Below are 143,776 nucleotides of genomic sequence, written 5' to 3'. Positions count from 1 at the left end.
AAACGTTGAGCTGAACATAACAGTACGCCAGTGGAAGGGAGGACAGTAACAGGTGACCCAACTGTGGTTTGTGACTACCATCATCTCCCATTGTAGCCAATTCAATTGCAGTAATTCCGTTACTAGTAAGCCTTTGCTTATTCCTAATTTGTAGGATGGAAAATGGTTGAAAATTGTATGCCTTAATTTCTCAAAAGGATAGACTCTAAGCCTTCATTTGACATGAGCCTATGAACTTCACATGTTGATGCTCATGGGTCCTTTTAGATGGAAATGCCCCCCAGAAACACTAATCACGCCCAGTCATGGTGCAGGTCTTTAGCAGCACTGATTAGAATCAGCCTGTCTCATGATGGCAGAGATAGACCATCCTTCCCCATTAGATCATGTATGGGTTTAATGCTAGGCCTTGTGGTTCCACGTAGTACAGAAGGGATAGAGTACTCTTAACACAACACAGGCACAGAGTTGGAGGTTCAACCAGTGAAATGAACTGGAGGCTACTGTTCTTATTATCATGAAGATATTTGACCTTCTCTGATCAGGGTAGCCCACCTTGCACTTCCTCATCCTAGCTTACCCTCTGAACACAGGAAGCGTTCACATCAGCCATTAGTGACAGAAACCACAGCGCTCGTTGAGAAAAAGGGAATGGCAGGGTTCTGAGAAAGGCTGGATTCTACTTTGATGTGTGTGTAGGAAACGATGAGGCATTTATTTATTAATCAGGTTCCTTCCCACATCCGTCTATAAATAATCAAAGTAAGTTGTCAAAAGAAAATGGGACAGGAAAGGCAGATTTTGTTAAAGATCTGTACACCAGTAGCAAGACATTTGCGTCACTTCTCGAAAAGGAAAACAGCACAAACCTGAAAAGAGAGACATCCATCATGCAAACACTGCTTTTCAAACAGCTCTCAACTTCATATACAAGTGTGTTTAACTTCTGGTATTCGACTTACCCCAAAGCCAATGACGGTGCCAAAAGGTCACCCATGTTATAAAAGCCAGGGTGAATCACTCTATAATGACAGCAATTGACTGTGGATAGGAAAATCAGGAGTAGGTAGAAAGAGGACCAGAGAGATGAGACCATTAAGCCAGACAGGGGCAGTAAACCACACGAGATGAGGTGAGCCCCAGAAGTAGCAGACTATTCCAGCAGAGGGACAGGTTTAACACCAGGACATCGAGCCTCATCAACATCGCAGGCTTTATGAGCCTCGGCCACGACGGGAGCAGAGGCGTCTCGGCCACGACGGGAGCAGAGGCGTCTCGGCCACGACGGGAGCAGAGGCGTCTCGGCCACGACGGGAGTAGAGGCATCTCAGGCAGGCCAGACACAGAGCTTAGGCAAAACACCCAAGGCTGAGAAACAAACTACTGCAGTATACCTCATTCTCGGAGAGCTCTAGCACACAACGAAAAAAAAATATATATATTCTCGGGCCATTTGGCCATCTATTTAATCCACTTTTAACAGCAAAATTAGAAAAAGGTGCTTGTGTTTTTAACAGAGACATCAGAGGCTCATTACTGTAAAAAGCAGTTAGGGGCCAGAGCTGCCGGGTCCCAGGGGTGGAGGGGAACTCAACAGGGACAATCAAGGGGTCATAAAACCCCCTCAGCTGCAGCCTGTGATCCCCCTGCCCTCCCTCCCTCCACTTCAATACAACACCTGCACACACCAGCCCCACACCACAGCTGGGGCATGCCATTCCTCACCAGGTCCTGTTCACGCAACCCTCATTTCCTTCACCATCAGTCCAGGGAAGGCAGAATAACTGCTTTGATCAGAGATCTACTACAATTTATTTTGCACAATGACTGGCGATGGATGCCTCACTGCATCAGGTAGATCATTAAGTACGACTTTTTCAATAGAGAATCTCTGCATGATGATATTATCGTATTTCTGCATGATTGTTTTACCTCCTTTAATGTTAATGCATATTAATGCAGGTGCGATTAAAAGATACTGCACAAACTATGTACTGTTGGCTGAAGATGAGAATGTTCCATGTAGAAAGGTGTAGTCATAGTTCTGTATGGCCTCTGTCCACGGCCTTCTATACAGATAGATAAAGCAGATGAACACATACTAACACTGATCCACATGGTAATGAGATGAGGAGTGTGGAAGGCCTTCAAAATACAAAGGGATGGAGCCCCCCAGCCTTACACCCCCCCCCCCCCACACACACACACACACACCACCCAGGGCGAGTTCAGCACCCTCCCTCCAACTCGCTGCGCTACTCCCCCAGCACCCCCTCGTAAATGTAAATCGCTGCTCCCCTCATTACCATACTCCAATCATCTCACACTTCATTCAGCCGAGCAGGCCATACAGAGCGCCTCGCTCCCTCTCACTTTTAGTGCCCAGTTGGTCCCCTCTCCTTTGCCTAACGGTCTATTTTAATGAGTAGGGGGGCTGCACACGTTGCATCAACAGCCCATCAAGTCATCAACCTTGCCTGATGCCGTTTGTGGCCTTGCCTTGTCCACAAAACAAACACCGCTGTAGTCAGTGCTGCTCTAGGTGCGATGTTCAATCTTCCGTGGACACATTAGCTAGGAATTTCTACGTTTGCAGGTTTCATGCCACGTTACCCTGTGAATGGCCTTTTCCTCCTGGCAGGTTTATGGTTTGGGTCTGAGAGAGTTAAGGTCACGCAGTGCGTCACCAAGCTGATAAGAGACAGAGGATGAGGCATGTAGAAACTACTAGTGAGGTGGCTGATCTGGGTGTCAAGATAATGTGTTTACAACAGCCTATGCAGATGTCAAAACACTGGTTTTCCTGTAGCCACATTGCAGGTGGTAGTTATAATATCACACACGATGACTGAGTACTTACTTGCAGTGTAAAGGCTAACAGCATAACAGGATCAACTCTGTCCTCTAACTGGAGCACACTGCAATTGAGTAAACATGAAGGCCAAATATATACCATTAGAGGGGGTACAAATACCAACAAAAAAAAGTGCCACACTAGTATTGAGGAAGTTGGCTGCCTTATTCCTCAAGAAGAGTCCCGAGGGCAATGGAAGAGTAATCTAAATGTCTGAGAAGACTCAAATACCACACTGCTGCAGAGAGAAAAACTTAACTACATTTCAGACTCCATTTCCAGACAACTCTAAAGTGGAGGACAAGAGCTTATAAAAGATGAAGTGTTGTGATTACAGCATGTCCCTTCCCGCTGTAGGTCTGGGGCTGGGCCAGGTATAACCATGTAGAGAAAATAGTGTTGTTTTGCAGAGCAAAAGGTCAGAGTAAAGCACATTAGCCGAGTAGAGTTACTGATCTGACCAATGAGGCTTGGCTAAACTTGGCTCTGGTCAACCGAGTGAGGCCCAAAACTTTTCACCATTTTGGCTCAAAACAGCTTTTTAAGTCTCCAACAAGTTCAGATCCCTTTATGGTGATGGGACAAATCTACTCAGCAGTCATACAGACAGAGAGGCCCACACACAGCTCACAGTTTCCTGAAAACAGTCTGAGTAAGTATCTCTAATGGTCATGTCTGGATTCCTTATTCCCTTATGGCCAACACATAGTTAATGGCTTACTAGTAATCACAGTAAAAACAAAGCCATTGGACATTTCACAGTGAGATTACTGATTAGTCTGCACTCAGTGTCTCGCAGCATAAACAACATTCCTGATGATTGGTAAGAAATACAGTCAGAATACAGGCCCCTAATCACAAATGGATGCCCTGTGAATAGAGGTGGGGTCTAGTCTTGAAAATTTAGAGGCCTAACATCTGTCAACAGAGAAAAGAGACACACAGGACAAGCCTGCCCCAGGGCAGGAAGCCTGGCTTCATGTCCGACCAAGCTCTTCAATTACTGTCAATATCACACAGGGAAAAGAGGGGTCAGTTGGTGTGGAAGAAGGAGCTACAATCTCTTACCGGGCCCTCCAGATATCCACTACTGTCCCTGGTTGGCTGACTGCAACAGAGGTAACCTAACTACCACATGTGAGAGCCAGTCACCGGTCAAACTGGCAGGGCAGGCTGATTAAACTCTCCTTAGATTCCGTCAGAAGGAAGAATTACTGGGTTCCCCTTTCCATTAGGACCAATCAGTCACCCACACGTCAGCCGACAAGCCCACACCACTACCAATTACTGACATTATACATCCACTAAACACTACCTAGGAGTCAGTGGGAGGGAAGGTTTATCGTCTGACCTACCCATAGCCCAGAATAGAATCTGTTCATGGATGCAATGTAAACAAATTATAAAGAAATCAACTAAAAAGAGAATATTTTCTTGCAACCATTTTGTGTTTGTTTGCTAGCTAGTGATTTCACAATCCTCCCCAGTTATTTTCCCAACATATTTTCCCCAAAGGGATTAAGCAATCTTATTTCATCTCTCTCGGTAGCGAGTTTTCAGAAACCATTGATTGATTTTTTTTCAATTGCAACCTTTATTGAGTCTGTCTGAGCTCTAAAGGAGGTCTAAGCTGATGTTTACTATGTGGTTCAGATCATTATTTGATAAATCAACATCATTGCCCATGGCATTAGTATAAAACAGACCTTTAAGCAAAAAGCCTTTTAAAGGAAATTGACTCACAGACACTACATTTCCACAGTAGGCAGCATACAACAACTCTGGATGTAAACTATTACAGAGAGACATGTCAGAATGATAAAACCCAGACTAAAAAGGTATCACCTTATGGCACCGGAATAATTATCTTACACACAGATCTATCCCATGACCAGGTGCATAATGAATGATCTCTAACTGGAAGACATGAGATCTAGTTGCCTAGCAGGATACAGGCGAACCAGGAAGGAAGCTATTAAAGCTAAATGTGAAATGGATGCAAAAAGACAGAGGCAAAAAAACAAAGTACTTCTACTCATCATGCCCCCATTGAAGTCTTGGAGCAACCAGAGAATATAGTGGCTCACTTACAAACAGGAAATGTTTACATTTACTTTACACCCGCCCACTGGGGCCTCAACAACAAACTATCCCAAGTAGAGCTTAATTATTCATAGATTGTCCTCAAAACGGAAGGAAGGAGAGGAACAGTGAAAACCTAAACCCTGGTGGTGCTGCTCATAGGATCGGAGTCCCATTCCTGTCACTGCCTGTTAGTCTTCCCTCAGCCGCACCGTGCAGTTCATAGTTCAAAGTCCCATCTCACCCACGCTATGATTGGGCGTTCCAGTCAGGAAGCTCCTGTCGGATCATCTGTTCCTGACACAAACACACAGCTCTGCTTTGCAAACAATGCCACAACACAGCGCATTGAGGAGATGAGAGGGAAGAGTCTGATGGCTAGTTCAAAGAGTTCTGTTAACACCACATGAAATGTACCATGACTTGCCTCTCATCTGCCACAAAGGAAGACCACCACAGAAATAAGTTTGTGGGATGTTTCATTGAACAGAAACAGAAAAGTACGGAAGACTGTGGTAGTGTTGAGAATGCTAACATGTCAGAGAGACAAGGGAGGTCATTTTCTGATGAACTCTTTTACCACAAACAAAACAGCAGGCTGAGCATATGGCGAACTTTGAAGGCCTCCTCCCCTTAAGCAATGAGATTAAAAGCTGTATGAAAAGCAGAGAGATGAGTGAAGCTTTCAGGACAATACAGAGATCTCTACAGACACACACAGGTGTGTGATTCAACCATTTCGCTACACTCACAATAACATCTGCTAAACACATGTATGTGACCAATAAAATGTGACTTGATTCGTATGGAGGTTATGGTCAGCCACTCTCAGTAAGAGAGTAACAGAAAATACATCTTACCCAGAAAGGCAATACTGTAGTCATTCAGGTAACTGTGTTTAGTCTGTTTGGTTGAGTCATTTCTCTGGAATGGATGAACTGAAACTAAACAGTCATAGAGGGGTTTCTATAAGGACCACTGCCTCTGGTACACTAATATTTAGCCTAAATCTCCAGAAGAAGCACTGCATTGTGCAAGTTATATGGGACATAAATGCCATACAACTTTCTCAATATTACTCCTATTCATAATATGTTTTTAAAGATACAGTTGAAGTCTACATACACTTAGGTTGGAGTCATTAAAACTCGTTTTTCAAACACTCCACACATTTCTTGTTAACAAACTATAGTTTTGGCAAGTCGATTAGGACATCTACTTCGTGCATGACACAAGTAATGTTTCCAACAATTGTTTGCAGATAGATTATTTAACTTATAATTCACTGTATCACAATTCCAGTGTGTCAGAAGTTCACATACACTAAGTTGAATGTGCCTTTAAACAGCTTGGAAAATTCCAGAAAATTATGTCATGGCTTTAGAAACTTCTGATAGGCTAATTGACATCATTTGAATCAATTGGAGGTCTACCTGTGGATGCATTTCAAGGCCTACTTTCAAACCCAGTGCCTCTTTGCTTGACATCATGGGAAAATCAAAAGAACATCAGCCAAGACCTCAGAAAAGAATTGTAGACCTCCACAAGTTTGGTTCATCCTTAGGAGCAATTTCCAAACGCCTGGGGGTACCACGTTCATCTGTACAAACAATAGTATGCTAGTATAAACACTATGGGACCACGAAGCCGTCATACTGCTTAGGAAGGAGACACGTTCTGTCTCCAAGAGATGAACGTACTTTGGTGCGAAAAGTGCAAATCAATCACAGAACAGCAAAGGACCTTGTGAAGATGCTGGAGGAAACATGTACAAAAGTATCTATATCCACAGTAAAACGAGTCCTATATTGACATAACCTGAAAGGTCGCACAGCAAGAAAGTGTGGGCAGAACTGAAAGCATGTGCGAGCAAGGAGGCCTACAGACCTGACTCAGTTCCACCAGCTCTGTCAGGAGGAATGGGCCAAAATTCACCCAACTTATTGTGGGAAGCTCATGGAAGTCTACCTGAAACGTTTTACCCAACAATTTATAGGCAATGCTACCAAATACTAATTGAGTGTATGTAAACTTCTGACCCACTGGGAATGTGATGAAAAAAATAAATCACTCTACTATTATTCTGACATTTCACATTCTTAAAATAAAGTGGTGATCCTAAATTACTTAAGACAGGGAATTTTTAATAGGATTAAATGTCAGGAATTGTGAAAAACTGAGTTTAACTGCATTTGGCTAAGGTGTATGTAAACTTCTGACTTCAACTGTAAGTATTTTTTCTGCTCTAGTAAAGTGATATAATTCAATTGGTTCCGAGTGCCTCGGAGGCTTGGCAACTTCCAAGTGTAATAAATATTTAAGCCAATTTGGGGTCAGGTATTTTGGCACTAACAGGCAATGTGGGAAAAGCGGTCTAGATCAGCACTTTCTGCAGTAGATGTTCCCTAATTATTCACTTAGACAAAAAACCCACAAAGACACAAACAAAAGAGGGTCAAAAAATCCCCAACAACTCACATTGCCATGGTTGACGAAGCCATGTTTACTGGCAATGCGGTCAGCCTCGTCTGGTCCTCCAGCGATGTGGACGGCCCATGTGTTGGTGTAAACCCTCTGACCAAGGGCCATGCCCAGTCCAGACACCAGCAGGACCAGCAATGGTCCCAGCAGCAGCCGTTCAGCCAGCCGTGACCAAAGGCCCATGGAGGAGGATGGAAGGCCCAGAGCCATAGGGTCCTACAACAGCGAAGTCCCTGAGCTCAGCGTCTTTATGATAGGCCAGGGGACATACAGGGGCGCAGAGAGACGACACAGGACAGTCACTGCACCGGGATCACCTAAGAAGAAAGAGAGTGTTACAACATGTAGCAGAGCTCAGCACAATGAGAAAAAAACTCCTACAACGTCTATTCAGAGCTTTGTAATAGTGAGCTGAAGCAGTGTGTATTGTCAGAAGGAAGACAATCCTGCCAAGTTTTGCTGACTTGTTACATCGCAACCATGACAACAGCATTACAAAAGGAAAGCCGGAGTGACGTGAAGATGTCAAAATTCACAATGGAACAATACCAGATTAACAACAGACTTGAGTTAAAGGAGTCCAAGGTCCTTTCTTCTCCCTTTCAGTGAAGCTATGACAATTAAACACATATTGTATTTGGAATTACAAAAGGCACTTTGAAAGAAAATAATCATTAGTTGAAGGAAACAGAGTCCATTCCAATTTCTATAGCATGAAAATGTTGATTGCAAATAAAGACTGTGTGTGTGTGTGTGGGGGGGGGGGGGGGGGGGGCAGACTTTAACAGCCTGTTTGCCTGACAAATTAAAAACAAATCCATGACAGTTGAAATATTATTTTCCTCTTAACTTTGCTTTTCTCAGCACTAGAGGTGGTGGAGGAGTGGATGTGTCTTACTATGCATTATGCAAAGCTTATGGATCACACATGTACTTTTCTACTTCCCCTCTCACTCTCCTTCTGTAAGCCAAGATAGAAGACTTTCGCCCAGCAATGACCAAAGGTCACCCAGCAATGACTAGTCTAGGTCTTCATTCATGAGAAAACTTTTCCAAGTAAATGGCATTGTGAACTGGAATCATGAAAACACTGTCCAACCCCATAGAGATCCCTAACCACTAGTTTGAGAGGTGTTCAGAGTGAAACCAATTAATAAATATAGCCCAGCTGACTTCAGGGAATGTGGTTGAGGCTGCTTCGAGGCTTCCGTGCTTCTATTACTTCTTCAAAAAGCTACAAAGAACACTGGCCCTACCTGTTCCTCAACCTTCCAAGAAGATTTTTCATTGAACATAACATTTCATTTCCAGCTCGATCTTTCAAAAGGAAATCGGATGATGATGAGTCACGGAGAGAGTCCGAGAGAGAGAGAGTGATGGGGAGATTTCAGCTGGTCTTCCCTATGAGGATGAGTGTTAGCCATTGGCAGTCAGTCAGTCAGTTATGAGACCTCAGCTGGGATGGGGCTCTGGCTGAGGAACCTTGGACGCTTGTAGGCTCAAGCTCCACACAGGAAATTTGAAAGAAGAAAACATTAAAAAACATGCAAGGCTCGACTCCCCTTTGAAGCGCTTTCGGCAGTTGAAACCCAATAAATGCAAATTACAAAGCGTCTGGAAAAAAGACAATGTCTTCAAATGCAGAAACAATGCAGAGAGATAGTGTTGCTTGGCAAGAATATGCTAAATGAGAAGCTGGGTGAAAAATCCTGGAGGATTCAACCCATTAAAGCTTAAAATAGCAGGCAGAGGTAGAAAGAAGCACGGCACAGTTAAAATCTCTTCAATACTGATCTAGCTATAGACCTACTGGCCGTTAGCTACAAATAACTATTCTCCAAATAAAACTACTTCTGACTGCGCCTTTCAGATAATGTATAGGGATGAGGAAAAATCCCTACTGACTCATAACTAAATGTTTAAGTTTGTACTGTAGCATCCTAATTCCATCACAAATATCATGACATAAACCAAAGCTTCTTCGTGCCCAAAGATTTATGATCCATTTAGAGAATTCTTTGCAATGCTAAAGGCCCAATGCAGAGGTCTAGATTAAGCATTGGTTTAAAACCTGCTAAACCTTCTGGCAAAACAACTTGTTTATCAAGCTCAGAGACCAAACCATTCCAGTCTAAAAGGCTACAAACAAGACTAAATACTTATCTGAATGAACATTTGATGCATTCCAGGTTATTTCATTCAATGAAAACATTTCAAAGAACTAGTTGAAATACTACTAGTCCCTAGGGTGTGTGAAATCCATTGACAGAGTGGCCATCAAATCCCTGTCCAGTGCTCCAGGCAGCGTGTTCTGTTACAGCTGTTCCAATAGACGTGACAAAACATACCCACCTAACAAGCAGCAACATTTCCACTTTATGTAATGCCTTGTTCTGCTGTTGTACTGGCCGGCAACATCATTGTATTTTATTTTAGAGGGGGTGATGAATCTTTTCATCACTGAACATTTCAAAAACAGCTCTACAAAAATATGATGAAAATGTATGTATGAAAATAGTCAGGTGGGTCAGCTTCAGCTTTCAGAACGGATGTATTATTCTGACAGAACACTTGGCCAAAGCCACCAAATACAATGCCATTTTAACTATAAATGACAGAAAGTACCACACTGTTACAATAGCAGGAATATGCCCAGATTGACAGCTCAAGAAACAAGAAACTGACATTCCAATTATTCCACAGTGATGATTGACATTACTAGCTTCAGAGAAAAAGTTCTGAGAAAAAAAATACCTGGCAAAAAAAATGAAAAAAGCCTTAGCTCAGAAATTAGAAACATTTAAACCACATGAAAGCCATTATATCACGCTCAGACACACTATTTGGCCCATTGTTCCCTAAACCTCAGTACATGTGGAACCCTGCAGGGCAAAAGAGCTGTGGTTCTACCACAACTATGAGAGGAGAGGAGTTTGCTCTGCCAACTGTAGCCAATGGTATCAGAGCAGCAAACACAAAGTTAGACAGTGTGTACAGTCAGAGCGTTCCTCTGAGATGACCACGAATCAGTCTGATTCTCTATGGTTAATTTATTTATTTGGGCACACCAAAGCTTCTTTGTACCCAAAGATTTAGGATACACTTAGAGAATTATTTGCAATGCTAAAGACAGAGCAGAGGTCCAGATTAAGCATTGGCTTAAAACCTGCTAAACCACATGCTCAGAGTGATAATTAGCTTCTGGCAAAACAACTTGTTTGTCGAGCTCAGAGACCAAAACATTCAAGTTTAAGAGGCTACAAAAAAGACACAATACTTAAGAATAAAATGTTGATTAAACTCACTGGGTTCTCTCTAAATGCCCTAAAGAAAACTACAGTCTTAACAGCATAACACCTTCAAGGGAAAAAAAGCAGTAAAATATGCAGCTCACCTTTGAGTTTCAGACTATTGTTGTTGTTGTTGTGATTCTGATGCAGTCCGATCTGATGCGGAGGCAGCACACACAGACAGAGGTGCGCACCTTCCCCAAGCCTCCCTTTAACGTTCACAGACATGCATGGCTCAAAGTACACCCGCCCCTAGTGACCTCATCTGGGCTGAACTCAACCGTTCAGCCGGAGTTTAATGTCAGTATAAAAACCATATACCGTGGATTAACAAAAGCTCAACTACTTTACTGCTCGCAGGAGAAAGTGGGAAAGCAGACATTTTTCTGCCAGTGTTAGCAGAGTAAATGATACCATACGTCAAAGTTTGGCAGCAACTATTATAAAACTGCATAAGCGATAACAGATAGATGTGAATCAAAATCAGAAAGAAGTCATACATTTCACAACTCTGCTTGAAATTATCTAAAAGGGTCACCAAAGGCCAAATGGAAAACATTACATTCTAGGGTATAATTTCACCAAGTGTAAGTCAAACTGCAGATGGTGATGATGATTGCCCAGGAGATAACATTGGCATTCTAGGTTAGAATCCTTCAGCATTTCCCCCTGCCAGAGTTGTCAGGTCTCCCTACTAGCAATCAAAACATGGCCACTGGCTCAGGAGTTGAGGAATGGCTAAAAAGTCGCAAACAGGAACAAACTTTCACAGGCCCAGTGGTTATTTGCACTTTCCCCAAAGGCAAATTGGAACTCGGAGAGGACAGCCAAGCTCTGACACACACTAACCCAGAGACATGATAGGGGCACTTAAAAGGTGCTAATCACTTAATATGTGATGAAGACAATACATTTGTATCACAATCGACAAACAGTACCCATGTCCTACGGTTAACATTTACAGCACATTACAATATTCTGTCTTCTTGTCTTGAGCTCCTCTAACACTCCACTCACTGTATGTTGCTTGCGGATAATTAATATGCTATGTCATAAGGAAAGTGTTTAATTACCATGAACAATGCCTTTATCATATAGAGTAACAAGGCGTTTTCTCCACTGAATATACACTTCTTCAAATCATAAGCAAGCAAGCTACAATTCAAATTTTAAAAATCTTTCAAGAGGCCTTTCTTAAAATCGGGCACAAAACATTGAATATCTCCTCTTTTGACAGTCATACCAGTGAGTCAACATGCCCAGTTAGGCTATAAAACTTCTGCTCGTAGCTCAAAAAGTTACACAACGTTTCACTAAACCATTCAAGTTTCATTATATGACAACAATTATGGTTCATATCAGAAATGGCTTATTATTGCATGAAAAAAACGGTAACTTACCACAAATGTCCTTGAAAACTGCAAACGGTTTGGCTTAAAACTTCGAATACAATAAATTCCTGAATCGTCTCCCGCTGGTATTTCAGTAAAGTAACACTGTATCGCGTTATCAGCTACAACTACTTGATGCAATGTAGCCTACTGCGATTCTGCGGCGCTACGCGCTCTTTCACCCAATTTCTCCCCTGTGTCTAATCCCAGCCTTCTGTTTCTCTGATCGTTCCGAATTGGACCGTAATCGGAATATAATTTCAAATAAACCCACTCCACAGAACAACAACCGGGATCGACGGCGTCAAGTTTCAGCTAACGTTACGGCCAGGCTCGTAATGCCCTTCTAGCGGACACCGTTACAGCCCGAGTGTCTCTGTAGATAGGGACAAGGCAATACCGATGACAGGCAAAACACACTCCTCGCACTAACCAACTAGTCTGGCCTCATCCAGGAACGAAGGCACACCAGTACAAAACTCCCCATGAGCGCCTCAATTATCAGGAAACTTTCCAATGCCTTGGGAGGGTTTATTCTGTAGGTTTACCAGTTCCCGTTTACATTATGCATGATCCCCTGTCTTCTTTGATATACTAATGAATCGAATATACTCTTACAACTACCATACTACATTGTTAATGGTTACAAAATAAATAAAAAAATTAACATGATTCCATGAACCCTCTCAAAACAGCTGAGGGGTCCACATCATGTAGCCCCTCAGGAAATACGTCATGGCGACCGAGGGCAAGGGGAAAATGTACAGGATTTGGACACACCTACTGCTCAAGAGTAATATACACAGTAGTATATCGCCATCTGCTGGTATAATCTATAACAATTTATTTTTATTTTTTATTTAACCTTTATTTAACCAGGTAGGCCAGTTGAGAACAAGTTCTCATTTACAACCTCGACCTGGTCAAGATAAAGCAAAGCAGTGCGACGCAAACAACAACACAAAGGAATAAACATGTACACCGTTTACATGGATAACGCAATAGAAACGTCTATATACAGTGTGTGAAAATGAAGTAAGATTAGGGAGGTGAGGCAATAAATAGGCCGTAGTGGTGAAATAATAACAATTTAGCAAATAAACACTGGAGTGATAGATGTGCAGAAGATGAATGTGCAAGTAGAGATACTGGGGTGCATAGGAGAAAAAAAATAAAATAAATTAGCATCAACCATTTTAGTTACTGACAGAGGAACATCCAAGGCAAGGGAGGTATAAACTAATCTGGACAGTCCTTCAGATTTTGAAAAAAGTACACATCTCTTAATAACCAGGAGTTAAATCTCTATCCAATTTTCTCTACAATAGGAGAGAAATTTAAATTGGCCCTTTCTTTCTGATCTTTGCTAACTGTAATACCAAGATATGTGATCACATCTTTTATAGGGATATTACATACTGAATTTAAGTATTTTCAACGCAAATAATTCACATTTCCTAATATTCAGAGATAAAACTGATATATGTGTGAAGACATGAATACACTCAATAGCTTTCTTGACTTCATTATGATCTTTCAAAAAAAATGCTGGTGTCGACAGCCAATTGTAAACATTTTATCTCTTTGTCTTGTATCTCAATACCCCTAAAACTATCCTTATTTATATGAAGTGCCATAACTTGTGTGACCAATAAAAATAAGAAAGGAGATATCGGGCATCCTTGTTTAATTCCACGTCTAATGTCGAATTACTATTATTGTAAAGTGTCTTAATTACACTTTGAAAATATTGACCAAAACCAAAATATCGAAGTCTCAAAAATGAAATAATGTTAAACTGTATCAAATGCCTTGTAAAAGTCTACAAATAAAATAAAGCTTTCTTCCATAATGTGCTCATTGTTGTCTATCAAGTCCAATACTAGTCGAACATTATTACATATATGTATGCCCTTCATAAAACCAGACTGGGTTTCATCAATGATTTGGTCAAGACCTTTTTTAAGTCTTTCTGCAAAGATGGATGCAAGCAGCTTTCCATCATTGTTCATAAATTGGTTTGTTCTCCAATTTTATAACATCATAGAATCTTTGTTTGGTTTGGGTATTACAGAAATTAGGCCTTGTGTCATAGAAACAGGCAGGACCCCTAAATCAATTGCCTCCTTAAAAACATTAGATATAAATTCAATAATATCCTCCCAAAAATATTTATAGAATTCACTGATAATGCCATCATTCCCTGGAGATTTGTTCTCTTTTAACTTGCTGATACATTTTTTGATTTCATTAATATAAATAATTTCATCAGAAGACTTTTGGAAGTCTTCATCTATGAATTTTGCACAGTCTTTGACAGAGTCTAGAAAGGCAAATATGTCACTAGTAGGACAGGCATTACTGGTATTAAGGTTACCATAGAATTCTGAAACATATTTCGAAATATCTTTGGGGTTTTCATTTTCTTTGCCATCTATATTGAGCTTGAGCTAATAGATGTAAATTCAGAATTCTTTCTTTCTAAATTGTAAAAGTATTTTGTATTTTTTTCACCTTCCACCAACCGTCTCCTTCTTGATCTTTAAAATACCCTGTTTGCTCTCTCTTCATACATTCAGTTCATTTCTAGTTGTAAAGAGAATAACTGAGCCTTTCCTTCTTCATCAAGGTTCTCCATAGAGATTACAGAAAGTATTTAATTAACAAATGTATCTTCCCTCAATCTTTTAAGTTCAGCAATTTCTTTAGCTCTCTTCGTGGCTGTTTGTCTTATTTTATACTTCATTCATTCCCAATATTTCCCATAAGACTTAAATAGTTGGGCTTTCCTCCAATTGTCTTGTATAATATCTTTGGCATCCATCTTGAAATGATCATCTTCCAACAGTCTACTATTGAGTTTCCAATAACTCCAGATAACTTCAGTGTGGCCTATGTTAGCAGGTGATTAATAATGGCTTATAATTGTATTACTACACAATGCCTACATATTACTGCTGCGTATCTTTATTTTCTAAAAGTTACGTTGTGGAGAAATGTGACTGCAACAAAAAAGAGGATCTGAAGATAGTTACGTCAAAGTTGAATGAAGACAAGACTTCAAAGGGTTTAACAAAAAAGTGTAAATATGTAATTTATACGTAATTAATGTAATAATAATAAAAAGTTCAATAATGTGCACTAGACTAGTAGTGACACAGTAGTGAAACAAGATGTCAGTAGTGATTTTGAATAAATAAACAGTAGTAAATGTTTTCAATAGTAATTCTAAAGGGTTTATTTAGGAAATGAAAAAGGATCAGGAGCAATTCAGCAGTGACACGACACTACACACACAGATGGCACTGGCAGTAGTAATTAAATAGGGATTGAATAGGCATACAGTAGTAATGTGTAGGCGTTGTGTAGTAATCCAATAGTGAACATGTAGGAATTGTGTGGGTATGTGTAGATTTTAAGTAGTAGATACTCAAAAGCTCAGTAGTTGCACAGTAGTCATTAAGGGAGAATTGTGTAGTGATTTGAGTAGGTAATATGTAGTGTTCAACAGTAGTGAAACATCCCAATGTATCACTCATTACTACCGGTACTTCAATTACTACATAAATCACTACTGGTTTACCACACATTTCAATAGCAATCAAGTAGTAACACCAGTTGGTTTAGTGTAGATCTTGAGTCGTAGTGATGAGTAATACTTCAGTAGTACTTCAGGATCAAGGGGACAGCAGCTAGTATCAGTAACACACTCTCCTCTCATGTTTCACAGGGAAAATGGCAAGCAGTTTCTTCAAGCTGTGGTCACCTAGGAAGCGCAACATAGGAGTCCTGTCTCTTAGTGGAGTATTGTCATTTGCTACAGCAGGGTTTTTTCTGAACAGAGAGCACGTCACCACAGGAGCTCAAGTCAGGAGGCTGTACCCTGCCAGTTATCCCAGACAGACAGTGACAGATCCCAGTGTCCACAGCCTCCAACACCTATTCATGCGTTAGGGGTGTGCTATCATTGTACCCTCTTTTTGTCTGTACTTATTTCAATAGTGTTTCTACAGTGAAGAGTTCCCTGATTTACGCAAACACAACAACTGCAAGGCCAGTCACCTCATATTGCAACGGCTTCTCCTCCTCAGTGAGAAGAACATGAACGAAAACCGAAACAGTACCGCGTGGCAACAAACACTCACACGGAAACAAACACCCACAACTACGTAAGTATGATTCTCAATCAGAGACAACTAACGACACCTGCCTCTGATTGAGAACCATACTAGGCCGAAACAGAAACCAAACATAGAAAAACAAACATAGACTGCCCACCCAAACTCACGCCCTGACCATACTAAACAGTATACTAAACATACTAAACAACCCCCCCCCCCCCCCAAAGGTGCGGACTACGGCCGCAAAAACCTGAACCTATAGGGGAGGGACTGGGTGGGCGTCTGTCCGCGGTGGCGGCTCTGGCGCGGGACGTGGACCCCACTTCCCCACAGTTTTTCTCCGCCTCATTGTCCGCCTAAAAAAAAAAAAGTACAGGCTCAAGAATTCCAGTGACAATGACAACAATGCATGACAACATTAGATAGATTTCAAAATGTTGCAGTGAAATTGTACTTATCACTGCCAAATGTACATGTATTGATTCTTCTAGTTGGCCCATTTTCATTTAACTACAAGCGGCGACCCTCGCCGCCGACCTCGGACTGGGGACCCTAGAAATGGGTTCCGAAAGGACGGGAGACTCCGGCAGCGCCGGACAGGCGGGAGACTCCGGCAGGGGCGGACAGGTGGGAGACTCTGGCAGCGGCGGACAGGCGGGAGACTCTGGCAGCGGCGGACAGGCGGGAGACTCCGGATGCTCCGGAGTGAAGGGCGATTCTGGCATCACCTGGCTGACTGACGGCTCTGGCAGCTCCTGGCTGGCTGACGGCTCTGGCAGCTCCTTGGCTGACTGACGGCTCTGGCAGCTCCTGGCTGGCTGACGGCTCTGGAAGCTCCTGGCTGGCTGATGGCTCTGGAAGCTCCTGGCTGACTGACGGCTCTGGCAGGTCCTGGCTGACCTGCGGCTCCTGGCTGACTGGCGGCTCTGGCGGCTCCTGGCTGACTGGCGGCTCTGGCGGCTCCTGGCTGACTGGCGGCTCCTGGCTGACTGGCGACTCTGGCGGCACCTGGCTGACTGGCGGCTCTGGCGGCTCCTGGCTGACTGGCGGCTCTGGCGGCTCCTGGCTGACTGGCGGCTCAGGCGGCTCCTGGCTGACTGGCTGCTCTAGCGGCTCAGGACAGTCTGGCGGCTCTGGCGGCTCAGGACAGACTGGCGGCTCTGGCGGCGCAGGACAGACTGGCGACTCTGGTGGCTCAGGACAGACGGGAGACTCTGGCGGCTCAGGACAGACGGGAGACTCTGGCAGCTCAGGACAGACGGGAGACTCTGGCAGCGCTGGAGAGGAGGAAGGCTCTAGCAGCGCTGGACATGCGGGAACACCTGTAGGCAGAAGACGGAGAGACAGCCTGGTGCGGGGGGCTGCCACCATAGACCGGACCGTGCAGGCGCACTGGAGCTCTTGAGCACCGAGCCTGCCCAACCTTTCCTGGTTGAATGCTCCCCGTAGCCAGGCCAGTGCGGCAAGGTGGAATAGCCCGCACTGGACTGTGCTGGCAAACCGGGGACACCATGCGTAAGGCTGGTGCCATGTACGCCGGCCCGAGGACACGCACTGGAGACCAGATGCGTAGAGCAAGAAATTTATGGGGCTGCCTCTCGGGCTTCCAGCCACGCTGCCGTGCTGCCTCCTCATACCAGGGCCTCTCTGCCTTCGCTGCCTCCAGCTCTGCTTTGGGGCAGCAACATTCGCCTGGCTGTGCCCAGGGTCCTTTACCGTCTAGAATCTCCTCCCATGTCCAGGAGTCCTGTGTTCTTTGCCGCTGCTGCTGCCCTTTACCACGCTGCTTGGTCCTTTGTTGGTGGGTATTTCTGTAACGGCATTCCTCCTCCTCTTTTGAGGAGGAGAAGCGAGAAGGATCGGAGGACCAATGCGCAAAGTGGTAAGTGTCCATAATGTTTATTATAAGATATAAACTGAACACTATGAAATATAAAACAATAAACGTGAACATGAACGAAAACCGAAACAGTACCGTGTGGCAACAAACACTCACACGGAAACAAACACCCACAACTCAAAAGTGAAACCCAGGCTACCTAGGTATGATTCTCAATCAGAGACAACTAACGACACCTGCCTCTGATTGAGAACCATACTAAGACGGTTTTCGTTCATGTTCACGTTTATTGTTTTATATTTCATGGTTCAGTTTATATCTTATAATAAACATAGATTGCCCACCCCAACTCACGCCCTGACCATACTAAATAAAGACAAAACAAAGGAAATAAAGGTCAGAACGTGACACATATCTTCCCTCTATGCCAAGTTGTGTGCCCTTCATAAAGTCTGTTGGCATAGTAGCCGGAGACGAGGAGTCCTATCGGGATGGATCTCAGCGGCCTTTGTGGTCTGTGTCTTTTCACAGTGAATTGGTGTGCCTACTACCTATCTTGCTGGAACTTCAGTGCATTTTTTAAATCTAATGGAGGTCACCGTGAAATAGATTTTCTAAAGCTACTACATATATTGGAGCGTCACCCATTCCTTATAAATGTGTTACAGCTAAAACCTAGATGAAAGGGGATCAACTGCAGTTTTCAATTCTGCCTTGCCTGACTCTTATTAATAACAGAGTTTCCCAATATTCCACCTTTTTCTGTGTAGAGAGAAGTATGGAAAGGAAAGAATAACACAGAAGCCTTTGCTTTGTGATCGCTGTTGGCTACCAAGGTTTCATTTTTTTAAGGCCATGCATTTATACACAATCTCTCCCCACAGACCTGGATGCCAGCAATGTACAGAATGATGGGAATGTCCATGGACATAAGTATAAAAATGTCATTGCATCAACCACCCAGTTGACTAGGTACCAGACCTACATATCTACATTCTGAACTGTTCAAGTGAGCCAGTACTTACCATAGTCTCTTGTCAGATCCGGACGGGTCAGTTTGATGAGCGCCACGTGTCATCGTCACGTGGACGGGCCTGAGCATCTGAGGGCTGAGCCTGCCCCCTGGCTGTTTTTGGGCAGAGCGCCGGGAGGTGGAGCTGGTGGTGGACGCCCTCAACATCTTGCAGGGGGAACTCAAGGGACAGTACAGATGACTGACAAGGAGCAGCAGCTGCTCATTCATGTGAGGAAAACACAGTCTGCACCACACACTGCTTTGGAGAATTGTTTTTATTTGTTTAATTTCCTTATTCTATCACTGAGATGCATAACACTTGTTTTTGGAGTTCACAAGATCACTTCCTGTTCGATATACCAGTTTCCCCCCTCTTGACCTGTGCAGGAATGGCCAGGGATTGGCCAGATGCACAGGGCATTTGGTAAGTATAATGGTTTGATAAAAGCACAACTCTAAAACCAAACAATATAAACTATTTTAGAAGCGCTGAAACCTATGGAGATAACCCGTTGGTCTGGAAAGGCACAACAATCAGGAGAACTTCCTGTTGTGGATCAACGAGGAGGACCACACCCGGGTCATCTAGATGGAGAAGGGCAGCAACATGAGGGTGTTTGAGAGGTTCTACAGGGGACTGGAGGAGGTGAGCCCAGCAGAATCACTGATTGGATTCATTGCCTTCACCCACATGTTAACTGTGTCTTAAATGACACTTAAACCTTTCATGCTTTGTTGTGTCTTTTTATGAGCTGTTGTTGACATCACCACCAGGTGACGAGGCTGATCATGGAGAAAGGCTGGGAGTTCATGTGGAGCGAGAGGCTGGGTTACATCCTCACCTGCCCCTCGAACCTGGGCACTGGACTCAGGGCAACCTGCCTCGTCTTACCACCTCACTCACCTATGGGTTGACACATGAACAACCACATGAAGAAACTGTGCTAAGGGGATCCCTGTGCGGAGCTGTCCTCAAATTCCAGGATCCTAAATTCTCTGTTTTCTCTGTCGTTTTTTTTACTGGGATGCTCGTTTTCAGAAGATGCTGGACAACCTGCTTCTGCAGAAGCGAGGTATGGACGGTGTGGACTCCGCAGCTGTGGCACAACTTGTGACATCTCTAACCTGGCCAGACTGGGTGAATCAGAGGTAAGACCTCTGGATCTCTACACCACAGAATATAATGTAGTGACAGTGACAATCATAATATTCAGCTTTAATAGGCAGTTGTAGAGAGTGGAGAAATAATAGGTTATATGTGTTTGCGTGTTGTATGTAGGTCCAGCTTGTTCAGAATGTGATTGATGTTGTTAAATACCTGATTGCGTGTGAGAAGAGACTGGAGAGAGATCAGGATATCCAAATCCCTGCACCCATCTCAGTTCAGGTTGAGAGAGACTGGCCTTGCAGATGCCCGAGTTGCGATTTTACATTCACAAACAATATTCTTCAATAAAGCTATATAAATCCAAATCATTAACTGTGGTCCTCCTTTAATTTGAATGTATTCATATATAGCTGAAGAGTTTATAGCTGCTATTCAGGACTTTACCTGAATAGCAGCTATAAACTCTTCAGCTATACATCAATACATTCAAATTAAACTTGGGGATTGACCAGTAATTGTTGTGTACTATACAAAATGAGGTTGTGTCCTACTGCCCTATTTTTTCAGAGAGGTGCTTTTATATCAAATTTAATGAGTGCCCTCCACACTGTAACCACAGTAACAGAGTAGCATAATCCCAAACACACAGACACATCCGAATGATGCATGCAGAGTATGTCAGGCATTTGAATAGCATGAGGTGAAGGGTTCATTCCAGGATACAAATGGAACACAGTTCAAAATGTTTGGTTTATTTTTAAGTACAAATGTTACAATTCAATAAAAGAAGGTCAAAGAACAAATAAATACAAATGGGTTACTGTGTGTTGCACGATAGTTGCCATAACATACAGCATAGAGACAATAAGCACACAGTGAGGCTGTCAGCTGACCGTGTTGCCGGGGCCACATTCCTCCCTGTGGACGCAAACAAAACATACCAAACAATGATATCCCTACCACATAGTTACTGTTAAACATGACATTATGATGATATTGGTATGCTATTACAGACAAAAAACATAAATCATTGAACAACACCCATCAATAAGACCAAATTGTTATTTCCCTCTTTCTCATGAGATGATCTTTATCCATGTCCCTGAGTCCTTAACCTTTGAATCATTACCCCTGTGAATCCTTACCTCTGTGAATCCTTACCTCTGTGAATCCTTACCTCTGTGAATCCTTACCTCTGTGAATCCTTACCTCTGTGCTCTAACAGGACATCCCCCTCATACTGCGCCAGGCCCAAGGCATGTCTCTGCCCACTGTTCAGCTCCGCCCACTGCTTCTCTGTGACCACCCACGCCTGCTCCACATTCAGCCACGACAGCTGGACCGCACTGAATACCACCTGACAGACACGCACACACATCGTGCATCAACTAACAAAATGGGATGTGGTTTGGAGAGCATTATTTAAACAGCATTATCCAAACCAGCTCTTAAGTATCCTGAGGTGAACCAGAGAGAGACTCACAGCCATCTTTGTGGGGGGAATCAGGGCGATAGCTTCGGGGATGAGCCCCTCCATCTGCTCCTGTACCAGAGCAGACAGAACCATGTCCTCCAGACCCGCTGGACAGAGAGAGGGAGGGAGAGAGACAGGGAGAGAGAGAGGACTCATGTAATGAGTGTGCGTGCGAGGGGGGTGGATTCACTGGTCACTACCAACTAACTATTCCTTATAGTTAAGGATAAAATATACTGAATATGCAACAATAAAGCTTTCTGAGTTTAAACCCCTGCCCCATTTGAACAGCTGTACCTGCTAGTGTGCCGATCTCAGTGAAGACCTCTGGGCCCCAGGTACTGACGGGGCCAAAGGCCTGAGGACTGGAGAGACGGGCGGTCAGAGCCTCCATCTGCTGCTCTGAACACGGCAGGGCCAGCTCCCTCAGGAACAGAGCAGCCATGCTGTAAGTCATATAGCAGGAGGACTCATTAGGACTGAGTTGATGGAAGCATTATCACCAAGTGGAATCAGACAGCAAAAAATGACAGATTTTTGCCTTTTGCACTATAGGCTGAGCTTTATTCACAAGGTATGTAATCTAATATTTATGTGTTTAAAATAAAGTGTGTATTTCTAATACATGACTGACCTGAGGTTGTAGGGGTCCAGTCTGTTGATCTCTGACAGTGTTAAACCACAGAGCAGGTGTCCTAGAGAAGCCACTTCTACAGCTCCGAGCTGCTCCACCTTCAACTTCTGCTTCCGCATCACACCAACAACTGCTGCTCTCATCTGAAACGATTCACAGGGTTGGAGAGTCAAACAACTTACACCAGAAGTGGGCAACCCTCCACACTACAAATATCACACGTGAGATTGGAATATGGGAGGCTCGTCACCTTTTTTGGGCTCCAGTCGGTCAGAGCCCCCAGGTAGGCCAGGACACTCAGGTCAGTCAGGTTAATGTCCTGGAGCTCTCTCTCCCCCAGCTCAGTGACCAGACAGCCGAGCCCCAGGACCTGCTCTGGTCTCAGGCCTCTAACTGGACTGTAGGCCTGGAGGAGGGTGAAGGACGGGTGAAGAACACATTTCCACTGTCAATCTTTAGCAGGCAGTGATGAAAACCAAAACGTCTCTGATGTTTTGAAACTAACCTGCCTGAGCTTTACCCACAGTGCTCGGCGCTGCTCAGGGCTCAGTGAAGCGTCCTGACCTATGACCTCCACGCACTGCCTCAACTCCTCCCCTGCCATCCGGCTCAGCTGATTGGCTGTCCATGCTGAGGGGAAGGTGCCTCTTATGTCACCACAGCTTGGGACTGGCACTGGATGGATGACATGAGACCGCAATGAGTTTAGAACCACAATGCATGATCATCAAGCTTTCCTTCAGAGCTAGTGGGTATGATACATTTATGATATAGAGAGCTGATCAATGATGACCTTTTCTCCTGCTCTGTGCTCTGACAACCCCCCGTATCAGACTGTGGATCCTCTCTCTCTGGCCCTTCTGGTCCACACACTGGGACATACAGGCCTGACCCACATCACTGTTCTCCCAGCGCCACTGACCTGCCAGAACCTCCTCCACCGTGTCTGCACTCAACACCACCTGATATATGGTAGTAAAACACACACTTAGCACATCCTGCTAAAAGTACACACATGCAATCACATACAGTACTGCAGGGCTTTAATTGTCATCACCCATGATAAAGTGATAGTCATTATAAAGGCACTTGGTGTTTCGCCCATTGGAGTCCTCACCAGTGGGATGGAGTTGATCTGTTTTGGAGAGAGAGTAAACAACAGTCTGCCAACAAGCTCCACATCACCAACCGTCCATGCCGATGCCTCTCTACAATAAACACACACACACCAGCTTTCTGTTATAAATGCATACATGACATATACCCACAGGCCCAGTGCTGCCATAACCAGCTCACAACCACCCCAGGCCTCCCACTCTACCATCTCCTAAAAGAGACCCAGTTGTCTCTCACCCCAGCAGGTCTCTTCCAGTAAGCAGAGCAGCCAAGTCCTTCAGGGTGTCCCAGGGCAGGCAGTACCCCCTCAGCTCATCCAGTTGCAGCCCCAGGGCCCCTCTGTCCACCAGCCCCAGGGTATCCCTGTCCAGGAAGGGCAACAGGGGCCCCAGTAGGTCCACAGAGGCCACCCTGAGCTCCCTCTCAGCCAGGCCCTGAGAGGTGCTCTGAATGGACACATCAGAACACAGTTACTACAGTATAATTACTGCAGGTACGACAGTATAATGACTACAGTTGACAACAAAGCACAATCCGTTTAGCTGATTATTAAGTTTTGTAATGCCATGCAGTACAACCCTGTATCATTATGTTTGGATGAATTGATCAATGTGTATGTTTTATTAATCAGGAGGATTTCGTGCTAATAATATTATAGTCTCTCCTCACCAGCACAGTGATGGCCTTTTCTGCTAAGGCCATCTGCTTATGACGGGGCAGCTTGAGGAAGTCCACAAAGTGCTGCTGAATGTGAGCCAGGATGGCTGTCAGTGAAGTATTAGACAGGCTCTCAATCAGGTTCACCCTGGGACAGCAGGAATAACCAGATTAATATTGTATAGAGAAAGATTAAATGTTGGACCATTTATACAATATATTTTGGAGTGAATGATCTCTTACGGTAATTCTGCAGCAAACCAGGGGCTTATACCATCCAGGTCTTCCTCTGGTCTCTTCCGCAGCTCCTCTACAACGCATTTCCTCTGGTAGCAAAACACAAAACATCTGAACAAACTAGTATGAAATAGGAAGCTCTGAAGAATTCCATGAATACCTTTCTTGACATTTGATACGGTAAAATACTATAGATAAAGAAAGATGTATCTAAATATAGATAAATAAAAGGGAGGGGTGAGAGAGAAAGAGGGGGGGAGGGTGACACAAGGGATTCCATGTGGGTTGCTTGTGGTTCCTCACCAGAGCTGGTCTCACCCCTCCTGGCAACTCACTGACAAACTGAAGCAACTCTGAAAAATCGGTTTCATTGGTCCAAAGCTTTAGCCAATCACAGCTCATTCCACCAGCAATATGGCCCAAGTCCCTAAAGACCAAATAGATGATTGGATGAATAAATTGTATCTGGAAGACTGCATTGCATTTGTAATCCAGGTGAGGGAAACCTAAGGAAACTGGGTACTGACTGAGTCTCTAGTTTTGTCATGTAATGATTTGCATGAATATCACATGATATTCAATAACACAGCACATACCCATGACACCTAATAACATTTGACTTACTCTACAGTGTCTCTGGTAATGATTTCAGATTGATGGATCCTCTTGAAAAGTAGCTGAGCCTATATAATTCAGAAAGACAAAGTGTGTAAGAGAGAGAAAACAGGTGGTGAAAATAATCTAATACACCCTTAACTCTGACAAAATCTATTTAAGGTAGGCATTACTCATTTATATTCCCCCTCCAGACTATTGTACTACATCCAAACCAATTTGCTTGATGACGACTGAGGCGTATGGGGTATTAATATCCTGAATGGCTCATCTGAAGCATATCCAATGATTTGCAGATTAATTGGAGCCCAGGCCCACACTGGCAGCTTGGCAGCATGGCTTTTGCTCTAGAGCAACAACAGTAATGATGCTATACCATAGCCAAAGGAGTGGGTGTTTATGTAGTGTTGTCTGTTCAGACAGAGCATAGTGGAGATGGATGTGCACCTGTTGGGGGGACCAGGGCAGGTCTCTGTACAGGCTCATATCTCTCAGGAATGTCTCTCTATCCAGAACCTCTATCAGCTCCCTCAGGGGCACAAACGGCAGGAGACATTGGAGCTGCACTGTGAAGTTCCTTGAGTTGCTGGCTAAAGCCTTTTATAAAAGCAAAGGAGTAAACAATGGAATATGTATCTGAGTAATAGTAATTGGTAATAGGTTAAGTACTGTACTTATAAGGTAGTTGATGATTGACAGCATAATTGGTTTGTTAGCATTTAAATTCTACCATCTCTTTATTGTGTCATCATCTGCTCTCAGTGTGGTAAGAAAGACAATGCAGAGCCACTGGAAATGATGAATAAAGAACAGTTTGACAGCAAGGAGAAAGTAATCTCCCCACAGAGAAACAAGAGCACCTTCCTTACCTCCTGCAGTGCCCTGTGGAGCATGGCTCTATGGGCAGGCTTCAGGTCAGCCAGTAGAGTGTGCCAGCACTGGCAGTGAGTGGTTCCACTGATCTCAGACCAGTGTATGCCTCTGAGCACAGCAGGGGACAGGCCAGGCAGTAAGGATTTCAGCCTGCACAGTGTATCCATGGTGAGCTGACAAGGAGAGGATCATCATGCATATATGGCCTTGTAAGAATGCACAACAAGCTGTGTAGATTAAAACATAACTGAAGAGGTCACTAATAAGCCTTTACTTACATTTGTGTCTTGTGAAATGTTGGATAATATCTGGAAAGCCTGGGGGAAGTTAAAAACATGTAATGTTCGCTCAGCAGATAACAACATACCGGTAGATTCAGTGTGTAGACATAGTCCATGCAGTGCTGACCTGTGCTGGGGAGAAGCTGGGCAGACCTGGTTGTGTTAGCAGGTCCAAGAGCTGTAGTGAGGGCAGTGACTGCAGGAAGGAAGACCCTAGCTGGGGCAGTAGACCCCTGAGGGTGGCCAGTGCTGGAGGAGGTAGAGTGCTGGCATTCAGAGGCCGCACCGCCTGGACCAGCCAGAGAGACAGCTGAACATGGCAAGAGCAGGATCGACAGGGTCAGAGCCCCTCACATATGATATGGACTGTATACATATACAAATGGCATTTTTACTGATATCCTAACAGGTATGTAGGAGGAAAAAACTGTCACACTGCCACAAAATGAACTTGGAACTTTTGGAGTGCATCCCATTTTTTTTTACATGCAATTCTCTCTCACCTTGCCTGAATCACTGATGAGTCCCTCTGACACACAGAGAGCTAGCTGCTGCCAAAGAGCAGAGGACACAGGGGAAGCCAGCAGAAACGGACGCAGCTCCTCTGGTTTCAGGTAACAAACCAGAACTCCCAGCCTGTTGAGAAATAATGCCCTCGTCTCTCTGGTGTAATACACTGGTAACTGCACAAAGGGACACTGTGGCTCTGGTCAGAACTAGAGCACTATATGTGGAATAGTTTACAACTTGAGACCAAAGACCCTACCTCGATATGTTATCACTGGTGAAGTTCCTTTTTTTAATGAATAGAGTCCGTAGAACATGACGCCCTCTTGTTCCATCCAGACTGGTGTTTCCCAGAAACTCCACCAGGGGACTCAGCTTGAGGAGGGACATGATGACAGAGTAATGCCAATGCAGTACACAATACTTCATGATATCAGTAGAGTAGATAAGGAATGAGATGTGTAACCTGGTCTGATGTCAGCTGTTGAAATTGGCTGACTGGGAGATGTGGGAGCAGTGGGAGGATGGAGCTGAGGAAATATGGTGGCCAGGAAGGGACATCTCCCACTACACTGGACTGCAGGAGCCTCTTCACAAATGCCTGTTTCTGTGGAGACTTCATCTCTGTGCTGTGGTCACGGATCGCCATCAACCTATGATACAACACAGAACCAGTCAACCAACAACCTTTGACCTTTGGCATAAAATGGCAGCTCAGGTCTAGTAACTCACACACTGGTGTTGACCATCAGGGAGGTGGGGAAGCTCATGATGTCAGAGACGGACATGAAAGGTATGAACTGTGATAGGTCGACGAAGAGGTCAGGGGTCACACGAGGGAACTTGTGGATGAAGGCGGACGTCATGGTCTCCATGGCCTGCAGTTCTCTCTGAGAGGACTGGGGGAGACAGTGGTCTTTATTGACAGTAGTAGTAACTTAGTAACATCCCTACTTTCCAGCATCCATGACTAAACTGAGAGTGTTTGAGAACAAACCTGAGTGGTCTCTACGTGCAGCTGGTCCCAGCTCTGGTGCATGTGAGACAGAAACCTCTTCACCGCATCTTTCTCTGCTGACATCACCAGTGTGCGGATACTCTCCCTGGGCATTTGGAGGTACTCCTAGAGAGAAAACAATGTTCACCTTAGTACAGGTAACCAGTTAATCTGCATCCAAACCATTTTATAAAGGTGTACAGTACCTGCATTAGGACTCTGAGGGCAGAGGAGTTGTCCTCTCTCTCAATGAGGTCCCATAATACAGGCTGTCAGGACAGAGGGGGCATTCACATTACCTTCATGTGTCTATGTTTATGTGTATGTGTTCTATGTATAAGGTATGTGGCTTACACTGAAGCAGCTGAGCAGGTCCTCTTTGAGAGCTGCGCTCTGTTCCCTGCGCAGGAACAAGCCCACGGTTTGGAGCACGCTCAGTGATGCGTCGGGACGCAGAGTTGCCCAGAATGAAGCGTTGTCAAGGAGACTGGAAAGGAGGATGGCCTGGCCCAGGCCCTGCCTCACCTCCCCCTCCCCCTCATCCAATCCCGCCGAGAGCCCAACCACAAAGTCCAGTACCCTCAGCACGTAACCCACAGCCCCAACCCAGCCCCCGCGTTCACCCCCATCCACCTCACACACACTCAGCCTGTGCAGTGCCTCCAAGAGCAGCGGAGCAGGACTCACACACAGCTGTGATGTGTCAAAGTCGTACGGCGCCGGGAGCATGTCAAAGAACCACTGGAGGAAGCACTTCCTGTCCTCCTGTTCTACATCCAGGTCAACGCAAAGGTCAGAGAACTGAGGATAGGCTGAGAGTAGCCGGCGGTAGAGGGTGGCATTGCTACAAACATACTCCCTCAGCCCCTCTGTACTGCCACAGAGCTCCAGTAGGGTGGCGTTGGTGAAATGCTGCAGGCTCCACTTCCTGTAGTTACATGTGTCTTCTATGGATTCAGGGTGGGAGAAGTTGTGGAGTCTGGAGCAGTACTCTGCAGCCCAGCTGCCCTCCGGAAGGGATGGGTGGGAGGGATGGGCCTCAGGGGACTCGCTGCCACACAGGGCTGAGACCAGAGCAGAAGTGTTGGGCAGGAAGCAGCGTCTGAAGTCCTGGGCGCTGAGTGACCTGGTGCCCAGCTGGGCCAGGCAGGCTTCGTCAGGCCCTGGGCTGCCCCCGCCCTCCACCACCTCCCCTGACAGCTGCACACACAGGTCACCTATACTGGACTGGTTGAAGTAGTGGTAGTCCTTCATCTCTGCAGCCTGCAAACATCACAGGCAGAATGTAGTTAGACATTGTGGAGAAGTTAAAAAAGTGAGTTGAGAACCCAACTCTTTTGCATTCAGAAGTGGGGTTTAATCATGGACTGTACCTGGTGTGCTCTCTGCAGCCAAAAGGAGGTGTTGGCACACACAGTGTTGTTGAACTGGTGAGCGAAGAACTCGCTGCAGACGTGGACCCACAGGAAGTCATCCTCGGCTGCAGACAGGTACCAGGCGGCGTCGGAACACGTGGCGTGTAGGTCGGGTCCAACCTGACCAACCTCCGGGTCCACAGACCCATCGTCCCCGTCAAACAGGTTACAGTAGAGGAACACAGTGAAGTTGGACACACCTGTAAGGCCTGGGATAGAGGCGTTACACGCTGCTTCCAGGATCTCTGCTGAGGCAAAGTACCCCATCTCTCTCAGGTGGCTGTGGCCAACTTCTACTGCCTCGGACTGGGGCTTGAGGAGACGGGAACTGCGGGGTACTGGGGTTGAGGTGGGTGGTTGTTTCTGTTTGGGTGCCCTGCGCTGTGACAGGGCTGGTCTAGGGCGAGAGGGGCGTGGTGGGGGTCTAGGGTCCCCGCTCTCACCCTCTATGGCTGGGCAGGAGAGGAAGGGAGGGGTGCTGGGAGGCCCCTGTGAGTTGAAGCCCAGAGCCTGAGCATTCCATGTGACATTATGTCTAATCCCCCTACAAGTCACAGACAAGGGGAGAGAGTATGGTACTACAAACAACATATATTTTCTATTAACCTCATATTCTTTGTGAGGGAAAGTTATAAAATGAAACCCTCATGATGCATGCAGTTTATATTATATGCTTAGTTTTTTCTCGATTACGTACCATAAGATTAGCTGTCTCAGGTCACCTTTGAAAAGATAGATAAAAAAAAGATAGATAAAAGATAGATTAATGGAAAATCACAGACAGTGTAAGAGAGCTAGTGAATATTATGGTAGATCAATGGTGGAAAAAGCGACTTGCACCGTACAATCGGGCCTGATGTAACAGCATAGCTGGGCTCACAATGCCCATGAGATAGTGTTACTGGCATCAATGAGAGGGCAAAGAGATTAGCCAAAGCATGGGATGCAGGGTAAAACTGATCCTCTCAATGACTAACATGGCCATTATGATTTTAAAGCACTGTCAGTTCAAACACACTCATGTGTCATGGGTTTCAGTCTAAATCATTCATGACTAATGAGTAAGAGCTGTTTGAGACATATTATCAGCTTAGTATGAAGGGAAATCAAATTCAAGAAACCTTGATCAACATGTATGACCCGTCTCTGACATGTGTTTTATAAGAACAGTAAAAGTAAGAGCATGTATACTGAACAAAAATATAAACGCAACATGTAAAGTGTTGGTCCAATTTTTCATGAGCTGAAACAAAAGATCCCAGAAATTTTCCATACGCACAAAAAGCTAATTTCTCTCAAATGTTGTGCAAAAATGTGTTTACATCCCTGTTAGTGAGCATTTCTCCTTTGCCAAAATAATCCATCCACCTGGACAGGTGTGGCATATAAAGAAGCTGATTAAACAGCATGATCATTAATTACACGGACGCACCTTGTGCTGGGAACAATAAAATGTGCAGTTTTGTCAAACAATACAATGCCACAGATGTCTCTTTTGAGGGAGTGTGCACTTGGCATGCTGAATGCAGGAATGTCCAAAAGAGCTGTTGCCAGATCATTTCATGTTCATTTCTCTACCATAAACCGCCTCCAACATCGTGTTAGAGAATTTGTCAGAGCATCCTGAGTAGCACAGCGGTCTAAGGCACTGCATCTCAGTGCAAGAGGTGTCACTACAGTCCCTGGTTTGAATCAAGGCCGTATCACATCCGGCCGTGATTGGGAGTCCCATAGGGCAGCGCACAATTGGCTCAGCGTTGTCCAGGGTAGGATGTCATTGTAAATAAGAATTTGTTCTTAACTGACTTGCCTGGTTAAATTAAATCCAACCACAGCTCAAGTGTAACCACGCTAGCCCAGGGCAGCCACATCTGGATTATTTCTGTCTGTAAAACACCCTTTTGTGGGGGAGAACTCATTCTGATTGACTGCGCCCCTGCCCAGTTATGTCTATAGATTAGGGCCTAATGTATGTATTTCAATTGACTGATTTCATTCTATGAAGTGTAGCTCAACAAAATCTTTGAAATTGTTGCATGTTGAGTATATATTTTTGTTTAGTATAGCTAGCCACCAGGGTTGAGGCTCAATTCCAGTTGAATTCAGTCAAATCACAAAATCCTCAAGGAAATAAATAGGAAGTATTCCATTCATACATTGAATTTCAGCTCATCCACTGAATTGACTAAATTGAAGTGGAACTGACCCCAACCTTTTGGTGAATGGGGAGCATCATGGACTCACCTACGGAACATCTGCCCTTATGTTTGAGCTGTGTCACGTCCACCACGCTGCTGACATCATCAAGCAGCGCCATGGTAACACGGGACACCTTTCTCCTCAGGTTGCCGTACACGGAGCTGCCCACCCTGTGCAAGAATCCCCTTCTGAGGCCGTCCAATCCCTGCAGCAGGGCAGGGTTTTGCTCTGCCAGCTGCCCCGCCCTCTGCCCCCCATCAGAGCGTGATAAAGCCTGCAGGAGCAGTGTATGAAGGGAGTCCAGGTCTCCCCCCATGTCCCTTCTGTCCCCAACATCCCCTTGAGTGGCATTCCCAGACAACCCCTCATCTCTCAGGGCCTTGGGGGGCATGCTGAAGGGTTTCAGGCGCCCAAAAGCAGCTGAGCCCCTTCTCTGGTTGGCCCCCATCCCCGCAGGGTGCAGGTTCACCACGGGCTTCCAGTTGCGTGTCTCCATGAAGCGGAGAAACTGTGTTAGCCAGCTGACACTGAAGGCACATTCATTGCGGCCCCTAAGGGCACAGATGAAGCCCTGCAGCCCGGCGCTGGCCTGGCCATAGGTCCCACTGACCAGCGCCTGCAGGGCCGCCTCAAGCAGGGCACTCACTGTCCTCCAGTTCTGGGACAGGAAGTCAAGCAGGGGCCTGTGGGGTTGCCGCTCAGACAGGGACATGAGGCTCTGCAGAAGCCCCAGCAGCCCGTCCCAGTGAGGGCTGCCTCTCAGGGACAGGAACCAGTCCTGGAGTCTGACGCTGGGCCTGGGGGGCTCCCGGGTGTCCCACTGGTTCAGCGCAGCGCCCCCCTCTGACTGGATAAAGGACTGCAATACCTTCTCCCACAGTTGTTCCTCGTCAGAGACGAGCTGTCGCTCCTCCAGCTCAGCACCCATCTCCTGGAGGTACATGGAGATATTGTAGAGGAAGCCTGACAGACGGTGCCTGTCCACAGGCTTCTGGAGGGAGGGGAGGCCCATGCTCTTACTGGGCAGCAGGCCCAGGGTCTTCAGACTTCCCATGATGCTCCTCACCACGCTGTGGACCTGCTGGTCTTGGGTTCTCTCCGGGGAGGCAAGCTCTTTGCTAGGATACCACCCCCCTCCTTTACGCCATATTGATACTAACTCCTTGAAAATGGGCTCTCTTTGGTCCTCTTTTTTACTTGCTGGAAATTATGTTGCAAAGCCATATTTTGAGCATGATACAGCAAACATTATTAATATCAAGGCATCATCACACCATTACACTACATCATAACAACAAATTGTAAGATACAGTCTCCTCACCTGAACTCTTGGTGGATGTATTGCCCAGTAAAACAACCAACAGTGTGATGCGCATGACCCTAAACATCGCCATCTTCTCTACCACCTCCAAGAGCCAGTGCTGATGATGTCACAGTGATGTCACATCTGTCTCTGAATCTGTGGCCTAAGTCTGATTGATGTGATATCCTTGAGTTTGGACTGCATCCCCTGTTACAGCCTTCCTCTGGCAATGGGTTGGTGTCAGTAGCGTGGACACAGGGAGTAGAGTGTTTCATTGTAGAGTGGACATTAAACCTTAATGACAGGCCACCATCACCTGACCACCTTCCCTCTCAAAATAGAGGTGTATTACCATGGATTTCAATCAACTGAGGTATATTCTTTGTTCTTTCTATGAACTTGAAGCAGTTTTGAGTGAGACTTTGAAATATGAAATGCACAGAAGGAATACAAATACTGGTACTAAATAAGTTGTTAATCTATCCAGAAATATTCTCTTTTCAAACGGGTCTTAGACATTATGAGAGCATGAAGATAGGTTAACATTTGCCACCTATGCATCTCTATCCATATACATGGGATTTGTTTGATGTCCCAAAAATACTTAACAGCAGTCATCTGCAATATCAAAAGGAGTATAAAGAGAATTATAATTGTTTGTACTCACCAATGACGCTCTATTCAGTTCTTCAAATCCTTGAAAATGTGTTTATAAGGCTTTGTGAATATCTCCATAAGTTCCAGGTATAAATGTGCACTAAAACAATATTATTTGACCTCTTTTCTCTCTGTCTGTCCCTCTCACTTTCAACTTCTCTCCCTCACTCTGTTTCCCTGTCAGCCCCTCCCACTCCTACTCTCCCTCCTTCTGTTTCCCTGTCAGCCCCTCCCACTCCTACTCTCCCTCCTCTGTTTCCCTGTCAGCCCCTCCCACTCCTACTCTCCCTCTCTGTGTTAATCTTGTTTTGTGCACCTGCTCACCCAGACCAGGAGATCCAGTTGGATGAATTAGGACCATAGTTTAGCCTCATATTTCAGTGGTATCCCCCTATCTTGTGCCAGCTGACTGTTTTCTAAGGTGAGTTTAACGCAATGGAGGACAGGACAAATCAAATCAAATCCAATTTTATTAGTCACATGCGCCAAATACAACAGGTGTAGGTAGACCTTACAGTGAAATGCTTACTTACGAGCCCCTAACCAACAATGCAGTTTAAAAAAATATAGATAAGAATAAGAGATAAAAGTAACAAGTAATTAAAAAGCATCAGTGAAATAACAATAGCGAGACTATATACAGGGGGGTACTGATACAGAGTCAATGTGCGGGGGCACCGGTTATTTGAGGTAGTATGTACATGTAGGTAGAGTTATTAAAGTGACTATGCATAGATGACAACAGGACAGGACAATGGACAGGACAGGACAATGGACAGGACAACGGATAAAGTGTTGTCTATAAGGCGCTGAGGTTGCATGTGTATGAACAAAAATAAACTTTAACAAAACTCTATGACTGTCATACTGTAGAGATGGTCCCTTCTATCAGGGCATTTACTATAAAAGGTTTAGATTTCCCCATAATATGTGAAACAACCCACTTTTGGAAAGAATGAAACAAACTTGTTTTGCTGTATTTCAATAGTTCTTTGCATCTAATATGTTGATTTCGGTGTTGTTTTGAAACAATCCCAAGGTTAGGACTGTCAGCTTGATTCACAAGCATGGTTCAAATCTGGATGGTATTAATCACACCCAGGTTATCTCTCCCATTCTCTAGCTGTCCAATGTCTCCCACTGACTAATTCTCTGTTGAGCTGTCTCTCAGCTAGGGCTCATCCTGTGTGACTCTGGGTCTGTGGAGTATAGGTTTACCCAGAGGGCCAAGCCAGCACCTCTCTGTTGGCTGTCACAGAGCAGACACATCCATCCTCCAGTCACTGCAGCCACACAATCAAGCCCTGTACTGGGCCACAGCGGCAGGCTCCCTGGTTTCAGACCGCTGTCTGCAGGCCCCGTAACCTGAGTGGGGAAAGTGAAAGGATCCCTCCCTGCGCCCCTGGCCCTTTAACTCTGTGTCACTGTGGCCTGTTGTGGAACAATAACTTCCTCTTGTATTATTGATGTTGTAGGGAACAGCAGTCAGTCAGCGCTGTGGGTTTCAGTTTGCTAAAGGAATATATAATGAGAAACAGGATAGCGCCAGCCTCTCTATCTATGTCCCTGCAAAACACACTGGTGAGACCTTCGAAACAGAGGATGCTGGAGAGACAAGGGACCTGTTTGAATACATGATGAGGGCATCCTTCCCAAAGAGATAGATATTCTATCTATCTCTATGATCCATCCATCCTCCCCTCTTGAAATAATCACTTGTTGGATGGGTGAAGGCAAGGACGGTATGGTACGTATTAATTTGTGGATGTCCATCATCCATTTTGTATGATACTGTGTAATACGAATTACAATTTGTATGATATGTTGCGAATTTGCAAAATGTATCATATATTATGAATTCCAATTTGTTGTGACTAACATTACCTAGCTGGCTAACGTTGGCTAGGCTAGGGGTTAGGGTTAAGGTTAGGAGTTAGGTTAAAGGGATGAGGTTAGGGTTAGGGGATGGGTTAGCTAAAATTGTTAAGGTTAAGATTAGGGGAAGGGTTAGCTAACATGCTAAGTAGTTGCAAAGTAGCTTAAAAGTATAAGTAGTTGACAAGTTGCTAATTAGCTAAAATGCTAATATTGTCCGTGATGAGATTCGAACCTGCAACCTTTGGGGTTATACGCCCACCGACTCACCCCGACCAACCACCCTCGTTTTTCCTAAAGGAAACTTCTGTCTTATGTAACTATACCAAATGTAACATATCATACTAATTTGAATGTCCTGGATTTACTTTTACCATGTTACGTCTATTCTATGAGACCAGGCTGGACCCTCTTATGTTATATCAGCTCTATTTTCCAAAGCATCTGTAGGCTAATTCCTGGTGATTTTATTAATCATCATATTATCCTTATTGTGTCAACAATGTTCTTGGACCACATGAAGAAGTTGGTAGAGACTAAATTAAAACGTACTGAGCTCTGTAATTTGACTAATGGGACCTACAAAGACAATGCGGGTGCAGTCTGAGCTTCTCCTTGTGAACTTGACAGGTTACGTGACGTTTACCTGTTCAGGAGCTTCATTTGATCCAACTGAATACAGATACTTGATGTCAGGTACTGTACATGATAGATCAAGAACAGCAAAGGGCTGAGATTCACTCCACCGGGACTGAGCACTGGGGCATCATGCAGAGGATGATCAGCTTCACTGTGCTCCTCATTACTGCTCTGTTCGCATTTTTTTCCAGTCTGGAGAAGGAATACATATATGTGAAACAAGAAATGAACTGGCAGCAGGCTCAAAAGTACTGCAAAGAGCACTACACTGACCTGGCCTCCTTCAATAAGCTGTATGATGATGAGCTCAAAACCATAGGGGGCAAATATGGCACCTATACCTGGATTGGCATGTACAGAGATGACTTGACTACAGAGTGGAAGTTGTCTGGAGGGGAAAGCTTACTCTTTAAAATGTAGGCTCCTCAGCAACCAGATGGGAGCAAAAATAACTGTGTTGTAATGCAACATTTGACGGGTTATGTGAGAACTGTGCTGAAATACACCCTTTCTTCTAATATAAGGAGAAGCGTGACAGTGATCTGGTCCTGGTAAAGGAGAAGAAGACGTGGGAGGAGGCTCTGGAGTACTGCAGGCAGCACCACAGTAACCTCTCCAGCCTGCTCTCTAAGACAGAGCATCTCCAAACCCAACAGCAAATCTCAGAGGCCCTGGGGGACTCTGGCCAAAATGGGAAAGCACTGGGGAACCTGGGACTGTGAGGACAGGCTGAACTTCGTCTGCTCCACGAAGAAAGAAGAAAAGACAGAGCCTTCTAGGCCTCCTATTGTCTATCATGATGACCAATGTTCCCTCTAAGCTGCACATGGGCACGCAATAGTCCCGAAACTGCCACGCAGCTCCCTCAGGATTGCAGCAAAGAAGAAATATCAGCCAACAGAGGGAGAGAAGCCCGAGATTGAACTTCACTGACATTTCTAGAGTTTTCGTTGTTACACTATCAACGTTTCTCTATACTGTGGCAATTGTGATCGAATCAACCGAATATTAGCCACTTTCAATGCAACATTCTCAAAAGATTCTCTCTACAAGGGGTTAAACCAAGGCCTCATACCTTTTAAAAGGTTAATACATTTTGTTATGATAAACTGTAAGGACTCCTCTCAGGAGACCTCTGTGTGTGTGTTAAAACCTGTTTTGAGTGTTGTGCCCTTCAGACACTATCAGAAGGCGAAAACCGCCTACGCTCATACTCCTCCTGTCTGGGCCCCACCGTGGCTGTCTGAGGTTCTGAGAATACGACTGGTTTTCTGAGAACACAAGGCTTCCACAGGCCTGATGAAAACAGCCACCTATCAGAAGATGCTTAGATTCATTCACCTTGTTATGACCATATACTTGTGATGAAAGGTCAAGTTTCGGGTCAAACCCACTTATGAGCTTTTAATTGCTGACAAGATGGTTGCTGCTGTCAGGGGGAGGTTAGATTCATTAAAATGTTGTTACCAGGGAAAGTCACGCAAAGGGAACTGGGGAGGCTATATAAGTTACAGGATATCTTAGACACTTTGCAGAACCTGGGGAGAGCTATCATATACTGTACTCTGTACCAACTTCTGCCTACAATTGTATTACTAAAGGATAATTTTAATACTTAAACAAAGAGTCTGTGTTTCCTTTCTCCTAGCAATATATATACGTTTGATAATTATATAGACCTGATCATCTGTTGAAGAAATTGACCAACATTAGCACAGCTGAAAACTGTCGTCCTGATTATTAAAGAAGCAATAAAATTGGCCTTCTTTAGACTAGTTGAGTATCTGGAGCATCAGCATTTGTGGGTTCGATTACAGCCTCAAAATGGCTAGAAACAAAGAACTTTCTTCTGAAACTCGTCAGCCTATTCTTGTTCTGAGAAAAAAGGGCTATTCCTTGAAAGATATTGCCAAGAAACTGAAGATCTCATATAACGCTGTGTACTACTCCCTTCAAAGAACAGCGCAAACTGTCTCTAACCAGAATAGAAAGAGGGGTGGGAGGCCCTGGTGCAGAGGACAAGAACATTAGTGTCAAGTTTGAGAAACAGACGCTTCACAGGTCCTCAAATGGTCCTCAAAATTAAATAGTACCCGCAAAACACCAGTCTCAATGTGTCACGACTTCCGCCGAAGTTGGCTCCTCTCCTTGTTCAGGCAGCGTTCGGCGGTCGACGTCACCGGCTTTCTAGCCATCACCGCTCCATGTTCTCCATTGTTCCATTTGTTTTGTCTTGTTCCCTGCACACCTGATTTACATTCCCTAATCACACTGCATGTTTTTATTCCTCTGTTCCCCCCCCCCCCATGTCTTTGTGTGAAATTGTTTTGTTACGTGTTTAGTGTGATGAGCCAGACTGTTTTTCCCCCGGGGTATCGTATTTTGATCCATTGTACGTATTTGTCATATATGTGTATATTTGTGAGTGTTTTCGCGCTTATTGACTTTTACCTGTGGCTGGAGGATTTTTGACACGGTTGCGTCTGTCTTTTGTGCTTTTTCCAAACAAAAGTGCACCTGATCACAACTCACTGCTCTCCTGCACCTGACTTCGTACCAGTAGCGCACAACCTTGACAGAAATTTACACCACCCATGGAGTCAGCAGACTTGCACGGGCAGGGTGTAGTGGTGTATATTGATGACATTCTGATATAGTCCGCTACACGCGCCGAGCATGTGTTCTTGGTGTGCAGGGTACTTGGTCGACTGTCGGAGCATGACCTGTAGGTCAAGGCTGAGAAATGCCTGTTCTTTCAGCAGGCCGTCTCCTTCCTAGGGTATTGCATTTCCACATCAGGGGTGGAGATGGAGAGTGACCGCATTTCAGCCGTGCGTAATTGGCCGACTCCCACCACGGTAAAGGAGGTGCAGAGGTTTTTAGGGTTTGCATATCCGGTGGTTTTGGCCAGGTGGCTGGTCCCATTAGCTCACTGCTGAAGGGGGGTCCTGTACATCTGCAGTGGTCGGTTGAGGCGGACAGGGCTTTTGGGCACCTAAGAGCTCTGTTTACCTCGGCTCCCGTGCTGGCCCATCCGGATCCCTCTTTGGCGTTCATAGTGGAGGTGGACGCGTCCGAGGCTGGGATAGGAGCCGTGCTCTCTCAGCGCTCTGGCACGCCACCGAAGCTCCGCCCCTGTGCTTTCTTCTTGAAGAAGCTCAGCCCGGCAGAGCGGAACTATGATGTGGGGGACCGGGAGCTGTTGGCTGTGGTTAAAGCGTTGAAAGCGTGGAGACATTGGCTTGAGGAGGCGAAACACACTATTCTCATCTGGACTGACCACCGCAACCTGGAGGACATCCGGGCAGCGAGGAGACTGAATCATCATCAGGCAAGGTGGGCCATGTTCTTTACCTGTTTTGTGTTTACCCTGTCCTACAGACCAGGTTCCCAGAATATGAAGGCAGACGCACTGTCCCGGATGTATGACACAGAGGAGCAGCCCCTGGATCAGACTCCCATACTCCCGGCCTCCTGCCTGGTAGTGCCGGTCGTGTGGGAGCTGAACGCGGACAATGAACAGAGCCCGCCCCCTCCAGTGTCCCGTCGAGCGTCTGTACATTCCATCTGCTGTCCGTGACCAGTTGATCTACTGGGCCCACACATCACCCTCCTCTGGTCATCCGGGGATCGGTCGGACGGTGCGCTGTCTGACTGGGAAGTACTGGTGGCCCACTTTGGCTAAGGATGTGAGGGTTTATGTTTCCTCCTGCTCGGTGTGCGCCCAGTGCAAGGTTCCTAGGCACCTGCCCAGAGGTAAGCTACAACCCTTACCCGTTCCACAACGGCCGTGGTCGCACCTGTTGGTAGATTTCCTGACTGTTTTTCCTCCCTCACAGGGTAACACTACGATCCTGGTCGTTGTGGATCATTTTTCTAAGTCCTGTCATCTCCTCCCTTTGCCCGGTCTCCCTACGGCCCTACTGGCTGCGGAGGCCTTGTTTACACACGTCTTCTGGGACTACAGGGATCAGGGACCCCAGTTCACGTCGAGTCTCGGTAAGGCAATCATGGAACGTCTGGGGGTCTCGGTCAGCCTTACCTTCAGGTTTTCACACCGAGAGTAACGGGCAGGTGGAGAGAGTAAACCAGGATGTGGGTAGGTTTCTGAGGTCCTATTGCCAGGCCTGGCCGGGGGAGTGGGCAGCATTCGTGCCCTGGGCAGAGATGGCCCAGAACTCGCTCCGCAACTCCTCCACTAACCTCACCCCCTTCCAGTATGTATTGGGGTATCAGCGGGTTCTGGCTCCTTGGTATCAGAGTCAGACCGAGGCTCCTGCGGTGGTCCACTGGTACCGGAGCGCGGAGGAAACATGGGACGCCGCCCATGTCCACCTTCAGCGCGCCGTGCTGCGCCAGAAAGTGGGCGCAGACCATCACCGCACTGAGGTCCCGGTGTTTGCACCGGGGGACCGGGTCTCGACCCGAAACCTGCCCCTCCGCCTGCCCTGCCGGAAGCTCGGCCCGCGGTTTATGGGGCCATTCAAAGTCCTGAGGAGAGTGAACGAGGTGTGTTACAGGTTACAGCTTCCCCCCGATTACCGTATTAACCCATCGTTCCATGTATCTCTCATCAGGCCGGTGACGGCTGGTCCGCTCCAGGAATCTGAGGTATGGGAGGTTCCTCCGCCCCCTCTAGACATCGAGGGGGACCCGGCATGCTCCGTTCGTTCCACCCTGGATTCGAGGCGTTGGGCGGGGGGCCTTCAGTACCTCATGGAGTGGGAGGGGTACGGTCCGGAGGAGAGGTGCTGGGTGCAGGGAGTTCCACCGTCGCCGGCCGTGCCACCGTGCGCCTCACCATCTGGGTCGTCCCCGAGGCCGGTGTCGGTCGCTCCGCTGGAGCCACGCATCAGGGGGGGGTGTACTGTCCCGACTTCCGCCGAAGTCGGCTCCTCTCCTTGTTTGGGCGGCGTTCAGCGGTCGACGTCACCGGCTTTCTAGCCATCGCCGCTTGATGTTCTCATTGTTCCATTTGTTTTGTCTTGTTCCCTGCACACCTGGTTTACATTCCCTAATAATGGCTGTGCGTTTTATTGCCAACCTTACTTTGCTACCTGACAACTTTACGTTTTTTTCTTTTTAATTACCGTTTATATTTTTAGTTTTTCCCTCACTCAAATATTTCACTCCGGGCGCTTTATCTGGACATGGTTCGTCAGGACCTCCAACAATCGAAGCTAAGTAGTAACATTAACATTATGCCTTCTAATTGCAGTCGCTGTACTCATAATTTACAGGAGAACGATCGCCTTCCCGCGAGGATAGCTGTGCTGCAAGCCCAGCTTCAGACGCAAGCGTTAGGCAAGGGTAATTTCCGTGTAGGAAAGGATGAAACAGCATCTGTGCCACCAGTAAGTACAGATAGTAACATTAGTATAAATCCCCTTGCACGGGCCCCTCAGCCGGACAACTTTCTCATGGCTTCTGGAGGGAAAGGCTACAGGAATGCTCGCTCATTCAGCCGACAGAAACTTTCAACCAATTTTCCCCATTAAGCAGCGAGTCGGAGTCTGAGGCCGAGCCTTCTCTTGTCTCTACTGCTCCCGTTACTGGGTCTGAGACGCCGAAGCTTCCCACCGTTAGCTCTGACAAATTGAAAACCCTAGTCATTGGCGACTCCATTACCCGCAGTATTAGACTTAAAACTAATCATCCAGCGATCATATTCTGTCTATCAGGGGGTAGGGCTACCGACGTTAAGGCTAATCTGAAGTTATCCACGTCGGCACGATGTTAGGATGAAACAGTCAGAGGTCGCCAAGCGCAACATAGCTTCAGCGTGTAAATCAGCTAGAAAGATGTGTCTGCATCGAGTAATTATCTCTGGGCCCCCTCCCAGTTAGGGGGAGTAATGAGCTCTACAGCAGAGTCTCACAGCTCAATCGCTGGTTGAAAACTGTTTTCTGCCCCTCCCAAAATATATAATTTGTAGATAATTGGCCCTCTTTCTGGGGCAAACAAACAGGACCAAACCTGGCCTGCTGAGGAGTGACGGACTCCATCCTAGCTGGAGGGGTGCTCTCATCTTATCTACCAACATAGACAGGGCTCTAACTCCTCTATCTCCACAATGAAATAGGGTGCAGGCCAGGCTGTTAGCCAGCCTGCCAGCTTAGTGAAGTCTGCCACAAGCACAGTGTAGTCAGCTCAGCTATCCCCATTGAGACCGTGTATGTGGCTCGGCCAAGGTTGGGCAAAACTAAACATGGCGGTGTTGGCCTTAGCAATCTCACTCGGATAAAGACCTCCTCCATTCCTGTCATTATTGAAAGAGATCGTGATACCTCACATCTCAAAATAGGGCTACTTAATGTTAGTTACCTCACTTCAAAGGCAGTTATAGTCAATGAACTAATCACTGATCATAATCTTGATGTGATTGGCCTGACTGAAACATGGCTTAAGCCTGATGAATTTACTGTGTTAAATGAGGCCTCACCTCCTGGTTACATTAGTGACCATATCCCCCGTAAAGGCGGAGGTGTTGCTAACATTTACGATAGCAAATTTCAATTGACAACTTTTTTAAAACTTTTTTGTCTTTTGAGCTTCTAGTCATGAAATCTATGCAGCCTACTCAATCACTTTTTATAGCTACTGTTTACAGGCCTCCTGGGCCATATACAGCGTTCCTCACTGAGTTCCCTGAATTCCTATCGGACCTTGCAGTCATAACAGATAATATTCAAATTTTTGGTGATTTTAATATTCACATGGAAAAGTCCACAGACCCACTCCAAAAGGCTTTCGGAGCCATCATCGACTCAGTGGGTTTTGTCCAACATGTCTCTGGACCTACTCACTGTCACAGTCATACTCTGGACCTAGTTTTGTCCCTTGGAATAAATGTTGTGGATCTTAATGTTTTTCCTCATAATCCTGGAAATATCTGACCACCATTTTATTACGTTTGCAATCGCAACAAATAATCTGCTCAGACCCCAACCAAGGAGCATCAAAAGTCGTGCTATAAATTCTTAGACAACCCAAAGATTCCTTGATGCCCTTCCAGACTCCATCTGCCTACCCAAGAACGTCAGAGGACAAAATCAGTTAACCACCTAACTGAGGAACTCAATTTAACCTTGCGCAACACCCTAGATGCAGTTGCACCCCTAAAAACATTTGTCATAAGAAACTAGCTCCCTGGTATACAGAAAATACCCAAGCTCTGAAGCAAGCTTCCAGAAAATTGGAATGGAAATGGCGCCACATCAAACTGGAAGTCTATCGATTAGCTTGGAAAGACAGTACCAAGCAGTATCGAAGAGCCCTCACTGCTGCTCGATCATCCTATTTTTCCAACTTAATTGAGGAAAATAAGAACAATCCGAAATGTATTTTTGATACTGTCGCAAAGCTAACTAAAAAGCAGCATTCCCCAAGAGAGGATGGCTTTCACTTCAGCAGTATTAAATTCATTAACTTCTTTGAGGAGAAAATCATGATCATTACAAAGCAAATTACAGACTCCTCTTTAAATCTGCATATTCCTCCAAAGCTCAGTTGTCCTGAGTCTGCACAACTCTGCCAGGACCTAGGCAGCTGCTCGGGACAGAGGGACAGCTGCTCGGGACAGAGGGACAGCTGCTCGGGACAGAGGGGCGGCAGCAGCTCTGGGCAGAGGGGCTCCGGCAGCGGCGCCGGATGGGCAGAGGGGCTCCGGCAGCGGCGCCGGACAGGCGGGGGGCTCCGGCAGCGGCGCCGGACAGGCGGGGGGCTCCGGCAGCGGCGCCGGACAGGCGGGGGGCTCCGGCAGCGGCGCCGGACAGGCGGGGGGCTCCGGCAGCGGCGCCGGACAGGCGGGGGGCTCCGGCAGCGGCGCCGGACAGGCGGGGGGCTCCGGCAGCGGCGCCGGACAGGCGGGAGGCTCCGGCAGCGGCGCCGGACAGGCGGGAGGCTCCGGCAGCGGCGCCGGACAGGCGGGAGACTACGGCAGCAGCGCCGGACAGACAGGACCACCTGCAGGGAGGAGACAGAGAGACAGCCTGGTGCGTGGGGCTGCCACAGGAACCACCAGGCTGGGGAGACCTTCAGGAGGCTTGGGGTTAGGAGGAGGCACCTGAAGGACCGGGCTGTGGGGGAGCACTGGAGCTCTGGTGCGCAACCTTGGCACCACTTCCCCAGGCTGGATAACCACTCTAGCCCGGACCCTCCAGAGTGCAGGCACAGATTGAACAGGGCTGTGGGTAAGCACGGGAGATCTAGTGCTTACTACACGCACCTCTCCCTTAGGCTCCATTCCCACAGTCGCCCGGTACGAGCGGAACGCAGGCAGAGGACGCACTGCACCCTCCTTGCGCCCCGGAGACACAGGGATAGGATACCCTGGACCAAAACTGCGTACCGGCGACCAGACCCGCTGAGCAGGCACCATACGCCCTGGCTCGATGCCCGCGCTCGCATGACACTCTCGGGGGGCTGTCCTATAGCGCACCGGGCTATGGACACGTACTGGTGACACCGTGCGCTTAACCGCATAACACGGTGCCTGACCAGTAACGCGCTGCTTATAATAAGCACGAGGAGTGAGCGCAGGTCTGCTACCTGGCTTAGCTCCACACCTCGTGTGCCACCCCCCAAAAAAGTTTTGGGGCTGCCTCTCGTACCTGTCGCACTGCCGTGCTGCCTTCGCCAACCTCATTCTCCTGTAACCTTCCTTGCACTGCTCCATCGAATCCCAGGCGGGCTCCGGCACTCTCCCTGGGTCGATGGCCCATCTGTCTATCTCCTCCCAAGTTGTGTAGTCCTGTGAAGCCGGCCGCTGTTGTTGTTGCTGCTGCTGCTGCCGTCGTCGCTGTTTTTTACCACGCCGCATGGTCCTTGGTTGGTGGGTGATTCTGTCACGGCCGTCCTCCTCTTCATCTGAAGAGGAGAGGCGAAAAGGATCTGAGGACCAATACGCGGCGTGGTAAGTGTCCATGGTCAATCTTTAATAAAGAAAGTAGTGAACACTGAAAACTATACAAAACCAGTAAACAAAATAACAACCGTGAAGCTAATCATATGGACTGTGCTGAAACAAGCCATCAACATAGACAATCACCCACAAACAAACAGTGCAACCCAGGCTACCTAAGTATGATTCTCAATCAGAGACAACTAATGACACCTGCCTCTGATTGAGAACCATACTAGGCCGAAACATAGAAATGCCCCAAAACAAAAAAAAACAAACATAGACTGCCCACCCAACTCACGCCCTGACGATACTAAATACAGTGCCTTGCGAAAGTATTCGGCCCCCTTGAACTTTGCGACCTTTTGCCACATTTCAGGCTTCAAACATAAAGATATAAAACTGTATTTTTTTGTGAAGAATCAACAACAAGTGGGACACAATCATGAAGTGGAACGACATTTATTGGATATTTCAAACTTTTTTAACAAATCAAAAACAGAAAAATTGGGCGTACAAAATTATTCAGCCCCCTTAAGTTAATACTTTGTAGCGCCACCTTTTGCTGCGATTACAGCTGTAAGTCGCTTCGGGTATGTCTCTATCAGTTTTGCACATCGAGAGACTGACATTTTTCCCATTCCTCCTTGCAAAACAGCTCGAGCTCAGTGAGGTTGGATGGAGAGCATTTGTGAACAGCAGTTTTCAGTTCTTTCCACAGATTCTCGATTGGATTCAGGTCTGGACTTTGACTTGGCCATTCTAACACCTGGATATGTTTATTTTTGTACCATTCCATTGTAGATTTTGCTTTATGTTTTGGATCATTGTCTTGTTGGAAGACAAATCTCTGTCCCAGTCTCAGGTCTTTTGCAGACTCCATCAGGTTTTCTTCCAGACTGGTCCTATATTTGGCTCCATCCATCTTCTCCTTGTATGAGCTGAAAGTTTAGAGGGACGGCCAGGTCTTGGTAGATTTGCAGTGGTCTGATACTCCTTCCATTTCAATATTATCGCTTGCACAGTGCTCCTTGGGATGTTTAAAGCTTGGGAAATCTTTTTGTATCCAAATCCGGCTTTAAACTTCTTCACAACAGTATCTCGGACCTGCCTGGTGTGTTCCTGCTCTCTGCGCTTTTAACGGACCTCTGAGACTATCACAGTGCAGGTGCATTTATACGGAGACTTGATTACACACAGGTGGATTGTATTTATCATCATTAGTCATTTAGGTCAACATTGGATCATTCAGAGATCCTCACTGAACTTCTGGAGAGAGTTTGCTGCACTGAAAGTAAAGGGGCTGAATAATTTTTCAAATGTCTTTTTACTGTTGTTTTATTTCTTTACTTACCTACACACACACACATACATACTTTTTTTTCACACCACTGGTTAGAGCCTGTAAGTAAGCATTTCACTGTATGGTTTACACCTGTTGTATTTGGCGCACGTGACAAATAAACTTTGATTTGATTTGATTGGTTATGCCGCACTGGCCTGTGTAGAGAGAATGTGCTGAGTACTGCTTGTGAATGCAATGGAATATTACTCCAATGCGTTCTCCCCACAACAAAATCTCGTGCGTAGTTAGTTTCACATAGTTAGTTTTGCATAGTTTGTTTTGTTTCTGTATGTTGCATTGAAAGTGACTAAAATTGCATTGATTCAATCACAATTGCCACAGTATAGGGAAATGTTGATAGTGTTAACTAACAAGGAAAACTCTAGAAAGTTCAGTGAAGTTCAATCTCGTGCTTCTCTCCGTTTCTAGCAACAATAGTCATTTACAACATTAACAATGTCTACACTGTATTTCTGATCAATGTTATGTTATTTTAATGGACAAAACATGTGCTTTTATTTCATAAACAAGGACATTTCTAAGTGACCCCAAACTTTTGAACGGTAGTGTATGTTGAGATCAAATTACATTAACCTCTACAGAATCGGTGTCCCCCCCACTGAATGGATAAGCTAACGTAGGCTACTGTGATTAGCATGAGCTTGTAAGTAACATGAACATTTCCCAGGACATAGACATATCTGATATGGGCAGAAAGCTTACATTTCTAAAATTCTAACTGCACTGTCCAATTTACATTAGCTTTTACAGTGAAATAATACCATGCTATTGTTTGAGGAGAGTGCACAATTAGGAACTTGAAAATGTATTAATAAACCAATAGGCACTTTTGGGCAGTCTTGATACAACATTTTGAACAGATCAGTCTAAAACTTTGCACATACACTGCTGCCGTCTAGTGGCCAAAATGTAAATTGTGGCTGGGCTGGAATAATACATTATGGCCTTTCTCTTGCATTTCAAAGATGATGGTAATAAAAAAAGCATGTTTTTTTCTTTGTATTATCTTTTACCAGATCTAATATGTTATATTCTCCTACATTCATTTTACATTTCCACAAACTTCAAAGTGTTTCCTTTCAAATGGTATCAAGAATATGCATATCCTTGCTTCAGGTCCTGAGCTACAGGCAGTTAGATTTGGGTATGTCATTTTAGGCGAAAATTGAAAAAAGGGTCAGATCCTTAAGAGATAAGTTGGCCAGATCGGAGCACCTTAAAACACATTTTATAGACCTTGTTAACAAGCTAAAAGAGTTAAATAAGTGTCAGTTCATCTCTGTCCCTCTTCCTCCACTGGGTCATAGAAGTGGCAGATTCAGGAAACTGCTAGCACTCCATGACTGGCTGAAAGTCTACTGTCAAACCTCAGGAATTACTTTTATTGACAATTTTGATACCTTTTGGCAACCGAAAATACTTTTCAGGGATGATGGAATTCACTCAAATCACCTTGTCCCGTGGACACTATCTAATCACTACAAGGCAGCTCTAAGAAATTGATTGTTATGCTCTTTTACTATCCTTGCTATGTCTAGAAAGGAGGGTACTGCCATTAGCACTTTTACAAATTTGTATTGTAAAGTGAAGCTGCTACTGTCTCAGGTAATCCCTACTATTATTACGCCCCCAGCAAACAGTAATAGATTAACAATATGCAGGGCGGATTGGGGTCAATTTCATTTCCATTGCGTTGCAGCCTTTGGTTATGAATAATAGGTTGGCAGGTAATGATCCAGCTTTTATTTTGACACATTCCCAGTGATTTCAAAGCACGAAAAGGTTTTAAATTCATGCACCTAAATGTTCGCAGCCTTTTGACAAAAAATGGACTACATCAAGATCTGGGCTTCGCAGGCAGATCCAGATATTTTTCGTTTATCAGAAACATGGTTATCTGAGAAAATTGTGGATTCTGAGGTTACTATTGATGGTTTTCAAGTTTCAGGGCTGATAGGATGGGCAAAAGTGGTGTTGCTATCTATACAAAAATATCCTTTCTATGTCTCTTTTAAAGGCGAGTCCTAAACAATCTGAATTTAAGTCCTCAACTAAGTTGTAATTCTAAAGTAACTGTTCTGGGAGTCTACCGCCCTCCCCTGCTAAGAAATGTTTGTTAATTAGTCTCACTGACTTAATAGCTTATTTGTCTACTTCTGAATAGTTTGTCATAGGTGACTTTAACCTGTCCTGGGGAACCCAAGACTCCGACTATTTAAAGGATTTTTGTAATAACCTAAACCTCACACAGTTGATTACCAAACCCACATGTCCAAATCTGAGAGATTCTACTAAATCAACATTAATTGATCTTATGTTTACAAATACTCCAGAGAAATGTGTGGCTAGTGATGTTTCCTCCCTGGATATTAGTGATCACTGTCCTATTTTTTTGTATTAGAGATGTTAGGACTCATAGTGCAAAACAATGCTTCATTACAAGGAGAAATTTAAAAAATGTAAAGCATTTTTACATGATCTCAATGGTGATCTTAATAGTATCTAAGCCATACCAGATTCTGAATCGGCTCTAAATCACTTTATTACTGTTTTTAACAACATTGCAGATATGCATGCCCCGTTTAAAAAACGGAGAGTTCAAAATAGATCGATCCCTTGGTTCACACCAAAATTATCTGAGTTCATACGCAAATGAGATGCTGCCTGGGCCATGGCTAGAAGTACTGACTCCGGCAATCCTTTGGAAAATTGAGAAATCTATGTGTAAAACTTCAAAAAGCAACATCTGATTACTATATTAACACTAGCTGACTGTACTGGAAATCCATATAAATTCTGGAAAACTGCAAAATCATTAAAGGGTTGTACTTCCTCTACTCTTCCCTTACAAATTAATGTAGAGTCTGGCCCGATTACTGATAATATTGAAATAATTATAATATTATTAATTATAATAATTCATTTAATCAACATTTTATTTCTGCAGGCTCTCTCTTTGATATAATTCAAAAACCTACTCGCTGTGACAATGTACTGGATGTTGATGGGGGAATTTTACTGAATCATTTTGAAAATGTCGGTCAAGGTTTTTTTCCTTTTGGCAATTCACAGACAATGAAGTCCTTGATGTGTTGTTGGCATTAGATATTAATAAATCTACAGGGGCCGACCATTTGGATCCAGGTCTGTTCAAGTGTGCTGCATCCCTCATTGTTGTTTCAATAACCCACATCATTACTTTAACATGTTCACTGGAAATATTCCTAAAGTGTGGAAATTAGCTTATGTGCTGCCACTAAACAAGGGAGGTGATTGTTATGGTCTTGACAACTATCGTCCCATAAAGTTTCTTGTCTAGCTAAGAATCCTTGATCATTCTATCTTATTGAGTTATTTGTCTGTGTTAGGCCTTGGCACTGATGCCTGTTTGTGGTTTCAGAATGATCTTAGTGATAGACGGGGTTAAATCCGAATTTCTTGAAGAACTTGAAGTGGTACCCCAGGGTTAGATTTTGGGGCCATTATTGTTCATGTTGTTTATAAATTACCTTGAAAATAGTGGTAACACCTGTAGCATTCCTCTCTATGCAGATGACACAGTAATTTATTCCTGTGCCTCTTCCAAAAATCACTTACTGATCTTAAATAAGTGTTAAATGCAAATAAAACCAAGTTTATGCTGTTCTCTAGGTCTCATAATGCTGACCATGAGGACTTGCGTACTCCAAATGGAGCCCAAATTGAGAAAGTTTCTCACTATAAGTACTTGGGTATCTGGCTTGATGCCAATTTGTCTTTTGAAACACAAATTGAAAACTTGACAAAGAAGCTGAGAACTACGATTGTTTTTTATATAAAAATAAATCCTACCTCAGTTTTGAAAATAGAAGTGAGATTGTTCAAACAACAGTTCTCCCTGTAATATACTATGGTGGCATTATTTATATGCACGTGTCATATGCACGGGTGGGGTATTTAAATCTCGGCATTTTTGTTTCGTTTGCTGTCATTTAGTTTTGGGTTGCGTTTGTTTGGGTTCTGTTTAACAGGTGTTTTTTTTCTCCCCCGGACGGTGTCTGGGTGGTTTGAGGCTACTGTTGTAGTCCTGTTTCCTGTTCTTTGGACTTGTTTATTAAACGCCCTTTTCGCAACTTGCTTTCTCCTGCGCCTGACTCCACACCCACATCTCCTTTGGGAGACATTGACACATATTACCTCAACTAACCGGTGCCCGGTTACTCTGTACCAGTACCCCCCTGTATATAGTCTCGCTATTGTTATTTTACTGCTGCTCTTTAATTACTTGTTACTTTTATTTCTTATTCTTATCCGTATTTTTTTTAACTGCATTGTTGGTTAGGGGCTCGTAAGTAAGCATTTCACTGTAAGGTCTACCTACACCTGTGGTATTCGGCGCACGTGACTAATTAAAATGTATTTAATTTGTAGAAGAGTTTTATCTCAATGTAACTCCATTTAATATAAAAACTAAAAGATGATTAACTTGTGCTTTGAAAAAACTAACAATTTGTTCATATAGTTTGATCTAGGCCTTAAAGATGACTTTGTCACATTCTGACCTTTATTTCCTTTGTTTTGTCATTATTTAGTATGGTCAGGGCGTGAGTTGGGGTGGGCAGTCTGTTTGTTTTTCTATGATTTGGGTATTTCTATGTTTCGGCCTAGTATGGTTCTCAATCAGAGGCAGGTGTCATTAGTTGTCTCTGATTGAGAATCATACTTAGGTAGCCTGGGTTTCACTGTGTGTTTGTGGGTGATTGTTCCTGTCTCTGTGTTTGCACCAGATAGGGCTGTTTTGGTTTTTTCACATTTCTTGTTTTTGTTAGTTTATTCATGTATAGTGTCTATATTAAAGAACCATGAATAACCACCACGCTGCGTTTTGGTATATTGTATATACCGTTTCTACAGTCCAGTAGTGTTCTGTATGTTCAGAGGGCTATGAGCATTTTCTTTTCAAATTAATAAATTCTAAAGAAATAAAAATACTTAGAGTGTTGTTTTTAGGACTTACATTTCATTCTATTCTCTAGTTTCATTAGAAATGTTTGCATCTTATATGTGTCTGGGTTTGTTTACTGTGTCTCTGTATGGAATGTGGTTTGAAGAATTATGGGTGGGAGAAAATGAAACACAATCACTATCCCATTTATAATTTTACATGTTACATGATGTTTACCTGTTGAGGAGGTTCATTTGTTATGCATGAAAAGAGGTCATTTAATTTCGACTGTCCATCACAGGTCACAAAATTGGTTAGCAAAAACTACAAGGCACTCAATGGAGGGTACAGCATTGTTTAATGTGCTGCTTTAGTGATATTGCTTCTCAGTGAAAACTGACGGTAGTTTACCATCACTGGCTGCTCCTCAGGCGCACTCCTAGACGGTAGGGTTTTTGCGCCTGTGCAAGGCCAAAAACCTTGCGGAAGTCGGGCGCACCTTCTTGTTCAGGCCAGACAAATTGGAAACGTCGAAGCAAGGTCACCAGTATCAGAAAGAGCTCCATGCGCGCTAACCCTTCTCCCAGGCATACACGAGAGCCTGGGGAACACAAACACAGTTATTTATGTTGACAACACAGCTCTAATAAACATGGTGGACAAGCCATTTCTACAAAAACAGTGCCTTCGGAAAGTATTCAGACCCCACATTTTGTTAGTTACAGCCTTATTCTAAAATATATATATTTTTTGTATCAGAAATCTATACACAATACCTAATAGTGACAAAGTGAAAATAGGCTTTTCGAAATGTTTGCTAATTTATTAAACATAAAACAGGAATACCTTATTTACTAAGTATTCAGACCCTTTGCTATGAGACTCAAAATTGAGCTCAGGTGCATCCTGTTTCCATTGACCACCCTTGAGATGTTTTTACAACTTGATTCAAGTCCACATGTGGCAAATTCAATTGATTGGACATGATTTGGAAAAGGCACACACCTGTCTATTAATCTTAATCTTCCAACAGGACAACGACCCTAAGCACACAGCCAAGACAAAGCAGGAGTGGCTTCCGGACAAGTCTCTGAATGTCCTTGAGTGGCCCAGCCAGAGCCCGGACTTGAACCCAATAGAACATCTCTAGGGAGACCTGAAAATAGCTGTGCAGAAATGCTCCCATCCAACCTGGCAGAGCTTGAGGATCTGTGTAACAGTATAACTTTAGACCGTCCCCTCGCCCAAACCCGGGCGTGAACCAGGGACCCTCTGCACACATCAACAACAGTCACCCTCGAAGTATCATTACCCATCGCTCCACAAAAGCCGCGGCCCTTGCAGAGCAAGGAGAACCACTACTTCAAGGTCTCAGAGCAAGTGACGTCACCGATTGAAACGCTATTTAGCGCTCACCACAGCTAACTAAGCTAGCCGTTTCACATCCGTTACATCTGCAGATAGGAATGGGAGAAACTCCCCAAATACAGGTGTGCCAAGCTTGTAGCATCATACCCAAGAAGACTCAAGGCTGTCATCGCTGCCAAAGGTGCTTTGACAAAGAACTGAGTAAAGGGTCTGAATACTTATGTAAATGAATTATTTAGGTTTTTAATTTTTACAACATTTGCAAACATTTCTAAAAACATGTTTTTGCGTGTAGATTGATGAGGTGGAAAATTTAACACATTTTAGAATAAGGCTGTAGCATATCAAAATGTGGAAAAAGTCAAGGGGTCTGAATACTTTCCGAATGCACCATACACACTCTTAAATGACTTATATCAACATAATCTCTCTTGTTCAATCTCTATGCATCCTCTCTCTCTATTTCCCTCTAGATCTACCTCTCTCTCTGTACCTGCTGAGAATGGCAGAAAGGCCTCTGGTTTCACAAATTCACCGTCCTCATTGAGGAAGTTGTCAGGGTTGAACTCCTGCGGGAACTTCCACTGGCCCTCTTCATGGAGCACAGAGGACAAGTTAGGAATCACCATCGTGCCCTAGAACCAAAGAGGAAAGCGTAGTTAGGGTGAGAACTGGAGAAAGAGATAATTAATCCACAGATAAAAGGGTAAACCGAGTTTGTTTCTAGTAATCGCTCCTCCTTCAGGCTTCTTCTTCTTCTGACTTTATATGGAGGTTGGCAACCAGCTTTAAGGTGCATTATCACCACCAACTGGACTGGAGTGTGTCCTAAAAAAACAATTAGGAGATGGGAGAGGCGGAACTTGCAGCACGTCAAGCATCACAAATAGAACCAAGTTCTATTTTAGCGCCTGGCTACGCAGACTCTCGTTGACGCGCGCGAGCAGTGTGGGTGCAATGATTGAATAACATGTATGTTTACATTTATTTTGCAACGCACGCGATATGAGTGGTGTCGTCTTTATGTTAGGGTTCTAAGGTTACCAGCAGCATATTGTTATGATATGGGGAGTAGTTTAGTGGTAGTACATAGACACTACACACTACCACTTCCACACTTCGGGGGCAGCAGCAACCGGGTCCTTAAGGCATTCAAGGAGATAGTCAATCCGTGAGAGAGGTGTTTACGGAGCTTCTCCGCCTGCTAGTCTTTATTTTTGGACATATTTTGGAGGTTTCTTTTTGCTTATATGTATTTTGGTCACCACTTTGAACAACTACTGATAATATGCTTGGGCTGGCAGATTCAAGAGGTCAAGAAGGAGCTGGCCCTGAACTCGGAACTCGGCTGTCTCCTGGGGCACATGCATTCAACACCTGGTCCACATACGTTTACTTCTTACAGTAATGCGCACATTAAATCAGGTTACAGACCATTTAGCTAGGCCTAGGACACCTAGACAAAACGAGTGTAGCCAAATCAGTATGCTAGTTAAACGGTTACGTAAGAGTATCAGTTGTCATGTCCATGCTCACCTGGGGCAGCTGGAAGCCTTGTACTTGCGTGTTGCAGGAGGTCATATGGAACACGCTAAGAGGAACAGTGTCAGCCATCCGCTGTGACTCGTGGATCATCGCTTGAACATACGGCATGGCGTGTCGGTCCTCAAACAAGGCGTATGAACGTCCCTCAAGAACGTTCTCAATTTCCCGGTGACAGCGTTCTGGAACACACACACTCTTTGTGTACCATATACAAAATGTGTCCCAGTATATGTGTTGTATGTGTATTTACTCACCCTGTATGTGTTGGTTGGTCATCAGGTGTAGCATGGCACAGCGGAGGGTGTTGGAAGTGGTGTCTGTCCCAGCAACGAAAAGATCAATTAGTAGAAACACCATCTGAGCGTCATTAAATGTGGAGCCTCCATCACCAGTCTGAGACATACACAAACACAGACACAGACACATTCCTAGGACTTAGAACCCAATGTTTGGTTAGAGCGCCAGCACAACACAACAAGTTTGACCTACTTTGAAAATGTCTCTGTTTACTGAACTTGCATAGTTATATTTCTCTCCTGATTCATTACCATGTCAATCTGGTCAAGGTAGCAGTCAATGAGGTCCCTGGGCTCTCCTGAGACCCTTGAACTTTTGTGGCTGGTCACAGCCTTCTGTGCATGTTCTTTGATTTCACCATAGATGTGGAAGGCTTTCTTGAAGGGCAAGGGTAGGGACCTCAGGGCAGGTATGATATCATAGAGCTACAAGAGATAGATCAGCAGGTCAAAGAGACATAGAGCAATATAGCTACAAATGTTTAGCAAAATAAATTAGTGTCTTGAAGCCTTCTTCTGATCTCAGTCGGATTACAACAAAAGACAATATGTGTCATTCAACAAATAGAGTGTCTTTGGGATAGTGTAATTTTGTAAAAAATTAATTACTTGTGTCATGCACAAAGTAGATGTCCTAATCGACTTGCCAAAACTATAGTTTGTTAACAAGAAAATCATGGAGTGGTTGAAAAACAAGTTTTAATGACTCTAACCTAAGTGTATGTAATCTTCCGACTTCAACTGTACACGGGTTACCGGTACCGAGTCAATGTGCGGTGGTAAGGTTAGTCGAGATATATTTAGGTAATATGTACATGTGGGTAAGGTTAAAGTGACTATGCATAGATAATAAACAGCGAGTAGCATAAAAAAGGGCTCAATGCAAATAGTCTGGATAGCCATTTGGTTAACTGTTTAGCAGTCTAATGGCTTAGGGGTAGAAGCTGTTAAGGAGCCATTTGGACCTAGACTTGGCACTCCTGTACCGATTGCAGTGTGGTAGCAGAGAGAACAGGTTACGACTAGCTGGAGTCTTAGACAATTTTTAGGGCCTTCATCTGACACCAACTGGTATAGAGGTCCTGAATGGCAGGAAGCTTGGCCCCTGTGATGTACTGGTCCATACGCACTGACCTCTATAGCGCCTTGCGGTCGGACGCCAAGCAGTTGACATACCAAACAGTGAATGTTCCTGAGTGACCGAGTTACAGTTTTGACTTAAATCTACTTTAAGTCTATGACAAGAAGTGAAAATGGTTGTCTAGCAATGATAAACAACCAATTTGACAGAGCTTGAAGAATTTTTAAATGAATAATGGGCAAAATGCAAATGAATTACTTAAAAATCATACAATGTGATTTTCTGGATTTTTGTTTTAGATTCCATCTCTCACAGTTGAAGTGTACCTATAATAAAAAATTACAGAAGTGTCTTACATGCTTTGTAAGTAGGAAAACCTGCAAAATCGGCAGTGTTTCAAATACTTGTTCTCCCCACTGTATATATGCAATAAATGTATTATTTTTTGTGTTAAAACTGTGGTGTCGCCACCAATATAATCTAAACTGTGCAAAGATAAGTCAGATGTGGGCATTAACAAGCAAGAATTGAAACGGGAAGATAAAGGTGGCGAAAGAGGCCAAGGGGTGTTAATCATTTACATAGAGAGGAGTGATCATGTGTGTTATCTGAAGGTGGAAATCTATAAAACCTGAGGTCTAAAACAAGAGAATTCAGTTGTTCCATGGAATTGCTCGGCTTCTGTTACTTTTTTAATAAAGTCTATTTGAATTTACAAGTTCCGGTATCTGAGAAATGTTTGATTCAATATTTCCTCGACACTATTGGATTGTTTTTACATGGATTAGTTTAGTTGGAGCATAGATGTATGTGATCGAAATGTTCAATTGAGTGTTTCATAAAAATGTACACACATAATGGCTGAGGGACATAAAAGGCACTCTATCGGTGGAACGACACTGGGTTTCTATTATGATTTATATATATTATTATTATATTATCATTATTTCAATGAAAAGTAGTGGAGTAGCAGCAGTAGTAGTGATAATAGTGTTCTGTACCATGGCCCAAGGTCCGATAGCAATTTTGGTTAAATCCTGTATCCTACTGATGAGGGCGAGGAAGACTGGGTTGTCGTATTCAAACCTTTCCCCGTAAATCAGTGAGCAGATGATGTTAGATGCTGCTAGATGGAACAGGTGCTGAGGGTCCATCGAACTGCCTGCCAGGACACAGCAACGATCACCGCACCAGGCAATACACACAGACAAGATAAGAGCACCAATCACAGAGCTTCCAAAATTGAACACACTGATAGGATAGGTAGAGTAAAAATTACCACATTCTTTACTGTATCCCCAATGTTAATACAAAACTGTAAATATTGTAACGCTAATTGGTTGATATTGCGGAACTTTAGTCTGGATACTAAGTATGTGGTGATAATGACATGAATAGGAATGGTGATGACTATGTGGTACGTTGTGTGTGGCTGTACCAGCATTGCGCTCCAGCGCAGAGCAGATGTGGGAGACCTCCTCAAGGATGCGCTCTTCCATGGAGCGTTTGCCCAGACCAAAGTTTCTCAGCGTGGTCAGAGCAAAGCGTCGGTGGTCCCTCCAGCTGGAGCCAAAATCTGCCATGATGACCCCTGATGACACATGAAACAGGGTTGGTTATGTTTCCACTTGCCACTGCAGAAATATGTATTCAATGTTTATGTATTTCTATTGATTCGTTCAAGTCAGATGCCAATAAGGTTTATTGTCATTGGCTATGCTAGCAAATAGGGGAAGATTGTCAATTCTTCCCAGTCTGATGTTGACATGCAAGCAATAGGTCACGTTCTGAAATACTATTACAATGTGTAAGAGTTCACTATGTACATTTCCTGACGTCTAAATGTACTTGATATATATGTATATACAATTCCAGTCAAAAGTTTGGACACACCTACTCATTCAAGGGTTTTTCTTTGTTTTTACAATTTCCTACATTCTAGAAAAATAGTGAAGACATGAAAACTATGAAATATGAAACATATGGAAACATGTAGTAACCAAAAAACTGTTAAAAAAATTAAAATATATTTTACATTTGAGATTCTTCAAAGTCACCACCCATTGCCTTAATGACAGCTTTGCACACACTTGTAATGCATTTACATTTTACATTTACATTAAAAGTTCATTTGTGGAATTTCTTTCTATCTTAATGTATTTGAGCTAATCAGTTGTGTTGTGACAAGGTAGGGTGGTACACAGAAGATAGCCCTATTTGGTAAAATACCAAGTCCATATTATGGCAAGAACAGCTCAAATAATCAAAGAGAAATGACAGTCCATCATTACTTTAAGACATGAAGGTCAGTAATTCTGGCAAATTTCAAGAACTTTGAAAGTTTCTTCAAGTGCAGTCGCCAAAACCATCAAGCTCTATGATAAAACTGGCTCTCATGAGGATCGCCACAGGAAAGGAAGACCTCTGCTGCAGAGGATAAGTTCATTAGAGTTAACTGCACCTCAGATTGCAGCCCAAATAAATGCTTCACAGAGTTCAAGTAACAGTCACATCTCTACATCAACTGTTCAGAGGAGACTGCGTGAATCAGGCCTTCATGGTCGAATTTCTGCAAAGAAACCACTACTTAAGGACACCAATAAGAAGAAGAGACTGCTGGTGACACTGTCTGTGATTTATTTAAAATTCAAGGCACACTTAACCAGCATGGCTGCGACAGCATTTTGCAGCAATACGCCATCCCAGCTGGTTTTCACTTAGTGGGACTATGATTTGTTTTTCAACAGAACAATGACCCAACACACCTCCAGGCTGTGTAAGGGCATTTTGACCAAGACAGAGAATGATGGACTGCTTCATCAGATGACCTGGCCTCCACAATCACCCAACCTAAATCCAATTGAGATGGTTTGGGATGAGTTGGACCGCAGAGTGAAGAAAAAGCAGGCAAGAAGTGCTCAGCATATGTGGGAACTCCTTCAAGACTGTTGGAAAAGCATTCCAGGTGAAGCTGGTTGAGAGAATGCCAAGAGTGTGCAAAGCTGTCATCAAGGCAAAGGGTGGCTACTTTAAAAAATATATTTTTTACTACATGATTCCATATGTGTTATTTCATAGTTTTGATGTCTTCACTTTTGTTCTACAATGTAGAAAATAGTAAAAATAAAGAAAAACCTTTGAATGAGTAGGTGTGTCCAAACTTTTCACCGGTACTGTGTACAGTACTGTGAACAGTATATTAGATATTGGGGGGCTTCCTGTGATGTGGTTTTGTATGCATGACTGCTCTATAAGTGAGTTAGCTAGCATGCTCTAAATGTAGTGGTCATGTTAGCGCACTGCTAATTCACAGTTATTTCCATGCTAACAGACAAATCACAAATCTACAGTTGTCAACATACTTCTATCCAGCAGATCTAATGTGCTTCATTTTGTCTATCATCAGGTACTTACATTTATTGTATTTTGTGCTATTTTTGACATTGTTATGATGTTTGATTACAAAATGCCCAGTCTGATATATATGCCCAGTCTGATATATCTGGTATATATGCAAGCGAGTAAACACCAATCAACTGGGACCACTGGCTGGGAATTTCTTTAAGAACACAACTCAAGAGAGTTACGAAGTATGATCACTATCTGTTAGACACACACACACAGACATACAGTACATACGTACCAGTGGAGGCTGCTGAGGGGAGGACGGCTCATAATAATGGCTGGAATAGAGTCAATAGAATGGTATCAAAGATGTGGTTTCCATGTGGTTGGTACCATTCCATTGACTCCATTCCAGCCATTACTATTAGCCATCCTCCCCTCAGCAGCCTCCACTGATACATATGCAGTTCACACAGTACCGACAAGGCGGTGTGTGTTTGTGCTCTGCATTATCTGTACTGATTTAAGGTCACCTCTACCTACACCAATACAATTATATCACACATCATAAAACTATTCCAGGACCAGCCTAGGGGACTCTAGGGGTCAAGAACACAATACCTTTGCCTTCTGAGATGTCGCTGATCATGAGATGTTTTGGTCGTCCTGAAAATTCCGCTGTGCGTGTTACCAGTGCCTCACGAACTGCCTCAAGGCCATTCAGAAACACGACAGGCTGTGATCCGATGTACAGACTGAACACGTTACCATAGCGCCTCTTCAGCTGAAAACAGAGAGGTAGAGAGAGGGAGAGAGAGTTCCCAAGCTGAACAGTAAGTTGTGTGACAAGTCAGATACATCTGAAGATGAAACTAAACCATAGCAACTACTGACAGTTCCAGTGGAGGACAGCACATAATAATGGCTGGAACGGAGCAAATGGAATGATGTATTTGATACCATGCCACCTATTCCGCTCCAGCCGTTACCACGAGCCCGTCCTCCCCAACTAAGGTGCCACCAACCTCCTGTGAAAAGTTATTGTATTGTATCATTGACACTCCTCACTATCTGGGTTAAATTAATATGGATGAACAAACGTCTGTAACAAAACAAATCAATAACCTTTTTGAGGGTTGTCAATGAAGGATACTGTATCTCTAAACACATAGTGAACTAAGTGGACTTTGTTTCAAAAGCAGAGAGAGACACTGTTGATTTAGGCCTGATAAAACCTTTGGAACTTGACCTATTTTGGATCAGTCACAGTTTAGTGGCTGTTGCTGGTCTGACATTAATCACAATAGCATTTTATTTAGTATCAAAGATGCTTTAGTTGAAAGACTTCTAAAAACATTATGTTGTTTGTAAGGACGCTACAAAACCATATATCCTGCACACAGTTTGGGCAACTTCTAACAAAACCAAATTACTGGTAACTATTCAACATACAGTATATGACACAAACAACATACAGTGACAACACTGACAACATACAGTATATGACACAAAAAACATACAGTGACAACGCTGACAACATACAGTATGTGACACAAAAATAAACCCAGTGTAAACCAAATTTTTCCCGGTTTGTGGATTTTTTGTAAAGTTCTCTTACCCTTTCCAGGTCTTTGAGGGGGTTGACATGGTCCAGCTGTAGCAGATTGCCGAGGATGGGCAGGGGACGGGGTCCTGGGGGGAAGTTTTTAGGTCTGCGGACCCTGATGAAGAAGACCAGAAGGAGGAAAAATAGCAACAACACCACCGAACCTATCATGGTGACTGGGCTGCAAGAAATGTGTTCTTCACCATTTAAAGATACCAACCACACCACCCAGGGATATTGACTCTTAGACGCCACCCAGGGATATTTTCTGACTCTTAGACGCCACCCACACACATTAGACTGCTTTGAACACTAGCAGTCAGATAGTGTTTATGAGGCGGAATATTTGCTTACTTTTTTTATTTTTTATTTTTTAATTTATATAGCCCTTCGTACATCAGCTGATATCTCAAAGTGCTGTACACTCTGAGTTTACAGCCTATTTAGCCTATTAAGGCTGTTCAACTCACCGAAGGGAGGAATCTGTAACATACAGTAACACAGATAGGACAGCTGTCTGCACCATTATTTGACTGGCCAAGACCCATTTGAAGTCACCTGCCAGCACTCAGAACAGCTCATTTCCACTGATGACATATTTTAAATAAAAAACATAAATATATGTCAGGTACTTCAATAAAATAATTTCTGCATCAGAAATGAGATATGAGTTCAGGCAATGTTTTTATATAGATTGGGCTATGCTTTAAAACTGTTAAAAAATATTTCATATGGGCTAATAGGTTTTTAAATTGTCACAAAAATTGCTATCAGTTAACATGTGTCTGTGACATTTGCGATCTAAGAGACAGATATGACTAAAGTAAAGGTAGAAGTTCTAGTAAGTAGTTCTAGTAAGTAGTTAGGCGATATGTGTTATGGGTGTACAATATGTAGCATTTTTATTAAATATATGGACACTTTTGTGAACAATCGCCTATAGGCTACATCTGTTGAGACTGCAGTTGTTATTAAATTAAACTTAAAAGAACCACAAACAAGTAAAGAGGAGATCCGATCAGGGAGAGCTGAGTTTGAGTGTAACCATTTCCCCAGCTCAACGTATTTGTGGAGCCAATTGAATAGTGTGCAGGATGACTCTAATCGTTCATACCAATGCTACATCGTGTGGGCCAAAAACACTTTGGTTTCAATTCTTCAATTGTGAAACTCCTCAGCTGCTTCACTTACACTGCTTCAACAAAGCTCCAATGTGGTTCTATCACCTTCAGTCAGATAGCCCTAAAGAATTTAGCAAGCAGTCACTTACAACTCGGAGAATTGAGCGGGTCATGAATTAATTGAAAGATTGAACTCCAACAGTTGTGGAAAAACTACCCAATTGTCATTCTTGAGTAAAAGTAAAGATACCTTAATAGAAAATGCCTCAAGTAAAAGTGAATGACCCAGTAAAATACACTTAAGTATCAAAAGTAAATGTAATTGCAAAAATATACTTAAGTATAAAAATTTAAAGTATAAATCACTTAAAATTGCTTATATTAAGGAAACCAGAAGGCACAATCTTCTTGGTTTAATTGTTTTTTTATTTTATTTTTACAAATAGCCAGGGGCACACTACAACACAGACATCAAGTTGAGTGAGTCCGCCAGATCAGAGGCAGTTTGGGATGACCAGGATGGTCTCTTGATAAGTACGTGAATTTGACAATTTCTCTGTCCTGCTAACCACTCAAGTACTTTTGGGTGTCAGGGAAAATGAATGGACCAAAAGTACATTATTTTCTTTAAGAATGTAGTCAAGTTAAAGTTGTCCAAAAAAAACGACTTAAATTATACTATAAATCATTTTTACACCACTGTAAAACTCCAAAGTTGTATCCTTGACTCAATCTAAATTGCCTCAGCCTGTTTGAAAGCTACGGACCACTTAACAGCCACATACAGCCATTCCAACCACATAACATAATATGCTCCTCATGGTGTCAACTAAGTAGACAAAAGTGTATCTGTTGTGTGATGCAATAAAAGACAAAATTCCCAAAAGTTTTCATGTATTCTTTTTCATTCATACCGGTAATCAGGAGTGACTGCCCATTCTTAAAACTAATATATTCTGAGCCTCATTTAGCATATATAGAAACATATAGGCAGGTTTACTCAGTAGATGTGGCTTCATGCTGAGTTTGTTTGCACATAGGATAACAAAGACGGGTGTGTGAGTGTCAATCTGCAACTTATACATTGCACAATTGAAAGAGATATTGTAACCCCCTATAATATAGAAAAACTAACACATGTATAGAACCAATATAATCACCTGTAGAATAGTTTAGTAACTTTATTTAAATTTCTCACAATAATTTTGCATATTTGCTGCCGTCCCATTTCACAGACACTGACCAAAAATATACGGCACCGAACAGATAGGCCGGGCCGGGGTGACAAAAATTCCCAGGACCGATTTCTGGTTCCCGTTCGCCCCGATGTGATCTCATGAATTTACTCATCAGAACATGAGCAGGTTACAAACAGAAAAATGCAATACAACCAAACTATACAAATGATACAGCAGATTTTACACTAAACTTGAAAAATATTCACTTCTGAACTTCCTGAAAGAACACATATCATAGTTGAATCTGGATTAGAATGTAAAATAACCGAGACAAAAAAAATGTATGTACTGTACTGTTCCTTGACAGTGTCAGTTCAATAGAAAAATACACCAAAAATAAAGAGCATTTTATAATAGAAATCAGTGTTGAGACGTGAAAATTACAACAAAAATGTGCTCCACATGGACACAGACTTTGAGGGAGAAACAGACAAGATATAAAATGCACCAGCAACTGAAGCCTCATCAATAGTATAACTAGATTAGGACTGGTAAAGGCTTTTAATGGATTTACATGTTGTCAGTATATTGTGGCTGGTCTTGTGTGCCTGACTCATAGGAGAGACTAGGTTGCGGCAGGTGAGGGAGCTGATCTTCTCTTCCCGCTGTGACTCTAAGACCACTATGTGGGCAATGGAGTAGCTGCACTCCTCACATGCACAGCTCATTGACCGTAGACAAACAATGAAGCTCCTCACAGCACCAATCCCTACCTACCCTTAGTCACCATGTAGATCTGAAAGGATCAAATAGGTCTGCAATATGGCAATAACTCTACCTTGCCATCTAAAAGACTAGCTGGAATTGTCTTATTGCTTACTATCCAATAGTTTCGGATGTACATAAGTGCCTAGGTATCGTATATGATTTTGCCTTGAGCATCCCATTAATTTCCTATCCTTCACTCAACCCAAGCCATCTTTACTCACTCCAAATGGAGCACAACTCAACTTTTAAAACACATCCACTGCCACTTCAGCAGCACAGATCAAAACAATATATTCCATGAGATCATTAAAGCTTATAAGCCAGTAGGGGGATGGCTGCTCTCCCTGTTCAGACATCAACGAAGGGGACGTGACAAAAATAAAGAGTATGAAAATTATCAAAAACGGTTTGTTTATCAATTCAGCTTATATTACAAGACTCCAAAAATAGACCACTTCATCGGTTTGTTAGTACTCAAAGAATTGTTTAAAAACTGTTCTTGTCTTTCTAAAAAGCCTTCTGGCAAGGTTCATAGGTCAAAGGTTGAGGACGGGGATGTCAAAGAGATCGCAGAGGCCCTCGCTCTCATCCAGGTTATAGATGTAGTCATGGTCACCCGGGGGGGGGGAAAGGCGGAGGAGTGGAGAAAACACTGGTAGAGAGAGAGGGATAAAACATATAACTGGAATCATCAAGTCAAAGGGGTTTATAAAACAATCCGTATTAGACTCGTACCTTCTGAAGCCATAAGTTCCTCTAGTAGATCTGCACTCACCATCTCTACACACATACACACACAAAGAGGTGAGAGAGTGTCTGCTATACACAAAGTCACAATTTATCATTAACTTAATTTCCTGAAATACAACGCAAGTGTCTGTTTGGATACATTTAAATCAAGTTTAAGACATGATACACATGCACACACAGTACCTTTAGCGGGGTCAAACATGTCAGAAAAGTATTTGGGGAAATCCAGCACTGAAAAACACAAGGCACAAGACACCATACAAGTCATTAGAGGTTTTTTTATAAGGTAGAGCCAATTTACACTGTTTTCCTGTGTACGTTCATTAAACATCCTAAAATAAAAACAGCTTGCGTATATACACATTTCTATAGCAGGCAGGCTTTATACATTGTTTGTTGCCACACAGATGTTTCCTGTGTTACAGTGCATTGGGCAGAGCCAAGGTTTTAATGAATAAAAAAAACTGGTCGGAAGTGTGTGCTTACTAAAACAGATAAACAACGTACGTACAGTATAGAGGTCGACCGATTGTGATTTTTCAATGCCGATACCGATTATTGGAGGACCAAAAAAAGCCAATACCGATTAATCAGACAATGTTTCAAATGTATTTGTAATAATGACAATTACAACAATACTGAATGAACACTTATTTTAACTTAATATAATAAATCAAATCAATTTAGCATCAAATAAATAATGAAACATGTTCAATTTGGTTTAAATAATGCAAAAACAAAGTGTTGGAGAAGTAAAAGTGCAATATGTGCCATGTAAAAAAGCTGACGTATAAGTTCCTTGCTCAGAACATGAAAACATATGAAAGCTGGTGGTTCCTTTAAACACGAGTCTTCAATATTCCCAGGTAAGAAGTTTTAGGTTATTATAGGAATTATAGGACTATTTCTCTCTATACCATTTGTATTTCATATACCTTTGAACATTGGATGTTCTTATAGGCACTTTAGTATTGCCAGTGTAACAGTATAGCTTCCGTACCTCTCCTCGCTCCTACCTGGGCTCGAACCAGGAACACAACAGCCACCCTCGAAGCAGCGTTACCCATGCAGAGCAAGGGGAACAACTACTCCAAGTCTCAGAGCGAGTGACGTTTGAAACCCTATTAGCGCGCACCCCGCTAACTAGCTAGCCATTTCACATCACATCGTTACACCAGCCTAATCTCGGGAGTTGATAGGCTTGAAGTCATAAACAGCAGAGCTGCTGGCAAAACACACAAAAGTGCTGTTTGAATGAATGCTTATGAGCCTGCTGGTGCCTACTATCGCTCAGTCAGACTGCTCTATCAAATCATAGACTTAATTATAGCATAATAACACACAGAAATGCGAGCCGTCGAATCCGGTCGAATCCGGAAACTATCATCTCGAAAACAAGACGTTTATTCTTTCAGTGAAATACGGAACCAGTCTAAATATTCCTGTTACATTGCACAACCTTCAATGTCATAATTACGTAAAATTCTGGCAAATTAGTTCGCAATGAGCCAGGCGGCCCAAACTGTTGCATATACCCTGACTCTGCGTGCAATGAACGCAAGAGAAGTGACACAATTTCACCTGGTTAATATTGCCTGCTAACCTGGATTTATTTTAGCTAAATATGCAGGTTTAAAAATATATACTTCTGTGTATTGATTTTAAGAAAGGCATTGGTGTTTATGGTTAGATGCGCACTGCATCGATTATATGTAACGCAGGACACGCTAGATAAACTAGTAATATCATCAACCATGTGTAACTAGTGATTATGATTGATTAAGTTTAATGCTAGCTAGCAACTTACCTTGGCTTCTTACTGCATTCGTATAACAGGGGGGCTTCTCGTGAGGCAGGTGGTTAGAGCGTTGGACTAGTTAACCGTAAGGTTGCAAGATTGTATCCCCGAGCTGACAAGGTAAAAATCTGTCGTTCTGCCCCTGAACAAGGCAGTTAACTAACCGTTCCTAGGCCGTCATTGAAAATAAGAATGTGTTCTTAACTGACTTGCCCAGTAAAAGAAGGATTAAATAAAAAGGTGTACATTTTTTTCCACAAAATTTAAATAAAAAAAAATATTAATAATCAGCGTCCAAAATTATCGATTTACGATTGTTATGAAAACTTGAAATCGGCCCTAATTAAATCGGCCATTCCGATGTACAGTACCAGTCAAAAGTTTGGACACACCTACTCAATTATTATTATTTTGACTATTTTCTACATTGTAGACTAGTGAAGACAAACTATGAAATGACACATATGGAATCATGTAGTAACCAAAAAAGTTAAATCAAAATATATTTTAGATTCTTCAAAGTAGCCACCCTTTGCCTTGATGACAGCATTGCACAATCTTGGCATTCTCTCAACCAGATTCACCTTGAATGCTGTCCCAACAGTCTTGAAGGAGTTGCCACATATGCGGAGCACTTGTTGGCTGCTTTTTTTTTTTTTTTTTTCACTCTGCGGTCCAACTCATCCCAAAACAGGTAATCTGAAGCAGCACTCCATCACTCTCCTTCTTTGTCAAATAGCCCTTACACAGCCTGGAGGTGTGTTGGGTCATTTCCCTGTTGAAAAACAAATAAAAAGTCCCACGAAGGGAAAAACAGATGGGATGGCGTATCGCTGCAGAATCCTGTGGTAGCCATGCTGGTTAAGTTTGGCTTGAATTCTAAATAAATCACAGACAGTGTCAACAGCAAAGCACCCCCACACCATCACACAACCTCCTCTATGCTTCGGAAAACACACATGCGGAGATCATCCGTTCATCTACTCCGCGTCTCATCAAGACACGGCGGCAGGAATCTACAAATCTCACATTTGGACTTACCAGACCAAAGGACAGATTTCCACAGGTCTAATTTGGACTGCTCGTGTTTCTTTGCCAAAGTAAGTTTCTTCTTATTGGTGTCCTTAAGTAGTGGTTTCTTTGCAGCAATTCGACCAAGAATGCCTGAGTCTCCTCTGAACAGTTGATGTAGAGATGTGTCTGTTACTTGAACTCTGAAGCATTTATTTGGGACGAAATCTGAGGTGTAGTTAACTCTAATTTTATTTTATTTAACTAAGCAATTTAGTTAAGAACAAATTCTTATTTACAATGATGGCCTACACCGGCCAAACCCGGACGACGCTGGGCCAATTGTGCGCCGCCCTATGGGACTCCCAATCACGACCGGTTGTGATACAGCCTGGATTCAAACCAGGGTGTCTGTAGAGACACCTCTAGCACTGAGATGCAGTGCTTTAGACCGCTGCGCCACTCGGAAGCCCATCTTGCAGCAGAGGTAACTCTAGGTCTTCCTTTCCTGTGGCGGTCCTCATGAGAGCCAGTTTCATCATAGCGCTTGATGGTTTTGGCGACTGCACTTGAATAAACTTTAAAAGTTCTTGACATTTTCCAGATTGACTGACCTTCATGTCTTAAAGTAATGGACTGTCATTTTGCTTTGCTTATTTGAGCGGTTCTTGTTATAATATGGGCTTGGTATTTTACCAAATAGGGCTATCTTCTGTATACCCCCCTACCTTGTCACAACACAACTGATTAGCTCAAATACATTAAGATAGAAAGAAATTCCACAAATGAACTTTTAACAAGGGACACCTGTTAATTGAAACACATTCCAGGTGACTGCCTCATGAAGCTGATTGAGAGAATGCCAAGTGTGTGCAAAGCTGTCAAGGCAAAGCGTGGCTCCTTTGAAGAATCTCAAATATATTTTGATTTGTTTAACACTTTTTTGGTTACTACATGATTCCATGTGTTATTTCATAGTTTTGATGTCTTCACTAGAAAATAGTAAAAATAAAGAAAAACACTGTCCAAATTTTGACTGGTACTTTACACGTGTGTGTGTGTGTGTAAGAGAGAGACCATTGGAATGCTAGCCCAGTGCCAAGGTTTATCTGCCTCCATCACATTGCTGCTTATGGTTGGGCAGTCAACCTTTGTCCTATTGTGATTAAGTACCCATAAAACATTGTAATGTACGAACGATGGTATCGCCCCCTATTGGCCAACCCCACAATTGTATTTTTTTTTTATGGTTAAAAAAAATCATTTAAATAAAAGACTGCTAAAAAAGGACCACGAGCGAGAGGAATCATGACAAAATATATCTTGGAGCCAACCCTTTTTCATAGTGTATTCCTCTCGGTTGGAGCTGTGGCACGAAAGAGGTGTGTGCCGCTATTTGGTCTGGGCAACATGGCCTAAAAATCATCTCTCGATTCTTTCAAACCTATGGGCAATTCACAATATATATATCTTGATTTTTTTTTTTTTATAATCACTAAATAAGGTTTTTGTAGAATTAAAGAGCAAATACACTGCATTTCAACCAGTCAGCAATAATCAAATGGATTCAGGCCGTGTGAAATTATACCAAGGCTAATAAAAATACGCCTTCCACAACCATAAAATCCAATATTAACTTAATCTAAATAATTGAACCTGCTGTTTTGCAATAATCACTGATCTGGCTTTCAAGTCAGTCTATGAAAATTGCCTTTTTGTTACAAATTTGACCAGGACCATGCATAATGTACATTCACTAATAATGACTAACTTCTTGTAGGAGGCATTAAAGAACATTTACACAGGTCTCAAACAAATTAGACCGCTAGCAGAACAATCTTTGACTAAAATGCTGCTAGCTGTACGCGGTACCACAATGCGTGCGTGACAAACTGAACATTCATTTTCCAGAACCAATGTTCATTGATACTCCTGTTTTAGTAGTGTCCGCTCTGTGAGCAACTTGAGTTGACAGAAAAAGGGAATCGTTTGAAAGGTTGACTTCCTCTAATACAGTAAAATAATGTCTCAATGTGTTTCAGTGTCCATATGACCCATTCTGTTGGACCAAAATTCAAATAACGAGTTGAAACCAGTTTGTCAGAGAGGAAGAAGTGATCCCTCATCTTTGTTAATCTGAGTGGCAGGGGGAGGGGCTTGGTGTGTATGTGTAAATAGAGAGGAAGAGGCGGAGTGAGAGGTTTGACAAATGTTTCCCAAACGTTTCTCTCGCAGAAATCTGTCCAAAATAAGCCCAATGCGTTTCTATTAGAGGTCGACTGATTAATTAGGGCCGATTTCAAGTTTTCAAAACAATCAGAAATCGGTATTTTTGGACACCGATTTGGTCAAAAAAAATTTGGGGTTGTGGACAGGTGTCTTTTATACTGATAACAAGCTCAAACAGGTGCCATTAATACAGGTAACGAGTGGAGGACAGAGGAGCCTCTTAAAGAAGAAGTTACAGGTCTGTGAGAGCCAGAAATCTTGCTTGTTTGTAGGTGACCAAATACTTATTTTCCACCATAATTTGCAAATAAATTCATTAAAAATCCTACAATGTGGTTTTCTGGATTTTCTTTTCTCATTTTGTCTGTCATAGTTGAAGTGTACCTATGATGAAAATTACAGGCCTCTCGTCTTTTTAAGTGGGAGAACTTGCACAATTGGTGGCTGACTAAATACTTTTTTGCCCCACTGTATGTATGTGTGTATGAGTGTGTATGTACACAGGACAGAAGGAGCAGGGACCAAAAAGACAAGCGCACATAAACACTAATAAAAAAATGATTCCGCAATACAGGCATTTGGAATATCGCGCAAAAACATCAATTAAGTTACCTAATTAATTTTATAATCGTCCAGTCCTAGTCTCCTCTATGAAAAATAAAATAGGCGTTTGGCTTTATACAGCATCTTTCACGTCACAATGTCATCACCATCGACGCTGGCTGTCAATAATCTTCGATATCCGATACTATCGTAATATCGCCCAACCCTATTGATGCTACCACACAACATGCACACACACAGATAAATTGAATTCTAACTCACAGTCAGATGAATCGGATTTGATTGGTTCAAAGACAGTGAAGTTGTTGTCCAACGAAGCAGAAGACTGGAGGGACTGGGTGTCCAATGATGGTGGTTGCGGTGCAGATTTTTCAGTGCTGAAATTGCCTGGTAGGTAGAGGTAGAGAGAGAGGTAGAGAGAGATATGGACACAGAGGTAGACATGGGACATTTCAATGATATTGTATTGAGAGTTTAGCAGACAAAACATTTTCATAGACAATGAGAGATATAACAGTGAGGTCACCTGATGGCTTAGCTGCTGTATGTGCTTTAGGCTTGCCGGTGGCCAGACTCTGGGTGGTCTTGACAAATGTGTGAGTGGGTGTGTTAATGGTTGTGTCTGCAGAGGCTGCAGCAGACTTGGTGTTCTGCAGCATTTCCTCAGGGGGCGGGACTGGCAGCACCACAGGTGTTGAGTTAACTGGGTCCTTGTTGATGAGCAGAACATCAATGGGCCCAGCAGCGCTAATCAGATGGATCTGATACTTCCTCTGACCGTTTTGAACCTAAAAGTGGAGACAAACATACACACTTACTTTTCACCCTGAGAAGACTGACAGACAGGGTGGCAGAAACAAATCGAACTTACAGCTTCAGGTATGGGCACCTCCAGCTGCGTACCAGAGGGAGCACGCACCGCCAAGAGGGTATCACCTTTGAAGCAGCTGCAGATGTCCTCATGATTAACATAGGCCAGAGTTGGTCAGAGTTAAGGTCACACACAGAGCTTAACAGAGTATTATAACATTGCTAATGCTGGCAAGTGTATCCTCTGCTATTGTACAGACATGACGGTACTGCAGCTCTTTTTCTATACATTTCTACTGGTGTGGACTGACATGGATACCTACGTACGGTTAGGTTGGGGGTAACAATTTAGATGTTGGTGTAGGTATGAGTATGTGAGTACATAGTAAGGATATAGACTATTGTGTGTGTCCTCGGTCACATTCTTGATGCTTTGTTGGACCCACACCCTCTGCTGGTCCAGCTCACTTTCCCTCATATCCAGATCTTCAAGCTCCGACTTCAGGTCAACCCGCCTGTCACCAATCTCCCTTGTGTTACAGCCTGGCCCAACTCCCCTTAGACAGATAGCGCAATGAAATGTAAGCACATACTGTGTGCATACCTACAAACATACAAGTATGCGAACACACACTCACTTCCACTGAATACTGTTCTTTGACTTCTTCTCGATCAGGCCAATGCCCTCCAGTACATTAGTGATGTCATAGATGCGCCTCTTCTGTCTGACGGCCAGGGTGTCTGCTGCCTACAAGAGCAGGAAAAACGACATTACTCACAACACAATTGTCAAAGGTCACCCTCTCTGATCAGAAGCAAAATAACTTAATGAATGATTTTAAAATGCAAGCACCCAAATGTCCCTACCAAGGTTTTTTTCCTTAGGGGGATGCATATCTATTGTGGGGTTAATAGCAAATCACAAAGGTCAGAGCCTGTGAGACAGGGGCCTGTCAACCAATCACTGGATGGGTCATAGCCCTGGTAGCCAATAATAGGAGAGGTCACAACCCTATGAGCCTATCGGAGGGGGGACTAAACAATGCGGACAATAATGACAGACCGTGACACAGCCACCCACTGAATGATGAGACACGGATTGTCTCTTTTACGCAGACACTCTTTCTGTGTTTTACCCTCTTTTATTCCTTGAACTCCTTACTGTCAGTAACCTAGATAACGTAACAGTTTTACAATTAGTTTTATATTAAAGTTTAAGCTTATATTTTATTTTAGAGTATAAATCATCACGATCACAGTGCATGTGTAATTGCTGGATTTTGGCAGATAAAAAATGAAAATCAGATTCAATTGTTGCTGGTCAAATTGACTGGGAGAAAAAACAATCCCATTACAAATAATACTTTTTATTCATTGATGGAAATATCCATTGATGAAAATAAATTTGACTGTCATGCTTATCAGTCTATAGGCTAAAGCTGCAATATGTCACTTTTGGAACAGACCAAATTCACATAGAAATGTAAGCTACAGATCATTATCAAAGTCAAGTTTAAGAAGCGGTAACTATGTGAGCTATTTCTATGCTTCCTGTTCTTAAGTTTACAATAATTTTGATTATGGAAAACATATATCATAGCGGTTTAGATGGTAAAATGATTCTCCACCAGATACTTGCTTGTTTTGTAACATAAATTTAAATAAGGCAAACAATTTGAATTTTTGCAACCAGGAAATGGGGGGGGGGGGGGGGGCGGGATTTCTGCATAGTACAGCTTCAATGTACAACATTTTGTGGAATTAAATTAGGATGTGTATTTTCGTTAGTCGTCATGCATCTTGTTAATTACACGTGCACAGCATACAGAGACCATTTTTTTTACAGAATACCACTTGTCAGACAGCGCTAGACCTGCTGCTGCAGAGCCACAGCTCGTTGCTTCTTGGAGTGCCATTGCGCAACAATTCTAAATGCAATCACATGTTAAAAACAGTTTTGATTAAAAATAGCTACTATTGCTTTATTTCTCAACTGGTAATTGAAGCATGCCATGCATCAACCATTTATTGAGATACTTCGGGATTTTGGCAATGAGGCCCTTTATCTATTTCCTCAGAGTCTGATGAACTCGTGGATACCATTTTAATGTATCTGCTTGTAGTTTGAAGGAAGTTGATAACTAGTGCTAGCACATTTGCTAACTAGCGTTTCCATAAACACTGGAAGTATATTGTGTCTGCTAGCACATAGACTTCTAGTCATTGCGCTAACACTAGTTACCGTTAGCATTGGCTCGCAAAACTACCTCCAACTTCCTTCATACTGGACACAGAGACATAAAAATGTTATCCACGAGTTCATCTGACTCTGGGGAAGTAGATAATGGGTCTCATTGTCAAAATCCCGAAGTATCCCTCTAAGCATTACATTGTTAATCTACACCTATTTGATGTTAATTAAAATCTTCCCGGACACATTTTTCTAACGGAAACCCTGGTGTGGTTGTCTGTGTGCATTTCATATTCCACATGCATCTCCTCCGAGTATGTTGCACATCTGTTACAACACAATGCAGCAATATCAACCAAATCAGGCAGTGCTTAGACTTATATGGATGATTGGGGACGTTGCGATGATACAAAAAAAATTAACAAACCATAGCTAACAATTCTTACAGTCAGACAGTCAAAACGGATGCAGCCCATCACTCACTACTTTGAGATCGAGCACCCCGTCCTTCGCTTCCTGCAGCAAAGTAACGAACTTCGTGGTGAGAAGTCCGAGGCTCCTCTCGTGTCTCTGAGACTGGGGAGCGTCGGAACCTTCCAGCTCCGTTTGGCTCACCTCCAGCTCCATAACCCGTCTGAATCGGTTGGATGATATAGTGAATGGGAGGTTTCCCTAAATGCTGTAAAGCACCGGGCCTATGCCCTCGACCGTCCTACTCCAGTGCAACCGCGGGGATAGTTGCAACCCTGGGAAGGATGTGCCAACTACGGGGTCAGTGTGGTCAGTACAGTTCGTCTCCCCGTGGGCCAGAACACAGTAAGCAGCCACCAAGCAATGGGCTAGAGCAGTTGGAAGCGGGCTGAAAGCTGGGATGGTTTCAAGCGTAGGGAGCGTCTGTAAAGTGAGGACACCACGGGAAAGTGAAACGAAAAATACACAACTACTCACTGTACCATAACCTGCTGTAAGCATTGCATACGGAGACGAAGCTACAGTAGGGTGGCTAGCTATATCTCTTAGAGTTCCTACTCCAATTCGATTTGATCAGATTGTGTATGAGTGCAAAATACCAAATTAGCAGTAAATGCAAGCCGTTTTCGATTAGACCTCTGCCACTGGATTGGCTTGGCAACTTTGGCGAACCACCCATAGTTACGTTAGCTAGCTACAGTATAACGTTAGTTAGCACAACAAGGTCGCTAGCTAAGTAATGTACATTAGATACAAGTACATTAGGTACATGCATATAACCAAAACAACGATGGCTAGTGGCTTACTGGCTCTTGTTAACTAAACGTTAAGTGGCACGATAACTAGCTAGCCAACTCATCCGATTATCAGAAGACTAGCTGACGTTAGCTAGCTACAGTACAGTAAAGTACCTAGCAATCTCCTGTCACGAGCGTCCTGATGAATGGTCGGATGTACTTACCAATTAGTTCGTGAGTTGTCCTCAAAGCAACACTGGAACGCTATTCAAGTTGAGTTTGTTTCATCGATATATTATTGTAAGCAAGCTATCACTCAGGGCATGTACTTAACTAATATTCGAAAGGCAGTTTAAAAACTCCCTCCTACTACATCTTTCATCCAACAGAACCAATGCATTTTTCTTCCTGTTAACTAATGTCTCGCGTACAGCGAACTTAACACCGAACGAAGCATGGAGCGGCGCATCAGATTTTCATCTTAGCCAATGAAATCACGTTAGTGCTAGGGAGCGTCACACATAATAGAGTGTCGTGATACTGTGCAAAATTAAACGATATTGTAATGTACACTGAGTGTAGAAAACATGAAGGACACATGCTCTTTCCATGTCATAGACTGACCAGGTGAATCCAGGGGAACGCTATGATCCCTTATTGATGTCACTTGTTAAATTCGTTTGTTGACAGACAAAAGACAAAATTGTTTGACAGACAAAAGGCTAACGGTGCCCAGGACACCCCACAGTACATTTGGCCCCCATGGGACAGAGGATGAGAGACTAGGGGGGAACAAGGGTATATGGAGAGTACACCCAACCAGATGCCCCCCCATCTCCTTCCAAAACCAAAACTAGAATTTCCCACCTCACATCCCCATCCTAAAGAGACAACAGCACAATGAGAGGGCCTCTTCCTCACAATAAAATAAGAATGTGAGTATGAGGGAGTGGGGTAAAGGACAGAATGTGATTTCTATGATCTTGTAGGAGCTGATGGTGGGTGACTAATATTCCAAGACAGAAGAACACAACACACCAATTGTCATACTAAATATGTCATACCCTCTCCCCAAATCTGTTTAGATTTTTCCCAAATTGAGTTTCTCGGGGGGGTTATTTACTCTCAAACTTCCAATTATTTATAGAAAAACATCAACATTGAATGTTCTGAGTCCATCAATCAAATCAAAAGGAAAAGAAAGAAAGTAACAAATGTAGATTTTTTTGTGTAGATTATTTTAATTTCTTGTTACAGAAGGAATAAGCTACTAGCGAACATTGTGACAACCAACCCCATTCTGTGTGACATTCAACCCTGATAATAACTGTTTGAATAGGGAGGATAAAAATGGTTCCCATTTCAACCCAGGACCTCAGTCTCTCTATTAATGTAGAAAATATTATTGTAAGAGATATTGGTGCTTGAAAATGCACACAAGAGTAAAAAGCGTGACAACCGAAACCCCGGTCCCGGTCTCCCCTACAGCCTTGATAGTCTATACTGACTTGTGTTGAACAAAACTTTTTGAGTGGAATAGTTTCCCAAGCAACAAATTGTGATAACTGTGCAAGGAGGTGAATCAGGGTGGCACTTTACCAGACAATCAAGTAGGTCCCGACATTAATACGGAATTCAACAATGTTCAAAATGTGTTGAATTTAGAAGATTAATTAAATGAATTGAACTTTTTAGAAAATCTATTGATCTACACAAGTTTTTCACAAGATATGAAAATAATGCATCAGTGATTGGTATTTTTATAAACTTTTTGATGAAGCAACAGCATGGGATTGCCTGTCTGTGTGGTGCGCTCTTGTCCATCACTTTGTGTAGCCAGTTAGCCAGTTTGCTCGACCCTATTCATGGTTTCCTCATGCATAAAGGTAGTGGAATTATGAGGGAATTAAGTCAAGGTCAGAATTGGGCGTATCTGTAGACACCCCGCTCCGTCACAACTTAATTTCTTAGATCTCCACCTTGAAAGAAAAGTGGGGTGAATAGCATGCTATTTTCATGTTTAAATTCAAGGTCAAATATGCATAGAGAGAAAAGTGCATAAAAATAAATAACATTCCATTTTTTGGATTAACTCAGGTCAGAATCAGGCCTTCGGTGTGCAATTAGTTAAGGATAATATCACCTCCACCTTATCCGACACCCTAGGCCCTCTACAATTTGCATAGAGCCCCAACAGATCCACAGACGACGCCTTTGCCATTGCACTGCACACACCCCTCACAATACACTTAATTTGAACTAGATAAATCCTGTGTAACAACTAATAATTACATTGTACTTAGGCAAACATTACATTTGAAATAGTGTGTTTCTCCTCATCTCCTCATCTGGGATGACCAAGTTACCCCAGAAGGTACACTTTATTTTGGTGGCAAGTGCTAGCAATAACATTGAGTGGAGATTTATTTTCAACAGTGCACATTCATGGGTAAGTATACTGAACAAAAATATAAACGTAACATGCAACAATGTCAAAGATTTTACTGAGTTACAGTTCATATAAGGAAATCAGTCAATTTAAATAAATCCATTAGGCCCTAATCTATGGATTTCACATGACTGGGTGGGCCTTGGAGGGCATAGGCCCACCCACTTGGCAGTCAGGCCCACCCACTGGGGAGCCAGGCCCAGTCAATCAGAATTATATTTTCCCACAAAAGGGCTTTATTACAGACAGAAATATTCCTTGGATGATGCATCAATATGCCCAGTCACTACAAAGATTCCTAACTCAGTCGCTGGAGAGGAAGGAAACTGCTCAGGGATTTCACCAAGAGGCCAATGGTGATTTTAAAACAGTTACAGAGTTTAATGGTTGTGATAGGAGAAAACTGAGGATGGATCAACAACATTGTAGTTACTCCACAATACTAACATAAATTAAAGAATACAAATATTCCAAAACACGCATTCTACTTTTTGGGGTTACTGTATTGTTTGTAGATATTACTGCACTGTTGGAGCTAGAAACATAAGTATTTCACTGCACCTGCGATAACATCTGCAAATCTGTGTTCACGACCTATAAACTTTGATTTGATTTTGCCTTTCCTAACCACTGTTCTTCTGCACCTGGATTGTTTGCTCTGTTGGGTTTTAGGCTGGGTTTCTGTAAAGCAGTTTTTGCTGGCCTGAGGATGGAGTTGTCCCGGATTTCAGCCTCTTCTTTGGCAGGACAGTCTCAAAAGCCATACCACTTGGCATTTGGCATGAGGAGGGAGTGAGGGTGAACTACCCATAGTCTCCACAAGGGAGCACTAGTTCTGCCAGAGCTAGGGAGATCTTATTCTGTAATTCATTCACCTTCAGCAGTTACTAGGTCATGAACCCACCATTTAATGCCTTATCATCTGTGTTACCTTCTGTAAAGATCAGATATGGGAATGATCATTATTTATTTATTTTTCTTCTTGGGCCTCTATAACTATATCTATTGTTTTTATTTTTGTTGTTGTTGTGTGATTTGGATTAATCCCCTCTACCACACGGAAACCCACTAATATACTGACGGAACGCAAGAGTTGGCTAATAACAGACCTCCATCCTATGCTAGCTTGCTCCTATGCTAGCTTGCTACCGATTTAGCTGTCTAAACCAACCTCTCCACTCACTGGACCCTTTTGATCACTCGACTGAGCATGCCTCTCCTTAATGTCAATATGCCTTGTCCATTGCTGTTCTGGTTAGTGTTTATTGGCTTATTTCACTGTAGAGCCTCTAGTCCTGCTCATTATACCTTATCCAACCTATTAGTTCCACCACCCACACATGCAATGACATCTCCTGGTTTCAATGATGTTTCTAGAGACAATATCTCTCTCTTCATCACTCAATACCTAGGTTTACCTCCACTGTATTCACATCCTACCTTACCTTTGTCTGTACATTATACCTTGATGCTATTTTATCGACCCCAGAAACCTCCTTTTACTCTCTGTTCCAGACGTTCTAAACGACCAATTCGTATTGCTTTTAGCCGCACCCTTATTCTACTCCTACTCTGTTCATCTGGCGATGTAGAGGTGAATCCAGGCCCTGCAGTGCCTAGCTCCACTCCTATTCCCCAGGCGCTCTCTTTTGACGACTTCTGTAACCGTAATAGCCTTGGTTTCATGCATGTTAACATTAGAAGCCTCCTCCCTAAGTTTGTTCTATTCACTGCTTTAGCACACTCTGCCAACCCGGATGTTCTAGCTGTGTCTGAATCCTGGCTTAGGAAGACCACCAAAAATTCAGACATTTTAATTCCAAACTACAACATTTTCAGACAAGATAGAACTGCCAAAGGGGGCGGTGTTGCAATCTACTGCAAAGATAGCCTGCAGAGTTCTGTCCTACTATCCAGGTCTGTACCCAAACAATTTGAACTTCTACTTTTAAAAATCCACCTCTCTAAAAACAAGTCTCTCACCGTTGCCGCCTGCTATAGACCACCCTCTGCCCCCAGCTGTGCTCTGGACACCATATGTGAACTGATTGCCCCCCATCTTTCTTCAGAGCTTGTGCTGCTAGGCGACCTAAACTGGAACATGCTTAACACCCCAGCCATCCTACAATCTAAACTTGATGCCCTCAACCTCACACAAATTATCAATGAACCTACCAGGTACCTCCCCAAAGCCTTAAACACGGGCACCCTCATAGATATCATCCTAACCAACTTGCCCTCTAAATACACCTCTGCTGTTTTCAACCAAGATCTCAGCGATCACTGCCTCATTGCCTGCATCCGTAATGGGTCAGCGGTCAAACGACCTCCACTCATCACTGTAAAACGCTCCCTGAAACACTTCAGCGAGCAGGCCTTTCTAATCGACCTGGCCGGAGTATCCTGGAAGGATATTGATCTCATCCCGTCAGTAGAGGATGCCTGGATATTTTTTTTAAATTCCTTCCTAACCATCTTAAATAAACATGCCCCATTCAAGAAATTTAGAACCAGGAACAGATATAGCCCTTGGTTCTCCCCAGACCTGACTGCCCTTAACCAACACAAAAACATCCTATGGCGTTCTGCATTAGCATCGAACAGCCCCCGTGATATGCAGCTGTTCAGGGAAGCTAGAAACCATTATACACAGGCAGTTAGAAAAGCCAAGGCTAGCTTTTTCAAGCAGAAATTTGCTTCCTGCAACACTAACTCAAAAAAGTTCTGGGACACTGTAAAGTCCATGGAGAATAAGAACACCTCCTCCCAGCTGCCCACTGCACTGAAGATAGGAAACACTGTCACCACTGATAAATCCACCATAATTGAGAATTTCAATAAGCATTTTTCTACGGCTGGCCATGCTTTCCACCTGGCTACTCCTACCCCGGTCAACAGCACTGCACCCCCCACAACAACTCGCCCAAGCCTTCCCCATTTCTCCTTCTCCCAAATCTGCTCAGCTGATGTTCTGAATGAGCTGCAAAATCTGGACCCCTACAAATCAGCCGGGCTAGACAATCTGGACCCTTTCTTTCTAAAATTATCTGCCAAAATTGTTGCCACCCCTATTACTAGCCTGTTCAACCTCTCTTTCGTGTCGTCTGAGATTCCCAAAGATTGGAAAGCAGCTGCGGTCATCCCCCTCTTCAAAGGGGGTGACACTCTTGACCCAAACTGCTACAGACCTATATCTATCCTACCATGCCTTTCTAAGGTCTTCGAAAGCCAAGTCAACAAACAGATTCCCGACCATTTCGAATCTCACCATACCTTCTCTGCTATGCAATCTGGTTTCAGAGCTGGTCATGGGTGCACCTCAGCCACGCTCAAGGTCCTAAATGATATCTGAACCGCCATCGATAAGAAACATTACTGTGCAGCCGTATTCATTGATCTGGCCAAGGCTTTCGACTCTGTCAATCACCACATCCTCATCGGCAGACTCGACAGCCTTGGTTTCTCAAATGATTGCCTCGCCTGGTTCACCAACTACTTCTCTGATAGAGTTCAGTGTGTCAAATCGGAGGGTCTGCTGTCCGGACCTCTGGCAGTCTCTATGGGGGTGCCACAGGGTTCAATTCTTGGACCGACTCTCTTCTCTGTATACATCAATGAGGTCGCTCTTGCTGCTGGTGAGTCTCTGATCCACCTCTACGCAGACGACACCATTCTGTATACTTCTGGCCCTTCTTTGGACACTGTGTTAACAACCCTCCAGGCAAGCTTCAATGCCATACAACTATCCTTCCGTGGCCTCCAATTGCTCTTAAATATAAGTAAAACTAAATGCATGCTCTTCAACCGATCGCTACCTGTACCTACCCGCCTGTCCAACATTACTACTCTGGACGGCTCTGACTTAGAATACGTGGACAACTACAAATACTTAGGTGTCTGGTTAGACTGTAAACTCTCCTTCCAGACCCATATCAAACATCTCCAATCCAAAGTTAAATCTAGAATTGGCTTCCTATTTCGCAACAAAGCATCCTTCACTCATGCTGTCAAACATACCCTTGTAAAACTGACCATCCTACCAATCCTCGACTGTCATTTACAAAATAGCCTCCAATACCCTACTCAACAAATTGGATGCAGTCTATCACAGTGCAATCCGTTTTGTCACCAAAGCCCCATATACTACCCACCATTGCGACCTGTACGCTCTCGTTGGCTGGCCCTCGCTTCATACTCGTCGCCAAACCGACTGGCTCCATGTCATCTACAAGACCCTGCTAGGTAAAGTCCCCCCTTATCTCAGCTCGCTGGTCACCATTGCATCTCCCACCTGCAGCACACGCTCCAGCAGGTATATCTTTCTAGTCACCCCCAAAACCAATTCTTTCTTTGGCCGCCTCTCTTTCCAGTTCTCTGCTGCCAATGACTGGAACGAACTACAAAAATCTCTGAAACTGGAAACACTTATCTCCCTCACTAGCTTTAAGCACCAACTGTCAGAGCAGCTCACAGATTACTGCACCTGTACATAGTCCACCTATAATTTAGCCCAAACAACTACCTCTTTCCCTACTGTATTTTATTTATTTATTTATTTTGCTCCTTTGCACCCCATTATTTTTTATTTCTACTTTGCACATTTTCCCATTGCAAATCTACCATTCCAGTGTTTTACTTGCTATATTGTATTTACTTTGCCACCATGGCCTTTTTGCCTTTACCTCCCTTATCTCACCTCATTTGGTCACATCGTATATAGACTTGTTTATACTGTATTATTGACTGTGTGTTTGTTTTACTCCATGTGTAACTCTGTGTCGTTGTATGTGTCGAACTGCTTTGCTTTATCTTGGCCAGGTCGCAATTGTAAATGAGAACTTGTTCTCAACTTGCCTACCTGGTTAAATAAAGGTGAAATAAAAAAATAAAAAATAAAAATTCAAGAAGTAGATGATTCAGTATGCTTTACCATGTATTTTGTCTTTATGTCCTTCAATGTGACGTCTTAGAATGATCTCCAACATTGATTTCAGGGGACAGTCTTGGGCCTTCCAGGTGAAGAATTTGTCGCAGGTCAGATCTATTGTTGATGCTTTGTAATTCCATTTTTAAAATCATTCAATTGGTATTTCTATCACAGATAAATCATTCTATATTATTTCAAAGTGTTTGTAAGGAAAATAACAATGGTTAAAAACGTGATTTAGATTTTTTGAAATGTGACCATTGATTTTATTTCCTCGGATCCCTTAGCATCTATAACTCTTGTTTGAGGAAAGGAGTCCCTGCACCAGACAAAACATGTATATAAACCTCCATATGAGTTTACTCAAAAGTCTTGCAGACTGACATTCAGCGTAGAGATAGGGTGCACATGCAAAAAAATCAAAGTTTGTTCTTACTTAGCATCTGCATTCAATATATTTCTGGCCTCTATTTAACAAATAGAGAAACATCAAAAGCAGACACAGGTGGAATTCAAACATTTAAGAGAATGGATTGAAAGGCAATTTACCAAGAAACTCATAAACATCTCCACTAAAACTTTATGTGTGTCCTTATCAGAGAAGAGTGTCCTCTGACATAAGCAGCAGTAATCATGTCTGGATCTTTTCTGGATTTCAGTCCCAGCCAGCAAGAAAGGCTAACCACAAGGGGTAATGAAAGCTAGAGGAGGCCGTGTCTAAGCAGCTGGCTAGGAGGCATCAGTTGGCTTTTCCTCCTCTGACTGTGATGATTTTACTATTATTAAAGGGTGTGCAGAAAAGGACTGTGAAATCCTAGTGGCAAAGACACACCCCTTTACACCTTTGCCCTTTGTATCAATGAGACACTGATCAGAGTCACCTGAGAGGGAAAAGAGAGAGATGCAGGGCACTCTGTCAGATACAGATACATAGTCAAACATGGACACAGTAACACAGAGGTGGGATGGGGGTCAGTAATGGTCACTGTGTCTCAGTTCTCCGCAGGCTACAGAACAAGCACAGCCTGGGAGAGAGAGAGATTCTGTAGCACTACAGCGTAACCCCTGAGGTCACACACAGACCCAGGGGCGTAATAATAGTGCACACGCTCACTTTAATAAGACCAGAAAACACATTGATGTATAACATTCAATTTATTTATTATTTAACTAGGCAAGTCAGTTATGATTTGTACCCTGTCAGCTCGGGGATATGAACTTGCAACCTTTCGGTTACTAGTCCAACGCTCTAACTACTAGGCTCCCCTGCCGCCTCAATAGTGAATGGACCATATTTAAACTTGTTCAATTTGGCCCAAGGGCTTAGGCTATGTATTGTTAGTGCTTGACTTGGACTGAAATAGGTGCTGGTAATCATTTGGGGTACCGGTACTGTTTATATTTAGGTGCAAGAGCTCCACAATACTTTTGAGCAAATATTCTATAAGATATTCTAAAATATTATATTTTGGGGCAGCAGGTAGCCTAGTGGTTAGAGCGGTAACCCGAAAGGTTGCTGGATCAAATCCCTGAGCTGACAAGGTAAAAATCTCTAGTTCTACCCTTGAACAAGGCAATTAACCCACTGTTCCCCGGTAGGCTGTCATTGTAAATAAGAATTTGTTCTTAACTGACTTGCCAGGTTAAATAAAATAAGAGGTGCAGAAGCTCAAGCAGTGAAACTTTGAGGTGCCAGTACTCAGCTCCAGTGAGCTCCTGCCCAAGTCAAGCACTGTGTATTCAAATTTTATTTGACACGTGCAGAATACAACAGGTTTCACCTTACAGTGAAACGCTTACTTACAAGCCCTTAACCAACAATGCTGTTAATAAGAAAATACAACAAAAAAAGTAAGAGATAAGAAAAACAAATGATTAAAGAGCAGCTGTAAATAACAATAGCGGGGATATATACAGGGGATACCGGTACAGAGTCAATGTGCGAGGGCACCGGTGTCGAGGTAATTGTGGTAATAAGTACATGTAGGTAGAGTTATTAAAGTGACTATGCATAGATAACTGACTGTATTGTTTAACTGTTGATGTAAAAGGTATAACATTCAATAGTCAATGGGCCAATACATAGCCTTAGGCCTAGCCTATGTATTGTCTAACTGTTAATAGCCTACCATGCATACATATGCATAGTGTACATGCATAGCGTCACCTTAATCATGCATTTTCAGGGGTCTTTTGCCAGAGACCCTTATAAAAACGCATGACCGATACTCACTTGTCTTTTTACCCTTTTACTGGCCTATTCAAAACTCAGGTCGACTACAGGCTACCATTTTCTCTAACACTCATCCATCCACCTAATGCACATTGCCACTTAATTATACCACCCTCACATTCTTCACTGTCATGTTACATCAAACGTTGATATGTTAAATGTTGCGCCACGATGGAACAATGTTGGCAAATGTAGCCAATTATTGGTAGACCTAGTCATATTTTCAGCGTTATACTTTTCTCGATGATTCAGAGCTTGCCATAGTTGTTTTGCTGCCCGCTGGCATTTCGATTGATTAACATATTGAGTAATTAATACATCGACATGCCGTTCCTTGATATAACCGAGACACCGGCTGTAATTATTAATGCACAAATGTAGCCTATCAAATGAAACGCAATCCGATGATGAACGTCAAAACAAAAGATCGACCACGTGACCAGAGAGCTCAGTTAGTAGTCATATGACCTGCAGTGTTTCGATATGCAGGGCATAGACACGGCAATTGTTGTGCTCACAAGCGTTTGAGGACAACATTGTTGGCGTATTAGGCTAGTTTCGTCCTCGACATGACTAGCATGTGTTTTGTTAGTTTGGTGATGTATTTCCTTGCTGTTTCGTGTCTTACATGGGCTGACTATGCCCCTGACGAGGTAACCGAACTACCGGGAATGTCGTTTAAACCAAACTACCGGTATTGGTCGGGCTATTTGAAAGCCAGCCCTGGAAAGTGTCTTCATTACTGGTGAGTATCAGTAATGCCATACGTCGCTGCCTTGACTAACTAACAGCTTAGTGTTTGTTCTGGTTGGGGATCTTTTCAGAAACTCCAGCTCGTGCACAACATTAGTTTACTACAATATGTATCGGTGGGAATCGGTTTACTTCAAATGGGTGAAATAATAAATGAATCAACGCATGGCATAAATAACCGTATTATCATTTTAAGAAGTCATTAAATTAACTTACAAGAGTGGCTATTGCTCAATAGTAAATTAATACATACAGTAGTTATTACAGAGACAACTGAAGCATGTTTAAACAATAGACAACTTAAAATAGAAAGCTACAGGAAGAAGAGGAAACGCTTCTGAAGCTGGACTAGATTGTTTATACTTGCGCTTTTGCTACTTCCTCCAGCATTGGTCATGCATGGTGCTGTAGCATGTACCTTTCATTGAGAAGTTTAAGCGCTAGAACATCCTTTACCATAAGCTATGAGAAGTTAATGATTGACAAAATAACACATGACAAACTTTTATTATAGTGTTCTATAGGCCACATGTATGCACACACACAAACATAGTCAGCAGACACTGTTGTACCTGGGGTCTAAAATTAAGTGTTGAGTGCACAGTGTACCAAGTGTACCAAGTGTGTCTTTGGGTGCTCTCTATCTCCTGTTAACCTGGCCCTCTACCTCCCTGCTTCCCCAGGTTTGTGACCTCACAGAGGGACCCACTGAAGGACCCTGTTGTGCTGTGCCCTGAATGGAGGGCCAGGCTGCACCTCGCTGGATGGCTTTCTGTCAGAGAACGGCCCCTTCCATGTGAGTTCTCCCACACGTTACCTTTTCAGTATGAGCTTAGCAAGACCTGTGATTTCAGTGTGCCTGTGTGTCCCAGTGTAACCTTATTGTATGCAGTGATTCCCACAGAATTACAACATAATTGTGTCTCCTTCAGGTGAAGGATGATGGGGCCACTTTGTATGAGAATAAGTTCAGCTGGAACAGGATCGCCAATATTCTGTACCTAGAGTCCCTGCAGGTGTGGGATACTCCTACTCTGACGACCGGAAGTACAAAACCGACGACGACGAGGTGAGATCATCAGGGTCTCATTCGGGAGAGTGAAATGCATTGAATAAATCAGACACAATTATTTACATAGGAATACAGTGTGTATAACAGACATGCCTATCTGAACGTTCCACTGACAGTGGCTCAGAAATCATGCCGTTCACTCTTCCTTACTGAATACTAAAGTAATAGTAACTGATTCATCTCCCCTTACTATTAGGTGGCTGATGACAACTACCTAGCTCTGCAGAGTTTCTTTGCCAAGTTTCCAAACTTCACACAAAATGAGTTCTTCATCATTGGTGAGAGTTATGGTGGGATCTATGCCCCAACACTCAGCCAGCGTGTGGCCACAGGGACCGCAAAGATTAACTTCAAGGTGAGTTGATTCACACACCGACTTAATTGTTTTGAGTGGATTCCACTCTTACGCTCTCTGAAAATCTAAAGACTAAGCATAAGTTAAAAGCAATGTAATGGAATTCCAGCCTATCCAACCACCTGTCAATGATTATGTAGAAAAGGCAAGGAGAGGATGATGTGAATCCAATATGAATGACGGTTATAAAGAACTCCTTTAATGTGTTTCTCAGGCCTTTGCAGTGGGTAATGGCCTCAGTAGCTATGCCCTGAATGACCAGTCTCTGATCTACTTTGGTTACTACCACGGCCTCTTCGGAGAACAGTAAGAACGCGCAACACATTCACTCATGTGGGCCCAGACTGTTTTGCTATGTTTACATGACTAGGGATAACTCCTTTCGAAAGCCCCACAACGTATGTATAGGCCCACAATATGAATTCAAGCTTGTCTGATGCTTCTGTTACAAGACATTGCAATGTGTTTAAGTAAACTATCCTCTTGCAGACTGTGGACAGATCTGAACACAAACTGCTGTGATAAGGTAGCATGTAACTTCTTCAACAACAGCAAGGAGGCCTGCAAAACACTGGTACACATGGAAACACTTTTACAATCGGATAAGTATTATACATCAAATACAAAAATTGGACTGATATGCACAGGTTTAACATAGAAATGTGTACTTGTACCTTTTTGTTTCTCCCTCTCATTCATTCTTGCACTCAGTTGAGCCAGGCCTTTAGTATTGTGTATGATTCTGGGCTGAATGAGTATGCGCTTTACATGGACTGTGAGTCAGGGCCAGAGCCTATGAACGGAGCATGAGCCAGCTCTTCAGGAAGCACTGGGACACCTTCCAGGTAAGTGCCCTTCCTATGGAGGAAAACAGTGTTCAAGTCCATCCTGGCATTAGATATTGGTAGTCTTGTGTTCTGAAGGGTTGTTCTGGTTATTCTCAAATTGTTTGAAGTGGTTATGATGGAAGAAATTGGTGTGTTATGTAAGTACTTTGTCTCGCTGTAGCTGCTGAAGGTGCCGTCCGTCACTGGCCAAACTCATTCTGTGGGTGAGGTCCCTCCCTGCATTAAAAGCACAGCTCAGATGAACTGGCTCAACCGGGGTGATGTGAGGAAAGCCCTACACATCCCTGATACACTTCCACCCTGGGACATCTGCAGGTATTACACTAGTACCCACATATCCCTAATAGTCAGTAAGTCTAAATTCAACAAAGGGACATCTAAAACATGACAACAGTAAACTACCTACAAAAGGACATCTTTACCATAACTTTCTATGTAGTGATGTGGTGGGAGGACAGTACACCAACATCTACCCGACAGTGAAGGATGTATATCTGAAGCTGCTGTCTCTGGGTGTCCGGGCGCTAGTCTATAACGGAGACACTGACATGGCCTGCAACTTCCTGGGAGACAAGTGGTTTGCTGAGCAGCTCAACCAGAAGGTAAAGCTCTTGAAGACTGGTATTTGAGTCAGGTGACATAGATATTTGAAAGCTGGGTTGCAGGGTATTTGGCATGTTTAACTCACAGGGCATGCAGTGTGAAGACTTGTATCTTTAATTTCCAGACAACCACCAAGTACCAGAGCTGAATATCTGATGATCAGATTGCCGGCTTCTACGAGCAGTATGGAAACATCAACCTCCTGACCGTGAAGGTAAGCACTACTTAGTTAGCATATTGGCATTGATTCACTGTCTTCAGACTAATTAACACACTAGACATGTTCATAAAGATTAGTGGATGCAACGGGGGTGAGGCTGCTGCGTTCTTATCCCATCCTCTGTTTCAGGGCGCTGGTCACATGGTGCCGCAGTGGGCTCCAGGCCCCGCCTTAGACATGTTCCAGTCCTTCCTGTCAAACAAACCCTACTGAGCATGCTCCTGGGGCTGCTTCCAGTGTCTGTAATGGAACTTGTTAGTGGGCAAGGATGATGGCCCGTTTTTCTCAGGGAGAGTTGAATGGAAAAGGGGAAACAAATGTTTTGTTTTTGTATTGTGATCAAATGAAATGTTTCTGTTGCACTCCAAGTAAGCTCAGTAGATCAAAGTTCAACTCTGGAGGAACGCAAGTGTACACACTTATCAGTGTTGGGGTGACAGGAGTGTAATCGGACTATGCCATTTCTTTTCAGTAAATGTATAATTTAACTTTTCTTGACGCAAACTACATATCAATAGCCTTAGAGAAATGTTTTGACATGTGATGCACCTAACAATCTTCCTTTAGTGATGCTGTGCAATCGCTCTGGTTGGCTTTCTAACTGATTAGCAGCTTATTAGTCGCATCAGAACTGTCATTTGCCTTTTGAATTTCCTCATGCAGTTTCTGAATCGGGGGGTTTCAATTGTCACCACTTGGGGGAGCTGAAATGCCATGGAACTCAAATGGCCCAAAGGCCAATCAGCACTTTAAAAGAATCTAACATTCTTTGTCTTTCTAATAAATGCTTTTTATGAAACCATTTGTATCTCAATTCATTTTAATAGCATTTTTTTATTGAACATGATTGATTAATAACAGAATGTGTTAAAACATCCAAGTAATTAAGTGACTGTTCCATAAACATGTAAATTCCAGGGATGGTGATTGAGCACCAGAAATCTCCTTCTCAGCCACCATGCTGAAGATTCAGTACACAGGCCAATCAGTGTAGCAGTTTAACTGAACAGGACTAGTGATTCCTGTGTTAATGGAAATTAAGCTATTTTTAGTTGCTTCAAGATATACAGGTAGGATTTGTTGCAAAAGGTATTATACATCAATGTCACTAGTGCTTCCTAAATCTGCATTGTTTGGAGTTTTGAGCTGGGTTTCAGTATAGCACTTTGACATCTGCTTATTTATAAATACATTTGACTAGTCCAGGTGTTTTCCAACTTGGGTACTGCAGGGGTCTGCAATAAATAAAAAAATTGGAGAGGAAAAATATTTTGTATTTTAAATATAGATTTAGTGCCATGTTTGAGAACTAACAGAAGCCAGACCAAAAAAAACTGGCATTTCGGCAATCTACTTATTGATTTGTTTGAGCAGAGGAGCATAGCATTAGTCATGGCAAAATTATCTCACTGTGTAGAATTGCTGGGAATTAGCTTCAAAACTGCTACATTTTCTCTGAGCTCAATGGAAAAATGTGTAGAATTGAAAAATTATTTTACATTTTCTCTACACCACCAGTGGTGACTTGTCATTTGTGCCCCACATTTTTTGCAAAAAAATACAGAGTTAATAAAGCCACATACAAACCTGGTATCTTTTTTTTTTTTTTTTCTTGAGTAAGGCAGCTCCAAAATGCAGGTGTTTCAGCCTAGCTCAGTGCTTTCTGTGGTGGATGGGCAAGCCAGCAGAAAATAGTGTTGCGCTGTGATTGGCTCAGTGTTCTGTCACTCATGGGGACACTACATCGCCACCAAGTCTAAGGGTAGACCCTGAAAATTCTAGCCCCTTCGGTGCTGCCATAGAGTTCCATAAGTGCCAATCCAAGAAGGCTCAAGGTCATTGGCCACAGATAAAAATGACATCAAATCACATATTTACAGTAGCTTTGATTGGACTGATCATGAAATCATGAATCAAGTCGACAATCTACTGGCAAATTCTTTTTAATCCTTGTAATATGAAAATAAATAATGAAGAGAAATTATTAGATAAAATGTATCAGTGCTCATCAGCCATTGGACATAAACATTACACAAGTTGGAAATCGCAAATTCAACAATGAGTGGTTTGAAAGGAATCAGTGGCTGTGTGGTCCCACTTCTGGAATTAAGGGGCTCTTTTCCAAGTTTAAAATGCTAAACATTCAAAATTGGCAATGCTGTCAATGATGCACGATTTGTGCCACGCTCAAAACATCCATTAACTCGGGAACTGCAAAAACTTGACTTCCGTGAGCTCAAGACAACTGGGAAGTTGGGAATAAAATAAGCTCCGATTGGGAAAGTCTGTTTTGAATGGTCATCCAACTCGGAATTGTAAATCCGGCCTCTTTCTCGAGCTATGAGGTCAGTGAGGTCATTACGATTGGACCTTTTTCTGAATTCCCAGTTGTTTTGAAAGCACCATAAATTGAGAGAATGCCAGACTTTGATGACAAAATGTTCCCACAAAGGACTGCCACGCCACCTTCCTGTTCAAGTGAGCACAGCACAAGGTGAGTCCAAAAATGTATTGCTGCAGCATAAATTATGTAATATGCCAGGGAGATATGTGTACTGTAGCTAAGAAAGTAGTACTAAGTGTATGTTATGATGTTAGTAGCCCATGTGCTTCACCCTAATAATTGTCTATTTACCCCTTAATTTCACCTACTGTTCTAACTTGGTGGTGCACATGTAGCCTATAACCTGTTATAGAGAAATGTAATCATTGAATATTGTAAGAGCTTTCATTGTCTGCTTACATGTCCCCTTTATTTATCCTATGGTTCTGACTTGGTGTACAGGAAGAACACTGTAAGAACGGCCCATGTTCTGAATTCTGTCGCTGTACATTTCAAAAGTGCTAAACAAATAGTTATATTGACTAATGTTACATCCATCCTAGCTCGCTCATGTCTTATTCGAAATTACGGATTGCCTATTATCCGCTTGTCGTCCCCTTATGACATAGTTTGTTCATCTCAATTGTCATTAGAAACCACATTTGTTTAAGCAAGTCAGCCACATTAGCTATTATTTTTTTAAAGGCAGTTAATGAGGCTAAATTAACTGTTTCGCTGTCGAACAAGGCTCCGCTGTTAGCCAGTGGTAAGAATGTTGGGACAGCTTTATGTAGGCCCTAACAGTGTGTGGTTACCGTTTGTCACCGTTATAGTGCAATTAATGTATTGTTTAGTGTTGTTGATTTGCTGGCACTCATCCCACCAAGATTTACCTGCTAAAATCACTACTGTACACCAAGATACCTTTCTAGCTAATAGACTGTTCGAGTTTACACTTTCTCTTCCAATGAGCTGTGTGTGTGTGTCTACCAAAACTGTCTACCAAATCTATTCATTTTTAAATGTTGATTATTTTTACCTGCCATAGTCATTCACCTGATAAGATGTTTTCACTAACATGAGGGTATAGGACAAAACTATGACAATCTGAATTCAATGACAAAACCGTCATGTTTATTAAATTGTAGATTGATAACAGGATAATTCATGACAATAAGACTGCATATTGTTCAACCTGATTACTAAATTGGTTCAGTTCAGAAAAAACTATTTCCCTTGGCTCCAATTATGGAATAAAACAATAAAAAGTAATTGAATTTCAAGCATTTCCAATCTCATTCAAGTCATTGTAAAACAGTAATTGCTGCCCTGAGGAACAATCCCTTTGAACATGATAGATTTGTGTCCCTTACCTCTGTCTGTAGTCTATAGCTAATCTCTATCAGTAAAGCACATTTAAAATATCTGTCTGTTTAAAGCTAGGCCATATACAATCATTTAACCACAGGAATCAGCCTGAGACCCCAGACTTCTGAAATCTCAAAGCATTCAAAATCACTTAAAATTATAATACACTTGCCACATTACATAGATTTCAGAACTGCAGTTGCAGGATACGTCTTCAAACCACTTGATCATTGGAATTGTAAAATTACTATAAAAAAAAATTGATGGAAATGTTTGGCCACATTCTTAAAACAGTATGTTCATTACTCATCAGTAACAACACCAATTAGAGAGAGGTACCCTCTCCCACTGCCCAGTTTCTTGAAGGATGGGATGCCACCTGTAGTGCAGTGGTGCATGCTGGACCAGCAGGGAAAGGCATAGGGAGGGGTTGAGAATGTCAAGACAGATTTGGTACTGCAGCCCACAACGGGGTGAAAATAAATTAAAATCAAAAACATAACATTTGCATAATCTTTTTGAAAAGGTAGGTCCCTTGTCAGAGGTTGCTCTCAGGAATCATCTAATCCTAGAGCATCGCTCCATAGGTGACACGAGTCCTTGCTATGGAGCGGTTTCATCATCAGGGAGACAACGAGATGTGCAGGAGAGGTCACAAGAGGGAGTGTGTTTGCATGTATGTGTTGGATCCTCGACATCCTGATACAAGTCAATAAAGTTCAGAATAGCAGCATAGACCTGCATCCTCCTCCAGCAAAGAGTCTTCCTGGTCAGAATTCTATTGGCTGTCCGAATAGTGGATGGCGTCTTGATAGATGGCATTGGTGGTGGTCTGGCCAAAGATGAAAGTGCCGATGGTTACCATGATGACGCCGTAGACCACCATCCCATGCCAGCTATGGAGAAAGAAGATCAGCGTTCAGTAAACAGTCACATGAGGAGATTACGTACAGGTAGTGAGTCTAGTCTTACCTAGCAGATCGAACCTCTGTTTCTGAGAGCTTTGCCTGAATCAGACACAGACCTGCAGGGAAGAGCAGACATTATATACAGGCATTATGCTTATTGCTGATATAAACACATTGTAAACACACACACAGAATCAGACACACTGGTCGTACCTGGGAAGACAAAGATGAAGCAGGCTGCCAGTCCTCCGATGAGGGAGATGACTCGGCCAATGTCGGGGATGAAGAGTGCGAGGACGAGTGTGACCGTGAACCACACAAGCGTCTGCAACACTCTGCGTCTCCGCTCACGCCTCACACACAATTCCACCTGCTCGCCGTGGAAACGGAGCCATAGCCCCTCCAGCACCGCCCTGAAGAAACAAGTTACACAACACAACAATGTAGTACTGAAACGGCATGGGTGGCACACAGTACTTTGTAGGGTAAGGTTAGTGTCTCACCGGCCACAGAAGTGTAGAATGGGATAGGAGGTGATAACACAGATGACGACGAAGGCCCTTGCGATCGCCACGGCGATGTCATTAGGAGGATATGACATCAGCACATCCTGACTGACGTTAGACCCAAATGACAGAAAGCCACAGACACCTGAGACATGGGGTATGCACCATTACACATCAACGAATCACACAAGAAATGGGCCATGTCATAAAAAAAAACTCTGATGCTTTCAAAACTGACTATAGAGCCACACAGTGGACAAACACACACCTGTGCCAGTGTAGACAAAGAGGCAGATGATCATGCCGACGGTGACCACACCTCCCCAGGGCTTGAGTTCACTCCTTCTCATGCTGTTAAACACTGGCACACTGCTCACATGACACTGAGAGATAGAGAAAATGAGAAAGAGAGAGATTGTGTAAGGATGTAAATAACTTCAAGCATTTTCAACCAAGGATTAGAAATAGCCATATGCACACCCCTGCACATTCATACACACAAACAAACACAGACAGATACCTGGAAGCTAAAGCATATGGTGGGCATGGCGTTCAAAACTGCACTCCAGGAGGACGGGCTGTAACAGACACACTGGCTGATCAACACAAACAAAGCATGATGTGAAATGTAATTTGATATAGAATGTGCTTTAATGCAAGGAGAGTGGGCTGAAATGCCGTTTCTGGACTTTCTCTCCCATCTGGCATCATGGGTGCTTGTAAACTCTTGGCATTCACTCAACCAGCTTCATGAGGAATGCTTTTCCAATAGTCTTGAAGGAGTTCCCACATATGCTGTGCACTTGTTGGCTGCTTTTTCTTCACTCTGCGGTCCAACTCATCCCAAACCATCTCAATTGGGTTGAGGTTGGGTGATTGTGGAGGACAGGTCATCTGCTGCAGCACTCCATCACTCTCCTTGGTCAAATAGCCCTTACACAGCCTGGATGTGTGTTTTGGGTCATTGCCCTGTTGAAAAACAAATCATAGTCCCACTAAGTGAAAACCAGCTGGGATGGCGTATTGCTGCAGAATGCTGTGGTAGCCATGCTGGGTAAGTGTGCCTTGAATTCTAAATAAATCACAGACAGTGTCACCAGCAAAGCTCCCCACACCTCCTCCTCCATGCTTCACGGTGGGAACCACACATGCGGATATCATCCGTTCACCTACTCTGCATACCAAAGACATTGTGCTTGGAACCAAAAATCTCAAATTTGGACTCATCAGACCAAAGGATATATTTCCACAGGTCTAATGTCCATTGCTCGTGTTTCTTTCTTGCCCAAGCAAGTCTCTTCTTCTTATTGATGTCCTTATGTACTGGTTTCTTTGCAGCAATTCAACCATGAAGGCCTGATTCACACAGTCTCCTCTGAACAGTTGATGTTGAGATGCGTCTGTTACTTGAACTCTGTGAAGCATTTATTTGGGCTGCAATCTGAGGTTCAGTTAACTAATGAACTTATCCTCTGCAGCAGAAGCAACTCTGGGTCTTCCTTTTCTGTGGCGGTCCTCATAAGAGTCAGTTTCATCATAGCGCTTGATGGTTTTTACATCTGCACTTGAAGAAACTTTCAACGTTCTTGAAATGTTCTGGTTTGACTGACCTTCATGTCTTAAAGTAATGATGGACTGTCATTTCTGTTTTTTTTTTAGCTGTTCTTGCCATAATATGGATTTGGTCTTTTACCAAATAGGGATACCTTCTGTTTACCAACCCTTGTCAAAACAAAATGGATTAGCTCAAACGCATTTAAGGAAAGAAATTCCACAAATTAACCTTTAACAAGGCACACCTGTTAATTGAAATGCATTCGAGGTGACTACCTCATGAAGCTGGTTGAGAAAATGCCAAAAGTGTGCAAAGCTGTCAAGGCAAAGTGTGGCTATTTGAAGAATCTCAAATATAAAATATATGTTGATTTGTTTTACACTTTTCTGGTTACTACATGATTCCATATTTGTTATTTCATAGTTTTGATGTCTTCACTATTCACTATTCTACAATGTAGAAAAAAAAGAAAAAAAAACTGGAATGAGTAGGTGTGTCCAAACTTTTGACTGGTACAGTAGTTCAATTAGCTTACCTGGTTGGAATGTAGCCAGGGGTCATCTCTTTATCAGGCCAGATGTATTTCAGTATTACCACAATGGTGACATACCAGGTGCCAACAACACTCAGCGCACTACAAACAGGAGAACAGCCTTATCAGACGGACCTGTGTTCCTGTAGCCTAGTGATACAAAGCAGGCTTCAAATTCTAATTCAATCATCAGTTGTAGACTAAAGGGTGGTGTGGAAAGATATACTTGGTCAATGTGTAAAGTGTATTCATTGGATGCAGGAAGGCATACCTGGCGTATTTCTGGAAGCCAATCTCTTTGGGGATGGAGAGAGGCAGAATGACCAGGACGGCGGTCACACAAATGGTGAACTTACGGTCAATGTACCAGTGACCACCGACCACACCGTCTGGCAAATGAGCTATTGCAGCCATCACTACAGAAAGACAGAGATAGTAAGAGAGATAGAGGAAAGGGAGCAGAGCAAACAAAACATTCCATTGACTAACGTCTTATTTAAAGTGGAATTGTTGTAGTGCTGGCTATCTGATAGCAGGGTCATAGTCCATCTGAGGTTGACCGAAGGTGGCTTTCCAACTGGTCAGCACTCAAAGGCCATTTCAGTATGACGGCATATCTAAATAGCTGAGCTAGAGAGGATCTCATCACAGACTCCCTTGGCTCTTATCCACAGTGATAACAACTCTTAATTTACTGACGACACTAATACAACACATCAACTAACACACATCTAGTGTGATGGTGCAATAACAGCTGAGGATTACCTTTTTTGAAGGTACAAAGGAAATGGAAAACTGGTGAAAAAGGCTAGCCAATGCTACAATCTGCAACTGAGTGAAATGACCTTCTGTTTTGTCAACTGTGTGTGTGTGTGTAACCTAGTACTCTGGTACCCTGCAAACTTTGATCTGTATTGTATTTTACACAAGTCAAACGTAATGGAGTCTGCGGCACGTTGTTAATGGTTGCGTTCATACAAGGACTTTTACATAGCTAGACATGACCGCCTCATTGACCCGATAGCTAGTGATGCGAGACAGACAGTAACACCATTCACAAACAGTCTCTTGTCAGAGGAGGCTGGTTTGACATTGATGTGTTTTCTTGTATACAGAATATGCCAGATATTGTTGTTGTGGGGGAGGAGCTAATTTTAGAAGTGGGTTGCTCTTTTGACTCCTACATGGAGCAGACCTTTGCTGACAGGTTGCTGAAATACCAGCCCCTTGTGTGTCAGCTGTCATAGGCAGCTTAGCGGTTTGGAGAAGAAGTTGGGCAATTCTATGGTAACAAGAGTGATGCGGAGACTTCGATTTTTCACTTTAAAATGTATGTCAAACAAAAAATAATGATTGCAAAGTTAAACCACCCAGACAACTCTATGCACAATGACTACTTTTAACTATGACCAAAAACACATTCCCCTGAAGAACAGCGCAGATGCAAAGTTTAGTAACCGAGTGCCGTCAAACTTTATATCTGCACTGTCTTCAAGTAAATGCATCCATAAGTGTCCAGATATCCATGTCCGTTTGAATTGCTTGAATTCTTCTCGACTGTAATGTGATTTCTGGATTCAAATAAAGTACTTAAAAAAGTGTGTGCACACGTTCATTATCTATGTGTGAGAAACACTCACAGCGGTCCAGCTGGTCTCCAATGACGATAAAGAAGGCGATGCAGGTGCCGAAGGTGTAGACAGCGATGGCCACCTCACAGATTACACCGGTGACCTTCCCACACGAGGCCCGCACCACCTCCTGGTAGGTGCTCTCATTACTGACCTAGACAAGCAGCACAGGGTCACTAGGATGAGTACTGCTGGATAAGAATGTCTTAAATTGTAGCGGGGGGAGTGTATTAACTTACTAACCTGGGAGCAGTATGCCAGGATCACCAGACCACTGATGATGAAACTCAGCATGGACTACAACACACAAAAACAGGAAGTTTTACTAAATACATCCCTGTATATATATGCAGTATTTATCACTTCTGCTCCTGGAGTGCCACCGTGTGCAGGCTTCGGTCTCAAAAGTATGTGTGTAGCGCTCACCATCTGTAGCACCACCCCTGCAATCACGCCTCCGGCCATGTTGAAGGCGGCGGGGAAGTTGAGTAGTCCTGCCCCCAGCGCAGCGTTCACCACAATGAAGACAGCGGCTGTGGCAGACACCCCTCCACTCCTCTCCCTGTCTGACAAAGGGGGGTGAACGGACTCCACAACGGGGCTCTGCAGTAGCCACGCCCTCTCACCAGCATCTTCAATCCCAGCCTCGGCCCAGTCCCCCGCCTCACTGTTAATCGCCATGGGACACAACCCGGCAGGCACAGTCCCAAAAACACGATCTAAAACACCCTCAAATTCACCCTACTCTGTTCGATGCAGACTTCAACACTAAAGAGCTGAGTTGCGGGTATTCAGAGTTTGGGTTGAGGGGTAAGTCTGAAGGTTGAAAGTTTGTTGTGGCTCTTGTGACATTTAGGACACAGATGATTGCTTGTCAGTTTATCCTCAAAGTGGATGTAGTGTCACCCAGCAGTCAACCCTTTCATCAATCTGCAACAAGACAAACACACATTACATCTTTGGCCTTCTCGACACCTTATCTCAGCGCTCTCTAAGTGCTTACTACCTAGTAAAGCCACAACCTGCTTTCCCAGTAGCCTACACGTTCTTGTCAGTGCGTTCTCCCCCCGGTCCCATGCCTTGTGCTGTCGGCTGACCTTGCTTTACTCACCAACACCAGGATATGACCAAAAATAAAAAATCTTAAATAAATAAAAAGACTGGTCAAAAAAAGACTAATCACCAGGAACTCACCTAAAAATTAGTTTAATTTAAGAAATCTGTTCCCAAGTATTCCCACAAATAAAATAAAAAAGAGACATGATCGTTTCTCAAAGTAATCAAGGTATGAAATTGTTATTTTCAAATATAATCTCTTTTTGGGCCTAGTTGTAGTCAATTTCAGTGTTCAAAATTATTATAATTATGTTCCGGCACCCGACCATTCGCTCCGACAAAAATCGCCCCTAGGCTGAATCTAGTTGCCTACCCCTGCTTTACAGCATCCCTCGGAAACACATTCTAAAGAGACATGTAATCATTAGCTTTAGATATCTCTTGGGATCAGACCTTTCACTTCATATCCCTGAGAAGGATCACAGTAAAGTGGACTTCAGTGATCAGGGTCACTGTTCTCATGATGACACAGTGTGTCACAGTAGATATATGTTGTAAACCTCACTGTCAGGCATGTGACCTACAGACTAATTATTGTGCTTGTCAGGGGCCATGCATTTTTGTAGGCATTCATGTAGCTAAGCTATGTCATGGACATGTTGATTTTAAGTCATAAATGAGAATAAGCTATATTGAAATACAAGGTGGATAACAACTTCATCTCACTTAATTTAGTCAAAGGGAAATAGACTACATACTTCTCTTACCTCAATTATTTTGTCATTTTGTTTGTGTTCACAAGCTGCTAGGCAGAGATTGTAAGGGGCCTGTCAATAGACCATAAACACTAAATAAAAAGATGACACGTGTCTGCAACTAGTCATCCTCAACCACCTTTAGATTTTTCTTTAAATTGAGGTGACTTGGAGAAATGAATTATCATACCATTAACATTTTCAAATCCCCTGAAGGGGAAATATATTCCCTGCAGGACATTAAGACCTATTTTAAAAAAGGGATAGTTTCCCTACATTTATTATAATTTTTTACCAAATTCTTAAAAAGGTGCAATATGCAGAAATCGCTCCGCCATTTCCTTTTCGCAAAAATTCAAAATAGTTTGCCTAACTTCAGTTTGTGTCAAAACAAGCCCTCAGTGTAGAGAATCACTCTACCATCTAAACCACTGTGAAATACACTACCGGTCTTAGAAGGTTTAGAACACCTACTCATTCAAGGGTTTCTTTATTTTGACTATTTTCTACATTATAGAATAACACCGACGACATACAAATAATGAAATAACACACACAATGTCATCAAATCATAGAAACGCTACTGGAGCTACCTAAACAATAACGACTAGAAACATTCATAAAATACAGACATTTTGTAGCTTTACTAATAGGCAACTTTGCATATAAAGCAGCTGAATCTTAGATTCAGATCTAGCTACAGGTCTAGAAAAACACAAATCACGACAATTAACCTAATTGCTGATGTCTTTACAGCAAACTGGACACCGCATCATAGTCAGCTGTTGCCGACCTGATACCGACCTCTTCACCTACATATCCTTGAACCTATTCAGTTGAAAATATGAAAATGCATATAAAATACTCAATAAATACCTCTCTATTGTCTCTCCGATACTTGTGTTTCTCTGCAACAACCGCACGTGGAATGAAATTCCTTCTGAACAAGCAACGGTGGCATGTGACTTGATTGGGATGTGATCATGTGACAATGTAAAATTCTTTAAAAACAAAGTGCATGGTGGGAATTGTAGTTTACTGCCACGAGAACGCAAAATCATACCAGAAATGGTTTATTCAGGGTAGATACTGCAGCACAGGAGGCTGCTAAGGGGAGGACGGTTCATAATCATGTAGAAACAGCGCGACTAGACTGGCTTTAAACATATGGAAGCCATACAGTTGAAGTCAGAAGTTTATACACCTTAGCCAAATACATTTAAACACAGTTTCACAATTCCTAACATTTAATCATAGTAAAAATGCCCTGTCTTAGGTCAGTTAGGATCACCACTTTATTTTAAGAACGTAAAATGTCCGAATAATGGTAGAGAGAATGATTTATTTCAGCTTTTATTTCTTCATCACATTCCCAGTGGGTCAGAAGTTTACATACAATCAATTAGTATTTGGTAGCATTGCCTTTAAATTGTTTAACATGGGTCAAACGTTTTGGGTAGCCTTCCACAAGCTTCCCACAATAAGTTGGGTGAATTTTGGCCCATTCCTCCTGTCAGAGCTGGTGTACTGAGTCAGATTTGTAGGCCTCCTTGCTCGCACACGCTTTTTCAGTTCTGCCCACAAATTTTCTATAGGATTGCCTCATGATGCCATCTATTTTGTGAAGTGCACCAGTCCCTCCTGCAGCAAAGCACCCCCATAACATGATGCTGCCACCCCCGTGCTTCACGGTTGGGATGGTGTTCTTCGGCTTGCAAGCCTCCCCCTTTTTCCTCCAAACATAACAATGGTCATTATGGCCAAACAGTTCTATTTTTGTTTCATCAGAGCAGAGGACATTTCTCCAAAAAGTACAATCTTTGTTCCCATGTGCAGTTGCAAACCGTAGTCTGGCTTTTTTATGGTGGTTTTGGAGCAGTGGCTTCTTCCTTACTGAGCAGCCTTTCAGGTTATGTCAATATAGGACTTGTTTTACTGTGGATATAGATACTTCTGTACCTGTTTCCTCCAGCATCTTCACAAGTTCCTTTGCTGTTGTTCTGCGATTGATTTGCACTTTTCGCACCAAAGTACGTTCATCTCTAGGCGACAGAATGCGTCTCCTTTTGAGCGGTATGATGGCTGCGTGGTCCCATGGTGTTTATACTTGCGTACTATTGTTTGTACAGATGAACGTGCATTTGGAAATTGCTCCCAAGGATGAACCAGACTTGTGGAGGTCTACAATTGTTTTTCTGAGGTCTTGGCTGATTTCCTTTGATTTTCCCATGATGTCAAGCAAAGAGGCATGGGGTTTGAAGGTAGGTCTTGAAATACATCCACAAGTACACCTCCAATTGATTCAAATGATGTCAATTAGCCTATCAGAAGCTTCTAAAGCCATGACATCATTTTCTGGACTTTTCCAAGCTGTTTAAAGGCACAATCAACTTCGTGTATGTAAACTTCTGACCCACTGGAATTGTGAATTATAAGTGAAATAATCTGTCTGTAAACAATTGTTGGAAAAAATCCTTGTGTCATGCACAAAGTAGATGTCCTAACTGACTTGCCAAAACTATAGTTTGTTAACAAGAAATTTGTGGAGTGGTTGAAAAACAAGTTTTAATGACTCCAACCTAAGTGTATGTAAACTTCCAACTTCAACTGTATGTTTGATGTATTTGATACCATTCCACCTATTCCGCTCCAGCCATTATCACGAGCCTGTCCTCCCCAATTTGCCACCAACCTCCTGTGTACTGCTGATACATCTTCATAAAAAGGAGAGTATTTTGTGTCTAATAAAACCAATGATTTAACTAGTAAAATCATGTCCTACACTGGTCCCAACCAGGGGTACTAGGACCATTGCCATAGTCCAACGGTATCAGTTCAGTTTCTTACATGTGGTTTGACAATATTCTTGTTAGACAGAAATACAAAATAAACCCAGTTATTTCAATGATAGATATTTTTTTAATTGTTCAGAGAAAGACTTGACCGATGCTCCATGTTTTATTATTTTTGCGCTAACCCGAAAATGGTGACAGCGCAGCTTAATCTTCATGAGTAGACAGCAGAAAGGTGAATTTCCTTGCACAATCTGTCTTGTTACAATCAGGAAGACACACACAGAGAAAATGTTCAAAGGCTGATCATTGGAGCAAAACACTGTCTATACAACTTTCTATATATATTAATAGAAGTCCTATAACCTCTTGGTTCTGAAACGGAGGGGATAGGAGTCGCCCAGTGATCTAAATAACACTTGTAAAATGCCTTTTCTTGTGGAAATACAAGAGCACCATCATAGGACAGTCTATCCTTTTAAAGCTGCAATTTAACTTTTTGGACCAAATTCAAATGGAATTGTTTAGTTAGATCAGACATTTTCATTGTAAGCAAGTCTAAGAAGCAGTAGATCTGTTCTGTGCGCTGTCTCTGCTTACCATTAACTTTCATTTTTGCATCTTACTTTCAGTTTTGTACACCAACAGCTGAAAATACAACACTTTCGGTTATTGAAGATATATTCCACAGCGGTTTAGATGGTACAATGATTCTACACATTACTCGTCAAACTGAGATTAGGCAAACTATTAGAATTTTAGCAACCAGGAAATGACAGAGCGACTTCTGTATATTGCACATTTAAAACCTCATAAACCATTGCTTGGGGGGGGGGGGGGGGGGGAACATTCAGTGGGCATTTAAGACTGGCTGGCTGACTGCTCACTCATCAACACTTAGAAGAAACACAGTAGACTCTGCTCTTAGCGCAAAAAGCACAAAACGTTTACAGTAATATAATTATTTATAGTGAGTATCGAAGACAAGATAATGCAAGTGGAAATGCAAGAGAGGCTGAGTGAAAGGCCTGAATGATCATACATTATTGTCCATTTCTAAAGCATATTAAAATATCAATGACTATCTCATCTAAAGATTGTCTGGCACTATCTTATAACTAATTGTTTTCTGCTACTCTACTGGTGTTGAGGAAACGTTGAACTTTCACATCCTACAGAAATATGCAATGACAGACAAGAGTTCACACACAACAGAGCCTAAGTGTTGGTAAACTCATCTGTAGCCTTACAGTAATTTGGACCACAGCAGGCAGAGTAGGTTTAAAATATAATGTTAATACATGGCTTAATAATGACAGGTTAAGTTAATTAATATTAACCTTTGATATACAATAAATAAGCATAGAAGAGAGACATCAGCTCATTAGTCAAATGTAGGGCAGATCATTGGACTTTCACTAAACAACCTTTGACATGGTGGCCTCATTGGGGAGGTCACAGGGAACTAACCATTTAACCCTCCTTGCGGTAGGTTGAGGTCAAAGTTGAACAATTGACAGTCTGGGTGGAGAGGGCAGGGAGAGTAAAATGACACAAAATGCTATTTTTCAGTTATTTTAATTTGGATTGTGTCCAGCACCACCGTGCCCTGCTGTTTCTCCCAGCATTCTCCTTTTTACTTAGTGACGGCGTGGATTCCATGCGCTAGATATCCCACGTTGCTGGAAGTGACGCCTGCCATGGAGATTCTACCATCCTTGGTCATGTACACTGAAAACTCCTTAGTCAGACGCTCAACCTGGGGTAGACACACACAAACACCTGGAGTCAACGCAATTTATCATTATACTCAAACTTAATTCCAACTGATGAATATGACCAATATGAATATATTAATGTCTTATAAGGTTGTAAGGTACAGGTGTGGATATAAAGAGTGGGTGTGGTCGTTTGTCTGTACCTGTTCAGGCTTGAGGCCTGTGAAGCAGAACATGCCGATTTGGTCGATGACATGCTGCCAGTCGAGAGTGGAGCCCTCGTTTTTCAGGTTGGCCGCCAGCTGCTCCCTCATCTTGATGATGCGGTTGGCCATGCCGTGGACCTCCTCCAACCTGTGTAGAGAGAGGTTAATCAGAGGGGGGTGATGAGGAAACAGAATGGAAGTCGTGTGTAGAGACAGGAGACCACTCCAAAGAGAACTCCGATACCTTCCTAGGCAGTCAGCTACAGTGCCTTGCGAAAGTATTCGGCCCCCTTGAACTTTGCGACCTTTTGCCACATTTCAGGCTTCAAACATAAAGATATAAAACTGTATTTTTTTGTGAAGAATCAACAACAAGTGGGACACAATCATGAAGTGGAACAACATTTATTGCATATTTCAAACTTTTTTAACAAATCAAAAACTGAAAAATTGGGCGTGCAAAATTATTCAGCCCCCTTAAGTTAATACTTTGTAGCGCCACCTTTTGCTGCGATTACAGCTGTAAGTCGCTTGGGGTATGTCTCTATCAGTTTTGCACATCGAGAGACTGAATTTTTTTCCCATTCCTCCTTGCAAAACAGCTCGAGCTCAGTGAGGTTGGATGGAGAGCATTTGTGAACAGCAGTTTTCAGTTCTTTCCACAGATTCTCGATTGGATTCAGGTCTGGACTTTGACTTGGCCATTCTAACACCTGGATATCTTTATTTTTGAACCATTCCATTGTAGATTTTGCTTTATGTTTTGGATCATTGTCTTGTTGGAAGACAAATCTCCGTCCCAGTCTCAGGTCTTTTGCAGACTCCATCAGGTTCTTCCAGAATGGTCCTGTATTTGGCTCCATCCATCTTCCCATCAATTTTAACCATCTTCCCTGTCCCTACTGAAGAAAAGCAGGCCCAAACCATGATGCTGCCACCACCATGTTTGACAGTGGGGATGGTGTGTTCAGCTGTGTTGCTTTTACACCAAACATAACGTTTTGCATTGTTGCCAAAAAGTTCAATTTTGGTTTCATCTGACCAGAGCACCTTCTTCCACATGTTTGGTGTGTCTCCCAGGTGGCTTGTGGCAAACTTTAAATGACACTTTTTATGGATATCTTTAAGAAATGGCTTTCTTGCCACTCTTCCATAAAGGCCAGATTTGTGCAATATACGACTGATTGTTGTCCTATGGACAGTCTCCCACCTCAGCTGTAGATCTCTGCAGTTCATCCAGAGTGATCATGGGCCTCTTGGCTGCATCTCTGATCAGTCTTCTCCTTGTATGAGCTGAAAGTTTAGAGGGACGGCCAGGTCTTGGTAGATTTGCAGTGGTCTGATACTCCTTCCATTTCAATATTATCGCTTGCACAGTGCTCCTCGGGATGTTTAAAGCTTGGGAAATCTTTTTGTATCCAAATCCGGCTTTAAACTTCTTCACAACAGTATCTCGGACCTGCCTGGTGTGTTCCTTGTTCTTCATGATGCTCTCTGCGCTTTTAACGGACCTCTGAGACTATCACAGTGCAGGTGCATTTATACGGAGACTTGATTACACACAGGTGGATTGTATTTATCATCATTAGTCATTTAGGTCAACATTGGATCATTCAGAGATCCTCACTGAACTTCTGGAGAGAGTTTGCTGCACTGAAAGTAAAGGGGCTGAATAATTTTGCACGCCCAATTTTTCAGTTTTTGATTTGTTACAAAGTTTGAAATATCCAATAAATGTCGTTCCACTTCATGATTGTGTCCCACTTGTTGATGATTCTTCACAAAAAAATACAGTTTTATATCTTTATGTTTGAAGCCTGAAATGTGGCAAAAGGTCGCAAAGTTCAAGGGGGCCGAATACTTTCGCAAGGCACTGTAGATTATGAAATCACAGGATCAGTGAAATGGGCAAACAACATTTTTAGGTGTGTGTGTGTGTATGTACACTTACCAGATTTTATAAAGGTCTGGTGTGTTGAGAATAGTGGCAGCGATTCTGGCTCCATTCATTGGAGGGTTGGAGTACATTGGCCGGATCAGAATCTTCAGCTGAGACTCCACCCTCTTAGCTTCCTCGGCATCGTTACACACCACAGTGAACCCTCCCACTCGCTCACCTGTCAACACACAGACAGGTAAGATACCACACCAGTGGGAGTTTCTACCATTCTCCTATGTCAATACCATAGTGAGTGAGATTTTGTGTGTGTGTGCGTGTGTGTATAATGAGACCGACCGTAGAGGCCCATGTTCTTAGCGAAGGACTGAGACAGGACAATTTTGTGGCCCTGCTCGATGAAGTGACGAACAGCCCAGGCATCACGATCAATATCTCCACTGGCAAAACCCTGGTAGGCCATGTCAAAGAACACCAACAGGTCCCTTTTCTGAAGGAACAGCAGAACAGGGGAGGAGTTATTATTAGGACCGTGTGTGTAAATAGTTGTCTGGCACAGTAAAGATGTCAGTCTTCACACAAAACACCTGTAGGCACTGGGCAGTAAAGCTCTTCAGCAATAGAGTCCCAATAGTGACAGAGACTTTAGCTAGTTAGGGCATTTACAGAGAAATCACCATTGAGGTATTTCATATCTATGGTAAGCACACTCACCTTCACCAGGTCAGCGATCTCTTTCCACTGCTCAGGCTTGGGGTCCACACCGGTGGGGTTATGGGCACAGGCATGCAGCATGATCACACTCTTCTCTGGCATTTTCTGTATCAGAGGGAAAATAGTGTTACACTAACATTCAAATCAGATTCTCATGACGGAAATAGACCCCCACACCTTAACTTTATAAAGTCAACATAACAATATAAAAACAGATCACAAGACGTGGTAATGGTCCTCCATGTCAGTGTGGAATCATACAACCCCCCCCTTTCCCATCCCTCTCTCACAGAGATGTCGTCGAGCGCCCCGTTGAAGTCGAAGCCGCAGGTGGAGGGGTCGTAGTAGCGGTAGGCTTTCAGCTGCATGCCAGCATCTCTGAAGATGGGTGTGTGGTTCCCCCAGGAGGGCTTGGGCAGGTACACGTCACGGGACGCACTGTGGAAACGAGACTAGAGAAAAATATAAGGAATTAACTGACTGACACCATACACAATCCTCAATACTATCGGTATGAAGATATTATTGTTTTATAGAACACAATCATTTGTAATGCATATATATTATAGAGAAGGCAGTCATTTCAGGCATGTATAAGCTGGTGCACTGTTCTAGGGGGTCATGAGCCCAAATGGAACCGTGGTAGTGTAGGTGCATTCATTCTCTTCCTGTTTAGCTGTTATGAGGCAGGTCTTTACCAGGAAGTTGGCTCCAATGCACAGGGAGCCGGTTCCTGAGATGGTCTGGACAGTGATGTTCTGAAGAGAGGAGAGAGATCTTAATAGCATTTATATCATTCACTTAACACACCGAGAGCAAATGTGCTTCCAAGCTACCACCCACGCATCCACTCACCCTGCCACTCTTGAGGACCTCGCTGTCAGCCCCCAAGGCTAGCTGAGCGCAGGACTTGGTGAAGTCCCCCAGACCACCGATGGCCAGATACTCTTTATCCAACTGCTTGGAAGCAATCAGAGCCTCTGCCTAGAGAGAGGAGAGAGGAGAGAGGAGAGAGAGAGAGAGAGAGAGAGAGAGAGAGAGTCGGGGAGGACGGTAGAGAAATAGTGAGTGTGAGGGGAAGTAGAAAGGTTTTTAAATGACATTTTCTCAGCATCCATTTCTTGACTGATCCAAAGCCCTGCCAAATCAAAGAAAATAGCGTAACACACACAGCTGGGGTTTAGCAGGGCTGTATGAGCTACAGTAAGCTCAGAACGACTATGCAGAAATAGTGTAAATGTCTAAACCATGGGTCTGCTGGAGCCTGCATCTCAAACTTACATACATAAAAGTATGCAAACACACATCCACACAGTAAGAGGTTCCATATTAGAGGTCGACCGATTATGATTTTTCAACGCCGATACCGATTATTGGAGGACAAAAAAAAGCCGATACCAATTAATCTGACTATTTTTAAGATGCATTTGAAATAATGACAATTACAACAATACTGAATGAACACTTATTTTAACTTAATATAATAAATCAATCAAATCAATTTAGCCTCAAATAAATAATGAAACATGTTCAATTTGGTTTAAATAATGCAAAAACAAAGTGTTGGAGAATTAAAAGTTCATTATGTGCCATGTAAGAAAGCTAACGTTTAGGTTCCTTGCTCAGAACATGAGAACATACAGTGCCTTGCGAAAGTATTCGGCCCCCTTGAACTTTGCGACCTTTTGCCACATTTCAGGCTTCAAACATAAAGATATAAAACTGTATTTTTTTGTGAAGAATCAACAACAAGTGGGACACAATCATGAAGTGGAACGACATTTATTGGATATTTCAAACTTTTTTAACAAATCAAAAACTGAAAAATTGGGGGTGTAAAAATCTGTCGTTCTGCACCTGAACAAGGCAGTTAACCCACCGTTCCTAGGCCGTCATTGAAAATAAGAATGCGTTCTTAACTGACTTGCCTAGTTAAATAAAGATTAAATAAAACATAATAATAATAAATAAAATTATGTTTTTAAAAATAGGCAAATCGGCGTCCAAAATTACCGATTTCCAATTGTTATGAAAATCTGAAAATCGGCCCAAATTAAAATCGGCCATTCTCTATTCCATATGGTTATACATTATACGAGTTAAACTCAGGATGACAGTGCAGAAATGCACCAATCAGAAACACATAAGCCTGCAACTCCATAAAAGCTTGTATAGTGAGAATCAGCTCAATAACATGAAAACCACCTTCTTCATGCTTCTACGTGTTTGTTAACTGATCCGGTTCTTACATAAAAGGGCTAATAGCAGTGTGACAGGATTGGCCTTTCACCAATGCTGAGCTCAGAATTACAAAACAATAAGAGCCTGTGTAGCTACTCACCTTTCCTGTGTGGAGTGAACCTCAAAATAGGAATGGCTGGGTGAAACTGGGGATAGTTATCTAGTCCCTGTCTGTGTGTGTGTTACACTGGTTGTAATGGTATTCCTACCTTGCGGACACAATCGAGCACAAAGGGTTTGCCGTGGTCGTCCCTGTAGGCTCCCACCCCCAGGTTCATCTTCTTCGGGCTGGTGTCCCTCTTGAAGGCCTCCGACACCCCCAAGATGGGGTCAGGGGGACCCATCTGCACTCCAGCCCACCATGAGCTGCAACACAGGGGAGAGGGAGAAACAAACAGAAGCAGCTTAATTTAACATCATTTTGCAGACTTGTGTGTTTACGGACATATTCAATCAATCATTATCTCAGTCTGCTGTTCCCACATGCTTCAAGAGGGCCACCATTGTTCCTGTTCCCAAGAAAGTAAGGTAACTGAGCTAAACGACTACCGCCCCGTAGCACTCACTTCCATCATCATGAAGGGCTTTGAGAGACTAGTCAAGGACCAGATCACCTCCACCCTACCTGACACCCTAGACCCACTCCAATTTGCTTACCACCCCAATAGGTCCACAGACGACACAATCCTCAACACTGGGGCCTCACAAGGGTGTGTTCTGAGCCCTCTCCTGTACTCCCTGTTCACCCATGACTGCGTGGCCATGCACACCCCCAACTAAAATCATCAAGTTTGCGGACGACACTACAGTGGTAGGCTTGATTACCAACAACGACGAGACAGCCTACAGGGAGGAGGTGAGGGCCCTCGGAGTGTGGTGTCAGGAAAATAACCTCACACTCAACGTCAACAAAACAAAGGAGATGATTGTGGACTTCAGGAAACAGCAGAGGGAGCACCCTCCTATCCACATCGACGGGACAGTAGTGGAGAGGGTAGTAAGTTTTAAGTTCCTCGGCATACATATGACGGACAAACGGAATTGGTCCACCCACACAGACAGCGTTGTGAAGAAGGTGCAGCAGCGCTTCTTCAACCTCAGGAGGCTGAAGAAATTCGGCTTGTCACCAAAAGCACTCACAAACTTCTACAGATGCACAATCGAGAGCATCCTGTCGGGTTATATCACCGCCTGGTACGGCAACTGCTCCGCCCACAACCGCAAGGCTCTCCAGAGGGTAGTGAGGTCTGCACAACGCATCACCGGGGGCAAACTACCTGCCCTCCAGGACACCTACACCACCCGATGTCACAGGAAGGCCATAAAGATCATCAAGGACAACAGCCACCCGAGCCACTGGCTGTTCACCCCGCTATCATCCAGAAGGCGAGGTCAGTACAGGTGCATCAAAGCAGGGACCGAGAGACTGAAAAACAGCTTCTATCTCAAGGCCATCAGACTGTTAAACAGCCACCACTAACATTGAGTGGCTGCTGCCAACACACTGACTCAACTCCAGCCACTTTAAAAATGGAAATTGTATGTAAAAATGTATCACTAGCCACTTTAAACAATGCCACTTAATATAATGTTTACATACCCTACATTACTCATCTCATGTATACACTGTACTCATTTAAACTGATGCATCTACTGCATCTTGCCATCTTTATGTAATACATGTATCACAAGCCACTTTAAACTATGCCACTTTATGTTTATATACCATACATTACTCATCTCATATGTATATACTGTATTCTATACCAGCTACTGCATCTTGCCTATGCCGTTCTGTACCATCATTCATTCATATATCTTTATGTACATATTCTTTATCCCTTTATACTTGTGTGTATAAGGTAGTAGTTGTGGAATTGTTAGGTTAGATTACTCGTTGGTTATTACTGCATTGTCAGAATTAGAAGCACACTCGCATTAACATCTGCTAACCATGTGTATGTGACAAATAAAATTTGATTTGTTTCACAGTGGACACCAATGGATGGGTCCCTATTCTTAAAATCACTTAGTGTAGGCTTATTTTTCTCCAGGAAACGGATTTAAAATAAAAAAAAACTCAACGGTAAACAGTACTATGCTCTGCTCAAGAAACGGTTGCCCTCACCCAACCAGAGGAGAGTAGCACCAACCACCCACAGTAGACCAACACTCTGGACTATGACCTGGTGAATGCCTGGTCATCCCCCAGTTCCTGCACAGCAAAAAGCTACACACACACACACATTACAAAATCACCACTACACACATTTAAAGTCTGTCGAGGTGAAGGGCCCGGGTTGGATGGCATTAGGAGGAGATGTACTGCACTAAATACATCTCTCCATCGCCACTACACTACCAGAATGACGGATCTAAGGGGCAGGGAGAGAGTGGTTGAAACAAAGGCAACGATTGGTTCTTTGAAATTCAGAACAAATTCATTCATCATATCTTTGGATCTGGTCATTACAGCCTGGTCTTTTTTTCCACACTGACCCCACCAAGCTGATTATCCATCCAATACTTCACACTTCCCTTTCCACAGCCACACACGCACAGATTAACAGCTCATGGAAAAGTCAGGCACTGCAAACATATGCTCTCACACATACAAATGCTCTCACACACAAAATGATTCCATCCCCCTGTATGGAATGTGTCTTATGAGGAGGAAACAGAAAATTAGCAGGGGCCCAGTTCAGGAACTAATAGAATTATACACACGACCTTGCCCCTGACCTCTTCCACATGACCTCTGAATGAGGGGAAAGCAGGGCCTCTAATCTTACATATTCCTCTCACTGCTGTACTGGAGGCTATATGCCTGCTGAGGCTGAACTAGAGATATGTTTAAAACATTGCATGGAAAAAATTTTAAGTTGACAGCAAGACTCCCAACAGAGAATCGCATCTGTTTTAGACAGCCTAGATTTCTATTGGAACCTTCTGTAATATTGCACTCTCTAAAGCCGTGATGCTACTGATGCTACTCACCATACAGTAGTATGTTTTGATATGTCAAATGTAGGGGTGAGCCACTATGACTTGAGCAGTGATACTCCGCAGCTCATTGAGATTCAGGTTCAACGGTTGTGTTCAAACACCCTGGAACTCACCTGCGATACTTCGAGCTGAAGGCTTCGCAAAGGGCAGCAAAGCCAAGACCGCAACACAAGACTATAGACAAGAATGATGACATGACACCCACCTTGAGTTTTAGGGAACACACTTAACAGTCACCGATCATAGAGCCTGTTTATATAGCATTATAGAACATCCTTACAGAACGTCCATTGTCCAATAATAAAAAGATCTCAGGCAACTAAAATTGAACACTCTGGGACTGCACATTAAAATCAGATCCTCAATCAGTAAAACTGATAACAAATATGAACAATATGAACAAATATGAACCCACTGGTTCATATTGCTACTACTATCAGCAGTTTGTGCGATCTACATACACACAGAAACTTTGTACATTTTAACTTGTGAGATGTCGAGCAAACATAAATATGCTTGGTATACAGTTCATAGGCCCAGGGAGTACACTGACACTGAGTCCTATTTATGCCAGCGATGACAGCACCAATGAGGGTCCATCCAATGTGGAGTCACAGACTTGAATATACCCTGCTAATGGACTAAAATGCACTTGAATGTAGACCGAAAATATTTTTGAATGAGAATAATGTAACACTCGGCGCACGGTGTTCTAACAAAAACCGACAGTGACGCAGAGTGTATTTGCAGATGCTTTTCGAATACATAGCCTGTTTTCCAGATATGTGGAGCGGTATCTTATAAGCGAGCAGAGTTTGTCCTCCAAAAGAAAAGAGAAAGGACACCGGTTACTGTCGTCACAGAAACCGGGACATCCCTTGGCCAATCAACGACCAGGGGCCTGCACACGATAACCAATGATCACGCTAGAATTAGGGAGCTACGGTATGCGAGGGAGATCAAACCGAGAAAATACGTCGAATCTCAAAGGCTAAATGCCTCTGCGACCCTAAAATATACAAATGTTTGAATAATTGACCTTTCACAGGATGAACTGAATGATCACTATGACAACATACCACATGCCACTGACATCTGAATAATATTTTTACAGAGCCACCAAATAACAGTATCAGTATCCATAGCTGGAAAATAACCTTGCCAAGTCAGATTGTAAGTGAACTGGTTGAGCCTTGAAGTCTACAAGTATGACTTGACTAAAGCCAAAGATACGAACGGGAAATTTCAGTCACGACGGGCGGCGGATGGATGAATGCGATTTTCAATCAGCTAGCAAATCAAATCAAATGTAATTTAAATATTAGGTAGGTAGATAGCTAGCTAAACCACAGTGAGAGACGTAAATGCATGACCACTTCGGACCCCCACTCAGTAAACTTGAAGTTAGGCTTCTTGAGTTATTGCGGACATGGCTAGCTAGCTATTAATTCAAAGTCAAATATGACAGTGCAGAGATTGCATGTCTGGTATTACCTGTTACGGGTAGACAAAACTCCCAGGGATGGGGAGAAAGTCCCAATACTGGAGATTACCTTGCTGGACTTCAACAGAGCCATGGTCGAGCAGGTGGCCGGGGCGCAGAATGTCAGAAAAAGCAAAGAGTGAGGATGTAAATCGGAGGGACAACAGAGGCACTCAAGCTTCTTTCTTCTTCGATGAGGTTTAACGGTGGTTGGCATCTAATAAATGTTGAATTACCGCCACCTACTAGACTGGAGTATAACTCCCGTATACTTGCTTAAAAATAAATACAAATATTCAACAAATACCTTACCATCTAACACTACACTCACAAAAAGTATAAATAAATACCACACTCCACTATTTAAATATATTTAGTCCTACTTCAGGCCAACAGCCTAAAAGGATGGGACACCACCACTTAACACACCCTGTAATTCTTCTGTCATATTATTTTGATGTCAAATACCTCTCTACAGCTGCCACCACACCTCTATTTTTTGCGACTTACGTTCTATCCCTGCAGTACAGTTGATAACCATTACTATAAATGCCAAATATCCAATCTTACTGAAACATATATCATTGATGGTTCATCCTCCTGTACTGGTACACATCTACTACTCACACCACTCCCCTCAGGATCCCTCCCCCTTGACCCATCTTCATCTACTTTCTTTACTGCCTCAGCACATGACAACTTCTGCACTACTCTAACCTTGGAAACCTCAACCTGCCTCTCTCACATGGGACAATTCCACAGCCCCATGGGCACCCCATGGGCACCCTACCAACTAACACACTACTTTCCCCAATGCTACACATTCCTTTGTCTCATGCCCTTCTGTACTATTCTCACACCTAGAACCTCCCTCCTACACACTGCTGCCACATGCCCATAAGCTTGACACCTGTAACAACGTAATGTAGTCGGCACAAAAGCTCGTACAGGATAACTTATATATCCTAACATCACTTTGTTGGGCAAAGACTCAATATCAATACTCAAAAGTACAGACAATGACTCACTCACGCCACCCTGTCTGTGTCACACCAAACGACGAGCATCACATACACTGGGAATCTTCCCCTTCAGTTGGTCAGCTTTCACATTTACTGCTACCCAGTTAATCACTCCTTTCAATGGCACCCTTTTCTTGAGAGCAAAACAATTCACATATCTTCCCCCAATTCGTTTAACACGGAGCGCCTGCTCCCTCTGACCAGCAGAAACACATACAATTATTAAAATACTACTTCTGGTTACCCTCACCGATTCCACAGCACCCAACTCTGTATTCAACTACCCTGAAACCTCAAGTGGATCAGCCATAAAGCAAGGGACCACTTTTTCCCAAAACTTCACTCCTACTGTCACAGACTCATCTTTATCCTGACCCACGGGCTCCAAGAACTTCACCACACCTACCACCTCCAATACTTCACCTTCATTCACTTCCATTTCTCCTCCTGTCTTCAACCCACTCTGCTTACACTTTCTACCATTCTTATTTGAAAAACCATCTCCCTTTTTTCCGCCATTCCTCCTCTGTATTCCAGGTATAACTCTCCTTATGATAATACTGCACTTCTCCTGACATACATCTTGTTACTGCCTTGTCAAGTGATGCCATTTAACCGGCTGTCACAATCTCCATACAATCAGCACGTACTCCTCAGGATGTAGCACTCAACGGTGCATCCCATTCGTAAAGCCGGGTGAGGGGCAAGCGCTCAGGTCTTCTTCTTCTATGGTATTATGGCGGTTCACAAACAAACGTTAGAGTAGTATGCCCCCACCAACTGGACAGGGGTGAAAAATATAAATCGCCACTGTAGAAGAGTAGTGTGTTTGAAGTGGATGGAGTACATGGCTTAGTATGTCTCTCGAGGAGGCTAAAAATAGATTTTGTCTTGAAAAAGTTTAATATTTTCAGAAGGAGTCGGGTAATTGGTTAAGGGAGGAGGATTGGAGGTAAAGAGAGAGGAGGTATAAAAGACTGAGGGTGGAGCAGAGGATGGGCTTGAATCTGTTGAGGCTAGCAATAACAAGGGATGGTATGTAGAGGAAGATTGGTGTAAAGTTCAAACAGAGTGAGCCGGATGCCAGTTCTAGCTCTGGAGGTGAAATGGTAGGGGTAGAAGGTCTTGTGAGGAGCTCGGCGCCTGCATTAATGGTTATGCTAAAGATACGTTTCGTCCAGTGGGAGTGATATTTTTGAAGAGGGTGGAACCAGGCCTTTTGGCTGATCCATGGGTGGTTTCAGGTTGGGTGGAAAAGGTGGTGTGTGCTGTTGAGCCGGTGAAGGTAACCCAAAGTTGACTTGTGATGTTTGTTTGTGTTTCATCAGAGGGAGCAAGCGCTCCGTGCGAGGCAACTTGGGTAAATACCTGTCATACCTATCATTGACAGGAGTGATTTCTGGGGTAGCGTTAAGTGTGGTGGTGGAGCAATTGAAGTTGAAGATTCCTGGAGTTTGTGATGCCTGCCGTTTGGTGCGATGCAGACCCAGTGGTAAGCGTGGCAAAATAGAGAAGTTTATGCAAAAAGGTCAGGAAATATAAGTTATCCTGTTAGAGTGTTTGTGCAGAAACCACTACGCTGTTTCAGGGGCAACGTTTATGGTCATGTCACAGTAGTGTGTAGAAGGGAGAGTCCAAGATGTGGGAAGTGTGCAGGAGGGCATGGAAAATAGGATTGTGTAGTTTCGGTGGATAAAGTTGTGTGGGTCAACTGTAGGGGTGTACATGTTGCTGGGGATCAGAAGTGTGTGGTTCGAGAGAGGCAGGATGAGGTGGCTAGAGTCAGAGTAGTGCAGAAGGTGTCTTATGCTGAGGCAGTGAAGAAAGTAGAGGACGATGGGTCAAGACTTAGGGATTCTGAGAGGATTCCTGTGAATTGTAGATCTGTGCAAGCACAGAGGAATAGACCAATGAGTGATACAGTGCCTTTGGAAAGTATTCAGACCCCTTGACTTTTTCCACACTTTGTCACGTTACAGCCTTACTCTAAAATGGATTACTTTGTTTTTTCCCATCACCAATCTACACACAATACCCCATAATGACAAAGCAAAAACAGGTTTGTAGAATTATTTTTGGCAAATGTATTACAAATAAAAAAAACTGAAATATTACATTTACATAAGTATTCAGACCCGTAGGCTAGGGTCTATTTTTCTCCACTTCCTGTCTGACTGATGTGCCCAAAGTAAACTGCCTGTTACTCAGGCCCAGAAGCCATGATATGCATATAATTGGTACCATTGGACAGAAAACACTTTGAAGTTTGTAGAAATGTTAAAATAATGTATGAGACTATAACACAATTAATATGGTAGTAGAAAATCCAAAGAAAAACCATCCGGGAAATAATTTTTTTTGAGAGCCCATGCTCTTTCAATGGAAAGCTATGGGTCCTATGCAAATCCAGCTCCCCGATTGCAATTCCTATGGCTTCCACTAGATGTCAACAGTCTTTTTCAAGGTTTCGGGCTTGTTTCTTCCCAAACGAGGAAGAATGTTGAGTTTTGGTACTAGGTGTCAATGTTGGAAATCAGTCTGTGCTCGCGTGACGAAGACGACGCGCACTTGCTACTTTTACTTTTCTATTGAACATACTTCTTTCCGTATGAAATATTATAGTTTTATGACATTTTGGGGTACCTGAGGATTAAATGGAAACGTAATTTGACTTAGCAGTAGTTTTTTTTGATTCCTTTCTCGGCATGTTGAACGAGTAGATTACTCAAATCGATGACGCCAACTAAACTGACTTTTTGGGATATAAAGAAGGATTTTATCTAACAAAACGACCATGCATGTTGTAGCTGGGACCCTTGGGATTGCAAATCAGAGGAATATTTTCAAAAAGCAAGTGAATATTTAATTGCTAATTGTGATTTTATGAAGCCTGTGCTGGTTGAAAAATATTATGATGTGGGGCGCCGTCCTCAAACAATCGCATGGCATGCTATTGTTGTAAAGACTATTGTAAATTGGACAATGCAGTTAGATTAACAAGAATGTAAGCTTTTAACCGATATAAAGCACTTGTATGTACCTAGATGTTTAATATCCATAATGTTTAGGATTATTTATTTCAATTGTGAGCCCTCCAATTTCACCGGAAGTTCCAAGAAGTTTTCAGAACATTGTTGAAGCACCTTTAGCAGGAATTACAGCCTCGAGTCTTCTTGAGTATGATGCTACAAGCTTGGCACACCTGCATTTGGGAAATTTCTCCCATTCTTCTATGCAGATCTTCTCAAGCTCTGTCAGGTTGGATGGGGTGTGTCGCTGCACAGCTATATTCAGGTCTCTCCAGAGATGTTCGATCAGGTTCAAGTCTGGGCTCTGGCTGGGCCACTCAAGGACATTGAGACCATTCCTGCATTGTCTTGACTGTGTGCTTAGGGTCGTTGTCCTGTTGGAAGGTGAACCTTCGCCAAAGTTTGAGGTCCTGCGCGCTCTGTAGCAGGTTTTCATCAAGAATCCCTCTGCACTTTGCTTCGTTCATCTTTCTCTCATTCCTGAATAGTCTCTCAGTCCCTGTCACTGAAAAACATTCCCAAGCATGATTCTGCCACCACCATGCTTCACTGTAGGGATGGCGCCAGATTTCTTCTAGATGTGACGCTTGACATTCAGGCCAAAAAGTTCAATCTTGGTTTCATCAGACCAGATAATCTTGTTTGTCATGGTCCGAGAGTCCTTTCGGTGCCTTTGGCAAACTCCAAGCAGGGTGTCATGTGTCTTTTACTGAGGAGTGGCTTCCGTCTGGCCGCTCTACCATAAAGGCCTGATTGGTGGAGTGCTGCAGAGATGGTTGTCTTCTGGAAGGTTCTCCATTCATCGCAGAGGAACTCTGGAGCTCTAGCAGACTGACCATCAAGTTCTTGGTCACCTCTCTGACCAAGGCCCTTCTACCCATGATTTCTCAGTTTTGCCAGGCAGAAGAGTCTTGGTGATTCCAAACTTCTTCCATTTAAGAATGAAGGAGGCCACTTTGTTCTTGGGGACCTTCAATGCTGCAGACATTTTTTGGTACCCTTCCCCCGATCTGTGCCTCAACACAATCCTGTCTCGGAGCTCTACGGACAATTCCTCCGACCTCATGGCTTGGTATTTGCTCAGACATGCACTGTCAACTGTGGAACCTTACATAGACAGGTGTGTGCCTTTCCAAATCATGTCCAATCAATTGAATTTACCACAGGTGGACTCCAATCAAGTTGTAGAAACATCTCAAGGATGATCAATGGAAAAGGGATGCACTTTCAATTTCAAGTCTCATAGCAAAGGGTTAGAAAACTTATGTAAATAAGGTTTTTTAGTTTTTTATTTGTAATACATTTGAAAACATTTCTAAAAACCTGTTTTCAATTGTCATTGTGTGTAGATTGATGAGGAAAAATATGTATTTAATCAATTTTAGAATAAGGCTATAACATAACAAAATATGGAAAAGGGGAAGGGGTCTGAATACTTTCCGAATGCACTGTATATGCTTCAGTAAGGTTGGCTTCTTAGCGCTCATAGCACTGTTATCAACTGTACGGCAGAAATGGAATATAAATCACAGAAAATAGATGTTGTGATGGCAGCTGCAGAGAAGTACCTGGGGGTATCAGATTTCACTTCAGAAGAGTTACAGTGTGTGTTGGGTGGTAGTGTCCCGGCCTCTCAGTCCGTTGGCCTGGGGTAGGATCAGAGAGGGTTAAAGTAGTGGAATAAGATGATGGTTTTTAATGGGCATAGGGTTAGTAATTAAAATACACTGCTCAAAAAAATAAAGGGAACACTTTAACAACACAATGTAACTCCAAGTCAATCACACTTCTGTGAAATCAAACTGTCCACTTAGGAAGCAACACTGATTGACAATAAATTTCATTTGTGCAAATGAAATGGAATAGACAACAGGTGGAAATTATAGGCAATTAGCAAGACATCCCCAATAAAGGAGTGGTTCTGCAGTTATGACCTCCAGCAGGCCACAAATGTGCACGTTTCTGCTCAAACGGTCAGAAACAGACTCCATGAGGGTGGTATGAGGGCCCGACGTCCACTGGTGGGGGTTGTGCTTACAGCCCAACACCGTGCAGGACGTTTGGCATTTGCCAGAGAACACCAAGATTGGCAAATTCGCCACTGGCGCCCTGTGCTCTTCACAGATGAAAGCAGGTTCACACTGAGCACATGTGACAGACGTGACAGTCTGGAGATGCCGTGGAGAACGTTCTGCTGCCTGCAACATCCTCCAGCATGACAGGTTTGGCGGTGGGTCAGTCATGGTGTGGGGTGGCATTTCTTTCCATGTGCTCGCCAGAGGTAGCCTGACTGCCATTAGGTACCGAGATGAGATCCTCAGGCACCTTGTGAGACCATATGCTGGTGCGGTTGGCCCTGGGTTCCTCCTAATGCAAGACAATGCTAGACCTCATGTGGCTGGAGTGTGTCAGCAGTTCCTGCAAGAGGAAGGCATTGATGCTATGGACTGGCCCGCCCGTTCCCCAGACCTGAATCCAATTGAGCACATCTGGGACATCATGTCTCGCTCCATCCACCAACGCCACGTTGCACCACAGACTGTCCAGGAGTTGGCGGATGCTTTAGTCCAGGTCTGGGAGGAGATCCCTCAGGAGACCATCCGCCACCTCATCAGGAGCATGCCACACACACTACTGAGCCTCATTTTGACTTGTTTTAAGGACATTACATCAAAGTTGGATCAGCCTGTAGTGTGGTTTTCCACTTTAATTTTGAGTGTGACTCCAAATCCAGACCTCCATGGGTTGATACATTTGATTTCCATTGATAATTTTTGTGTTATTTTGTTGTCCGCACATTCAACTATGTAAAGAAAAAAGCATTTAATAAGAATATTTCATTCATTCAGATCTAGGATGTGTTATTTTAGTGTTCCCTTTATTTTTTTGAGCAGTGTATATGATATTTTTACATTTTATTTTTTCCGGTTCCCCTTTCCCACTTTGGAACACAAAGTATAATGGATCTATATTATAGTTCAGTTTGGGGCGACAATGGAACATATTGGATGCCAACCGCCGTTAAACCTCACTGAATAAGAATTCACAAAAGAAAAGTAAATTCCATTACTGGAAGGGAAAAAGTAACATAAATCCACAAAAACTACAAAAAATATACAGTTGAAGTCGGAAGTTTACATACACTTGTTGGAGTCATTAAAACTTGTTTTTCAACCACTCCACAAATTTGTTGTTAACAAACTATAGTTTTGGCAAGTCGGTTAGGACATCTCCTTTGTGCATGATGCAAGGATTTTTTCCAACAATTGTTTACAGACAGGTTATTTCACTTATAATTCACTGTATCACAATTCCAGTGGGTCAGAAGTTTACATACACTAAGTTGACTGTGCCTTTAAACAGCTTGGAAAATTCCAGAAATGTACGTCATGGCTTTAGAAGCTTCTCATTGACTAATTGACATAATTTGAGCCAATTGGAGGAGTACCTGTGGATGTATTTCAAGGCCTACCTTCAAACTCAGTGCCTCTTTGCTTGACATCATAGGAACATCAAAGGAAATCAGCCAAGACCTCAGAAAACCAATTGTACACCTCCACAAGTCTGGTTCATCCTTGGGAGCAATTTCCAAACGTCTGAAGGTACCACGTTAATCTGTACAAACAATAGTATGCAAGTATAAACACCATGGGACCACGCAGCCGTCATACCCCTCAGGAAGGAGACGCGTTCTGTCCTAGAGATGAACGTACTTTGGTGCAAAAACTGCAAATCAATCCCAGAACAACAGCAAAGGACCGTGTGAAGATGCTGGAGGAAACAGGTACAAAAGTATCTATATCCACAGTAAAACGAGTCCCATATCGACATAACCTGAAAGGCACTCAGCAAGGAAGAAGCCACTGCTCCAAAACTGCCATAAAAAAGCCAGACTATGGTTTGCAACTGCACATGGAGACAAAGATCATACCTTTTGGAGAAATGTCCTCTGGTCTGATGAAACAAAAATGAAACAAAAATAAAACTGTTTGTCCATAATGACCATTGTTATGTTTGGAGGAAAAAAGGGGAGGCCATTCCAACCGTGAAGCACCGGGGTGGCAGAATCATGTTGTGGGGGTGCTTTGCTGCAGGACTGGTGCACTTCATAAAATAGATGGCTTCATGAGGAAGGAAAAGTATGTGGATATATTGAAGCAACATCTCAAGACATCAGTCAGGAAGTGAAAGCTTGGTCACAAATGGGTCTTCCAAACGGACAATGACCCCAAGCATACTTCCACAGTTGTGGCAAAATGGCTTAAGGACAACAAAGTCAAGGTATTGGAGTGGCCATCACAAAGCCCTGACCTCAATACTATGGAAAATGTGTGGGCAGAACTGGAAAAGCGTGTGTGAGCAAGAAGGCCTACAAACCTGATTCAGTTACACCAGCTCTGTCAGGAGGAATGGGCCAAAATTCACCCAACTTATTGTGGGAAGCTTGTGGAAGGCTACCCAAAACGTTTGACCCAAGTTAAACAATTTATTAAAGGCAATGCTACCAAATACTAATTGAGTGTACGTAAACTTCTGACCCACTGGGAATGTGATGAAATAAATAAAAGCTGAAATGAATCATTCTCTCTACTATTATTCTGACATTTCACATTCTTAAAATAAAGTGGTGATCCTAACTGACCGAAAACAGGGATTTTTTACGAGGATTAAATGTCAGGAATTGTGAAAAACTGGGTTTAAATGTATTTGGCTAAGGTGTATGTAAACTTCCGACTTCAACTGTAATTATCAACAGAAATGTTCCCACACCTTCAGTAATTTGCAGGCTCTGGGGCCTGAGAGGCAGGGACCGCTCCAGATTGTAGGCGTACTACATGTAGCTCTTCAGGTGTGAAATATTTTAATCCCAGATATCGTTCAGCTGCAGAAACAATAATGTTTGTTTCGTGACTTATTTTCAACTTGAGAAGTGCCGTTTATCACCATTGTTTATAAAAGAGACTAAAACCACCTTCACATGAACCATTTCTGGATCCTGTTGATTTCAGGCTGCAGTGTAGGCCTACAGGTATTCACTACCATGGGAAAGCGCTCATGTCAAACGAGATCTCGTGCTTTGAGTGTGTGCAGTAATATATATCACCACGAGGGGGTGCAATTGTCCTACAAGTGTTAAACAGTTGCTCGCATGATCCTGCAGGGTCTGTGCAATCTGGGTTCCTTGGGACATCCCTACCTTAAACTCCAATCTTAACACCTACCCTTACCCAAACCATTTTACATTTTCAACCTCAAAGGGGTAGGGACATCCAAAGTCGGTAGCTCTGCCGTTCCTGCAGTGTATTTGATCTGCGCATTAGCTATCTCGAGAAGCACAGACTCCCTCGTTGGCGTAACTGAGAGTTTTCAAATGTATATTCTCTTTGGCTAGAGTAGACTAAACATACCGGCTAAACCTCCAACTTCAAGCCACTTTTTTGCATCTTTGACAAAATTCCAAGTAAAAAGATATAGGACGAGTATACAAAATGTACATGCGTTTATTATGGTCTCTTAGCGTTGGCTTCCAGCCTGCGGCAGAGGCACGCTTTCTCAATATAGTCCCTAATTCCTCTTTCTTCTTCTTTGGCATTTATTTAATCTAGCTATTTAGCCCTATTCCCCTTTCCTCTTCCATGCTTGTAAACTACAAAGGGAGAGAGGGTGTAGATGGATATTCCTCCACTTAATTATTTGCTTAGTCCCAGTTGCTTCTTTACCCTAAAGTAGCATAAATTTGATCTTGTTGTTGTGTTGTTTTGTAGGTTGTGGAGAAAATGGTTCTGTATCAATTCCTGAAAGAGAGTAGGCCTAACTGGAGCAGCCCTCACAATGAGTAACCTCTGATCCATTCACAGTCCGACATACATTTAATTCATGCCATTGATATATTAGTAGATAGACTGTAGCCTATTTACTCAACGTGCCTTCTGTAAGTCTGTACACATTGACGCTTTCTGCATTTCTTTTCTGCATGTTCTGATTATACTTTCATCCTATTCCCCAAGGACCAGCTGAGGAACCTCCACAGACAGAACTTGGAAGTCCATGAAACATCCTCCTTCTGGCAGATGACAACAGCTTCCACTGGCACAAGAATAGAGTGTGTGTGTGTGTGTGTTTGTGGGTGTGTAGTGTGTGTAACAGTATAGCTTTCGTCCATCCCTCGCCCCGACCCGGGCTCCTCTGCACACATCAACAACAATCACCCACAAAGCATCGTTACCCATCACTGCACAAAAGCCACGGCCCTTGCAGAGCAAGGGGAACAACTACTTCAGGTCTCAGAGCGAGTGACGTCACCGATTGAAACGCTATTAGCGCACACCACCTCTAACTAGCTAGACATTTCACATCGGTTACATTTGTACATGCATGTGGTCATGTGTAATTGCATGATTCATATTTATGCACAATTGTACTGTCCTGTTTACATTACATATGTCTCGGCTCAGACATGGGAAGTATGTGTCAGGGACTCCAGACAATCACAGATTATAAAGAGAAAACCAGCCACGTCGCCGACGCCTTGCTCCCAGACAAGCTAAACACCTTCTTCGCCCGCTTCGAGGACGACACAAGGACTGTGAGCTCTAGTTCTCCGTGGCCGACATAAGACATTAAAGCGTGTTAAGCCTCGTAAGGCTGCCGGCCCAGATGGCATCCCTAAATGCATCCTCAGTGTCACGTTCTGACCCCTATTTCCTTTGTTTTGTATGTAGTTAGTATGGTCAGGGCGTGAGTTGGGTGGGCAGTCTATGTTTGTTTTTCTATGATTTGGGTATTTCTATGTTTCGGCCTAGTATGGTTCTCAATCAGAGGCAGGTGTCATTAGTTGTCTCTGATTGAGAATCATACTTAGGTAGCCTGGGTTTCACTGTGTGTTTGTGGGTGATTGTTCCTGTCTCTGTGTTTGCACCAGATAGGACTGTTTTGCGTTTTCACATTTCTTGTTTTTGTTAGTTTGTTCATGTGAAGTGATTTATTAAAACATGAATAACCACCACGGTCCGCCTCTCCGTCAATGGAAGAAATCCCTTACAGAATCACCCACCACAACAGGACCAAGCGGCGTGGCAACGGAAAAAGCAGCAGCAGGAGAAGCAACAGAGGCAGCAGCAGCAGCAGCAGCAGCAGTGGGAGAGGCTGCACTACTTGGAGAAATGGACTTGGGAGGAGATTCTAGACGGGAAAGGACCCTGGGCAGAGCCAGGAGAATATTGCCGCCCCAAGGCCGAGCTGGAGGCAGCAAAAGCAGAGAGGCGGCATTATGAGGAAGTAGCACGGCAGAGCGGATGGAAGCCCGAGAGTCAGCCCCCAAAAATTATTGGGGGGGGTCTAACAGGGAGTATGGCTATGCCAGGTAGGAGACCTGTGCAAACTCCCTGTGCTTACCGGGGGGCTAGAGAGACCGGGCACGGGCAGGCACCGTGTTATGCAGTGGTGCTCAAGGTGTCCCCAGTGCAGGTGCACAGCCCGGTGCGGTATATTCCAGCTCCGCGTATCGGCCGGGCTAGATTGAGCTTCGAGCCAAATGCCATGAAGCCGGCTCTACGCATCTGGCCGCCAGTGCGTCTCCTTGGGCCGGCTTACATGGCACCAACCTTGCGCACGGTGTCCCCGGTTCGCCTGCATAGCCCAGTGCGGGCTATTCCACCTCGCCGCACTGGCAGGGCGACCGGGACCATTCAACCGGGTAAGGTTGGGCAGGCTCGGTGCTCAAGAGCTCCAGTGCGCCTGCACGGCCCGGTCTATCCGTCACCACCTCCACGCACCAGCCCTCCGGTGGCAGCTCCCCGCACCAGGCTGTCTCTCCGGCCCATCCTTACAGGGGCTCCCTCCTCTCCAGCGCTGCCGGAGTCTCCCGCCTCTCCGGCGCTACCAGAGCCTTCCTCCTCTCCAGCGCTGCCGGAGTCTCCCGCCTCTCCGGCGCTACCAGAGCCTTCCTCCTCTCCAGCGCTGCCGGAGTCTCTCGCCTCTCCGGCGCTACCAGAGCCTTCCTCCTCTCCAGCGCTGTCGGAGTCTCCCGCCTCTCCGGCGCTACCAGAGCCTTCCTCCTCTCCAGCGCTGTCGGAGTCTCCCGCCTCTCCGGCGCTACCAGAGCCTTCCTCCTCTCCAGCGCTGCCGGAGTCTCCCGCCTGTTCGGCGCTACGAGAGCTACTCAGTCCAGCGTTGCCGGAGCTTCCCGTCTGCCCAGCGCCATCTGAGCTTCCCGTCTGCCCAGCGCCATCTGAGCCTCCCGTCTGCCCAGCGCCGCCAGTGCCGCCCGTCTGCCCAGCGCCGCCAGCGCCGCCCGTCTGCCCAGCGCCGCCTGGTCTGCCCAGCGCCGTCAGTGCTGCCCGTCTGCCAGGAGCCGCCAGTGCCGCCCGTCTGCCAGGAGCCGCCAGTGCCGCCCGTCTGCCAGGGGCCGCCAGTGCCGCCCGTCTGCCAGGGGCCGCCAGTGCCGCCCGTCAGCCAGGGGCCGCCAGTGCCGCCCGTCAGCCAGGGGCCGCCAGTGCCGCCCGTCAGCCAGGGGCCACCAGTGCCGCCAGTCAGCCAGGGGCCGCCAGTGCCGCCAGTCAGCCAGGGGCCGCCAGTGCCGCCAGTCAGCCAGGGGCCGCCAGTGCCGCCAGTCAGCCAGGGGCCGCCAGTGCCGCCAGTCAGCCAGGGGCCGCCAGTGCCACCAGTCAGCCACGGGCCGCCAGAGCCCCTCAGCCCAGAGGCGCCAGAGCCCCTCTGTCCCGAGCAGCTGCCCCTCTGTCCCGAGCAGCTGCCCCTCTGTCCCGAGCAGCTGCCCCTCTGTCCCGAGCAGCTGCCCCTCTGTCCCGAGCAGCTGCCCCTCTGTCCCGAGCAGCTGTCCCTCTGTCCCGAGCAGCTGTCCCTCTGTCCCGAGCAGCTGTCCCGCTGTCCCTCTGTCCCGAGCAGCTGTCCCTCTGTCCCGAGCAGCTGTCCCTCTGTCCAGAGCTTCCGCCCCTCTGTCCCGAGCAGCCGCTCCGCTGTCCCGAGCAGCCGCCCCTCTGTTCCGAGCTGCTGTCCCACCTCTGTCCCGAGCTGCCCCACCTCTGTCCCGAGCTGCCCCACCTCTGTCCCGAGCGGCCCCTCTGTCCAGTGGGGTCATTGAGAAGGGTGGCCATGGTGAGAAAGCCACGGAGGCGGACAATAAGGCGGACTAAGACAATGGTGAAGTGGGGTCTGCGTCCCGCGCCAGAGCCGCCACCGCGGACAGACGCCCACCCAGACCCTCCCCTATAGGTCAAGGTTTTGCGGCCGGAGTCCGCACCTTTGGGGGTTTTTCTATGATTTTGGGTATTTCTATGTTTCGGCCTAGTATGGTTCTCAATCAGAGGCAGGTGTCATTAGTTGTCTCTGATTGAGAATCATACTTAGGTAGCCTGGGTTTCACTGTGTGTTTGTGGGTGATTGTTCCTGTCTCTGTGTTTGCACCAGATAGGACTGTTTTGCGTTTTCACATTTCTTGTTTTTGTTAGTTTGTTCATGTGAAGTGATTTATTAAAACATGAATAACCACCACGCTGCGCTTTGGTCCGCCTCTCCGTCAATGGAAGAAATCCCTTACACTCAGAGCATGTGCAGACCAGCTGGCTGGAATGTTTACGGACATCTTCAATCTCTCCCTATCCCAGTCTATTGTCCCAACTTGCTTCAAGATGTCCACCATTGTTTCTGTGCCCAAGAAAGTGAAGGTAACTGAACTAAATGACTATCGCCCCATAGCACCCACTTCTGTCATCATGAAGTGCGTTAAGAGGCTAGTTAAGGATCATATACAGTGGGGCAAAAAAGTATTTAGTCAGCCACCAATTGTGCAAGTTCTCCCACTTAAAAATATGAGAGAGGCCTGTAATTTTCATCATAGGTACACTTCAACTATGACAGACAAAATGAAGAAAGAAAATCACATTGTAGGATTTTTAATGAATTTATTTGCAAATTATGGTGTAAAATAAGTATTTGGTCAAGAACAAAAGTTTATCTCAATACTTTGTTATATAGCCTTTGTTGGCAATGACAGAGGTCAAACGTTTTCTGTAAGTCTTCACAAGGTTTTCAAACACTGTTGCTGGAATTTTAGCCCATTCCTCCATGCAGATCTCCTCTAGAGCAGTGATGTTTTGGGGCTGTTGCTGGGCAACACGGACTTTCAACTCCCTCCAAAGATTTTCTATGGGGTTGAGATCTGAAAACTGGCTAGGCCACTCCAGGACCTTGAAATGCTTCTTACGAAGCCACTCCTTCGTTGCCCGTGCGGTGTGTTTCGGATCATTGTCACACTGAAAGACCCAGCCACGTTTCATCTTCAATGCCCTTACTGATGGAAGGAGGTTTTCACTCAAAATCTCACGATACATGGCCCCATTCATTCTTTCCTTTACACGGATCAGTCGTCCTGGTCCCTTTGCAGAAAAACAGCCCCAAAGCATGATGTTTCCACCCCCATGCTTCACAGTAGGTATGGTGTTCTTTAGATGCAACTCAGCATTCTTTGTCCTCCAAACACGACGAGTTGAGTTTTTACCAAAAAGTTATATTTTGATTTCATCTGACCATATGACATTCTCCCAGTCTTCTTCTGGATCATCCAAATGCTCTCTAGCAAACTTCAGACGGGCCTGGACATGTACTGGCTTAAGCAGGGGGACACGTCTGGCACTGCAGGATTTGAGTCCCTGGCGGCGTAGTGTGTACTGATGGTAGGCTTTGTTACTTTGGTCCCAGCTCTCTGCAGGTCATTCACTAGGTCCCCCTGTGTGGGTCTGGGATTTTCGTTCACCGTTCTTGTGATCATTTTGACCCCACGGGGTGAGATCTTGCGTGGAGCCCCAGATCGAGGGAGATTATCAGTGGTCTTGTATGTCTTCCATTTCCTAATAATTGCTCCCACCGTTGGTTTCTTCAAACCAAGCTGCTTACCTATTGCAGATTCAGTCTTCCCAGTCTGGTGCTGGTCTACAATTTTGTTTCTGGTGTCCTTTGACAGCTCTTTGGTCTTGGCCATAGTGGAGTTTGGAGTGTGACTGTTTGAGGTTGTGGACAGGTGTCTTTAATACTGATAACAAGTTCAAACAGGTGCCATTAATACAGGTAACGAGTGGAGGACAGAAGAGCCTCTTAAAGAAGAAGTTACAGGTCTGTGAGAGCCAGAAATGTTGCTTGTTTGTAGGTGACCAAATACTTACAGTGCCTTGCGAAAGTATTCGGCCCCCTTGAACTTTGCGACCTTTTGCCACATTTCAGGCTTCAAACATAAAGATATAAAACTGTATTTTTTTGTGAAGAATCAACAACAAGTGGGACACAATCATGAAGTGGAACGACATTTATTGGATATTTCAAACTTTTTTAACAAATCAAAAACTGAAAAATTGGGGGTGCAAAATTATTCAGCCCCTTTACTTTCAGTGCAGCAAACTCTCTCCAGAAGTTCAGTGAGGATCTCTGAATGATCCAATGTTGACCTAAATGACTAATGATGATAAATACAATCCACCTGTGTGTAATCAAGTCTCCGTATAAATGCACCTGCACTGTGATAGTCTCAGAGGTCCGTTAAAAGCGCAGAGAGCATCATGAAGAACAAGGAACACACCAGGCAGGTCCGAGATACTGTTGTGAAGAAGTTTAAAGCCGGATTTGGATACAAAAAGATTTCCCAAGCTTTAAACATCCCAAGGAGCACTGTGCAAGAGATAATATTGAAATGGAAGGAGTATCAGACCACTGCAAATCTACCAAGACCTGGCCGTCCCTCTAAACTTTCAGCTCATACAAGGAGAAGACTGATCAGAGATGCAGCCAAGAGGCCCATGATCACTCTGGATGAACTGCAGAGATCTACAGCTGAGGTGGGAGACTCTGTCCATAGGACAACAATCAGTCGTATATTGCACAAATCTGGCCTTTATGGAAGAGTGGCAAGAAGAAAGCCATTTCTTAAAGATATCCATAAAAAGTGTTGTTTAAAGTTTGCCACAAGCCACCTGGGAGACACACCAAACATGTGGAAGAAGGTGCTCTGGTCAGATGAAACCAAAATTGAACTTTTTGGCAACAATGCAAAACGTTATGTTTGGCGTAAAAGCAACACAGCTGAACACACCATCCCCACTGTCAAACATGGTGGTGGCAGCATCATGGTTTGGGCCTGCTTTTCTTCAGCAGGGACAGGGAAGATGGTTAGAATTGATGGGAAGATGGATGGAGCCAAATACAGGACCATTCTGGAAGAAAACCTGATGGAGTCTGCAAAAGACCTGAGACTGGGACGGAGATTTGTCTTCCAACAAGACAATGATCCAAAACATAAAGCAAAATCTACAATGGAATGGTTCAAAAATAAACATATCCAGGTGTTAGAATGGCCAAGTCAAAGTCCAGACCTGAATCCAATCGAGAATCTGTGGAAAGAACTGAAAACTGCTGTTCACAAATGCTCTCCATCCAACCTCACTGAGCTCGAGCTGTTTTGCAAGGAGGAATGGGAAAAAATGTCAGTCTCTCGATGTGCAAAACTGATAGAGACATATCCCAAGCGACTTACAGCTGTAATCGCAGCAAAAGGTGGCGCTACAAAGTATTAACTTAAGGGGGCTGAATAATTTTGCACGCCCAATTTTTCAGTTTTTGATTTGTTAAAAAAGTTTGAAATATCCAATAAATGTCGTTCCACTTCATGATTGTGTCCCACTTGTTGTTGATTCTTCACAAAAAAATACAGTTTTATATCTTTATGTTTGAAGCCTGAAATGTGGCAAAAGGTCGCAAAGTTCAAGGGGGCCGATTACTTTCGCAAGGCACTGTATTTTCCACCATAATTTGAAAATTAATTCATTAAAAATCCTACAATGTGATTTTCTGGATTTTTTCTCTCATTTTGTCTGTCATAGTTGAAGTGTACCTATGATGAAAATACAGGCCTTTCTCATCTTTTTAAGTGGGAGAACTTGCACAATTGGTGGCTGACTAAATACTTTTTTGCCCCACTGTAACCTCCACTTTACCCGATACCCTAGACCCACTATAATTTGCATACTGCCCCAACAGATCTACGGATGACGCAATCGCCATCGCATTGCACACTGCCCTATCCCATCTGAACAAGAGGAATACCTATGTAAGAATGCTGGTCATTGACTACAGCTCAGCCTTCAACACCATAGTGACCTCCAAGCTCATCACTAAGCTTGGGTCCCTGGGTCTGAACCACGCCCTGTATAGCAGGGTCCTGAACTTCCTGACGGGCCGACCCCAGGTGGTGAAGGTGGCAACAACACCTCCACTGATCCTCAACACAGGGGCCCCACTAGGATGAGTGCTCAGCCCCCTCCTGTACTCCCTGTTCACCCATGAGGCTGAAGAAATCCGGATTGGCCTCTAAGACACTCTTCTACAGATGAACCATTGAGAGCATCCTGTTGGGATGTATCACCACCTGGTATAGCAACTGCACCGTCCACAACCCCAGGGCTCTCCAGAGGGTGGTGTGGTCAGCCCAACATATCACTGAGGGCACACTGCCTACCCTCCAGGACAACTGAAGCACCAGTGTCACAGGAAGGCCAAGAAGGTTATCAAAGACCTCAGCCACCCGAGCAACGGCCTGTTCAGCTCACTACCATCCAGAAATCGGAGACAGTACAGGTGCATCAAAGCTGGGACCGAGAGACAGAAACACAGCTTCTACAGTGCCTTGCAAAAGTATTCATTCCCCTTGGCGTTTTTCCTATTTTGTTACATTACAACCTGTAATGTAAATAGATTTTTATTTGGATTTCATGTAATGGACATACACAAAATAGTCCAAATTGGTGAAGGGAAATGAATGTTTAAAAAAATCGTACAAATAAAAAACAGAAAAGTGATGTGTGCATATGTATTCCACCACTTTGCTATGAAGCCCCTAAATAAGATCTGGTGCAACCGATTACCTTCAGAAGTCACATAATGAGTTAAATAAAGTCCACCTGTCTGCAATCTAAGTGTCACATGATCTCAGTATATATACACCTGTTCTGAAAGGCCCCATAGTCTGCAACACCACTAAGTAAGCGGCACCACCAAGCAGGCGGCACCATGATGACCAAGGAGCTCTCCAAACAGGTCAGGGAAAAAGTTGTGGAGAAGTACAGATCAGGGTTGGGTTATAAAAAATATCTGAAACTTTGAACATCCCATGGTGTACCGTTAAATCCATTATTAAAAAATGGAAAGAATATGGCAACACAACAAACCTGCCAAGAGAGGGTCGCCCAACAAAACTCACGTACCAGACAAGCAGGGCATTAATCAGAGAGGCAACAAAGAGACTTACGATAACCCTGAAGGAGCTGCAAAGCTCCACAGAGGAGATTGGAGTATCTGTCCATAGGACCACTAAGCTATACACTCCACAGAGCTGGGCTTTACGGAAGAGTGGCCAGAAAAAAAGCCATTGCTTGAAGAAAAAAATTATCAAGAATTGAAGGAATGATGGATGGTGCTAAATACAAGGACATTCTTGAGGGAAACCTGTTTCAGTCTTCCAGAGATTTGAGACTGGGACGGAGGTTCACCTTCCACCAGGACAATGACCCTAAGTATACTGCTAAAGCAACACTTGAGTGGTTTACGGGGAAACATTTAAATGTCTTGGAATGGCAGAGTCAAAGCCCAGACCTCGATCTAATTGAGAATCTGTGGTATGACTTAAAGATTGCTGTAAACCAGCGGAACCCATCAAACTTGAAGGAGCTGGAGCAGTTTTAACTTGAAGAATGGGCAAAAAGCCCAGTGGCTAGATGTGCCAAGCTTATAGAGACATACCCCAAGAAACTTGCAGTTGCAATTGCTGCAAAAGGTGGCTCTACAAAGTTTTGGCTTTGGGGGGTGAATAATTATGCACGCTCAAGTTTTCCGTTATTTTTTTCTTAATTCTTGTTTGTTTCACCCCCAAAATATTTTGCATCTTCAAAGTGGTAGGCATGATGTGTAAATGAAATGATACAACCCCCCCAAAAAATCAATTTTAGTCATGGAACACTGGTCACTTTAATAATGTTTACATACTGTTTTACCTACTTCATATGTACAGTACATATTGTGTTCTAGTCAAGCCTCATCCTATTTAACTACTGCTGTAAACAGATTTTCATATACATATATACTCTGGCATTGCTCGTTCTAATTTATTTAAAACATTTTGATTTGCATATATTGTTTTGTATTGTTAGGTATTACTGTACTGTTGGAACTAGGAACATAAGCATTTCGCTACACCCCCAATAACATCTACTAACTATGTTTACACAACCAATACAATTTGATTTGATTTAAGCTCATTTTTGCATAGTGTATTTCTGCATGTAACATCAAAGACTTAGAAGCAGTGGTGGAAAAAGTACCCAATTGTCATACTTGAGTAAAAGTAAAGATACGTTAATAGAAAATGATTCAAGTAAAAGTGAAAGTCACCCTGTGTGATGTAGTCTGTGTGTAGCTGGTGTAGAGGAGTCAGGCGCAGGAAAGCAGATATGAGTAAATAAACATATTTTACTCAAAATAGACAAATACGATACAAAATAAGCGAGCCCACATAAACGGACCGTATTACATAAAAACAATCACTCACAAATAAACATGCAGGAACAGAGGGTTAAATAATGAACAAGTAATTGGGGAATTGAAACCAGGTGTGTAAGACAAAGACAAAACAAATGGAAAATGAAAAGTGGATTGGCGATGGCTAGAAGGCCGGGGACGTCGACCGCCGAACGCCGCCTGAACAAGGAGAGGGACCGACTTCGGAAGAAGTCGTGACAGTCCACCCCACCTTGATGCGCGGCTCCAACAGCGCGCCGATACCGACCTCGGGGACGACCCGGAGGACGAGGCTCAGGGCGATCCGGATGGAGACGGCGGAACTCCCGCAGCAACGAAGGGTCCAAGACGTCCTCCACCGGCACCCAGCATCTCTCCACCGGACCGTACCCTTCCCACTCCACGAGGTACTGAAGGCCCCTCGCCCGATGCCTCGAGTCCAGGATGCACATGGGCGGCGTCCCAGGTCTCCTCCGAGCGCTTAAATCCTTCGTCCACCGCAGGATTTTCAATCTGGCTCTGATGCCAAGGTGCTGATACCCCAGTAAGCACTGGAAAGGAAAGAGGTTAGTGGAGGAGTGGCGGAGTGAGTTTTGGGCCAACTCTGCCCAGGGGATGAACGCCGCCCACTCCCCCGGCCGGTCCTGGCAATATGACCGCAGAAACCTGCCCAAATCCTGGTTTATTTTCTCCACCTGCCTGTTACTCTCGGGGTGAAAACCTGAGGTGAGGCTGCCCGAGACCCCTAGACGTTCCATGAATGCTCTCCAGACCCTGGACGTGAACTAGGGACCCCGATCAGAGACTATATCCTCAGGCACCCCGTAGTGCCGGAAGATGTGAGTGAAGAGGGCCTCCGCAGTCTGTAGGGCCGTAGGGAGACCGGGCAAAGGGAGGAAACGGCAGGACTTAGAAAACCGATCCACAACGACCAGGATCGTGGTGTTGCCCTGTGAAGGAGGAAGATGCATCAGGAAGTCCACCGACAGTTGCGACCACGGCCGTTGTGGAACGGGTAGGGGTTGTAACTTCCCCCTGGGCAGGTGCCTGGGAGCATGGCACTGGGCGCACACCGAGCAGGAGGAAACATAAACCCTCACGTCCTTGGCCAAGGTGGACCACCAGTACTTCCCACTAAGGCAATGCACCGTCCAACCAATGCCAGGGTGACCAGAGTGTGACGTATGGGCCCAATAGATCAAACGGTCGCGGACAGCAGACGGAACATACAGGCGCCCAGCTGGACACTGGGGGGGAGTGGGCTCTGTGCGTAACGCCCGCTCTATGTCCGCGTCCAGCTCCCACACCACAGGTGCCACCAGGCAAGAGGCCGAAAGTATGGTACTGTGATCCATGGACCGCTCCTCTGTGTCATACATCCGGGACAGTGCGTCTGCCTTAGCGTTCTTGGAACCTGGTCTGTAGGACAGAGTGAAAACAAAATGGGTAAAGAACATGGCCCACCTTGCCTGGCGAGGGTTCGGTCTCCTTGCCGCCTGGATGTACTCCAGATTGCGGTTGTCAGTCCAGATGAGGAAAGGGTGTTTAGCCCCCTCAAGCCAATGTCTCCACACCTTCAGAGTCTTGACAACAGCAAACAGCTCCCGGTCCCCCACGTCATAGTGGCGTGCCCCAGCGCTGAGAGAGCACAGCCTCGGACGCGTCCACCTCCACAATGAATGCCAAAGAGGGATCCGGATGAGCCAGCACAGGAGCCGAGGTAAACAGAGCCTTCAGGTGCCCAAAAGCCCTGTCTGCCTCAGCTGACCACTGCAGCCACACCGGTCCCCCTTCAGCAGTGAGGTAATGGGAGCTGCTATCTGACCAAAACCCTGGATAAACCTCCGGTAGTAGTTGGCAAACCCTAGAAACTGCTGCACTTCCTTTACCGTGGTGGGAGTCGGCCAATTACGCACGGCTGAAATGCGGTCACTCTCCATCTCCACCCCTGAACTGGAAATGGGGTACCCTAGGAAGGAGAAACAGGGGAAACACAGGAGAATCAATAAGGAAGTGACTGATTCTCTCCTTATGACCCTCCTGCGTAACCATGTCTAGTGGAGTGGTGGCCTCCCTAATCAGCCCTGACCCTAATGGTCGACTATCTAGGGCGTGCACAGGGAAGGGCATATCAACAGGAACAAGGGGGATCCCTAAACTATGGGCAAATGAACGGTCAATACAATTCCCAGCTGCGCCTGAATCTACGAGCGCCTTATGCTGGGAAGGTGGGGAAAACTGTGAGCAACAGGGGGGTCTGGGTGAGTCTGGTGCCGACTCACCTGGGGTACCACGATAGTCCCCTGCCTGCTGCCTCGACTCCCTGAGGAACCCCCCAGCACTGACCAGAAATGTGCCCTCTGCAGCCACAGATGGTGCAGGGAATGGCCCCTTCTCCAGCCGCCCTAAGTGCAGCACCTCCCAGCTCCATGGGCGTCGGAGCGGAGGTGCTGGGGGATGGAACTGACAGGCCCCAATCCGGACGTCCGCGGGCAGCAGGTTGTCCAGCCGGATGGACAGGTCCACCAGCTGGTCCAATGTGAGGGTGGTGTCTCGGCAGGCCAAATCCCCGACGGACGTCCTCGCTCAGACTGCACCGGTAGTGATCGATCAGGGCACTGTTGTTCCGTCCCGCGTTGGCGGCCAGGGTCTGGAAGTCCAATGCAAAATCCTGCGCGCTCCTCGTCCCCTGTCTTAAGTGGAACAGTTGTTCACCCGCCACTCGACCCTCAGGCGGGTGGTCGGAAACTGCCGGAAAGCGGCAGGTGAGCACTGTGTAATGGTCTAATGCCGCGTCTCCCTCATTCCATACGGTGTTGGCCCACTCCAGGGCTTTGCCCGAGAGGCAGGAGACGAGGGCGGACACGAGCCGAATCCCGCTGGAACCGGGTGAAGGAGGGGTGGACAGTGGGACCTGCTGTTTTGGGCCTGGTGGAGGCGTTGCACGACCTCCTCCTCTCTCCCAACGATCCATCTTCTGCAGCATGCGATCCATGGCGGTGCCCAGATGGTGCAATATGGTCGCGTGCTGCTGAACGCGCTCCTCTATCTCCACAGGGAGGGCGTCTGCTCCTGCTGACTCCATTCTAAAGGTGAGTGATTCTGTGATGTAGTCTGTGTGTAGCTGGTGTAGAGGAGTCAGGCGTAGGACAGCAGATATGAGTAAATAAACGTATTTTACTCAAAATAGACAAATACGATACAAAATAAGCGAGCCCACAATAAACGGGCCATATTACATAAAAACAATCACTCACAAACAAACATGGGGGAACAGAGGGTTAAATAATGAATAAGTAATTGAGGGATTGAAACCAGGTGTGTAAGACAAAGACATAACAAATAGAAAATGAAAAGTGGATGGCTAGAAGGCCGGTGACGTCGACCACCGAACGCCGCCCGAACAAGGAGAGGGACCGACTTCGGCGGAAGTCGTGACACCCTGTAAAATTCTACTTGAGTAAAAGTCCAAAAGTATTTGGTTGTAAATATACTTAAGTATCAAAAGTAAAAGTATACATCTTTTCAAATTCCTTATATTAAGCAAGCCAGACGGCCCCATTTTCTTGTGTTTTTTAAATGTACGGATAGCCAGGGGCATGCTCCAACACTCAGGCATTATTTACAAACTAAGTGTAACAGTACTCTTCTTGCGTTGTGTACAATCAGTCATCGACACGGAACTCCAACATGTAGCTGTTACGGTGCGTGAATGAGGACCCAAAAGCGAATCAACTTAAACAGAGCTTCTTTAATTACCAAACATAGGTAGGCTCAGATGGACCGGCAGATTCCGACAGGACAGGACAAGGTTACAGCAAACATGACGACAGTCTGGTTCAGGCATGAATGACACAAACAAACAAGAATCCGACAAGGACAGGAGCAGAAACAGAGAGAGATATTGGGACCTAATCAGAGGGAAAAAGGGAACAGGTGGGGAACGGGGTGAATGGGTAGTTAGAGGAGACAAGGGACAGCTGGGGGAAAGCGGGGGAGAAAAGGTAACCTAACACGACCAGCAGAGGGAGACAGGGTGAAGGGAAAGGACAGAGACAAGACAACATGACAGTACATGACAGTACCCCCCCACTCACCGAGCGCCTCCTGGCGCACTCGAGGAGGAAACCTGGCGGCAACGGAGGAAATCATCAATCAGCGCACGGTCCAGCACGTCCCGAGAGGGAACCCAACTCCTCTCCTCAGGACCGTACCCCTCCCAGTCAACTAGGTACTGATGACCACGGCCCCGAGGACGCATGTCCAAGATTTTACGGACCCTGTAGATAGGTGCGCCCTCGACAAGGATGGGGGGGGGGGGGGGAAGACGAGCGGGGGCGCGAAGAACGGGCTTAACACAGGAGACATGGAAGACCGGGTGGACGCGACGAAGATATTGCGGAAGAAGAAGTCGCACTGCGACAGGATTAATGACCTGAGAGATACGGAATGGACCAATGAACCGCGGGGTCAACTTGCGAGAAGCCGTCTTAAGGGGAAGGTTCTGAGTGGAGAGCCAAACTCTCTGACCGCGACAATATCTAGGGCTCTTAGTTCTCCGCTTATTAGCAGCTCTCACAGTCTGCGCCCTATAACGGCAAAGTGCAGACCTGACCCTCTTCCAGGTGCGCTCGCAACGTTGGACAAAAGCCTGAGCGGAGGGGACGCTGGACTCGGCGAACTGAGATGAGAACAACGGAGGCTGGTACCCGAGGCTACTCTGAAAAGGAGATAGCCCGGTCGCAGACGAAGGAAGCGAGTTGTGGGCGTATTCTGCCCAGGGGAGCTGTTCTGACCAAGACGCAGGGTTGCGAAAAGAAAGACTGCGTAAGATGCGACCAATAGTCTGATTGGCCCGTTCTGCTTGACCGTTAGACTGGGGGTGAAAGCCGGAAGAGAGACTGACGGAAGCCCCAATCAAACGGCAAAACTCCCTCCAAAATTGAGACGTGAATTGCGGACCTCTGTCCGAAACGACGTCTGACGGAAGGCCATGAATTCTGAAAACATTCTCGATGATGATTTGTGCCGTCTCTTTAGCAGAAGGAAGCTTAGCAAGGGGAATGAAATGAGCCGCCTTAGAGAACCTATCGACAACCGTAAGAATAACAGTCTTCCCCGCTGACGAAGGCAGTCCGGTGACAAAATCTAAGGCGATGTGAGACCACGGTCGAGAGGGAATAGGAAGCGGCCTGAGACGGCCGGCAGGAGGAGAGTTACCGGACTTAGTCTGCGCGCAGACCGAACAAGCAGCCACGAAACGACGCGTGTCATGCTCCCGGGTGGGCCACCAGAAACGCTGGCGAATGGAAGCAAGCGTACCCCGAACGCCAGGGTGGCCGGCTAACTTGGCAGAGTGAGCCCACTGAAGAACGGCCAGACGAGTAGGAACGGGAACGAAAAGAAGGTTCCTAGGACAAGCGCGCGGCGACGGAGTTTGAGTGAGTGCTTGCTTTACCTGCCTCTCAATTCCCCAGACAGTCAACCCGACAACACGCCCCTCAGGGAGAATCCCCTCGGGGTCAGTGGAGGCTACTGAAGAACTGAAGAGACGAGACAAAGCATCAGGCTTGGTGTTCTTAGAGCCCGGACGATAAGAAATCACGAACTCGAAACGAGCGAAAAACAGCGCCCAACGCGCCTGACGCGCATTAAGTCGTTTGGCAGAACGGATGTACTCAAGGTTCCTATGGTCAGTCCAAACGACAAAAGGAACGGTCGCCCCCTCCAACCACTGTCGCCATTCGCCTAGGGCTAACCGGATGGCGAGCAGTTCGCGGTTACCCACATCATAGTTACGTTCCGACGGCGACAGGCGATGAGAAAAATACGCGCATGGGTGGACCTTGTCGTCAGAGAGGGAGCGCTGAGAAAGGATGGCTCCCACTCCCACCTCTGACGCGTCAACCTCGACAACGAACTGTCTAGAGACGTCAGGTGTAACAAGGATAGGAGCGGATGTAAAACGATTCTTGAGGAGATCAAAAGCTCCCTGGGCGGAAACGGACCACTTAAAGCACGTCTTGACAGAAGTAAGGGCTGTGAGAGGAGCTGCCACCTGACCGAAATTACGGATGAAACGACGATAGAAGTTCGCGAAGCCGAGAAAGCGCTGCAGCTCGACGCGTGACTTAGGGACGGGCCAATCAATGACAGCTTGGACCTTAGCGGGATCCATCTTAATGCCTTCAGCGGAAATAACAGAACCGAGAAATGTGACGGAGGAGGCATGAAAAGTGCACTTCTCAGCCTTCACAAAAAGACAATTCTCTAAAAGGCGCTGGAGGACACGTCGAACGTGCTGAACATGAATCTGGAGTGACGGTGAAAAAATCAGGATATCGTCAAGGTAAACGAAAACAAAGATGTTCAGCATGTCTCTCAGGACATCATTGACTAATGCCTGAAAGACAGCTGGAGCGTTAGCGAGGCCGAAAGGAAGAACCCGGTATTCAAAGTGCCCTAACGGAGTGTTAAACGCCGTCTTCCACTCGTCCCCCTCCCTGATGCGCACGAGATGGTAAGCGTTACGAAGGTCCAACTTAGTGAAAAACCTGGCTCCCTGCAGGATCTCGAAGGCTGAAGACATAAGAGGAAGCGGATAACGATTCTTCACTGTTATGTCATTCAGCCCTCGATAATCTATGCAGGGGCGCAGAGACCCGTCCTTCTTCTTGACAAAAAAAAACCCCGCTCCGGCGGGAGAGGAGGAGGGGACTATGGTACCGGCGTCAAGAGCTACAGACAAATAATCTTCGAGAGCCTTACGTTCGGGAGCCGACAGAGAGTATAGTCTACCCCGGGGGGGGGTGGTTCCCGGAAGGAGATCAATACTACAATCATACGACCGGTGTGGAGGAAGAGAGGTGGCCCTGGACCGACTGAACACCGTGCGCAGATCGTGATATTCCTCCGGCACCCCTGTCAAATCACCAGGCTCCTCCTGTGAAGAAGAGACAGAGGAAACAGGAGGGATAGCAGACATTAAACATTTCACATGACAAGAGACGTTCCAGGAGAGGATAGAATTACTAGACCAATTAATGGAAGGATTATGACAAACTAGCCAGGGATGGCCCAAAACAACAGGTGTAAAAGGTGAACGAAAAATTAAAAAAGAAATGGTTTCACTATGATTACCAGAAACAGTGAGGGTTAAAGGTAGCGTCTCACGCTGAATCCTGGGGAGAGGACTACCATCCAGGGCGAACAAGGCCGTGGGCTCCTTTAACTGTCTGAGAGGAATGTCATGTTCCCGAGCCCAGGTCTCGTCCATAAAACAGCCCTCCGCCCCAGAGTCTATTAAGGCACTGCAGGAAGCTGACGAACCGGTCCAGCGTAGATGGACCGACAAGGTAGTGCAGGATCTTGAAGGAGAGACAGGAGTAGTAGCGCTCACCAGTAGCCCTCCGCTTACTGACGAGCTCTGGCCTTTTACTGGACATGAAGTGACAAAATGACCAGCGGAACCGCAATAGAGACAGAGGCGGTTGGTGATTCTCCGTTCCCTCTCCTCAGTCGAGATGCGGATACCTCCCAGCTGCATGGACTCAGCACCCGAGCCGGCAGAGGAAGATGGTAGTGATGCGGAGAGGGAGGCGACGGAGAGCGCGAGCTCCTTTCCACGAGCTCGGTGACGAAGATCAACCCGTCGCTCAATGCGAATAGCGAGTTCAATCAAGGAATCCACGCTGGAAGGAACCTCCCGGGAGAGAATCTCATCCTTTACCTCTGCGCGGAAACCCTCCAGAAGACGAGCGAGCAAGGCCGGCTCGTTCCAGCCACTGGAGACAGCAAGAGTGCGAAACTCAATAGAGTAGTCTGTTATGGATCGATTGCCTTGACATAGGGAAGACAGGGCCCTGGAAGCCTCCTCCCCAAAAACAGATCGATCAAAAACCCGTATCATCTCCTCCTTAAAGTCTTGATACTGGTTAGTACACTCAGCCCTTGCCTCCCAGATTGCCGTGCCCCACTCACGAGCCCGTCCAATAAGGAGAGATATGACGTAGGCGACACGAGCAGTGCTCCTGGAGTAAGTGTTGGGCTGGAGAGAAAACACAATATCACACTGGGTGAGGAACGAGCGGCATTCAGTGGGCTCCCCAGAGTAACACGGCGGGTTATTGATTCTGGGCTCCGGAGATTCGAAAGCCCTGGAAGTGGCCGGTGGATCGAGGCGGAGATGGTGAACCTGTTCTGTGAGGTTGGAGACTTGGGTGGCCAGGGTCTCAACGGCATGTCGAGCAGCAGACAATTCCTGCTTGTGTCTGCCTAGCATCGCTCCCTGGATCTCGACGGCTGAGTGGAGAGGATCCGAAGTCGCTGGGTCCATTCTTGGTCGGATTCTTCTGTTACGGTGCGTGAATGAGGACCCAAAAGCGAATCAACTTAAACAGAGCTTCTTTAATTACCAAACATAGGTAGGCTCAGATGGACCGGCAGATTCCGACAGGACAGGACAAGGTTACAGCAAACATGACGACAGTCTGGTTCAGGCATGAATGACACAAACAAACAAGAATCCGACAAGGACAGGAGCAGAAACAGAGAGAGATATTGGGACCTAATCAGAGGGAAAAAGGGAACAGGTGGGGAACGGGGTGAATGGGTAGTTAGAGGAGACAAGGGACAGCTGGGGGAAAGCGGGGGAGAAAAGGTAACCTAACACGACCAGCAGAGGGAGACAGGGTGAAGGGAAAGGACAGAGACAAGACAACATGACAGTACATGACAGTAGCACCAGTCATGGAGATTTATTCTGATAGGAACGGCACAAAATTGCACGTCATGCAATGCACGTCTCACCATCCAACTCTGCACTCACGCACTGTACAAAATATATGAACCCCCCCCCACCAGACACAGTAAGTTGCTAGCTAGTACTGGCGGGAATTCTTTACAACAAAATGCACAACAAATATTCTCCCAAAACCGCTGCATCTTATGTGTGATGTTCGAATAACATTTACAAACAATATTATATAAATTGTACATTTAAATCATCACTTGAGAGTATAAAAATCACTTTTGATGTACAGTGCTTTGCAACCAACAACTTACCGCTGGTTTGGTGCTTGTTCACTGGGACGATTCTAACTGGAACATCCCCCCTCGTAAGCAAGCTACGCAAACCAGCCAATAAGATGCCATGTTGAGTAGGTGAAGGCAAGACAAACTCAAACCAAAAACCCATTGGCTTAACAATAAAGTGGCAAGGGGAATCACCAATATAACCCTGTTCGATTAGCATGTGAGTCCGACCAGATCAGAGGCAGTAGGAATGACCAGGGATGTTCTGTTGATAATTGCGGGAATTGGACCATTTTCCAGTCCTGCTAAGCATTCAAATTGTAACGAGTACTTTTGGATGTCTGGGAAAATGTATGGAGTAAAAAGTACATTATTTTCTTTAGGAATGTAGTGAAGTAAAAGTAAAAGTAGTCAAAAATATATATAGTAAAGTAAAATACAGATACCCCCCAAAAACGACTTAAGTAGTACCTTAAAGTATTTTTACTTAAGTACTCTACACCACTGCTTAGAAGCATGTTGTGGCTGTGTGTATTTGCTCTGGGATGAAAGACACAGTCTTTACAGGAATGGAGGTCTGCTGTAGCAGTTCCTCTGGGGAGTAGCTGATGACAGGACAGGGTGGAGAGAGGGAGAAGAAAGAAGAATTGAAGAGGGAGGGACAGAGAGTGACAGAGAAATAGAAGGAAGAAATGAGAGGAAGAGAGGAAGAAACAATAAATGAATAGACAGTGGAGGAGGAGTGACAGAGACAGAGAGGGATAGAAGCAGGAGGAAATGTTTAGAGAGAGGTGTTACTGACTGTAATGCTGAGTGACATTTGAAAGCCTCCCCTTTCCTTGAGCACCATGTCAGACAGGCTTTCATAAAACCCACAGTGTGTGTGTGTGTGTGTGTGTGTGTGTGTGTGTGTGTGTGTGTGTGTGTGTGTGTGTGCGTGCATGTGCTTGCGTGTAACTCTCTATGTGTGTGTAGCTGTGCATGTATATTTGGGGGGGAGAAAGAGAAGGAGAGATGAAGATGGAGAGATTGTGTATGTCACTGTCTCACCCTCTATCTGCGTGTCTTCATTCCTCTCTCTTTCTCTGTGATGATGACCCTTGCACTGTTTTGTCGAATAGTAGTGAGATAACATGGTGCAGAATGAATTCTAGAGCTCTCTAATAGAATGTGACACTCACTTATGGGGAGTTAAACATATTTTATAACATCGTTGAATGTCAGTCATTGATGACTGAGTAAACAACAATGTAAAGCCAATTGCTTGCAGGGAATGCAGCTGTCAAAAAGGGGAAAGGTATGGAACAATAACAGATCATGTTTTGCCCCCATCCGACACACACACACCCACACACATCCACACACAGACAAACAGTTCCCCAATGTTCCTCCACAGCCACAGGTTGTTTCCCAGGGAGAGATTCAGGCCAGTTTAATTACACTGTAATAAGTTGCTGTGGAAATACGTTACTGCGGGAAATAAGAAGTTGTTGCATTGCAATTAACGCTCAAAGGACAGCCATATGTAAGCACACAAACACAGAAATGGGCCAGGGAGAGTGGGACACTCTTTTGCAGGACGTCTTGTGTGTGACAAAGAGAGTTGATTGAGAGACTGTAGCTACAGTATATACATTTTTATGGGTGTGTTTCTGTCAGTGTATCCTTGCTAGTGGGGGATTCAAACACATACATGTATATTCACAGAGGAAGCACAGCCAATGACAAGCATTTAAGACTCCAAAGAATAATTGATTAGCAAAGCAACAAAAGTAGACAACGTATTACTACTACTGGTACTGACAGTTGTGATAATTCATGCATCCGTGTGTGTGTGTTAGTATCTTTGTCTCTCTTAGTCTCACTCATTTTCAGAAATTATGGAGATGAATTTTTCTGCTGAATAAATGGATTAGAGACAGAAACAATGGAGGGAAAATCCAACGAGTGTTTTTTCTTTTGCCACCATTTCAGAAATCAGAGATTAGTGGCACATTGGGACAGTGCTGAGCAGGAGAGGCCGGTGTTCCAAAACCCATCAGGGATTTGACAGCATCTGTTCCCCTCTCTGCTCCGGCCATGTCCATGACTCACCGAGAAGATTCCTGAAAAGCTTTACAACTGTTTGCCTTATCCAGCCAGCGCAGAGCTGTACAACAACACTCAGTGATGTGTGTGTGTGTGTGTGTGTGTGTGTGTGTGTGTGTGTGTGTGTGTATGCGTGGCTGTGTCTGTGTCTGTACTGGACCAAAAAGACAGCAGACTTTATAAACCCAAACTCATTTCTAAAAAGATTCAACTTTTCTACTCGGTGTGCCGATAACTCTTAAATGTGTTTGTGCACCGAAGCTGCAACCTTGCCTCATCCTCTGACTCAGCTGAAGCTGTTTTGGTGTGTTTGAGACAGAGGAGCATCGGACGTTTTCTGTTATTAACATCTGTTTGTTTGTGCCTAATATTGTTTCTAGCTGCATGCACCTCTCCACGTGTGTGTGTGTGTGTGTGTGTGTGTACCTGTCCTTTTTGTTTGAAGCTATAGCAAATCTACTCAGGGGAGAATAGCTAAATATGGACCCCAATCTTAGCAGCTTGTCTTTTTCCCCATCTCTCGCTTCCCTCTCTTCCCTTTTTCTTTCTGAGTGAGGAACAATTGTGGGGGAGGGATACAGAGCGGACTCTATTTCTCCTGTACTGTTGTCAGCAGTTGGCTGCTTTGGGATCAAAGTAGTGTGTGTGTGTGTGTGGTTTGGTGTTTTTTTGTGCTTAAAGAAAACTAGAGTGAGTTTAATTAAAGATGAAAGTGCGGATGATTAATTGATGGAAGTCAGACTATTCCATGTGGTACTAAACCAGGGGTGTCCAGACTTCTCCATACAGTGAAAAATGTGGACAGCTCCAAAACATTATACATAAAATGAGATGTATTACCCAAGAAACTGAAGGCTTTCACAAAAATATATATTTAAAATAAATGTGTAACAACGTAATGATTACTGTGTTTTGTGGTGTTGTCTTTTTAAACCTTTAAAGACTAAAAACAAGCCTGGTGCATATTTGCCATTGTCTTTTAGGACTCTGGACATTCCCAAATATATATATGCCCTAAATTGCTCTGTCTGTAAATTCGGGAGGTGCATGTAAGTAGTGAGGCTCAAAGGCTCAGATGGAGCTGCTGAGGCAAAAAAAAATCAAGAGTTTACAGTAAGTAAACTTTCAATTAATTTGTGATCTCAAAGGTGTGTTAGG

General features: G+C 44.1%; 6 protein-coding genes and 3 pseudogenes across 11 annotated transcripts in view; 3 read left to right on the top strand and 6 right to left on the bottom strand.

The window, feature by feature from the left end:
- LOC110526458 (furin-1) overlaps window positions 1-12,851 on the bottom strand; it is a 101,264-nt gene extending 88,413 nt beyond the window's left edge. Inside the window, exons 1-3 of one of the 2 annotated variants that reach the window (XM_036980844.2) lie at window positions 12,108-12,842; window positions 10,812-10,916; window positions 7,415-7,734 (exon numbers count right to left, since the gene is read on the bottom strand). In XM_036980844.2, coding sequence (XP_036836739.2) covers window positions 7,415-7,627 — 213 coding nt within the window. In that variant the 5' untranslated portion in view covers window positions 7,628-7,734; window positions 10,812-10,916; window positions 12,108-12,842. Of the gene's footprint in view, window positions 1-7,414; window positions 7,735-10,811; window positions 10,917-12,107 lie in introns of both variants that reach the window. The other variant, XM_036980845.2, reaches the window with a different exon arrangement.
- Window positions 12,852-18,550: 5,699 nt separating this feature from the next.
- LOC110526956 (creatine kinase U-type, mitochondrial-like) lies at window positions 18,551-20,607 on the top strand (annotated as a pseudogene).
- Window positions 20,608-20,914: 307 nt separating this feature from the next.
- On the bottom strand, window positions 20,915-32,651 carry LOC110526955 (stereocilin). Its single transcript, XM_090238723.1, has 29 exons — window positions 32,509-32,651; window positions 31,233-32,387; window positions 29,686-29,710; window positions 28,947-29,532; window positions 27,928-28,836; window positions 27,780-27,842; window positions 27,574-27,699; window positions 27,309-27,475; window positions 27,043-27,229; window positions 26,836-26,951; window positions 26,573-26,705; window positions 26,197-26,379; window positions 26,067-26,105; window positions 25,785-25,961; window positions 25,363-25,512; window positions 24,925-24,983; window positions 24,604-24,727; window positions 24,307-24,389; window positions 24,076-24,211; window positions 23,644-23,852; window positions 23,408-23,498; window positions 23,084-23,252; window positions 22,796-22,965; window positions 22,541-22,696; window positions 22,291-22,433; window positions 21,954-22,102; window positions 21,666-21,763; window positions 21,392-21,539; window positions 20,915-21,100 (listed from the first exon to the last, which is right to left on the bottom strand). The coding sequence occupies exons 1-29, from the start codon at window positions 32,579-32,581 to the stop codon at window positions 21,000-21,002; spliced, it is 5,925 nt and encodes a 1,974-aa protein (XP_090094849.1). The 5' UTR covers window positions 32,582-32,651; the 3' UTR covers window positions 20,915-20,999.
- Window positions 32,652-35,790: 3,139 nt separating this feature from the next.
- Window positions 35,791-36,480, top strand: LOC149983062 (putative C-type lectin domain family 20 member A; annotated as a pseudogene).
- Window positions 36,481-51,194: 14,714 nt separating this feature from the next.
- LOC110526456 (cytochrome P450 2D14) lies at window positions 51,195-60,325 on the bottom strand. Its single transcript, XM_036980841.2, has 9 exons — window positions 60,107-60,325; window positions 59,110-59,272; window positions 56,582-56,734; window positions 56,145-56,305; window positions 54,315-54,488; window positions 54,021-54,159; window positions 53,758-53,945; window positions 52,715-52,856; window positions 51,195-51,454 (listed from the first exon to the last, which is right to left on the bottom strand). Exons 1-9 carry the CDS (start codon window positions 60,263-60,265, stop codon window positions 51,267-51,269), a joined length of 1,467 nt encoding a protein of 488 aa, XP_036836736.1. The 5' UTR covers window positions 60,266-60,325; the 3' UTR covers window positions 51,195-51,266.
- A 1,298-nt stretch (window positions 60,326-61,623) lies between these two features.
- On the bottom strand, window positions 61,624-74,241 carry LOC110526457 (transcription factor E2F4). 3 transcript variants are annotated; one of them, XM_036980842.2, is made up of 10 exons: window positions 73,947-74,227; window positions 72,998-73,408; window positions 70,962-71,071; window positions 70,719-70,880; window positions 70,385-70,493; window positions 70,040-70,301; window positions 69,775-69,900; window positions 64,095-64,142; window positions 63,897-63,941; window positions 61,624-63,813 (listed from the first exon to the last, which is right to left on the bottom strand). In XM_036980842.2, the coding sequence occupies exons 2-10, from the start codon at window positions 73,139-73,141 to the stop codon at window positions 63,698-63,700; spliced, it is 1,122 nt and encodes a 373-aa protein (XP_036836737.2). In that variant the 5' UTR covers window positions 73,142-73,408; window positions 73,947-74,227; the 3' UTR covers window positions 61,624-63,697. The 3 variants fall into 3 exon arrangements, with proteins under 3 accessions (XP_036836737.2, XP_090094847.1, XP_090094848.1); XM_090238721.1 differs by having other exon boundaries at window positions 72,998-73,148; window positions 73,947-74,192; XM_090238722.1 differs by lacking the exon at window positions 72,998-73,408 and having other exon boundaries at window positions 73,947-74,241.
- Window positions 74,242-81,346: 7,105 nt separating this feature from the next.
- On the top strand, window positions 81,347-87,976 carry LOC110526455 (lysosomal protective protein-like; annotated as a pseudogene). The gene is made up of 11 exons (XR_016496839.1): window positions 81,347-84,076; window positions 84,768-84,880; window positions 85,017-85,153; window positions 85,353-85,511; window positions 85,726-85,817; window positions 86,001-86,085; window positions 86,223-86,356; window positions 86,520-86,674; window positions 86,799-86,961; window positions 87,087-87,176; window positions 87,312-87,976. The product of XR_016496839.1 is annotated as a lysosomal protective protein-like (transcript).
- Window positions 87,977-90,617: 2,641 nt separating this feature from the next.
- Window positions 90,618-98,806, bottom strand: LOC110526454 (sodium-coupled neutral amino acid transporter 7). 2 transcript variants are annotated; one of them, XR_016496838.1, is made up of 12 exons: window positions 98,693-98,799; window positions 96,432-96,935; window positions 96,249-96,302; window positions 96,015-96,159; window positions 94,646-94,790; window positions 94,378-94,476; window positions 92,808-93,256; window positions 92,556-92,670; window positions 92,285-92,432; window positions 91,995-92,194; window positions 91,846-91,897; window positions 90,618-91,769 (listed from the first exon to the last, which is right to left on the bottom strand). XR_016496838.1 is itself a non-coding variant. In XM_021607446.3 (12 exons), the coding sequence occupies exons 2-12, from the start codon at window positions 96,684-96,686 to the stop codon at window positions 91,652-91,654; spliced, it is 1,389 nt and encodes a 462-aa protein (XP_021463121.2). In that variant the 5' UTR covers window positions 96,687-96,935; window positions 98,693-98,806; the 3' UTR covers window positions 90,618-91,651. The 2 variants fall into 2 exon arrangements, 1 of the variants encoding a protein (XP_021463121.2); XM_021607446.3 differs by having other exon boundaries at window positions 92,808-92,865; window positions 98,693-98,806.
- A 1,909-nt stretch (window positions 98,807-100,715) lies between these two features.
- Window positions 100,716-112,089, bottom strand: LOC110526452 (aspartate aminotransferase, mitochondrial). Its single transcript, XM_021607445.3, has 10 exons — window positions 111,885-112,089; window positions 107,594-107,750; window positions 105,999-106,127; window positions 105,842-105,901; window positions 105,434-105,595; window positions 105,144-105,248; window positions 104,769-104,919; window positions 104,484-104,649; window positions 102,530-102,680; window positions 100,716-102,367 (listed from the first exon to the last, which is right to left on the bottom strand). The coding sequence occupies exons 1-10, from the start codon at window positions 111,965-111,967 to the stop codon at window positions 102,245-102,247; spliced, it is 1,287 nt and encodes a 428-aa protein (XP_021463120.2). The 5' UTR covers window positions 111,968-112,089; the 3' UTR covers window positions 100,716-102,244.
- Window positions 112,090-143,776: the final 31,687 nt, after the last annotated feature.

This window comes from Oncorhynchus mykiss, chromosome 6 (genome assembly GCF_057628025.1).
Source record: "Oncorhynchus mykiss isolate SJ-2025 chromosome 6, ASM5762802v1, whole genome shotgun sequence".
In the NCBI taxonomy this organism is placed as follows: Eukaryota; Metazoa; Chordata; class Actinopteri; order Salmoniformes; family Salmonidae; genus Oncorhynchus; species Oncorhynchus mykiss.
The sequence above is the reverse complement of the archived record's forward strand: the minus strand, read 5'-3'. Positions and strand labels throughout refer to the sequence as shown.

Bases quoted from the DNA above. Each gene is read 5' to 3' on its own strand.
- LOC110526452 (XM_021607445.3), bottom strand. From the start codon at position 111,967: ATGGCTCTGTTGAAGTCCAGCAAGGTAATCTCCAGTATTGGGACTTTC. The intron at 106,128-107,593 runs GTAGGAATACCA...TCCTCTCTCTAG, and splicing joins TGCTCGATTGTGTCCGCAAG to GCAGAGGCTCTGATTGCTTC. The intron at 105,249-105,433 runs GTGAGAGAGGGA...CCTCTGATACAG, and splicing joins GGGCGCTCGACGACATCTCT to AAAATGCCAGAGAAGAGTGT.
- LOC110526456 (XM_036980841.2), bottom strand. From the start codon at position 60,265: ATGATAGGTTCGGTGGTGTTGTTGCTATTTTTCCTCCTTCTGGTCTTC. The intron at 56,735-59,109 runs GTATTGTGTTCT...ATGTGTCATCAG, and splicing joins CGACATCTCAGAAGGCAAAG to GGGTCATCATGGCAGATTTT. The intron at 51,455-52,714 runs GTACAGAGAGAG...TGTGTTCCCCAG, and splicing joins CTTTCTGCCATTCTCAGCAG to GCTCTCGTGTATGCCTGGGA.
- LOC110526955 (XM_090238723.1), bottom strand. From the start codon at position 32,581: ATGGCGATGTTTAGGGTCATGCGCATCACACTGTTGGTTGTTTTACTG. The intron at 25,513-25,784 runs GTAAGGAAGGTG...CTTTTATAAAAG, and splicing joins TCCACAGGGCACTGCAGGAG to GCTTTAGCCAGCAACTCAAG. The intron at 24,212-24,306 runs GTAAGAGATCAT...CTGCTGTCCCAG, and splicing joins TGGTTTGCTGCAGAATTACC to GGTGAACCTGATTGAGAGCC.
- LOC110526457 (XM_036980842.2), bottom strand. From the start codon at position 73,141: ATGGAGCTGGAGGTGAGCCAAACGGAGCTGGAAGGTTCCGACGCTCCC. The intron at 63,942-64,094 runs GTACTGTGTGTG...GTATGTGTGTAG, and splicing joins CATGTTTGACCCCGCTAAAG to AGATGGTGAGTGCAGATCTA. The intron at 63,814-63,896 runs GTACGAGTCTAA...TCTCTCTACCAG, and splicing joins GGAACTTATGGCTTCAGAAG to TGTTTTCTCCACTCCTCCGC.
- LOC110526454 (XM_021607446.3), bottom strand. From the start codon at position 96,686: ATGGCGATTAACAGTGAGGCGGGGGACTGGGCCGAGGCTGGGATTGAA. The intron at 96,160-96,248 runs GTTAGTAAGTTA...CTGCTTGTCTAG, and splicing joins TCCTGGCATACTGCTCCCAG to GTCAGTAATGAGAGCACCTA. The intron at 92,433-92,555 runs GTGTGTGTTTGT...CCCATGTCTCAG, and splicing joins CTTTGTCTACACTGGCACAG to GTGTCTGTGGCTTTCTGTCA.